The sequence below is a fragment of the Lactuca serriola genome, chromosome 3 (genome assembly GCF_051521515.1).
Source record: "Lactuca serriola cultivar US96UC23 chromosome 3, Lser_US96UC23_V15, whole genome shotgun sequence".
In the NCBI taxonomy this organism is placed as follows: domain Eukaryota; kingdom Viridiplantae; phylum Streptophyta; class Magnoliopsida; order Asterales; family Asteraceae; genus Lactuca; species Lactuca serriola.
In genome coordinates, this window is record NC_136410.1 from 111,438,449 (window position 1) to 111,582,627 (window position 144,179).

Sequence of the window (144,179 nt, forward strand, 5' to 3'; positions counted from 1 at the left end):
TCTTCTTAATAAACTTTGCAAGATCCTCAGCCCTTCGCTTTTTCGACGATAGAGAAACAGGGGCTGGAATTTCCCGGACCACAACACCCTGATGTGTGATTTGAGTTTTCTTAATAATCTGAGATGAAGATTGACGCTTGAATTTGAGTCGGCGAAAAACCCCCGTCTTAGATGGAATAGTCTCTTTCTCCTGAGACGCTTCGAAAGTTGGTGTATCAGCAACAGTCATCGAAATAGGTGAAATAATCTGTTGAGAAACTTCTTCGACTGTAACTGGTTTGACTGTAGGTGATTTCTGTTTCTTCTCATCCTTCACTATTCTTTCCGAAGACCCAACGTCTGTCTTCTTCGTTTTCTTTGATTTCTTCTTCTCTGCTTCGTATAAAATACCACTAACAACATTTGTGTCAATTGATTGAAGATATGACACCAACACGTTATTTGTTGGATTCACCTTTTTGAGCATCACATCCGGAATACGAGCAATAGATGTAAAGATGGCAGAATCATCAACAACCTCCTTCGGACTGCCATACATATGAAAAACGGCTTTTTCTTCATATTCAGGAACTTCAATCCTCTCCTTTGTATAAACATATTGAAGAATAAGACTCCAATATCTGGCACATGAAATCCCCTGCCTGACATTGGTCTTCGAAATGCTTGTCAAGAACTCTGTCTATAGCTGTTCAGAGTAATCAACTTGCAAATCATAATAAAGCCCAGCCACCATTGCGTAGACTTCCATTCTCCCTTTGTCGAGACCCACTGTTCTTCCGGTAAGACAACGAAGAAAAATTCCAAATAAGAAATTCCATACCGTAGGTAAACTGGATTTCTTAAAATCACTAATACGCGTCAATGGAGGTTGGTGACCCATTTCATTGAACATGAACACAACTTGTGGAGAGGTGACTTCCACATACGGACCAGTGTTTGGAATCCCCAAAATCTTGCAGAATAACCTCTTGGACACCCTAATGCGTGTTTCATTCACCATTGTAAATTCCACACTTCCAGTCTCTTTGTTGTACGATGCTGTTGATCCGGCCTTAGACAACCAGGACATCGGAACCGCAAAAGAATCAAACATGGCTTTTGATAGAACAAAATTCTATAGAGCAACCACCAACATCTTGAGTTCATCCGGATACTTGGTTAAATCAGACTCCACTTGATAATTTGAACCCTGTATCTTTAATATTGGAACAAAAATAACTTCTTCAGTTGTTGGTGATGATGTAATTGAATCTTGCACGGAAGTCGCCATAGTTGAGTGTGAAGAAGATGATTTTTGAAGAAGATGAATTTTGAAGAAGATGAATTTCAGAGAGAATTTGTAAGATAATATTTGATCGCATAAAGTGTTATGGACCCCTGAATTCCCTTTTTATATGTAACCCTAGAATTTTGAATTTCAAGCGGGATGCATTAAATGCTTGCTGACATGACACCTTGAAATACGGACCTCACTCATCAAAAAGTAACAATCGTAACTGTCAGCACGCCAAAAACTCGTATCGTATTCCATACGTCACCAAAAGACTAGACTGTTTTGATTTCCCCAAGAAAAGTGTAACCGTCGGAACCCTTAGGAAGGAATAGAGGTAAGGCTCTTTCACTTTTGGGTTAAAAAGCGAAGTCATATGCCAGAGTTTCGAAATCATCAGTCTAAGTTGGTAATACTGAAACCTCAAGGATTTCGTGTGTGTTGTGTTCCAAAAATTTAGATAAGAAACAATTGTAAATTTTTTTTGGAAAATGGTGGTGTGAAAAATTTGATTTGACACAAAAACAGTTAAATCCCGGGCAAAGATTTCTTTGAAAATTATCAAGAAAGATAATCAACAGCTTGCTTGGTTTCCCGTGAATTACAATCGACAACTTGTAGAGAAGTTTCGAAGGGTTTCTTTTATAAGACTAATGGGGGGCTTCGAAAATTTCGTTACATATCAGCCTTAACATAAGGTGATTAATTGTAGCCGAAATTATATGTGTGATCAGTGTAGTCAGTGACAAATTGGTTTAGAATGATATTCAACATAACAAGTATTTTCGAAATATACTCACACGGAAATCATATTCATGAAAAAAAATATTATGCTGGATCTTGTTGGGAACAAACATCGTAGGTTTCGAATGTTTGATCAAGACAACTAAAAAAATGAATACAATTTGGAGTATAAAAGGTACTGAAACAAATGTTTCGTAAGTTCTGGAACAAAGTTCCCCGTCAATTCCTTAAAGTTTATGATGTTTGGGTTTCACTTCCATCACTGACTCATGATGTTAGATCATAAACACAGACTTGTGATTTGTCTAGGTTTTGATTGGTTTGATCAAAGACCTCAAGGACAAATCTCTTCAAAAATTTGGATTGAAAGAATTGTTTGGTATAAAAAGATTGGTTAAGAATCGAAGTGTACCTCTGTTATAATGGACAAAACAGAAAACTCTTAACTCTTATGAGAAGAGTAAGGTAGCTCTGTTGACTAATGCGAATACAAGCCTTGTTGGGAAGAAATTTTCATGAGATAATTTCATCAAGGATTTCCTTTCTCACACATTGAGTCTTGTTGAGGCTTTTGGTCTACATACAGCAGTATGCTTCTAGGGACATCCTAACTAGTTTTTAAAAAGAATTTAATACCTTCCTGTAGAAAAACATAAGCATGACCTCTTCGCATTAAGCCCTGTACTAAAGTCTCAGCACACAAAATTTAATGAACAAAGAAAACAAAAATATTTTTGAGATTTTTGAATTTTTTCAAAATTAAAAACATAACCAAATAAAATCTTTTGGATTTTTAATTTTTCTAAAACAAAAATGAATAAACATAAAATCTTTTTGGATTTTTGATTTTTCAAAAATTACAAACTACAAAATGAATCATAAACCTAACCTTAGTTGAAATGTATGTGAATGCGAAGATTTTGAATGCGAAGTCATGTGAAGATTTGACTTAGAACAATGACCTCTGAATAAGAATATCTTCAAAGAACAAAACAAACGAACACGAAGCATTCGAACAGTAGTCTGAATACAAACGTCATCAAGGAACAAAACATACGAATGTGAACCATTCGAAGCGTTGACCATGAACAATATCCTCTGAATGCTGAACACTTTGTAAGCAAACTGTCCTTCAGTTCACCAAATCATTATGACCCATCACTCTTTGCTTTTGTCATATGAAATTGAATTTCCATCAAGCATTCCCAATCCTTCTAGAATACGAAGAAATGATTTTTCATCCAATGCCTTTGTGAAAATATCTGCCAACTATTTCGTTGTTTTCACAAAATGAACTTCAATATTTCCTTCTTCCACATGATCTTTTATGAAATGATATATGAGATCAATGTGCTTGGTCTTCGAATGCTGCACAGGATTATGACAAATTCTTATTGCACTTTGTGAATCACAATATAAAGGAATCTTTTTCATATTTATAGCATAATCACGTAAATGACTTTGAATCCAAATAATTTGTGATGTACACGCAGCTGCAGCAACATATTCAACCTCAGCTGTAGAAATCGAAACACATGTTTGCTTCTTCGATTGCCATTTGACCAATTTTCCATCTAGTAATTGACACCCACCAATTGTGCTTTTCCGATCAAGACTGCATCCTCCCAGATCCGCATCTGAATAAGCTTGTATAAAGAACCCTGTTTTTGAAGGATACCAAAACCTAACGAAGTGGTGCCTTTCAAATATCGAAAAATATTATTCACTGCTATTAGATGTGGTTCACGTGGATTCGATTGATACCTTGCACAATTACAAACAGAAAACATAATATCAGGTCGACTAGCAGTTAGGTACAATAATGACCCTATCATGCTTCTATACAGAGTGATATCAACAGCAGATTTGTCTAACGAAGGAGTTAACTTTATGCCCATTGTCATTGGTACTCGTAACCTTGTGTTATTCCTCATTCCAAATTTTTCTAGCAGATTCTTCATATATTTCTCCTGATTAATGAAGATGTCTTCTCTGCTTTGACGAATATTCAAACCCAAAAATTATTAATTTTGCCCATCATACTCATTTCGAATTTGCTTTTCATCAAGTCTTCGAATTCTTTAGACAAAACAGGGTCAGTAGAGCCAAAAATTATATCATCAACATAAATTTGAACAAGCATCAGGTGACTCCCAACTTTCTTTCGAAATAAAGTGGGATCAACTGATCCTTGTTTAAATTTAGATTGTTTCAAAAATGATGTTAATGTTGCATACCATGCTCTTGGTGCTTGTTTCAACCCATACACAGCTTTATCTAAAATATAAACATGATCAGGATGTTCGTTATTTATAAAACCTGGTGGTTGTTCAACATAAACTATTTCTTCAAGTTCGCCGTTTAAGAATGCACATTTTACATCCATTTGATAAACGTCGAAATCTTTATGAGTTGCATAAGCCAGACAAATACGAACAGCCTCGAGTCTTGCGACAGGGGCAAATGTTTCTTCATAATCAATTCCTTCTTGTTGAGCATATCCTTTAACAACAAGTCTGGCCTTATTTCGAATAATGTTTCCATCTTTACCGGTTTTGTTTTTAAAAATCCATTGAAGTCCAACAATTGAAACATCAACAGGTTTAGGAATTAATCTCCAAACCTTGTTCTTTCAAATTCAGACAATTCAGCTTGCATAGCAATAACCCAATCAGAGTGTTCCATTGCAACCTTAACAGTCTTTGGTTCGATTTTGGAAATAAAAACATTAAACATGAAGTTGAGCCCTTGTCAATACCCTCGCTTGTGGATCTCCAAGAATTTGTTCTTTTGGATGATTTCTTGTCCATTTATCCAATGGTGGATAATCAGGATCAAAGTCCAAAGGTGCATCTTCAAACATAGCATCGGTTTCTGATCCATTTATTGAACATGCATCCTCAGCATTATCAAAATGCTCCCCTTGTAGTATTGGATCCTTCTCAAGTATTGGCTCCCCCTCGAGTATTTGCTCCTCTTCGTGTATTGGCTCGTCTTCAATTATTGGCTCCCCCTCAACATCAATATTGGTAGACATATTATCTGCTTCGTAAGAATGCTCCCCCTCAACAAAAGTGTTTGAATGCAAGTGCTCCCCCTCCACTGGACCATCAGATATTTCATTTGGGTTTAGATTCGAAAGCGAGATTGATTCATCATGAAGCTTCGAATCTTCTGATTGTTGATTATCTAGTGCATTTCTCTCTGCATCACTTGATTATAGGTCGGCTGCCCTCGCAAGGTATTTATAAGGCTGAACCCTCGCATTACGTTGGGCATAATGCTTAGCTACGCGGGGCGTAGTGCCAAAAAACGTCATCGCTTACATATGCGAGGCACTCGGCTCTGAGGGGTTCATGCACCGGAGTACGCTGGGCGTACTTCGGATAAGATTAATGACTCCTTCGGATATACATCCGAATTAAGGATTAAATATATATTTTAATTATTTAATAAACTTCAAAAATTCATATCTTCCTCATACGAACTTCGTTTTCGATGTTTTTTATATTCACGCGTAGGTGATACTACGCTCTACAACTTTCGTTTAGACTCCGTCGGCTAATTTTGATTTTATTTTTATTATTTATTTTTAGTAGGTCGGGACAGGAAAACTCCGTTATAAATTCATAACTTCTTCATCCGACGTCCGTTTTCGTCTGTCTTTTATCGTTGCACTACTAATGACGAGATCTTCGATTCTCGTTTAGATTATTTCGGCTAAAAATTGCTCGATCACAAATCGAGTATTCGGGCTGCATACCGCTAAGTCGAAACTTAGAAAAATCATAACTTCCTCATACGAAGTCAGATTTGGACGTTCTTTTTATGCACGATCACAGTTTAATGAACTATACGACTTTCATTTAGATCGTTAAGGCTAAATATCGCTCTAACGTAAATTCACTTTTTACGTCATTCAGCGTCGTGTCGGTTCTGTTGTGAAACTTCAACGGGTCATAACTTCTTCGTTATAACTCGGATTTCAGCGTTCTTTATATGTACGGAATCCTTGTAACATATATTACAACTTCGTTAAGATTATTGCATCAAAATAATCTTCCATCAAAAAGTCATTTTTGACGCTTATTGTCCTTAAATTGACTAGCCCTAATCTACGGACGTTACAGATGTACCTGAAACAAATCCACAAATGGTAAGATTGAAAGCTTAGTGAGTTCCCCAGAGCACACCCACACACAAACACATATAGTATATCATACTAGCTAAATAGTTATCCAAAGCACATAAACCATGCATGCCAATCACATAAGGAAGCCCTGGAAACCCTCCAGGGTCTTACTCTGGGTGCCATGGGAACCCCCACATGGTCTTAGCCCAATGCCTTGGGAACCCCACCGAGGTCTTTGACCTAGGATGCCAAGGAAACCCTCCAAGGTCTTACACCTAAGTACCTCGGGAACCCCCCGAGGTTTTACATGCAAACACAACCACATAGCATATCGAATCACAGAATGTCTAACACATGTATCATAATTACATAATGGGCCGGTCTTGGTGCCTTAGACCCATTGGTATGGTGAGGAGACTCACCTCAGTCTGTTGAATACAAATATTCCCCTCCTAACAGTCTGTAATCTCCCAAGCTGAATAATAATATTAGTAATATAATCAATGTTAGGACTTTAAGTTAACCAAGGGAAATCCAACCTCTAACCCCTCCCCATGGTCCAGATACCCTTTCCTTGCTACTGGGCCCCAAAGTCCAAGTCCAATATCCTTAATGGACCTCGTTGCCCAATAAGGCCCAACCATTGCATCCATGGCCCATAACAGATGAAAAAGCCCATAACTCACAGAATACAACCATACCCTATAACCAAATGAGGCCCACAGGCTCAAAGGCCCAAAACAGATTAAGGCCCAATTGTGTTGCGTACGCTCGACGAACCATCCTGGTACGTGCAACGTACTGAGGGTTTGGGGACTACACGTTGCGTACAACGGGCTACGCCCAATGTACGACTAGATTAGGCACTTCCTCCATTAAGTGTTTAATGCTCGATTCCTTCATGTCCAAAAGTCATATCTAGGCTTGTTAAAACGTCCTAAGGCATAAAGTTGCCAGCTTTATGCCCTTGCATGCCTCATAAACATCCAACACCTCCATTAAGACCTTTCGAAGGTCTTTAACCCATGCATGAGACTAATACATCCATCAAGACTCCATTTTTATGCATCTAAATGACCAAGGGACCTCCGATCTGTCATTCCCATCTCATGGAGTTGCTTAACTCACCAAAAGAGGTCCAAAATCAACCAAATAGACAAAACTAGAAAACCCTAGCTAGATCTAAGGATTTAGATGGAAATGTGCAAGCTTTTTACCTCCAGAAGCCTTGCAAGATTACCAAAATGCAAATTATTGAGGCACCAAATTGTCCCAAGCTTGACTAGCAACTTTCCTTCTTGAAAGAACTCCAAAATGGCCACCAAAACCTTCTTCTTAAGCTCAAAATCTCACTCTCACACTAACTCAGCTGAAAGTAGGTGAAATGGGGCTAAAGAGGCTGATAGGGTTTAGTCCAAGAGGTTAAAATGTGTTTAAATAGGGTTCAAGTCTGGATTTAGGGTTTTGGTCTTTAATTGCATACGCTCGGCGTACCCTTACGTACGCCCCGCGTACGCGAGATGCCCCCGCGATCACTTATGCACCTTGCGCTAAGCGTAACCATAAGTACGCCCGACGTACTCCAAGGGACCATTTGTGCCAAAATTGGAAATAAGCGAGGGTTTTCAAGTAATACCTGATTTAGAGCGTTACATGTAAGGTGATGGGATAGGGTTGGATGTGTGTTTATTTATATAAATTAAAAAAAAATCAATGGCAAAATAGTCTTTTTAGGTAAGACAGAGACCGAGCGCATAACAAAAACAAATAGTAGGGGTCTTCTGAGTTAAAAAAAATAAGTTAGGGACTAAACGCACAAATTACCCTAAACCATAGGGACCATTCGTGCAATTTACTCAAATTACTAATGATTTCCGTTGAAAAGACAAGGTATTTTTTTTATTTCTTTTATATTTATTGTTACTAATTCAATTAATAATAGCTATTTAACTTTGAATAAATTTGTATTCTTATTTAATTTTCATAGTTTAACATATTGGATATAAATCAATTTAGACTAAAATAACAAGCTATGTACTTATATGATCCAAACATAAGTGCTTTATTTAAAATTGAAGCGTTAACTATATTACTTATTAATTAATTATAAAGTCCAATAATTATTTTGTTTCTATTATTTTTAACATAAATCATATAATTTTCATATGGAATTTATTAAAATGATAAAACAAATTTATTACATGTAATATATATTGATGCGTTAACTATATTACCTATTAATTAATTATAAAGTCCAATAATTATTTTGTTTCTATTATTTTTAACAAAAATCATATAATTTTCATATGGAATTTATTAAAATGATAAAACAAATTTATTATATGTAATATATATTTCTCTGTTTTCTTTTATATATTATACGTTAAAAGTTATTATCACGAGTTTATCATAACATTCAAGAATTCAATAAATTAAAATATACCAAAATATAAAACATAAATAATTCGATGTGTACACATCGATATGCTTTATCATTATTTTGGCAACAATTTACTTATATGACCTTTTGGTATTTTGATAATTACTAATTTTTCAAAAAATATTTAAAGGTTTTATAATTTGAACATTAGAAGCCAGTTTAAGTGTTTATAAAGTTACATGTTATTATGTTTTTTTACTTTCATTATATCAATCGACCAAGGTACAATCCTTATTTTATAACCATGTAGAGGCGTATCTATGCTTTGTGAAGGTGGGTTCTAGGACCCATCTATTTTTAAAAAAAAAATAGTATAAATTGTACATAAAAAAATGGAGAACTACCTAATAAATTTTCAAGGACATACCTTATAAAATTTGCTAAAAAAAAAAATAGATCAAAGTGTATAAACCCTATATTTTATATTTCAATCCACTTAAAATAGCTCAATGCTTCGATCCACTTACAATGTAATAATTAGACAAAAGTCCAGTCCATTTAAAATTAAACAAAAAAAAAAAGGATAAAATAGCAAAAAAAAAATGCTTGAAATATGAAACGTCGCTTAGGTTGGGGCAATATTGATCAACATCCTTAAAGCATCATACGATGTCGTCCTGATGATTGCTTCCACCCATCTGTCGTTCGCCGTCCGACCATCGCTACCGGCCCAACACCGCCCCTCCTCCAGGCACTAGCCTGGCACTAGTATTATTTACTCTCTTATTTTTTCGGTTTCACTTACATAAGGAACCACGTGGTTTTAGGTTCTAGATTCGCCACTATATAAACCATGTCACTTATTTGATTTTAAATTTATATACAAGTTTTAAATTTATTATTTTTCATAATTGAATATGAAATTGCTCATTAATTTTATTAAATTGATTTAAACCATGGATAACTCCACCCCTTCGTTTGCCGGAAAGCGTGAATGGTACAAGCAGTCAAGCATGTTTGCTTTACACACACCGGTCTATCTCCATCTAGATTCTATTAAAACTATTAGCTTCTTAAAATTAAGAATCGAAATGGTCAATTGCAAATAGTGTTACAATAACAAGACTAGTAGGTTAAAAAATAAAAACTATTAGCTTCTTAAAATCAAGAATCGAAATGGTCAATTGCAAATACTGAATTAATTGTAGAAATCAAGTGGTCAAAATCAAGGGGTAATATTGTTACTTTTTAAGATGTTTCTCCATTATAATAATTTAAGAATATAAAAAAGAATTATAAACAAATAAAAATTATCAAAAAAATAGATTTGGATATATATATATATATATATATATATATATATATATATATATATATATATATATATATATATATATATATATATATATATTAAAATAGTAAGAAAAACAAATATGATATTTCAATGTTTAACGAAATTATGCATTTTAATTTCAACTTAAAAAACAATTTATTTAAATTTTAAAATGGAAAAGCAATGTACTACTAATTATATAGAAAATACAGTAAAAGAAATTTTTTTAACACAAAACAACAATATATTTCTTTTTTTAAATCAAAACAGAAAATTAATTTACTTTTAACTTGAAAAAACAAAAACTTACGTAAATAATAAAAATAGAAATATACATGTATTTTTAAACAAAAACATAAATTTACATTGTTTTTTAATCAAAATAAGCACACAGAAATGAAACTAATCGTCGCCCGAAAATTAATTTTTGGAAGATGCTACTCGTTGTCGTCGTATCGTACGGGTACACCACCAATATATATATATATATATATATATATATATATATATATATATATATATATATATATATATATATATATATATATATATATATATATATATATATATATTCAAGTTTCTAGAATTGATCCATAAGGTATATATCCAAGTGTATTTTGGTTATTTAGGAAAAAAAAAACTTATTATACAAAAGTTAAAGTTAACGCTAGAATTATAGGGACCAACAATTTTCAAAACCATAGGGACCAACTGCATTACCTTTTTTTATAGAAGTCCTTAAAATATAATATTTTACAAACCATATCCACTAGTTATGAAAATTTGTCTTCTATTTATTTAAACATTACAAACTTTTATGAGATTTGTAATCACATGTACGAATTGCAAATTTGTTTTTTTACCCGCTAAAATAAGTTTTGTTCCTTTATATAATTTTCGTTTTTTATGAATTAGATTCTATGTAATAGGATATGAGACTTTTTAGTTTTAATATATAGAGAAAACAACGACTATTTTACTTAGTTGTCTTCATTGTTTGAAACTTCAAATTTGGTACATCACACATATGAATAGAACAATTTTCTAAACATTCTTGAAAGGTAACATAGCAATTACTTTTACTACCACAGTTTTCTACTGTAATCGGTTTTCCAGTAAGACAGCAACAAAACGGCAACCAATCAGCCGACTCGGGGGTGCAGCAATGTGTCGGATCATCTATTATCCCTTCAGTCATACTAATGCTACCTACACACAAAAACGATTATCGTCATTTAATATAATATGTCGTAGCATAAGGATCTAATTGGACCATAAAACAAACATTAATGAGCTATAATGTCATTGGACTTAAAATTAAGGCACATTGATGGTCATGACTAACTTAAAAAGCATAAAAAATAATAAAGTTAAGTATTTTTTTACCGGTAAAACCAAACAAATATTACATTAATCAATTTTTTAGCAGATCAATTCAAAGTTTAAGGACTAAGGTTACTAAAAAAATATATGCATGACAATTTAAAATAAAAGTTGATAGATAGTTGGGCAACGATGACATTAACCTATATTTAAATAAATCCTTAAAAAAATAAATCAGGGTATAATAATGATTAAATCTTTATTTTACGTATGCTATTTTAGAACCAACAAAACATACAACTTCATAAGTTTACATTTAACTGTTATAACGTATTATTTGGATTTTTTATGACAGTTGTGAACAATGGATACAATTACACTGGATGGTTTATATATATATATATATATATATATATATATATATATATATATATATATATATATATATATATATATATATATATATATATATATATATATATATATATATTCTGAAGCGTAAGTTTTAAATTTGAAAGAGTAAAAGAAAATTTACCTATAGCAAGGATGCTAACAAGCATAAAGACAACAAAAATCGAGATGTTCTTCATAATTAGACCGTGAGCTTCTATACGTTTATGTTTTTTACTATGCAAAATTTGAATTTATAGCCATCTAATTAATTTGACATATTTTATAAAAGTCAGAGTATTAATTGTAAATATACTAACTAATTGTTTGGATTAACACTATTACCATATTAATTTTCATTAACTATTACAAAATATATGAAATTGTTTATATCATAATTAGTAGTAAAATAATTATTATTATGTATGTTAAAAATTATAACCGATATGAATATATGATACTCAAATATTTTTATAACTTAAAATGATATTATTGTTAAATTGTTTATATGTATGTAATTAATCTCACATTATATATATATATATATATATATATATATATATATATATATATATATATATATATATATATATATATATATATATATACTAGTTTAGAACCCGTGGGAACCACGGTTATAAAATTAATTAAACTTTAATAATAAAAACTCAAAATTACTAATCAATTATTTGAAATAAATTATTAATTAATAGAATTTTTTAGTTATATAAATTTTAATAATCGATTTAAATAAATATCTGAAATTATATCACTTTATATTTTTTATTAATTTTATTTTAAGTTTTATTCTATTGTTATTAATTTAATGTAATTAGAGTGGGAAATTTATATTTTTAAATTTAAAATGCAGAATCAATAGGTTGACAAGCGGCATGCATTAATTAGAAAACATTATATGGTGACACATGATAAAAAGAGAATAAAATATACATTAATTAGGAGGTCTAAGAGGGTGACACATTAAAAAGGAGAATGAAATTATTCTTTTATTAGAATAGGGATATATATATATATATATATATATATATATATATATATATATATGTGTGTGTGTGTGTGTGTGTGTGTGTTTGTGTGTGTGTGTGTGTATTAGGTGTAAGACTCATGTATTACATGAGTTTATTTAAAAGAAAAATCAAATATGAAATTCTTAACATTTAAAAGATTAAGTTTATAAGAAAATTAGAAAAGTATTGAATTGTTAAAATTAATGTGTTTTTTTTTTGTAAATTTAAACACTTAATTTAGATTAATAAACAAAAGAAACTAATGAGGTTTTAATTTACAAATTTTAAAATTAAACGGAAAGTCAATTAATGAAATTGATATACATTTATTATAATTGTTACAGTTAAATATTATGTGGAATTTGATAAAATGAAAAAAAAAAAAAAAAGAAACCACAAAATATCATGTGGAAAAAATTTAATTGAAAATAACCACAAAATGACATGTGGCCAAATCAATGAGAGTTTGACATGTGCCTTAAATTACTAGGTGTGAGCCCCATGTATTACATGAGTTTAATTAAAAGAAAAAGTACTATGAAATTCTAAATATTTGAGAAGTTAGAATTTATAAGAAAAACAAGAAAAATATTGAATTATTTAAAAATATTTTTGTTCTTTTTTAAATTTAAACAAATAATTTAGATAAACAAAAAAAAAAGGAAACTAATGAGGCTTTAATTTAATAAGTTTGAAATTAAAAGGAAAGTCCATTAATGAAATTGATATGCATTTATTATTAAATTTAAATATCATTTGGAATTTAATAAAATGGAAAAACCATAAAATGACATTTGGAATAAAAATTAATTTAAAATAACCACAAAATGACATGTGACAAAATGATTGAGAATGTGACATGTGGCAAAAACAAATCTCTATTTATTAGAGTATAGTAGGTGTGAGACCCAAGTATTACATGAGTTTTTTAAAATAAAAAATAAATATGAAATTCTAAATATTTGAGAAGTTTGAATTTATAAGAAAAGTAAGAAAAATATTGAATTATTAAAAAAATTAATTTAAACAAATAATTTAGATAAATAGAAAAGGAAACTAATGATGTTTTAATTTAGTAAGTTTGAAATTAGAAGGAAAATACATTAATGAAATTGATATACATTTATTATTATATTTGAATATCATTTGGTAATTTAATAAAATGAAAAAACCATAAAATGACATGTAGAATAAAAATCAATTTAAAATAACCATAAAATGACATGTACCAAAAAGAATGAAAATGTAACATGTGACAAAAACAAATCTTTATTTATTAGAGTACTAGTTGTGAGACCCATGTATTAATGAGTTAATTTAAAAAAAAAGTTAAATATAAAGGTCAAAATATTTAAGAACTTGGAATTTATAAGAAAATAAGAAAAATAATGATTTATTATAAAGAAAATGTTTTTTATCTTTTAAATTTAAACAATTAATTTATATAAAGAAAAGAAACTAATGAGCTTTAATTTTGGAAATTTTGAAATTAGAAGGTAAGTGTATTAATGAAATTAATATTTATTAGGTACTATATTTATTGCAATTATTACATTAAAATATTATGTGGAATTTAATAAAATATAAAAACTCATAAAATGCATGTGAAAAAAAATTAAATAACCACAAAATGACATTTGGCAAACCAAATGAGAATGTGACATGTGGCAAAAAAAACTTTCATTTATTAGAAAGGATATATATATATATATATATATATATATATATATATATATATATATATATATATATATATATATACTAGTTTATAACCCGTGGTCCTACGATTAAAAAAATTAATCAAACTTTTATAGTAAAAACTCAAAATTGTTAATAAGTTATTTTAAATAAATTATTAATTAAGAGATTTTTTTAGTTATATAAATTTTAATCATTAATTTAAATAAATATACGAAATTATATCACTTTATAATTTGTATTAATTTTATTTTTATTTTTATTCTAATGTTATTAATTTAATATAATTAGAGGGAGAAATTTAAAATTTGAAATGGATAATTAATAGGTTGACAAGTGGCATGCATTAATTAATAGAAATAATAGGATGACACATGGCAAAATGAGAATAAAATATTCATTAATTAGGAGGCCTAATAGGATGACACGTGTCAAAAGGAGAATGAAACTATTCTTTTATTAGAATAAGGATATATATATATATATATATATATATATATATATATATATATATATATATATATATATATATATATATATATATATAGGGAAAAGTGAATATGTAGCTGTCATGTATGTAATATTAGGTATAGAACCATCAAAATTAACTTCATTTTAATTAAAAAAACACAATTTTTTTTCATTGTTAGCTTATTCATAATGCTTTTGAGCTTATATTATTTCTGATTTCATAATTTATCCCCAACATCTATATATTTCAAATGTGTTGTTTATATTAGACGTCTAGTACGCTTCATAACTTTCTTTGACACCTACCATATGTATACTTGGATGGTTCTTCTTGATGTGTTATGAGAAGAAGTTTATTGGGTTTTTGATGAACAATTTCACTCTTTCACTATAGTTTTCTATATTAAATTTGAATATGAAGACTTATAGATAGTTGATAATGTATTATTATACATGGTTTGTGGTGCAAAATTAAATATTTAAAACTCCATAAAAATATGTAAAAAGCCTATCATCTACTCTAATAGAAGATAGAAAAAAGATGGTAGAGAGATTTGATTGCATTTTGTTAAAACTATGTAGTTTTTTATGGTTCTATACCTAATATTAGGTACATAACAGCCACATATTCCCTAAGCCCATATAGGATTGATTCTGGACCAATCATTTTAGTTATTTTAAAAAAGTAATTATTGCATATTAAATATTGAAGATTTAATTAATACTTATTATATCTTCAACATGTAATATGCATTAATTACTTTCTTAAAATAACTAAAATGATTGGTCCAGAATCAATCTTACATGCAAACAATAGATAATAAGAACAACCTAACCTCTCTCTCTCTCTCTCTCTCTCTCTCTCTCTTATATATATATATATATATATATATATATATATATATATATATATATATATATATATATATATATATATATAATTTGAATCACAATTATGCCCACCATAGGGGTTAGTGAACTACACAACAAGGTGGGTATATGATTGTAAACGGGAGTTTAACAATTTTTAGAGCACGCATGCAATGATAATCTATCATCTTTTTTCCTCCCAAATTATAGTCTAACTAAAGAACATTATATTTTATTAATAATTTATTCGTTATTATGACTTCTTCGAACTCATAAAAACTTGGATCGCAATTTCGCAAAGACAAGATGAGCTCAACTGGGCCAATCTCGGACTTAACACAAAAGTTATGGGTTTAACATAATCTTTTTCAAGTGGTCAAGTAATTAGAAACCATATTTTATCAATCCTACATTCTTCAATCTTGGGAGCTATTTTCTCTAAAGATTTTAGCACTTACATATTATTTAGCTCTAAAAAACTTGATAAAATTTAAATCAACTCATTACAAGCCCAAACTTGATTAGTTACATGTTTCGACCTTGTTTCTTTGGGATCAAACTCAAATTGCACACTGTAGTATGAACAAGTTTGAACTCGAATATCTGTTAAAGCAATATGAGGACTATGGATATAAACATTTAAATGTGTGAATGTCGTTTTGCCATTTTAAAATATTGGATTTTTACAACATAAAATTGAAGATATTTTTCTCATTGGTTGATTCTAAATATAAATGCAACAACTAACATTTAAAGATGATTTCAAACAATATTTTATAGACATCAATTATGCTAAATATCACCATTTGTGGGCCTTTGTTTTTTTCCCCTAGTTGATTATTTCCACTTAATGTTTTATTGTCTAAATCATTTACTACATAAATATGATATTTTTTTAAGCATTTTAAGAAGAGATTAAAAATCATATAACATTATACATAATACACAATTCTCCATACCTCCAATATTTATAGGATTCTCTTTGCAACTTGCATCATATCTTAAAAAAAGTGGTAAAATAGTGTTGTATAGCTCTCTTTATTTTTTGTAGCATAGATAAGACACATGATTATATCCACCGAATCCAATCTACTAATAAAAAGCATTTTGTACCATATGATCGTGTCCAATCATGCTTTAAAGTTTAAACAATATGGCTTTATTTTGTTTAAATTTAAATTGGTAAAACAAACAAACCACAAACCTCATAATATAAACTCCATAAACACATATAGATTCATATTTATGTTCCATTAAGACATCAAAATCTCTCTTTATAAAAATCAAAAACAAGATGATGACAATAGACAACAAGCATGCTTAAAAAGCAATACCCTCCGGGATTAAAGATCTTTCAACAACCCAACCCCAAAAAATTATTTGTGAAAAAGAAAAAACTTGCATCAAATGAGAAAATTACCATCATACCCCAAACCCTAAGTGAGATATCTAAGAAGAAGCAGTCTTTTGTGCTTTTTGTGGTAGGATATTATCGGGTAAGGTAAGCTCCACGGGTGTTTCACGCACCACACCAATCATGGAATCATATTCTTCATCTTTTCGTGCGAATTTCTTACGAAGTTTTTTCTCCAATTCAATCTCCTCAAATCCCTTTGCATTTTCAGAAGCATGAACCATGGCTAAATTGGTGTAATTTGTTGCGGATTGGGATATGAATGCGATTTCTTCTTCTGTTAGCTTCCTCATGAACTTTGCGGGGTTTCCTCCCCATACCTATTCATTCATTCATTGAAAAAATTTAAAAGGTTAGGGCGGGGTTTGTGGTCGGAATCGGAATCCGTGATTCCATTCCGTTTCTTGTTTGGTGGTTGCCAGAAACGATGGGATTCAATTCCTTCGTATTCCGTTTTGCTATTCTATGCAATTATTCCTAGGGTTGGGTGAAGGGAATTCTATTTCATTCTCCTTTTTTTTCATTAAAAAAAGACCAAAATACCCTCGTTATTTATATTGAAATAAATAAAAATAGAAAATTAATAGTGAGTTCCTGGGGTTGGGTAAAAGGAATTCAATTTTATTCTTCTTTTTTCATTAAAAAGACCAAAATACCCTCACTATGTATATTGGAATAAATTAAAATAGAAAACTATTAGTGAATTCCATTTCATTATTCCTAGTAAAGGAATTCAATTTCATTCTTCTTTTTTCATTAAAAAGACCAAAATACCCTCATTGAATATATTGAAATAAATTAAAATTGAAAACTAATAGTGAATTCCATTTCATTATTCCTAGGGTTGCGTTAGTAAAGGAATTCAATTTCATTCTTCTTTTTTCATAAAAAGACCAAAATACCCTCATTGAATATTTTGAAATAAATAAAAATAGAAAATTATTAGTGAATTCCTAGGGTTGGGTGAAAGGAATTCAATTTCATTCATCTTTTTCATAAAAAGACCAAAATACCCTCATTGAGTATATTGAAAAAAATAAAAATAGAAAATTATTAGTGAATTCCTAGGGTTGGGGAAAAGGAATTCAATTTCATTCTTCTTTTTCATAAAAAGACCAAAATACCCTCATTGAGTATATTGAAAAAAATAAAAATTAGAAAATTATTAGTGAAATCCATTTCATTTCATGCCAACCAAATGTGTGAATGATTCCAATTCCATTCCATATTCTCATTCCTTTCAAAAACATTCTGCAAACCAAACGTCCCCTAATTGTATAAAAAAAACAATCAGTTTATTCAAAATCATAAAAATGAAAAGTTTATATTTTTTTCACACACTTCACCAAATGGAATCCTTAGTGCGTGTTTGGTTTGTTGTTGGAATCAGAATTTGTGATTCCATTCCATTCCTTGTTTGGTTGCCAAAAACAATGGAATTCAATTCCTTCACATTCCCTGTTGCTATTCTATGCAATTATCCTATTTCATCATTCCTAGGGTTCGGTGAAAGGAATTCCAATTTCATTAAAAAAGACCAAAATACCCTCATTATTAGTGAATTCCATTTCATTTCTTGCCAACCAAACGCATGGAAGATTCCAATCCCTTTTATAAAAAAGAATCAATTTATTCAAAATAATAAAAATGAAAACTTTATATTTTTTTTTCACACACCTCGCCAAATGGGATCCTTGTGTTTTGCCTAACTAGAGCTCCAGCTGCAACCATGGCATTTTTTTCAACGTGGGTCCCATCAAGCAAGGTGGCACCCATGCCCACAAAAGCTTCATCTTCAACAGTGCATCCATGTAATACAGCACCATGACCTACAAAATAAAAGGGTAAATTAGTAATTTACAAAAAAGACAAGAAAAGTAGGTTGCTATTATTTGCATACACACCTACAGTTACATTGTTTCCTATTGTTGTTGGGAGAACATTTCCACTAATGTTGGATTTGGCTACATGAACAAGAGCATTATCTTGGATATTTGTTCCAGATCCAATACTGATACTGTTCACATCACCTACAAATAGACGGGTAGATTAGTAATTTTGAAAAAAGATAAATCAAACACCACAAAAAAACCTTAAATTGATACTTCATACATTATGTAAAACAACAGATCACAAGACTTAAGAGCATTGAAACAAGTATGAAATATGAATAACTGAATATGAAGAAATTTGGTCAAAGTTTTGCTTACCTCTAAGAACACATCCATACCAAATAGAGGAACCACGCCCTACTTGAACATCTCCGATTACAGAAGCACCAGGAGCAACAAATGCATCTTTGTCAACCGCAGGGTCTTTATCAAACAGATTCATCAGTGTTCGATGCCTAGACACTAAAGAGAGGTTCAATATAAGTTGTAAACACAATTCGAAGAACAAAAAAGGTCAGAACTTTGTTCGACGTATCAGTCTATTGTTGCGTATGTTAATCATACATCAAATTCATGTAACAAACACTGAAACTTGGAACGAACATGATTCTCAAAGAACGAATCTAAATTTGATGAAAAAAATGCGCATGAGGTTATTTCAATTTCAGCCCTAAATTGTTTGTGTTCTCTTTGGCATTACAACAAACACATGGAAAGCAATATAAAAAGAGCGATGTTAGGGAAAATGGGTTTCGGAATTAGAGTGAAATAAGGATTGGGTTGGGGGAGGTTTACCTTGTTCTTCGAAGAGGTGACTGCCTTGGAGGCTGCAGCCGACACGATCAACTGTTTGGCCAGCTACACGGATCCAGGATCCGACGACGTAGATTGCTCTTCCTAAAGTCCCCATTATTTATCAACGCAAGAACCCTATTTTCTGAGCTGGGTATGCTGATTCTCCGATCGAGAGGCGTTTCTTATGCTATGCGGTCTTGAGGAGAAGGGAGTGTGTTGAGCAACAGATTGGGGAAAAAAAGGGGAAAATGAAATGAGTTTAAGATGAGTTAGCCCGAGTTGAACTGAGTCGGTTCAAGAAAGGGTTACGATTCAGTGCGACCGAGTTTTTTTTTTTTTTTTTTTTTTTTTTTTTTTTTTTTTGTCCACCAGCTATATGTTATTATTTCAAGATTTAATACACCTTTATTTATAGGACCGTATGTAACCAGTTTTCAAAGTTTTTCCTACATATGAATATGAGTTTTGAACAATAAAGATTATTAAAATGGATAATTGTTATTTATTTATTTTTGGAAAAGGAACTTCTCTAACGAGAGTTTCCGGACCAGCTTTCGCGTACCGACTAATCCCCCGCTGCAAACATGAAGCTTTGTCTCATGCCCTGGAGTCACTACAGGCGAACTTCCATGGTCATAAGGGCTGAGTGATGCCAAAATTTGAACATTGGTCAATAGATTATCCATCATATCTTCCACATGTATTACCAAGTCACCACAACACAAGTGGTTTAATTGGTTATTTATTTGTGTTCACCTTCGTAATGTTTTTCTTTCACGCATGAGGGGTACAAATGTGAAGAGAAAATGGAATCACGTCACTAAATTTATGTGCAGGCGTCCATTCTATGTTGAGTTGTGGGGTCTGATTCATTATTTGGCCTTATACAGTTGGGTAGACCAAACGGGGCGTTAGGAGGGAGCCGCCTCTTGCAGGGGCCTTTTTCGATGGTACCAGCTATTTCGAATTCTTTGAATAGACTCAAGAAGTTGACTTAGGAAATGCTCCAAAAATGTATTAAAACTTGAAGATGTAATCGTTTGTGCTCGGGGCTTTTTCACCTCAATAGTTCTAGATAATAACTTTTATTTTTATTGTGTGAATGGTGCCACAAGATAGTCCCAATAAATAGAAAAGAGAGATTTGAACTAATTTTGATAAGCTTTGATCAATGCTCCAAAGTGCATTTATAACAAGATCATTTAACCTGCCTCCAAAGATTTGATTTATTAAATCATTGAAAAACAAGAACTTTCATCTTGATATATTGCTCATTCTACATAGCCTTCATTTTAAATCTGATGTTTTAGCAACCTCTAACTCCAATAATTTTTTTTTTCACATACATTTGTCTTTTTTCACATTTGAAAGTGGTATAGATTCAACTATCATTGCCAACTTATCAATGTTATATTTTTGTTCATTAATATGTTTTTATTCTTTTATATTTTAGGCGGAATGCTTTGAGCTTATCAACGTTTTTAGAAGTTGAAAACATGGAATTGACATCCACCAATACCACATCATGAAGGTTCTCATCTAGTAACCAACTATTATAAAACCTAAGGTTCAAAATTGACATTCAAGCTAAGGAGGATGAGAGGACAGTGATAGGAAAACTTACATGGAAAGCAGCATTTGGGCAATGATTGATGAGACTGATCAAGCTTGCTAAGTTTGGCATATTCGAAGCTCACAAATTTGTAATGGAGAACCCCATATGATATTTAAAGATATTCAATGTGATAATGAATGAGTTAAATGCATCTAAACTAGCCTCGTAAAAAAAAGTTGAATTAAGATAATCACTTTTGAACCTAACTGCATTTAACTCCTTAAGAAATACACAATTACCGTTTCTAGACTTCTCTATGGAATGTAGATCACCCTTTATGGAGCATATACACTTACGATAATGACATCTTCCAAGATCCTATGTACATAACCAAATGAAAGACAAATAATTTTGGTTAGATATCATGTGCTTGAAACTGAATATTAGGAATTCCAAAGCAATATAAGACCTCCCGATCTACCAGTTATGTTTACATAAGAAAGATCCATAAGGGAAAGGTCCAAAATTTTATAAAATTAGTTTTTAATGAGTCATCGAATTGGGTTTGGATAGACATAAACTTCAAATTATGTGAGATTTTTAGTTTTCTCACCCACTCTAATTTGTGGTTTCTACTTAATCCCCTAATATTCAAAGAAAAGAAATTCATCATAAGGTATAATCTTCACCATCACATTCGTTCATCGATCTGATTTGACCATGAAAACCGTTGAACTCAAAACCAAGCTTTTCACCAATGTAAATGGTATCTACAACTTCCAGAGTTTTCTAAGGTTTCCTTCAATCACATGAGTTGAAGTTAACCCACTAGTTATGTTATATATGACCTTGTAAAGGATTTTCATATATGAGGAGTTACCATACTAAAAAGCCTATATATGGTCCTTTATTTTGAGAGAATGAATGAATCGTTTGGGATGGTTTTGGAGATTTTAATTTATTTATTTATTGTTTTGTTTTAGGGACAAAACAAATAAGGGAATACAATAGCTAGAGAGAGAAAGATATATATATATATATATATATATATATATATATATATATATATATATATAAAGAGTTGAGTGTGTCATTTATGTGTGTAAAATTTATCACATGTGTAATAGGTGTCGACACAATGTTATTTAACCTTAAATTGGGTTTAAGAGATGGATATGCAGAAGGCCCAAGGTCATGTGCATCTACATTACTATCTAGATCTAAATATGGATTTGACTCGACCGACTCATGTATATGAGGATTAGCATCATCAGTTATTAAATTTATCGTTGGAATCCTTTTATCCAGGGGAGGGGGATAAAACCTTTGATATGTGACATTTGCGATTACAAAAATACATTAGGACCAGAGACAATTAAATAAAGGAATTCTTGGATCATCGACAACCGGAGACTCTACCGAGGGAGGGTTTACGTAATGGTTACCTTTATCCTCCTTATTTCCAATTTCATTGTCTTCCAGATCAATCTCGCTATCTATAATTCTGATTTCGTTTTAAGCTTCATATCTATCATCCACTTCATGGTCATGCATTTTTAATTATCGTTCCTTTGTAAAAGATAGCCCCTAAAACTAGGGCCCTTCGAACCCAAATGAACAAAACTTGATTTCTCCATGTAGATTGAATTTTCTCCTTAATCCTTTTACCATAGTTAATGTAAGTGTAACATCCCGTTTAAAATATAACGATGAAATAATAAACCCGGAACCCCGGGAAGCAATTTTATCATTATTTTACATTATTATTGTCTAAAATCAGATAACACTTAGTTGGGAGTTGGTTTTGGGAAACCAAATGACAAGAATTAAATCTCCAAGGGTTAAAGTGTAACCTTAAGAGTCAATTTGTAAAGATTTTCATAAGGAAAGGGGTGTTTGGTATTATTTGGATTTAATATTTAATGATTTATGGAAGCATGGACTAAAGAGTAAGTTCTGGACCTAAGCTGAAAAGAAATTGTCATGGAGGGGCCATTTGGTAAAATATTAGGTCAAGGTTGAAAGGATTTTAAGGAGCCATGGTCTAAATGGTAATTGTTGGACTTTATTTGAAGAGATTAGAATGGGAGGGACCAGATCTGTCATTTTTTCTGTATGTTTGCATGGAGCCGGGTATATAACCTCCTTACCCTCTCAAACCCTAACCCTAAAACCGGTTGTGATACAGCCGTCACCCCCGACCTCCCTCCAACCGCCACCCCTAACTTCTAGCCGCCACCACCGTTGCTAGCATCTCTAACCTCCGAACCCAACCATCGTGTCTCATCCTTTTGACCGAGAGATTCATTGGCGGCCAAGTTGGAGCGAGGAACGTCAACCTGAGGCTGTGAAATCTCTTCAGCCGCCGCTGAGCTTCCATTAGCAACCGCCGCTGCCGAATCCTGCCACCTTGTTGTTGGCGTTGTTGTCATTACAGACGAGAGGAGAAGCCGTGAATCAGAGCTAGTTGATAAGAAGGTTATATGGCCTTTATTCCATCGGAGAAGGTGACTCTTCCTCTTCCTTTCACTGTTGTGGTTCTGATGACCTTAACCGTCGCCTTTAGCCACCGTTGTGGCCGCTAGGGATGCCACTATCGTCGTCACGCACTACCAAGTGGTGATTGTGTCCAGATTCCGAGAAATGTCTCATTGGAGGTGTTGCTGCTTTACTGAGAACCCAAAGGAGATCACCGCTACCACCGTGAGGTGGTAGATTTGTTGTCGTCGTCGGGGGGCACCGGGAGGGTGGTTGGGGTACATCTTGCAGATCAGAAGCATGTATGGATGGGTGTTTTTGTTTTCTTTGGTGTGTTTGTGTGTATAGGGTAGATTGGCCGGAAAATTAAGAACCACCACCACCATGGTGAGGTGGTGGTTGCCACCATGAACCACCATCAACCACCATAAGGGTGGTTGTGTGTGTATTATTTTATGAGTGTGTGTGTTATTTAGATATTATTGTAATTGTATTGTAATCCATATCGGAATAATGAAAAATAAAAGTCTAAACCACCACTGGTCGTCGTGTTGGGTGGCGTTGTGCTTGCCTTGTTGTGTTTGACTTGTTTGGGGGATGCTTGGTCAAAGTAGGCCCAATGAAGCCCTAATGGGCCCAAGGAAACCCTAATTCACCTAATAAAACCCTAATGGGCCCAATGAGTCCCAAAGTGACCTAAATGCCCAACCATTTGACTAATGGGCTAGTATTGGGTAGAAAACCCTAATTAGGGGTTGGAAAACCCTAATGGCTTAAAACCCTAATTTTGGGAATTAATCGGGACACGCACAAAATTTGTTAGTAAACTTAAAATATTGATTAATGATCAATTGCAAATTAACCTAAAGCAATATTGGACTTAATAGATTAAATCCTTGGTGGATTAAGTCCTTAGTGGGTTAAGTAGGAATACTTAACCATGATCGTCATTTCATGTGAAAACCCTAATTTCACATGGGCTTTGAGTTGGCCTTCCTATTGGGCTTTAGCGATTGGACTATTGATGGGCTATCCAAGAACAAGTTAATGGACCAAAATAATTAGATGAGCTTTAGGATAAGGCTCATGTGAGGACTGGGGCCTAATTTGGAAAATTGGGCCATAGATAGGCCATAACTGGGCCTTTATAATTATGAGATATTGGGCCATTGGTATACTAATAGTTTGGACTAGAATTAATGGATGGGCCTTAAGGAATGACCATGTAGAGGTTTATGCCCAATTTGGAAAATTGGGCCATATGTTGGGCTTTGGCCCATTACTTGACTATTGGGCTTTTTGAGTGTGAGTTGGACCTTGGGCTTGGAACCCAATTATTAATTGGGTATTTTTTAATGTTGGCAGTTCGGGAATCTGTCAACCAGCAGTTGGAGTTTCATCCACAAGACTTCAATAGTGCCAGGTGAGTTACCTCACTATACTATGGGGTCTAAGGCACCAAGGTCGGCCCATTGGATATCTTATCCTAGCAGTGTTAGTATGTTGAGTATAAAGTTAGTGTTGCATGCTAGTGGTTATGCCAGTTAGGTAGATCTGTAGGACTACCTATATTGTTATATGATTATCTGCATGCTCAGTGGTTATGTTATATGTTGATATGTTATGTGGGATGAGTTTAGGTGATACTGCTCAGTGCGGTAACCAACAAACCCGGGAGCATTCCAGTTACAAGCTAAGGGAGACTCGTACTGTGGGATCGATGGCAATCCATATGTGAGTTGGGGGCCCGGAAGGCAATCCAGACTCACACTGTGGGCCTAAGGGTAATCCAGTCTGTAAAGTTGGGGACCCATTGCATGCTGTTTAGTTTGTTATGTTATGATATTGTTGACATGGTTATGCGGATTGTATGTGTATCAGTATTTTGGGGGAACTTGCTAAGCCTCGGGCTTACTGTTTCAGTTTATTGTTTCAAGTACATCAGATGATTATAGGAAGGCAAAGGCGTGATCGTACAACTCCTCACCTTTTATGACTATATTTCTGGGATACTCTGATATAGAATTGTTTTGAAAACAAATTGGTAATAATTAATGGCTTTTAAATGTTTTAAAAAGTTTTAAATTGGCTCGAATTTTATGGATGTTACAGTAAGAACCTAAAATCTATTTAGTTTTGACTTCTAGTCAAATATTGATCTAAAGTGCAAAATGGTCATTTAGAGAAATTTAGTAAGTTTATGAAGTTTTGACTTCATGAATATTCCAAGATAAGTTTAAGTCACTTAGATGAGATTAGCTAAGTGAATTCAATAGAATAAATACATGAGAAGATGTATTTTTGGCTAAAAGGGTAAAATTAGAAGTTTTATGCTTTTTGGGCCAAGTTTGTGAATTAATAGATTGAGACCCATAATAAGTCAGTTAGAAGTGACTTAATGGAGTTATATAACTCATCGCCACCTTCTTGTGGATATAAGATTTGTGGAAAATGAAGATAAAATGAAGAATATATGCATTGTTGAATATGCATTTGAAAATGGGACAAATTTGGTATTTTAAGATTTTTACATGGATTAATGGCTTAAGTTACATATTAAGCCAAAAGTAATTATATAGAAGTGTAGATATTGTTAATACCTTCACGTTGATATAAAGGTCACTGAAAACGGGTAAGAAACGAAGAAGTTATGCACGTTTGAAGTTGGAAGAAAAATCGTCTGTAACACCGTAAATTTTCAAACAAAATTTTCATTTTCAAAACCACATAATTCTCAATATTTCAATTCAAACCACAATATCAAATTGTCAAAAACACAAATTCATAAATTATTTGATTAAAATCCAGGATCCCCAAAAGATAAACTCCATCTCGTGTGTACAATCAAGCCGGCGCCTTCTCGTGATCTTGAGAAGTACCTGAAACACATATCACATAACACGGTAAGCACAAAGCTTAGTGAGTTCCCCAAAATACTACACACGTCACATTAGCCTCTCATGGCTATATCTCAATGAAGACCCTTCGGTCAATGTGTCTCAGTGGAGACCATCTGGTCCCACAACTCGGGTTGGACCCTCCAGTCCTAACTCAAAAAAGCTCAGCATAATACACAACATAAATCACAAAGACATAATGCAGGATATTACAATACTCAATATAAGCATACAAGACCCTCCGTTCACACAAATTTACCACTCATAGTAAGTATAGTGAGAAGACTCACCTTGTAAGCAAGCAAATAAACCTCGTACCCCTCGAACGGTCTAATCCCCGCCTACATGTCATAATCATCTCTAATTAACACTTATTACCACAACTATAAATAAATTCAGTTAACCTCCCTCTCTAACTCTTGGAATGGGTAAAAGACCATTTTACCCCTCCATGGTCTCCATAATCCATGTCTTGACAAAACCCTAAAAGTCAACAGAACTCAACACCCGAGTCAATAGTCCATGTTGACCCAACTCATCGAGTGCATCTATGCAACTCGTCGAGTTCCTTCGTTTTCCTCAGAATATCGTGAAAGTCCAACTCAACTCGCCGAGTTGACTCATCAACTCGTCAAGTTACAACGTGTCCAAACTCATCAGGGAAAATCCTAACCGACTCGTCGAGTCCCTTCAGTCTATTTTCTCATTCATACATTTTTAGGCAGAAATGATTTCTCATACTCTAGATCTAACCTTCTAAGGCTCATTTATCACGTAAAATTGCAAGCTTTACGATCATGCATGGCATCTAGGGATCAAAATGCCAAAACAAGCTCCATAAAGAGTTTCATGCATGGAGACTTTCCCAAAGCTGGATAAAGCTTGGATCTTTGGGCTTATGGGACCTTAATATGTCCAGATCTGGAGTCTCAACTCCATGACAAGCTCATAACATTCTAGAACTCCTAGAAGGATGGGAAAAAGGCTTTAAATTCTCTAAAAATGAGATCTAACCAAAACAATGAGCAAGATGGTGACTTTTTACCTTGAAACAGAAGCTAGGAATGAATGAACACTAGATCCAAAAGCTCCTTCTCGTCCAAAGTATTTTGCTCTTCAACTTTCCTCCAAGAATTCACTAAAACTCACAATATTAGCTTATCTTTCTCACACACAAGGTTATAGCTCGACTAGGGTTTCACACAGTGTAGTAGGGTGACAAGGGTGGCGGAAATGAGGGCTTAAGGTCCTTTAAATAGAACATAAACCCAAAAACTTAGGGTTTCCTCACTTAGCTCCTACTCGTCAAGTCGGGGTCCTCCGACTCGTCGAGTAGGCTCATAAAATCCCGCGGCCATAATATTCTCTACTCGGCGAGTTGGTGCTTCCAAATAGTCGAGTTACCCTCTCAAAATGAATAAAATAATTTAAATGTCATACCTGGGAGTCAGGATGTTACAATTTATGACAACCCGAAATTTCCATTCTATACAAACTATATCACTTCAATAGAAGTTATAGCAGTCACAGTTAATTTTCAGACTTTTCGCGTAAGTTTGAGTAATTCAGGGTTTACACTTTAGGAAATATCAGGAGAGTGGGTGCACTAGGGTTTTGTGCAACACTGTTCTTCCAACACTCTATTATATTAGAGATCATTACAGGAATAAAAATATTTTCTGCAAAAAATATCTCAGGACTATAAATAGAATTCTGAACCAAATTCATTCATTATTCACATTTCTAACTAGAGAAAAGCCATTTTCTCTCTCACGGATCTTCGGGTTTTTATCCCAAATTGTGAGTACCTCTTTCTAGTAGTGTTAGAAATCTTTATATGTGTTAATAACATGATTTAGAAGGCTAAATCACTAGATTTAGGAGTTTACTCCCCAAGGTGTTCTTGGGCGGTAAACTCCCGAAACCGAGCCTAGATTGTTCCTTGTGTTATGCTACTGCCTTATACTCAATTGTAGGTGTATTAAGGACAAGAAAACAATCAAAGAACACAAACACATGGGAGTTCACGGCCCAAGTGTATCTTAGGCCGTAAACTCCATAGAAATGGACCAAAGGGTGCTTTTAAGACACCTAAAGCCCTAGACCTTTACATGGAATTGTTTCCCACTTAATTTAAGGACAAAACCACATCAAAATCACCTCTTGAAGTGAGTTTACGGACTTGGTAATGCTCCTAGGCCGTAAACACCAAGCAATGGCACCAAATTGTGCCTAGGGTCCTCATTAGCTTTAAACACATGCCTAGAAATTATCCCACTTATGAATGAGGCTTGAAAACAACAAAAACAACACCCCAAGGGAGTTTACAACCGTAAAATCCAAGGGAAATGGCCTTGGGGCCGTAAACTCCTAATTGGAGTGTTTCTAGACCTTAAACCCTTCCAAGAATTTAGCCACCAAGTTGGAATAATTCTAGGAATCATTTGGAACTTCAAAACACACAATACACCCATGATTGGGAGTTTACGGCCATAAACTCAAGAGTTTACAACCGTAAACTCCATGTGTGCTAGTATATGAGGAGTAAACTCATATATGGGGTCCTTTGGAACCCTAAACACAAGTGACTTGTCCCACAATAGCTTAGATGCAATCCGTAGGGCTTAAAACACTTATATAAAGTGTTTATTATGTCTAGGATGTCTTAACATTATCAATTAGTGATTTGAGACTAATTGAGTGCATATATGTGTGATTATATGTTCATTAGGATCGTAGTGTGTGTACAAGTCCTCGCTTGACACCTAGCAATCCTATACCGTTCAGTTCATCCCAATCACCAACTACAAGTGAGTTCATACCCCTAATCAATGTTTTAAATGATTTTAAATGCTTTAATGGGGGGATACAAGTAGAAAACAATATGTTATTAAATCAATCTTATGTATTTTATAACTATGTTTTCACTAAGTAGATTTCACATATTTCAAAAGGTGACACATGAAGTGGTTTTCTATCTTAAAATACCTTGATAACAAAAGTATTAGTTTTGAAATGTTTATTAAAATGACATCAAGTCATTCTTAAGTATTGTTCAAAACTCCTAGATATCTTGCAAAACCATTATTTTACCTTCTTGAATCAAACTATACTTATGCGCATATGTTCATTTATATGTTAGAGATTATAGTTTTCATCCTTCGTTCAGTTTCCCACACCCTGGTGTATCGAGGGTGCATAAATCTACTTGAACAACCACTTACTTTCCAGTTAATTATCATAGGGATAGTTAGAAGAAACAGAGCATTATTCCTATTACAAGGAATCACACAAGAGTCAGTTCATTCATGAGTTTATACAGTACCTTACATGATACATGAGTACACGTACTTAGGAATACATGATACATGAATATGTTTACATATACTTATCTGTTACATGAACACACTTGTAACGACCCAATTTTCATGACCAAAAATTTCGTTTTTTTTTTAAACATTACTTTAGAAAATATTAAAAAAACTAAAAACATTGTCTGATCAAATCATAACACAAGTGAACCATGTCTAAAAGCCAATTCATACATTCAATCAAAATATCAGAGTACAAATCCCAGTGAAGCTCGTCAATGCGGAAACCGGAGAGTGTGTGTGTGACATGCTGCTACCGCGCCGGCTCCTTTCCCCTAGCTGAGGAGGTACCTAAAACCAAAACTGAAGACTGTAAGCACAAAGCTTAGTGAGTTCCCCCGTCGTACCACATACCATACAAACACGTAACATACATACTGCCAGGCTATTCTGGGGTGCCTGACTACCCGGTACGGCCGTTCTGGGGTGCCGTCTTACCCGTGTCAAGCCATTCTGGGGTGCTGACTACCCATTTCAAGCCATTCTGGGGTGCTGACTACCCGTGTCAAGCCATTCTGGGGTGCTGACTACCCGTCGTTCCTAACAACCGACCACAGGGACTGGTCCCCTCATACTACCTCTATCGCATATAACATAACAAGCCAGCATGCAAACATATCATCATATACTGTCAGACGTATCTGGGGTGTCTGACTACCCTTCAGTCCTAACAACCGAACTCGACTACTATCACATACAACGTATCATGCTAGCATATAACATATCAGGTAGTAGTAAACCTAGATGATATCACAAAGACAATCATCTACCATACGTCTCCTACTGGTGGGTCGGTGTTGTGGCCTTAGACCCACCGCTACTGGAAGGTAACTCACCTCGAAGTAGTTGCTGATCTGATCGGGAACTGACTGCCTACTGCTGCTGCTCCGGAAATCCTCTGGCTGCAATTCCCACAATATACCCAATCAAACACTGCGCACTGACCTTTGGGTAAAAAGACCATTTTACCCCTGACCATGCCCTAAGTCAAAGTCAGAGTCAACTTTCAGTTGACCCGACTCGCCGAGTTGGCTTTCCAACTCGCCGAGTCCCTATCCAAACGACTGCCCTGAATCCCGATCCTACCCGTCGAGTTAGGCGACGACTCTACGGGTTTACCTTCTTAACCAATATTCAAGTCCTTCATCCTACTCGCCGAGTTGTATGAACAACTCGTCGAGTTCATCTTCATCCGATGAACACTGATGCTAAGACTCGCCGAGTTGTATGAACAACTCGTCGAGTCCATCTTCATCCGAAGAACACTTATGCTGAGACTCGCCGAGTTGTATGAACAACTCGCCGAGTCTGTTCTTGATCTAAGGAGATTGCCTTGAACTCGCCGAGTCAGGGCATTGACTCGCCGAGTACCTCCATAGATGAGTTAAGCTTCCGACTCACTGAGTCACACCCCGTGACTCACTGCTCACTCGACACTACGAAAAGGGGACAAACTCGGAGACTCACGAACAGACTCGCCGAGTCATATGAACGACTCGCCGAGTCGTTGCCATGCACCTACTGAATACACGGATTTGCTCGATTCCAGTCCATGCCATTCATAGATCTGGACTTCTAGGACACTAATCACACGTAAAGTTTCCAACTTTACGTGTGGATATTCACCAATATGGATTTTAGGGCTCAAAATGTCTCAAAAGGGTAGATCTAGGGCTAACAAGCAACATGGGGCCACAAAGCTAACAGATTTGAGCTCCTGGAGCTCAATCTTGCCTAGATCCAGAGGCCAAACATCTTATTACGACATATAATGCACATACAAGCTTGGGGATTTGACCAAGAAGGACCCAAATGAAGTTTTAAGCATAGAATCATGGGGAAAACGGGTTATACCTCAAAGGAACTGCTGGAAGAACACAAATAATGCCTGGATGGCTTCCCTTCTTCTGGATCTACTTCCTTCCTCCTTCCAAACCTTCAAAAACACACACACTAACCTCAAACTCTCAAAGAATAGCTTAGAACGAGAGATACAGGGCTTTAAGGGTCAATAGGGGATGGCTTGGGGCTGATAAGTCCTTTAAATAGGGTGCAAACCCCTGAAACTTAGGGTTTCATCCAACAGCTATGACTCGCCGAGTCGCCAACTTAAACGTGTCCTGGGTCCCGCATCCACTCGGCGAGTCGGACCTATGACTCGCCGAGTCCAAGGCTAAAAGAAAGGAAATACTCAGATACCATTTACGTACCAGGAACCGGGTGATATAATACTTACATGAATACCATACATGAACACTTCTACTTAGGTGCATTATCCTGTATTTACTTACCTGGATACTTGTACTTAGAACTACAAGGATGATTTATTAGTACTTACTGTGTAAATTATCTTTCCTATTCCGGTTCAATGGGATATTTCGGCGGGACTTACCATTCCGAACCCCACTGATTAGCACCAGTGGTCGATGAACGTCTACGGATGTCTAAGGTTGTTACTTATTTAGTAGTCAGTGACGGGACTAACCATCCCTCTGTCCAACTGTTGCAACAGTGGATGAGATGTGAATCTTCGGAGGATCATTAGGTTAACGATCTGTATTAAGAGATCGATATCGGGACTAACCCTCCCTCCACCTTGTTGCCGCTACAGAGGATGAGGGGACACTCTTCGGATGTCCATAGGGTCTATCTTTCGCTTCGGCGATGTCGTGTAAATCCTGGTCACCCAGGGATAACACTTACATGATTATGCTTTTTCCTGTTTACATTATTTTGTGATATATTCACATAAACGATGAGTTAGACTAAGCACTTTTAGTACTAGTCAATAGAAAGGAAAAACTATCATTTTACTAACAAAACATTCGGGTCTTGGTAGAAGACTACATTGTCATAAACAAAACATTCGGGTCTTGGTAGAAGACTACATAGTCATAACAAAACATTCGGGTCTTGGTAGAAGACTACATAGTCATAACAAAACATTCGGGTCTTGGTAGAAGACTACATAGTCATAACAAAACATTCGGGTCTTGGTAGAAGACTACATTGTCATAAACAAAACATTCGGGTCTTGGTAGAAGACTACATAGTCATAACAAAACATTCGGGTCTTGGTAGAAGACTACATAGTCATAACAAAACATTCGGGTCTGGGTAGAAGACTACATTGTCATAAACAAAACATTCGGGTCTTGGTAGAAGACTACATTGTCATAAACAAAACATTCGGGTCTTGGTAGAAGACTACATAGTCATAACAAAACATTCGGGTCTTGGTAGAAGACTACATTGTCATAAACAAAACATTCGGGTCTTGGTAGAAGACTACATTGTCATAAACAAAACATTCGGGTCTTGGTAGAAGACTACATCTCAAACTGATAGAAAATAAGAGATTTTCTAGGGTTTTCATACATACATCAACATTTTCATTTAAAGGTTTACATGGCCTTCATAACAGATTTTCATAAGCAAGACAATAACACTTAATTACTTATGAATTCACCAGCTTTAAAGCTGATACTCTCTTTCAAAATAACTTGTATTCTCAGGTCAACAGTAGACAGGTACGATGGCCAGGTTTTGAGAAGACGGAGCAGACAAGTCTCGTCTTTTATTTTGATTGTATATTTTTGGCGTCTTATTTCAATGAAAGAACACACATGTATTAAACTTTACTTATAATAGAATGGATGATGTTGTTGCTTGTTTATTATATTACACTGTTGTGATACTGTACATGACGTCCTCCACCCCTGAACGTTTCCGCCGTTCGTGGTTTTGGGGTGTGACACAATTCTCCCCCACTAGAATCAGACTTCGCCCTCGAAGTCATCCTCCGGAAACAACTCGGGGTACTGCTCTCGCATCTCAGACTCTGACTCCCAAGTCCACTCGGATCCCTTCTAATGCTCCTAATGCTCCTGAACTAAGGGCACCTCTTTATTCCTCAGGACCTTCACCTTCTTATCCAAAATCGCTATCGGCCTCTCAATATAGTTCAGGCGATCATCAACCTGAATGTCCTCTAAAAGGACCATTGCTGTCTCATCTGCTACACACTTCCTCAACTGGGACACATGAAAGGTGTTATGAATCTGGCTCAACTCTGCAGGCAGCTCTAACCGATATGCTACCTTCACTGGAGCGGTCACTTTAAAAGGACCGATATATCTAAGACCCAGCTTTCTCCGCTTCCTGAATCGGATCACCTCTTTCCATAGGGATACCTTCAGGAGGACAAAATCTCTGACCTGAAACTCTAGCTTTGAATGGCGCCGGTTGACGTAACTCTTCTTACAACCCTGGGTCGTCAATAACCCCTGTCTGACGTGCTAAATTTGCTTTGTCATCTTGAGCACTATCTCAGTGCTCCCCATCGCTCTCTGCATGATCACACTTCCTACCCGGACTATCTTAAGGCGGTAGGTGAAAATGAGTTACTTGCCATAATCACAGGGACGGAGCTTCAACTATTGATTTGGGGGGGGGGGGGGGGGCGGAAATATAATATGTATAAAAGTCGATGAGCAGGGGGGGCCACAACCAAAATTTTATATTTTGGGCCTAATATATATAAATTTAAAGTAGAGGGGATAATTGTAAAAAAAAATCAGGGGGGGCACAACCCTCCGTGGCCCTCATAAAGATTCGCCTCTGCATAATCAGCTGTTGAACACTTATGTCTAACAAACCAGCCGATACTGACCCATAACCCAAAATGAGTGGAGGGGTCCTCACACCGAAGACCAATTACGGGTACCACTGTCAGAAGTCGTCTAAGAATGAACCTCAATACTCAGCTCTTAGGCACTATAAGAATGACCTGCCGATCCACATGGTACCGATCTCTACACTAGGTCTGACTTCTAATAGGACAGAACCACTATACCACCAACCTAGGTCGATTCAACTCCGGTCCCGAACTGAATGACCGTGCCCGATGGGACTATCCACTGATGTCCGAAACATAAGCTCCAACTATCTCCAATGCATAACACCAATACCGAAGACAAGATCGACTCCCGACTTAGAAATGGAATAGCCACAGGCTACTCTTAGCACCTTCGGCAATACGACTCCACCAACATGTAACACCGTAAATTTTCAAACAAAATTTTCATTTTCAAAACCATATATTCCTCAATATCAAATTTCAAAACCACAATATCAAATGGTCAAAAACACAAATTCATAAATTATTTGATTAAAATCTTGGATCCCCAAAACATAAACTCCATTTTGTGTGTACAATCAAGCCAACGCCTTCCCGTGATTCTGAGAAGTACCTGAAACACATATCACATAACATGGTAAGCACAAAGCTTAGTGAGTTCCTCAAAATACCACACACATCACATTAGCCTCTCATGGCTATATCCCAATGAAGACCCTTCGGTTAATGTGTCTCGGTGGAGACCCTCCGGCCCCACAACTCGGGTTGGACCCTCCGGTCCTAACTCAATAAAGCTCAGCATAATACACAACATAAATCACAAAGACATAATGCATGATATTACAACACTCAATATAAGCATACAAGACCCTCCGATCACAAAAAGTTACCACTCATAGTAAGTATAGTGAGAAGACTCACCTCGTAAGCAAGCAAAGGAACCTCGTACCCCTCGAACGGTCTAATCCCCGCCTACATGTCATAATCATCTCTAATTAACACTTATAACCACAACTCTAAATAAATTCAGTTAACCTCTCTCTCTAACTATTAGAATAGGTAAAAGGCCATTTTAGCCCTCCATGGTCTCCATAATCCATGTCTTGACCAAACCCTAAAAGTCAATAGAAGTCAACACTCGAGTCAATAGTCCATGTTGACCCAACTCGTCGAGTGCATCAATACAAATCGTCGAGTTCCTTCGTTTTCCTCAGAATATCGTGAAATTCCAACTCAACTCGTCGAGTTAACTCATCAACTCACCGGGTTACAACGTGTCCAGACTAATTAGGGAAAAATGCTAACTGACTCGTCGAGTCAGCTCACCGACTCGTCGAGTCCCTTCAGTCCATTTTCTCATTCAGACGATTTTAGGTAGAAATGATGTCTCATACTCTAGATCTAACCTTCTAAGGCTCATTTATCATGTAAAGCTGAAAGCTTTACGTTCATGCATGATATCTAGGGCTCAAAATGCCAAAACAAGCTCCATAAAAGATTTCATGCATGGAGACTTGCCTAAAGCTGGATAAAGCTTGGATCTTTGCACTACAAGAAAAATAGCCTTTAATGACGCGCAAACAATGACACTCGCTGATTCACGTTACGCATTTTTGGGCGTCCTTAAAAATAATGTCAGACTTCCAAAATTTGAAGGATAGTAGACACGCATTTTTGCGTGCCCTTAAATTAGTGTCTCAAGAAAAAAAAACACGGAGGGCGCTTTATTTTAAACGTGCGTCTTCTGTAGGTGTCGCTTTATAATTTTAGTGAAACCCGCCTTGAGAAGATAAAGGGGGAAAACGAAACCCTAAAATTTTGAAAACCCGCCTTTCTTTTCTACCTTCTTTTATTCATCTTCACAATCGACTCTCCCCTCTTGTTTCTCTATTGTGAGAAGTGACGGAAAGAAAGGAGACTAGGATGGATCTGCCGGTGATGATGAATGGAGGTGCTTTCCAGTCAATTTCGGAGATGGCGTTGTCGATTTCGATGGTTGTTTCACTCTTGCCCTAATCACGTCGTCGCCATGAATCACACACCGCTAGGCAGTGGAAGAAGATGATGAAGTTTGTCGTTGTCGTATGCTGCCCTCCCTCGCTGTCTCTAACTATCTCTTCCCTTTCTTTATTCTTCGCTTCTATGATCGTCTCATCTTCCTTCATCTTCTCGGTTTTCCATCAGGTAATTATCAGGTTCGCTCGTGATGCTGAAATTCATAAAAGAGTTCTTCTCCGGTCTTAGCATCTTCCCGGGTAACTGAACTTCTGTCATCGCTCGGGATCGATCTCAGCCTCCTATTCACCCCTCTACAGCCTTACATGTAAGTCCACACCACACTTGTTCTTATGTTGTTCTGGAAAATCAAGAAACATTCGAAAAACCTTAGGGTTTCGCTTCATATCATCGGTAAGGTCGCGTTTCTTCTTATCAGTACTAGGGTCTCGTTTCTTATCATCGGTGAGGCCTCGTTTTTTCTTATCAGTATCGGATTTTTTCTTGGATGAGGGGCCAGATTGACGAGAAATTATTAATGCCCTTAAACTGTTCGACAAATTGCTTATCATTTTGTGTGCGTCTATCTGTCTAAGAAATTAAGCAATACACATACACAATTACACACTATCCTAATTTCATAACTTGACTGATTTCCTATCCTAATCTGATAATCTCTCTCCTTTCTGAAAAACGAAAGACCTCTTTCAGGTCTTGGAACCAAACGAGTCAGCTTAATTTCTGGATTGAAGCTTACAACTGCCTCAACAATAGCAACTGGTATATTCCATTCAAGAAATAACAACCTGAATGCTCAAATTTTGATCTAAGTATTGCTTACAGATTCATACTATACTAAGATGATTATGGTGAGGTATAAAATAGTTTTTTTTGGTCATATTAAGGTCATTAAAGAAGTTAGCACCTGTCTTTCTTTCTAGAGAATTATAGTGTTATCTAGTTCAAAAGTTCACCCTGTTGATGCTCCTCCTGTTACTCAAAGATTTATTTATTTATATATCTTCTTAATTTCATTTTTTCGATTATAGGTGCATTGTTAGGGACATATGAAGATAACAGATTTAAATCTGAGTTAAAGAAACCTTCTCTCAAGTCAATTGGCTTTCTTAACCTTGGAGGTTGACCCGAGTTAGAAAAGAAACTCAAGTACACAGAGCATGTTTGCTCAGGGGTAATTTTGGGAAAAGATCTTGTAAATGCACCTCCTAATGTACTTACCCCTGGTTCGTTATCCTTCTCATTTTCAATTGTTGATAGAGACATAGAGTTAAAGGTGAGTGGTTTGGTTCACTTTATATTTCCTTTATGTTTGAATCGTGTAACAGATTCGAATGTGATTGTTATCTTTAGTTTTTCTGAATGTGAAAATAGAATGTCAACCAACCGAGAATGTTTGATGGACTTAATGTTTTCGCTCTTAGATAATCTAAGTTGGTGTAAATATGTAGAACTTATGAACACATCAGGAGATCTAAGTGAGCTTATGAATAGAACAAAGAAAAATAACTACAACCAATACACAAACTCAGCTGCTTTGTGCTTGAAGATGTTTTCAAACTCCTATTCTTTTCACATAACAGATTTAGTTCATGGGTTGACCTGTTAGCAGCTGAATTTGACTTGCTAATCTAGTACCATTTTATTTCATGTGGCTTAGATCAGTGAAGATACTACCCCTTTTGTAATTCTTATGATTTGGTACTTTCATCTTCGTTTGTATATGACACTCATCATTGTTCAAATCAAGGTTCATCCATTGTCAATGTAGCCTGAGCCTCTAGAGTTTAGGGTAGAGCCAAAGATGACATTTACTAGCAACTTAAAAACTGAATAAATACGTTTTGAACATAAAAACAACTGATGAAAAGGCTTCATTAGATAAGAAAAGGCTTATTTTTCATAGTGTGTAAAGCCCCAAACCAGTAAAATTTGCATTTTTTTCTTGTTTTTTAGCCTACAATGTTGTATGCTATTTTAAGGCATTCATAATGATACTTTAAGTGGATGCTATTAGCTAACAATCTTAGAAATTTTCACAGCACTTGTTTCGTGGCAGTTTGTGACATGTCTCACATTAGAATCGAGGGGCTTCTAGCTTGCAGCTTTCCCTAAGTTAGTTGGAAGTGGGAAACAACATACCTATGTTGAAACAGAGAATGTGCGCTATGTGTATCAGCCAATTGAGAGCTTATATCTGCTACTTGTCACAAACAAACAAAGCAATATTCTTGAGGATCTTGATACACTGAGACTTCTTTCCAAAGTTGTATCCTTTTTCCTACATTAGAAAATCCCATCATGTTTCTTTTTCAGTTCTTGCATTATTCTATTTTTATCATAACAATGCAAATGTGTTTCTCTTTCTATTGATTGCATTGACTTAAAAATGGATAGATCCCTGAGTTTTCAGCCTCTCTAGATGAAGAAGGCATTTGCAAGTATGCTTTTGAGCTGATTTTTGCTTTTGATGAAGTCATTTCCCTTGGCCACAAGGAAAATGTAATCGTTGCCCAAGTGAAACAATACATCGAGATGGAAAGTCATGAAGAAAGACTCCACAAATTGGTATTACAGAGCAAAATCAATGAAACCAAAGATGTAATGAAACATAAAGCCAATGAAATCGACAAAAGCAAGGCAAGTTTCTTAATTTTCAATTTCATTCTTATCCTCCATCACCATACTTTCTAACAAATCTTTTTACAGATTGAAAGGGGCAAAATGGACAAAGGTCATGTGTGGACTTCTGACTATGGTTGTTCAGACAAAGAAGAAGAGTTCCAATGGTTGATCAAGTGAGACTAACATTATCTTATCCTGATTAAATTCTCAATTTTTATTCAAAATATTAATTAGTTATTTACTAATAATAAATTTTTTTAAGAAAAAAAACATTTTCATTAGGTATTCGCCATTGCATAATGTGAAAAGACCATGGGAGCAATCTTCTATAATTCCCGACAATACCCTCCAACTTTATTGTTGACAGCCGATCATGATGACAGAGTTGTGTCGTTGCACACTATGAAATTATTAGTTGTAAGTATTTCATTTGAATTGTGTTTTATTTAATTACAAGAATATTTGTTTATTATATTTGTTTTATGTTAGACGATGCAATATGTGTTGTGCACAAACTTGGAGAATAGCCCACAGACAACTTACAACCAAGTGTTCAGGTTAGTATTTTTTTTCTCCTAAACAATCTTCTTTAAATTCAACTTAGATTTGATGATTGTTATGAATATTTGATGTTGTAGGGCTTTGTAATCTTGAAAAGAAAATGTTGGAACTTCATCAAAAGGAAAGCTGTGCAATCAGCCCGACTTTGCCAGATGAAGAAGAAGACTAGCATCAGGTTTTTTATTCTTTTGTTATATTACTAACAGATTTATTATCTTCTAGGAGTTTTCACCAGATGGGAAGTTCATTGTTACTGCTGACTGTGATTTCAAAATTCATGTAATAATAAACTTCTCACACCCAAATTATAATAATAATAATAATAATTGTTATTATTATTATTATTATTATTATTATTATTATTATTATTATTATTATTATTATTATTAGTATTATTATTATTATTACTATTTTCTTAAGCATGTTCTTATCTTCTTTCTAAATGACAGGTCACCATGCTCCCGAAGAAACCTATAGATGGAGCTCATGAGATTCAAAGTTACTGCCTTGGCCATACAGAGTCACTCACTGGAAATGCCATAGTTGACTGCTCAATAAGTTTGACATGGTTTATAAACTTTGACATGATGTGTCTATTATCGTTAACATTATACTCTTGTCATGCATCTATATTCAATGGCAGATTTGTCTCCTGCCTAGCCTTTGCCAGGTAATTTGTGTTTGGTTATATAATTACAGAAATTACCATTTTACCCCTGCAAGATATGCTTATATTTACTTACTAATTGGATGTAATACTTTGTGTAGGGTTGGAAGGAACTTGAACTGGCCTTGTTGTACATGAGAAAGCTCTTGGAAAGTGAGTTGAATTTGATCTTCATCTTCTCTTTGAACATTCTTTGTTATAAAATTTTGTTTAATAGAATCTTTAATAGGAGTATGTAAATGTTTTCTTAAAATTTTGGTGTCTTGGGACTCCCTGCGGATCATATTCAACATTTCAGCTTGTTACCAGGTAATTAATTAACTGTCTCTATCTACATGCTCTTTCACTTCACCATTGTATCTATTTTTCTTTAATAAAAAAAATATTAGGTAAAATCATGTTGTGTTGTTATGAAACAAACAGGCAGGACAGACATACGGATGAAAGTGGAAATCCCTTAAGATACAGAGCTTGTGGAGCCGCTAGATGAAGCTTGTATATGGCGCCAAGCAAGAGGCACCACCACTGAAACTTTAGGAGCCGAGAACAAAGCTGAATCCACAGAGAAGGTTCAATTACAATTTACAAATCTGCCCTTCTGTTTTCTTAAATTTTATCATATCTGTGAAACTTAATAGCAATTGTTGGTCTTCCTTTTGGTGATCCATCAATGAAGTGGCCAACTTGCATCATGTAATAACATTTTAGGAGAAGATGTAGGTATATGTTTTTTAATGAATAATGTAATCATATGTATGAATATGAAATAAAGTTTGTCATAGATTTGTTTTATCTTTCCATGCAGTAAAGACTTGGAGTTGAATTTGGCTAAGTCATTCTTGAGTGAGATGGGGCAATGTACAACTGCTTATCCATATAATCAGCTACTTGGAGCATTAGTCTTAAAAAATTATGAAAGGCAAGATGCAACTTTACTTAGTTGGAATTTGATGTAAAGAGTAGATTAGATGCAAATTTAGATATTGTAAGAAATAGAATTGTATGACATTAAATTTTATGCAATGGATTGTATTTTTTGTATATGATATTTTATTTCTATTATGAGGCATTAAATGCAAATTTAATTTAAAAATTTAAAAATATATAAATATATTTTTTTAGAACATTTAAAATTATGATACGCAAAATTGTGTGTCATCTTCATTTATGACATGGCCTTTCTTGACAAGGGCTTCCTTGATACGCATTGCGTGTCAAAAACACGCGCGTCGTAAGGTTACGACACGCAAATGCGTGTCGTCTTCCTTTATGACAGGGCCTTCCTTGATACGTATTGCGTGTCATAACCGCGCGTCGTAAAGGCGCGTCGTCTCTCTTTATGACAGGGCCTTTCTTGACGCGCATTTGCGCGTCGTCTGAGCATTTTACGACGCGCAATGAGCGTCGTAAAAGGCTGTGTTTCTAGTAGTGTTGGGCTCATGGGACCTCAATATGTCCAAATCTGGAGTCACAACTCCATGACAAGCTCATAACACTCTAGAACTCCAAGAAGGATGGGAAAAAAGCTCTAAATTCCCTAAAAACGAGATCTAACCAAAACAATGAGCAAGATGGTGACTTTTTACCTTCAAACAGAAGCTAGGAATGAATGAAAACCATATCCAAAAGCTCCTTCTCGTCCAAAGTCTTTTGCTCTTCAACTTTCCTCTAAGAATGCACTAAAACTTACAATATTAGCATCTCTTTCTCACACACAAGGTTATAGCTCGATTAGGATTTCACACAGTGTAGTAGGGTGACAAGGGTGGCAGAAATGAGGGCTTCAGGTCCTTTAAATAGAACACAAACCTGAAAAATTAGGGTTTCCTCACTCAACTCCTACTCGTCGAGTCGGGGTCCTTCGAATCGTCGAGTAGACTCTAAAAATCCTGCGGCCATAATATTCTCTACTCGAAGAGTTGGTGCTTCCAACTCGTCGAGTTACTCTCTCAAAATGAATAAAATAAATTAAATGTCATACCTGAGATTCGGGATGTTGCATCATCATATGTTGGAATGGAATCAACATATAAACATTGCTAATCTGCAGCCACCACAACGTGGTGGAGAGCCACTACGTTGTGGTTATGCATAAAAAAATAGATTATAATATGTTTAAATAGCTTATTTTGACCATTCTTCATAGGGGGTCGATTAGGAGCTGATATGGGGCGATTATGATGCAAAAATGGGGTCAATATGAGCTAGAGATGGCAGATTGATAGGATTATCATCCTCTCCACATTAAGGTAAAGATTTCTCCCTATGTTCAAGCTTTAAGCTTGAATGGTGAGATTTCTATTTTGGTTAGATTGGTTGAATTGATCAACTTATTGCTTGATTATGATTTTAATGATAGTGTTTAGAAGCTTTAGCCAATCCTTGAAAGTGATTTCCATAGTGAAATCTATGTATGTGAAGTCAAGGTTTGAAACCCTAACTAGTGAATTTATGATTGATGCATTAGAGATTAGATTATAATGCATTATGTATTATGGGTGCTTAATTCATTATTTGGATTGGATTTAGAAGTAGAAAATGTGAAGTTGGAATGTTGATCGATTAAGTGGTTGTTTTGACCATAAGAGACATTAAAATCTTAATAGGTTAAGACATGTATTAAGACACTTGTATATGTATATAAGTATGCCTAAGAGCAAAGAAGATGGATTAAGATGCATCAATTGAAGAAAGGAGCCAAAAAGGGTAGTTAGTCCTTACTAACTGAGAAGGTGAGTTATTACTCTCACCATCTCATTAGATTATGTATTATATATATATATATATATATATATATATATATATATATATATATATATATATATATATATGCATGTATGTTGTATCTTGGGACACTAAGTGAATGTCCCCAAGTCATGAGATGAAGATAAATGAAGAATATACGTGTAAGAACATGTAACTGAGCATGTACATATATTAAGGTATGTATGAGGTATGTGTTAGAAGCATGTAGTAGAGCATGCAAATATACCTAGAGTATGTTAAGAAGATGAGAAAGATATTTGTTATTACCCAAGAGATAGCAGAAAGTGACAGAATATGATTATGTGAAACATAATCATAAGAGTAAGTATGTCTAGACATTTATGGTATTGTGTATGATACCTATATGTTACTAGAAATAGGTATAGATTAAGCACTTAATGAGTTGAGTACTAGATATGTATTAGAAGATGTCTTAATGCGATGAAGAGATAGATAGTCAGTGAGACAAGTGTTATGTGATGAGTTACATAACAAAGATAGAGATGTAGAGAAAGATGGTTCCTTCAGGATAAGCGATAGAGGTTCCTTCGGGGATAAGAGTATGGTTACTATGAGGAAAATAGATAGAGGTTCCCTCGGGGAGAAGAGTATAGTTCCTATAGGGATAAGAGATAAAGGTTCCTACGGGGACAAGAGTATGGTTCCTTCAGGAACAAGATATAGATATTCCTTCAGGAATAAGAGTATGGTTCCTATGGGGACAAGAGTATGGATCATAAGAGGACAAGATTATGATTCCTTTAGGAATGAGATCATGCCCTTATGGGGAAAGAGAGGATGATTCCATTTAGGAATGTAGATAGATGGTTCTTGCGGGAATCCATATTAATTATGGTTAGAGAAAATAGAGAAAAGGTTCCTTGAGAGGAACAAGATAAGAGAGTTCTTTGTAAGAACTTAGGGATAATTTGTGAGGGATTAAGAGTAAGGAATCCATGTGGGATTCAAGAAAAGAAGAAGATTAAGGATCCATGATGGATCATAAGAGAGAGGAGTAAGTCTGGATGAGCGTGTCCGATAATGATAATGGGACGTTGTTCCCTTAATGTATGGTATGAGATGGGACCGTTGGGTCTAAATGATAATAAAATGCTGAGGAATCAGAGATGAGAATAGAGAAGAGAAAGAGTAAAGAGGAGATAGAACAGAGAAAATAGTAAGAGATAGATAAGAGACGGAGTTGAGAATAGAAAGAGTATAGAAAAGATAAAATATAGAAGAATTAGAGGTAGAGACAAAGAAGAGTATTTGCGAAGCATGAGATAAGCATGAGAAGAGGATTAAGACAGGGCATGGGATGAAAGAAAAAAGAAAGAGAATAAGAGTAGATGATAAATCAAGAGACATATGAGATGAGGTAGATGAAAGATAAAGAATATCAGTACATGCTATGAAAGAAAGAGTTAGATGATGGAGTATGAGAAAGAGAAGAAAAAAGATAAGAAAAGGTATAATGAATAACTCCATACATAGTGTCTGATGTAGAAGAAATTTATGTTTTGCAGGTTTAGGTAGTAGCAGTTGTGGTACTAAAAGACCAGACAGGAGCACAAGGTCAAGAAGTAGATAGTAGGATGTTATTATTTGTATTTCCTTGTTTTTTATTTTTATATATAGATTTTGTTGTAAACTCGTGTTAAACCTAGGAATTAAATTGCTTTAATTTTAGTAGAATTCTACATTGATAGATAAAACTCTAATAATTCCCTTTGATAATTGTATAGAAAATCCGGGTCGTTATAGTTAACAAGGATTCACATTCTACCTACTTAAAGATCTATATAATTCCAATTTGATTATGATAGATGTAGTTATCTCTAAAATGCTCTTTTTATATGATCAAAAGTTTTGTTTTCCCAAAGGTGAAAGGTAACACCATACACTTTAACCCGCACAATTCTATAGTGACCAGTTGGGGATCCATTCTAAATTGTTAACTTTATGAACCAATTGGACCATGTTGATTTCCCTTCTTTTTGGAAGTTTCTTGCATTGCTCGAGCTTTTGAAATTTAATAGTCTTAAGTCCCCCCTACATAAAATAATGCTACCTCATGTAGCCCATCTGTTGTCAGTCCACTATAGAGGTGTGTTAGGCTTTGTATGTTATGGGCTTCTCTAAGCAAATAACGTTTCCCATATATCTTGAGATAATGTGATTTTGATTGTGGTACAAAAATGTTTTTCATCCAATAAGTAGATTCATCTTGAGTGGATTTTCGATATCCCAACATGAATGAGATCTGGTTGGGCGTGTAACGTTCATCATGGGTCCATGTGTGGATTGTGGTGGCTCATCCCGATGTGTTCATGATGGGTTGGATAATATTCTTTTGTCTTTTTTCGAATTTAGCAACATTTGCGGTGATAGTTTGCTAAGACTATCCTTCAAAAGTTTTACGTCTAGGACTCACTTTCAAGTATCTAACAAAGACAAAATTGTTACCATAAGCATCCTTCTATTTGGCAGTGTAGGCATCTACAATCTTGGTCACAATCTTTGAAACATCTCCATATACTCGAGCTTTTGTAACCATCATGCGACTTGATATGAATAATGTTGTGATCAGTTCAACGATTTGATTGATATGAATAATGTTGTGGTCAATTCAACGATTTGATTGTTTGCTTTTTGCGGGTCATTTCGATTATTAGTTCTTCTGTTTTATCTAACTTCCATTCAACATTTTTCGATGCTATCTTTCTGACAGCCAAAGGATGGTCGTTAGTTTACATCTTCTCTAACTTTTCGTTCCCCTAAATCATATACTATATAACTAACTTAAACAATAATTTTACAAATAAAAAAAACACAACAATGTTTTTGACCAATTTATGTTAAATTGTAACGGAAGTCAAAATATACTATATGTCATATTTCACAAATGATTTTTTATATAATAATATTTTATTATTTAACAATTAAAAAAACAACTTTATTGCATCTAAAAATACATTTAAGGCATAAATTCACATTTAATACCATAAGATTTTTAAATCTATTGTTAGATATCAAATTCGAGCATTGGATTTGGAAATATAACATTATAACCCCCCTTCATCTTCCCAAATATTGATAACCGACTTCCCGTTCCCCCGCCACATTAAATTCAACGGCTACACACCTGCAAATTCAAATCTCAAAAACCATCGCCAAGTGCTACACAAACTCAAACAAACACACACCCAATTCCATTTCCAATTCTTCAAGGTTCCTTGTCATTTAATTTCTCATTGATTGCTTCAACTTCTGTTTCTCTACATTCTGATTCTCTCCTCCATCGCCACTTCAAGTCTCTTCGTTGAGTCGTTGAGTCGTTTCACGAACAAGCCTTCAACAATTCCCAGAAATCAATCTCTGATTTCTGTTAATACTCGCACAAGGTATGTTTACAGTGATTCCATTTGAATTGTATTGTGCGTTTATGATTTTGTCGGGTTAAATGATGAAAAACGAGGGTTTTACAGGTGGGTTTCTCAAATCGACGAAGAAGATGAATGATCTGATGACGAAATCGTTCATAAGTTATGTAGATTTGAAGAAACAAGCCAAGATCGACATCAATTCAGAACAAACGGATCTCGAAAAAGGTACGCAAGAACCCAACATTACTCCCTCCGATGAAGCATACCTTTCTAAATTCTTCCAAGAAGTAGACGCAATCAAATCCAACATGGAAGAAATCACGAATCTTCTCTTCGATCTTCAAACTCTAAACGAAGAGACGAAATCCACTCACAGTCGCAAAGTCCTCCGCGGATTACGAGACAGAATGGAATCCGACATGGTTTCTGTTCTTCGAAAAGCAAATGCTGTCAAAACTCATCTCGAATCTCTCGACAATTCCAACGAACTGAACAGAAAATCTTCATACAAAGAAAACAGCGCTGTGGATCGAACTTGGGTTTCTGTAACAAACGGGTTACGATCAAAACTCAAAGAACTGATGAACGATTTCCAAGCTTTGAGAGACAAGATCGTTTCAGATCATAAAGAGTATCTCAAGAAACGATACTACAATGAAACTGGAGAATACCCAAGTGATGGAATGATGGAAACGATGGTTTCTGGAAATGGGAAAGTGTTTGAAGGAAAGAAGGATTTGGTTATGGAGAATAAAGAGAGACATGAAGCTGTGATGGATATAAAGAGGAGTTTGAATAGACTTCATCAAGTTTTTCTTGATATGGCAATTTTGGTGGATGAACAAGGGGAGAATTTGAATGACATTGAAGGGAATGTAGCAAAAGCTGGAAGCTTTGTTAATGGTGGAACAGATAGCTTGTTTTATGCGAAGCAGATGAAGGATAAACATAACAAGAACTGGGTTTGCTTCATTTGGTTTATGGTGATAATTATATGTTTGGTTTGTGGCATTGCTATGTTATCTTCTTTTTGATAACGTGTTCATGAATCTTTAGGGTTCCTAATGCTATGTTAGGATATGATTTGTTCTTTTGATTTTTTTGAGTTTTCTTAGCTCAAGATTTAGACCTTAGGGTATGAATCTTTGTGATAACGAAAAAAATTTGATTTTAATCGAAGTTCTTGAATGAATGTTTACTTGTTTTTGTTGCTTTATTGTTTGTTTGTTATGTTATGTTTTCCACATATTTATTTGTAACTAAATTGTGTTTTCATAATACAATAATCACAAGTCTCTCTTTAAGAAAATACAAAAAAAAAATTAATTCAAGTCTCTCTTTAAAGATCTCCAATTCAACCAACACTAAGTTGTTGAGTAGCCACCCATGATTTCTCCGGCTCTAAATCAACATTTCCAATCTGAAAATTATTTAAATTTAAATATTAAATAATTACACATTAAAATGAACAAAAAAAATTATATACTTTATATAAAAAGTGTCACATGTTGAATTACCTGAGCATTTTCAACACATACAAAATCTTTGTAGCATGCTTCCATTGTCAAATGTGGATTCCATAGAACCGCATCCGGCCAACTGCATGGAGGGCAAATAAGTAATTTGACAACAAAAGAAACTCAAAAAGATTAACAACTTACTTTGTATTCTTGATTGATATGATGTCACCAAGACCATTATCCAAATATAATTCATTAGAGGCACCAAGATATACGCAATCAACAAATCCAGGGTAAGTCACCACGTCTCTAAAATCATACAAATTACAGTTCAGAACAGAACAAAACAGTACACAGTACAGAACAAATTGTACGGTCTGTATTGGTATTGGACTGGGACTCATGTCAGTGGGATAAAAGTTACATTCTTTGTCCTACCCACAAAAAGGTGGGACTGGGACAAGGACTGGTTGTGGATCTTTCATTTGTGCAAAAGACGAAAATGCCCTTATACAAATACCTTTCCTCTTTACCCTCAATGGGGTTCTTAGGGTCTGGATCTTTGTTGAGTGTCTTACAACCTTTTAGACCTTTAACGGATGCACCCGATACAGAAGCCTTCAAAAAAAAAAAAAAAATTAAATCTTTTATATATTTACACAAAAAATGACATTTATATTATTTATATTATTTAATGATAAGGACACTTACACTGAAGTAAGTATGAAGGGCAGTGGTGAATGAAAATGGTTTTTTGTCAGTGTTTGTGATTTTTAATTCAGTTGAAAGGGTTTTCTTGTCTAGGGTAATCTGCAAATAAAGAACAAAAATGTGATAAATTTTGAAGTAAAATGTTTGTTTGATAAGAAATTAAGAACATGGTTACCTTGTATAAAGCGTGAAAGCTGTAATCCCACATAGATCGACTGTATGAGCTATCTTTAAGCTCTAGAGTGATTACAGGAGTTCCATCGACATTTTCAGAATCAACAATTGACCAATCGGAATTCCTTGCAAATCCATGCTGTTGAAAATTTTATGGAGAAATGTTTCAATTTGTTACAAAAAGTTTAACGATTTATGGATCATGGATGCGATCGTTGTGTATTACATACCTGTTGCATAGGGCCAGGTCCGAATTGTGGGAAACAATGGGGGATTCCTCCACTGTTTTTAAAAGAAATAGCAAAATGGAAGAAAGAATGAGCCACAAAAGTGGAATTTAATTCAAGAAGTAATGGAGTTTTATAAGATTTGGATTTAAGATGAGAAGAAAAGTAACCTTATGGGCTTCTGTCCATTGAAAACAGCATCAGGACGAACAAAAAGGAGATCCCTGCTTCCGACTTTCCAAGATGTAACACATCCTCCATATAAGTAGAGCTCGGCTTCACTGAAAAGTTATTGAGATGAATGTAGAATGACCTAATTTGAGGACCTGATTGTTCAAAATGCAATAATCACTCTGAAATCGGAAATCCAAGTATATTATCGTATATTTGTATCTACATTATCCACATAGTTCTCAATCGTTTCTGATTAAGGAGCAAATCGATCGAAGAATATTCACGGAACATGTTAATGACTAGTATCAATTAATCAATCAAATTGAAGTACCTTCCATGGGAAGAGGTTAACACAACCTTGGGCAATTTCCCCAATCCTTCAGTAACTTTAACTCCCAAAGTCGCAGTATCCTTATTCACAGTCGCAAATGCCATACCTGAATACCTGTCATCAAACACTAGTTAAATCCCTCGAAACTCGGTCAATTTCTCAACATCGAGCTCTTTTTTTTGAAGGAATTGGTCGGAATTTTTCAATCTTCAGTTCATTTTGATTAAGAAAAAGCGATCAATTAGGATCGAATGTTGAACTGAAGATGGAAACTTTGAGAAGAGGAATTGAAGAAGGAAACTCACCGGTTGACCCGGGGTAGCTTAGAAGAAGTTAGGGTAGGAAGAGACCACGTCATTGATATTGCCCCCATTATCGTCTTCTCTGCTGAAAAGAATCAAGTTAATTCGCACACAAACACACAGATTTGTAGTAGCAATCACAAACGATATTTTTTGCACTGAAAAATGTCGTTATTCATCGTTATGCCCACCATAGATATCGCATATTCGAGCCTAGACATAATTACGGAATTGACCTTTGAGTTCGATATATTGCAATACCAAGGTGGTTGGTTTAGCTTTTTTTCACAGTCCAAAAGTCTTTTTTTTTTTAAAAAGAAAAAAAAAAATAAAAAATGTTTGACAAAACTAGCTTTAAAAGTTACTTTTGGAGTTTTTATACAAGGAAAAAGAACTTTTTAAAAAAGTTAGGAAATCCTGACTTTTTGTAACTTTTCCAAAAAAAACTTTTGGACTGTGAAAAGCTAAGCCAAACACCCCTAGGTTTAAACCCATGAAACCATGGTTGAGATAGAAAATAAATTATAACTTAAAATTAGAAAAAAAAAAGATTTGAAAGTATAATGCTAAAATGAGATTTAAAAAAAAACATATTGCTGAAATACATAGAGTTTCAATCTACAATGATGAAAAAAATGCAAATTAAATCATAACAAGTTATTGTTATAATTGGAAACTAAAATAACATTGTATTTATGTTTCTTTGACAATGTTAGCTACCTCATAAACTACAATGCTATAATCTAAGAAAACCTCATATAAATGCTTTAACACAAAGACAACACAACCACACTAACACACACAAATGGTCTCTCTTAGAAAATGCATAAATGATATGTGTTTAAAAAAGTATCGGTCCTTGTTTAACTATATTTATAGAAATTAAGAAAAAATCATAAAGACTATAAAAATCAAGTCGCTTGATGTTTTATCATTACAAGAATTGTCAAAGTCATTAAAAATTGTTGGTGTTGTCTTTAATTTGACAAGACCTTCTAATCTTGTACTTAACCTACGTTTTCATTTTGCTTTTTAGATCTGAATTTTTGTGCATTCGATATAATCTAATATGTTGCTTATTGAGTTTCACTTTTACATTTAGCTCAACATTTAATAGCAATGTACTTTAAAACTACAATGTTATATTTGGATCCAAGTTCTTTCCATAAATCATTATAAAATGTCCAAATAAATAAGATACTAAGTGCTATTTTATGGTTCTTCTCGAATGGCTTTGTACCGGAAGCACACACAGAGTCAATTATACATAAATGGACCCTGTCGAACTAAATTTTTTTTTTCATATTTAGGCATTGTATATTTAAAGTAAAATGCTATAAATGTAAATTTTTGTGTGTTCTTAATAGAGAAATGATGAAAACGTTGTAGGAATCATTCATGTTAAAATATTACAAAAAATAGCCCAAGTATGAGTATATTAAATCCCTGTTAAAAAATATACTGATGTTAGACGTAGATGTTCTCTCCAAAGTAATCAACAAATCAACATTCAATACTAAAACACTTTTAGTTAGACCTGCAAATAGGAATTAAAATTTCCCTATAAAAAGGTGAAAATGTGAAGTCGGATGCAATTTGTTCCTATAGTATTTTCATTATTAATAAGAAAAAGTATATTTTTTCAAAATCATTTATAATCCATAGATAAATAGTAACTAAAATTTTCCTATCAAGATTCAGATACCTTGAGTGAGAAATGGATGAACACGTGTAACATGTTTGCATTGGAATATGCAAAGTTGTGTCAGATAATGTTGACAGTTCTTATGTTGGGATAATTTTTGGTTCCCTTTTTCTCTGTTAACAATTTATAGAGTGAAAGATTTGGTGCCTTCATTTTTATCTTGGTTTGGTCATACTTCCCTTGCTATCTCATATCTTACAATAAAAAAGCCAAATTATAAACATTTTATATAGGTCTATGTTCAAATTATATTTCCTCTCAAATGAAATGAGGAAAAATATCAAAAAGATTTTGGGTGATTTTTAAACCATTCAGCCTACTTATTTTTGAGAGAATTACAGAAAGTAGTAATGTACCATCCTCTCACTATTAATTTGGGGAGCATACTTTGTTTTGTTACATGATAGCATTATACTTACAATTTTAAACGATAATAGCAACATATCACTGAAACTTATAATGTGCTAATCAAGTTTCATTTTATATATTAGTATTATCGGTATAAAAAATAAGTATATTTATATTATAGGTAACTAAATGTACGAACATTTCCATTAGTTGCAAATAGATGTACGTATGTTGTTATTGTAGGTAAATAATGTAAGTATGTAGCACTTGATTCCTGGTGATTTGGGGCTTAAGAGAAGAAGGAGAAGATTGAAGAGTGCAAGAAGGGAAGGAGATCCAGAAGCTACTCTGTGAAAGGCCTCTATTCAGGTAGAAAAGACCCTAACTTGATCTTTAGCTCGTTAGTCCCCTTTTGTCCCTAAGAAAAGAGGTTTTAAGCCCTAAAAACCTAAATCTCTATGTGTTTATGGCTAATGTTTTGCAAGAACTTCGAATGTGGACCTTTTGGACTTCATGGTAGCATAAAGTCTCTGTGGTTGAGGTAGTGGAAGTCCCCAATGAGCATAGGACCTTTTGTATAGCTTGGAAGTGCATGTTTGAGCTCATAGGGCCATGCATGCACGTAAAGTTTACAACTTTACGTGGTAAATGAACCCTAGGACCATGGATCCGTGGTCTGGAAGTGTTGCATGTCCTAGATCTGGCCTACTCAGGAAGTGGGTCGAAGGACTCGGCGAGTCCTAAGGTGGAACTCGGCGAGTTCTATGAAGATGGTCGTCGACTCGGCGAGTTGGATGAACAAACTTGGCGAGTCCTATGAAGATTGCCTGGAACTCGCCGAGTAGTTCTTCAAACTCGGCGAGTAATATGAACATCCACAGAAAACGAGGGGTTTAGGCGTCGAAGGCTCAACCCTTCGTACCTGTGCACGAAATTAACCGTATATCGTAGTCTCGAAACCCCCAAACCCTCGAATGGGGTGTTTTGGTGTGGATTGGAAGCAAGCAGAGCACCTGCTCGAGGAACTCGGCGAGTTGCTCGAGGAACTCGGCGAGTTGGTACTCGAGTCGGCCCCAAAGTCCTGGATAGCGAGTCAGGGGTGACTCAGTGAGTGAAAGGGGGACCTGGTGAGAGGGACCGGATCAGTGAGAGATGGACTCGGCGAGTTGCTCTCTGGACTCGGCGAGTCCAGCCAACTGGAAGTTGACTTTGACCTGGTCTTTGACTTGGTGAGGGGTAAAAGGGTCATTTTACCCTAAGAACATCTAGCGTGTTTGACTGATCGTTTTTGTGGGAATTACAGTCGAGGGACGTTAGCAGCAGCAGCAGCAGTAGACAACCAATTCCCACACAGACCAGCAGCCTATTTCGAGGTGAGTTTCCTTTCCAGTAGGAACGGGTCTAAGGTACCAAGGCCGACCCGTGTAGACAAGATGCTAGTACTAGAGTGTGGGTCGAGCCCGTATCTCTGGGTTTAGTCAAGTATGATATATGTGTTAATATGATAGAGTTGCTTATACTTGTTGTCTGCGTGATACTTGTATGTTATGGGTTAGCGGTTGAGTGTGGGCAGGGCCCGTATCTCTTCGAGGTTGGAGTGTGGGCTAGGCCCGTATCTCCCAGATAGCGAAGTGTGGGCATGGCCCGTATCTTCACAAGTGTGGGCGAGGCCCGTATCTCCCGGCTAGCGAAGTGTGGGCAGGGCCTGTATCTTCCCGAGTGTGGGCAAGGCCCGTAACTCTTAGCTGAACGTTGGTTGTCATATGTTTGCATGGTATGGGGTATTATGGGGGAACTCACTAAGCTTTGTGCTTACAGTTTTTAGTTTTGGTTTCAGGTACCTCTTCGTCGAAGGGGAAGGAGCCGGCGCGGTAGCGGCACATCATGCACACACATGGATTTCCGCACTCACGAGATTCTCTGGGATTTATACTCTGATATTATGATGATTGTATGACTTGATTTTTAGACATGGTTCACTTTATGTTATGATTTGATCAAACAATGTTTTTTTTTAACAATTAATGTTTTCTAAAGTAATGTTTTTAAAACGAAATTTTTGGACGTGAAATTTGGGTCGTTACAAAGTAAGTTGTTATTATGGGTAAATACAATAAAGAACAATGCTATTATGGGTAAAAACAAAGTAAACTATCTATATCAGTAAAAAGAGTAAAGTACATTTCTATATCTTGCAATTTGCCTTTCTTTTTATCTACTTTTTAGCTTTTTTTCCATTTAACCTTTTATCAGTAAATTTTAACTAAAATCAGTCCACATTCGGATAAATACTATATGTCAAACTTCAAATTGTTGTATATACTTTATGAAAATGGTATCACTTACCTAGTTAAATCGTTGCACAATGACCATACTGTTTACTTTTTTGGCCTGATCAACATTGCTACGATGAATCACAATCTCAACATTAGAAATTCAATCAAAATTTTGAAAATTCCAGATGTTGTGTAATACTCGGTTTTTGGATTTGCTTCTTTTCTCGGGGATGCGACCCAATCATCATTTGTCATAAGGCTTAGGGCCTTGGGAAAGGAAGGATTTGGCCCAATTCGGATGTGGGTGTCATAGTATAAGTAATCCAAGTGTTCGATTTTGTCTTCGGAGGCCAAGAGTATAATCGTAACCGGATATCTAGATCTTTTACGAATTTTAGGTTTTGTTAGGGAGATTTTAAGGTTTAGGTGTGTTGTTAGGAGTGTAGGGCTTCTCGTCACCTTTTTGTGGATATAAGGTTCATCGGAAACGGACCTAGGATGAGGGAGTTAGGGTATTTTGAAGATTTTGGCAGAATTGGCCCCTAACGGAAATAGTTGGCAAAGCGGTCCCATGCATGCGAGGGGGCATGCACGTGTTTGGCTGAGTATGCCCAACGTAAGTTGGGGTACGCCCATCGTACATTTGGAAAATGGACGCGAGTGTTTGAGCAGTATGCCCAACGTACAAACACTACGCCCAGCGTAGCGTACAGGATCCCAAAACCCTAAATTTTAGGGTTGAATCACTATTTAAACACCTTAAGTCCCATGTGTGAACCTCTCTTTCATCCTCCATTGTTATAAACCCTAATCTCGAGCTGTAGCCTCATCCTAGAGTGTTGTGAGCCTTTTTATGTGCATCTTTGGTGGGTTTTAGTGTATATTCATAAGTGAAAGCTTTGTGCAAGGTGATGAATCAAGGGTAAGGCTTGTGGATCTCGACTTTTGGTCCATTTTTAGCTCATTAAACTATTGATGGCTCGGGAGTCGTCAAAGCAGCAACTAGGGATTTCTTTCAGTGAGCTTTTACATTTGAGGTGAGTCACCTCACTATTCTATGTGTCGAAGGCACCAATACCGACCCATTTGGTTTATGTATGTTAGGAAGACCCAGGGGTAAACCTCGGTAGTTTGTATGAAAGGCAAGGAGGTGGCTCATGGAAAACTGTATGTAAGACCAGAGTCTGAACTCTGACAGTTAATTAGTTAAGTAATGTAGATTATATGCTAGTTATCTTTGTGATGCTCGCGTGTAATACCCGGAGGTGGCTCCTGGAACTTGTCTGAAAGAGCCAGGGTTTTGGTCCCCGGTCTGGCAAGGAAGACCACGAGGCGGCTCGTGGCATAATGGCAAGACTATGGATGGCACATAACACTTTTATTGATTGTGGTCTATGTGTGATATGTATGGTTCATGATTATGTATGACATGTATGGTTAGTTTGATATGTATGGTATGTGGTAATTGGGGAACTCACTAAGCTTTGTGCTTACAGTTTGTGATTTTGGTTTCAAACACTTCCGGTTCAAAAGCAAGGGGCCCGGTTTGATTGCAGCGCATACACCCGTGTTTTTTTTTTTTTTTTTTTTTTTTTTTTTTTTTTTTTTTTTTGCATTTTGTGATTTTGGGATTTAACTCTGATAATTGTATTACTGAGAAATGCTTTTAGATGTATGGATCAAGTTACATCTATGTTTTGATTATAATAAAAATGAAATTTTTATCCTTGATTTTTGAGATGTTACAGTTGCATTAAGAAAAATGACATAATTAAAACTTTACATGTATATAAATATATAATTGGAGCTTTAAGGGTTATTCTGTTGGGTTTTTTAGCCCATGAGGAAAGCCCACTTCTTTAGCCCGTATATATATATATATATATATATATATATATATATATATATATATATATATATATATATATATCTTACTATATTATTATACAAACCTTACTATTTCTAAAAATAGATTCAAGACGTCCAAATGTTTAAGCTTAAAGTACAAAAAAGACTCAATATAATAATGTTTTAATTTTAATGTTCATATAATAATGCAATATATACAAGTACAAAATACAATATAAGGGATTTTATTTTCATTTCTATCAACATCTTTATCTTTAGGAAAGATAAGATATAAACTCGATTCTAGCCTATCTTCCCTGGTTAACATGCCCTCTAAATAAGGAGGCAATTCAAATTTCAAAATCCTCCGAATTTGAATCTCATTTGAAGACTCTCCCTTTTCCTTTAAACATGCTCTCCCATATCAGATCATTTCACAATTCCCCATTTTCTATCTAAAACCCTAATGAAACACTAGCCCAAAATATATATATATGTTGCCTCCATCGTCTCCTCCACTAGCTCACCATGTACCATTGTCCCCACCAACTCGCCATATACCATCTTCCATCGCACTTACACATCATCATCCTCACAATCTCTTCCATCTACTACCATCACCACTTTCACCCAACTTTATCACCCCAAATGTCTAACGCTACACACACATCACCATCACCACATCTGCTCACTTCACCACCGTTACCGCTGATGCGAAAACCCACGAACCACCGATGCAATCGTCTATGGAAGAATGCCACCGTGCAACCATATATTCGTCGTCGTCGAATAATTCCGACTCATTAAAGACTTCATCTTTGTGATTGATTTCATTCTCTGATCGATTCAAGCATTTACATTCGATTCACCATTCACTAATCTGCCATTATTCCTATACCCCCTCACAACCACGATACACTAAGAGCACCATCATTTCCTCTTCTTTTCTTCTTTCTTGGTCCGATGAAGGTTGTGGTTTTGTATCTCGATGGTGCTCAGGTGTTCGTCAGTTGGAAAATGGAGGTTCACGAAGGTGGTCTCGGTGGTTTAAAGAGGTTGTAATGGGTTGCAATTTTCAGTGGTGGATGATGGTGGTTGGCAGTGATGAAGGCGTGCATCTCCACACCACTTATAGAGCAACCCACCGCCGTTACCACGACCACTAAGCGTGCCGACACCAAATCAACAACACCCACTCTAGCGCCACCCCACCACTCTGCCCAGTAGTGAACCCCGCTCCAACTTCTTCCTCCGCCAACCCTGCCTTTTATCACCAATCGATACTATGGAAGACAACTGATGTGTGGTCTTTTGATTTCATCATGAATGCAAAAAGGTAAATCTGGAATCCCCCCTTCCCCTCAATTTCATCTGGTTTCAATATAAAGGCTTTTTTTATTGAGCATAAATTAGGGATTTTTGTTTGTTACTTGAGATTTATGGAAAATGAGGCGGTATTTGATAAATTCATACTGATTTCTTCTACAAAACACAAATATCTCAAAAGGTAATGTAAAAATTAAGGTAATTGATGCTCTATTGTTTTGGTTTCAGGATTTTTTCTTTTATGTGCTCTATTCCTGTGTGATTCATCTGGTTTATATTTGAAAGTAAGTACATCACATTCTTTTATCTAATTGGTTAATGTTTTTGATTTATGAGTTTCTTAAAAAAACACAAACACCAAAACTTCCCAACTTGAACAATTTATTCACTATAAACCAGTTCGATTATACATCAACTTACACCAGAAACCTTACTACAATAACACTCTCTCAGATGAAAAGAATAAGAACAAGATCAAACTTATTACAGAAGAAATTATGAAACCCTAATCTGAGAAAACCCTAACACAAACGAGAGGAAATGAGAGAAAATATCTTTGATATGATGAAGCTTTTTTCACAAATGACACCAGCTTCAACATTAAATACATCGGATATGGAGCAACCCACGAACCGTAAATGATCCGCGCATAAACCCGAATCAACCTTTCCTGTATAAGAACTTACACAATCTACCCACGAATAATAACAACCACACACAATTTACCCTTTAACAAATTAATGTTAAAGTTTGGTTATAGAGTATATATTTCAACAAAACACAATTAAAGAAATAAACCTTAACTGAATTAATTTCAGTTTGTAAATTACCAAGTGTATTTTCAACATCCCCCCCACAAACTGAACATTAATTCAATTCTTATGATTTATTATTTCTAAAAACATTTATCAAACCAAGTCTGCTAGAAATATATTCATGTTGAGAAGATCCAAGAGCTTTAGTTAAAACATCAACATTTTGATTTAAAGAATCAATCTTATTAAATTTTATAACACCATTTTCAACTTTTTCTCTAATAAAATGAAGATCTACTTCAAAATGTTTAGACCTTTCATAAAAAACTGTATTTAGTACAAGTTTAATTGCTGATTCATTATCACAAAAAATATTAACTGGATTTAAACCAGTTATTCCTAAATCACATAGTAATTTTAAAATCCAAACAATTTCACAAGTTACAAAGCCTAAAGCTCTGTATTCAGATTCAGTGGAAGAACGAGAAACAATACTTTGTTTCTTGCTTTTCCAGGATACAAGAAAACCAACAAACTAAACAAGATAACCTGTAATAGACCTTCTACTAAAAAGACACTTGGCCCAATCAGCATCAACAAATCCAATAAGACTAAGAGAATCATTTTTTGTTATATGAATTCCTTTCCCTAGACAATCTTTCAAGTATCTTAACAATTTGAAGGCAATATTTACATGTGACTTATAAGGCTTGTGCATGTATTGACTCAAAATTTGGACTGCATATGAAATATCAGGGCGTGTCATAGTTAAATAAATCAATTTACCAATTAATTTTTGAAACTCTGTAATATTTACCACATAATATGAGGGATCTAGATCACATTCCCTCTTAATAACAAGATTAGGTTCCAAAGGAGTTTTAACAGGTTCGCAAGCTAGCATGCCAAATTCATGTAACAATTCCAAACAATATTTTCTTTGGTTTAGACAAATACCTTGAGCAGTTTTAATCACTTCAATTCCAAGAAAATATTTCAGTTCTCCTAAATCTTTTATTAAAAACTGAGATTTTAATTTTTTTTTTAACATTTTCCAATTGAACATTGCAATTTCCAGTAATAATAATATCATCCACATAAACCAAAAGAATAACTATAACATGTTTTACTTCTTTAACAAACAAGGAGTAATCATTGATACTTTGCTTAAAACCAAATGAAGAAAGAGAAGAACTCAACTTCTCATTCCATTTCCTAGGTGCTTGCTTAAGTCCATAAAGAGATTTAATCAATCTACAAACTCTATTATCCTTCTTAGAATGATATCCTTCAGGAAGTTGCATGTAAACACTTTCAGACAGATCACCATATAAGAAAGCATTATTTATATCAAGTTGATATAAAGGCCATGCATGATGAATAACTAAAGTTAAACAAACCCTAACAGTAACAATTTTAGCAACAGGAGAGAAGGTTTCCTCATAATCTATACCTTCTCTTTGACTATATCCTTTAGCAACTAACCTAGCTTTATACCTTTCAATTTCTCCATTTGATTTATATTTAATTTTATAAATCCAACGACAACCAATAGCTTTTCTTCCCTTGGGAAGATCTACAATTTCCCAAGTATTATTCCTATATAGAGCTTCCATTCCTCATTCATTGCTTTTATCCATTTAGGATCTAAAGCAGCTTCACTATAGATTTTAGGTTCAATTGTTTTATTAAGACTAGCAACAAAACAAAGATTTTCAGAATTTAAAGCTGAGTAATTAACAGACCTCTCTATACCATATTTATGTTTCCCTTCCACAACATAATCACTAAATCTAGAAGGCATATGAACAGTACGTCCTGACCTTGTGACCCTAGAAGACTGACCATCAGAAGGATTAGTATCAATTGAAACATTTTCCTCAATCAATAAAGAAGAAGTTGGAACCACCTCATCAGATGAAGGCACATATACCTCACCAGACTAGTTGCTGACACTAGAGGGAAAAGTCTCATCCAAGTTCTGGTATGCACTAGCACCATTCAACTGATGGGAACCTCTCAAATCCTCTAAATTAGTATTGTCTAGTAATATACTAGAAGGTATTGACTCATCATAGGAAAAGAGATCATCTAAAAGGACAGTAGATTTATCTATTAAAGATGAATGCTTTAACTTGAAAGGAAAAACAAATTCATAGAATTTTATATCCCTGGAAACAAAAACAAGATTTGAATCAAGACTTAAAACTTTATAACCTTTTTTTATCAAAAGCATAACCAAGAAATATACATTTATCAGCTCTTTCATAAAACTTATCAGAATTGTTCAACTTAGTTGCAAAACATAAACAACCAAAAACTCTAAGTTTATCAAAAACAGGAGTAATTTTATAAACCAACTCATAAGGTGAAGATCCATTTAAAATAGATGTAGGGGTTCTATTAATTAAAAAAATAGAAGTTAAAATTACTTCTCCCCAAAATTTTAAAGGTAACCCATATTGAAACATCAAAGATCTAGCAACATGAAGAATGTGTCTATGTTTTCTTTCAACAACTCCATTTTGTTGTGGAGTGTGAACACACGAAGTTTGATGCAAAATACCTTTTGATTCCATTAATTGTCTCATTTTATAATTCAAAAACTTAGTTCCATTATCTGACCTAACTGTTTTGATTTTAACCCCAAATTGATTAAACAAAATATTAAAGAAAGCAAGAGCATAACCATAAACTTCATCTTTTGATTATAGCAGATAAAACCATGTAGCTCTAGAATAATCATCAACTATGGTAAAAAATACCTAAACCCTTCTGAGGTTGTCACTCTATAGGGCCCCCAAACATCCAAATGAATTAACTCACCAAGTTTAGTAGTAACATGTTGATTAACAAGAAAAGACTCTCTAGTTTGATTAGATTTATGACATACATCACAAGGTGGAAGAACTTCATTACCAAAGTTTAGTTTAGTTTTTAGAGATCTTAAGGCTTGATCAGAAGGATGACCAAGTCTATTATGCCAAGTTAATTTGGACACACAACACATAGAAACAGAATGATTAACACTACATGAATTACCTGAAGGTACATTATTGATGTAATAGAGACCCCCAGACTCTCTACCATTCCCCACCATCTCCTTTGATTGTAAACCCTGAATTTTACAACTATGTTCATTAAAAACAACCTCACAATTACTATCTGTACAAACCTTATGAACAGATAACAAGTTAACATTGAAATCAGGAACAACAAAAACATCAAAAAGAGTAAAAGAATTAGACAAATTCATATTGCCAATTTTTTCAATTTTAGCTGAAGTACCATTAGGATGACTAACAAGAAGAACTAGTTTAGACACATCCACAGTGTCATGAAGAAGAGATTCAGAAGCAATCATATGTTGATTAGCTCCAGAGTCAACAATCCATTTTTGAGAACTAATAGATGAATTAAAAGCTTGAAAAAAACAAGTACCTTCCATATTAGCACTGGCAGATGCTTCCTCATTAAGTTGTCTATCACCAATAAGTTGTAAGAATTTGAAGTATTGCTCCTTAGTGAGCTGATGAAATTCTGATTCCCCACTAGAATCAGAAGCACTATAAGGGATAGTACTTCCTGAGGTAGTAGTAGAGGAATTGGCAGAATTTTTTTTATTGAAACCATTCTGATTATTAGACTCATTCCTTGATTTAAAATCCTTAGGATAGCCAATTAGCTTATAGCATTTGTCAATTGAATGACCCTTAATTCCACAAGTTTTACACTGAACAGATTGAGTTTTATTTTTATTAGAGTTATTGAAACCATATATGTTATTAAACCTGCTATTAAAAGCAGTAGATTGAGACTTAGACAAAGACTGTGAAGACTGAAGAGAAGATAAAGATCCATTTCTTTGAATAGATTCTTCTCTTGAAAGAATAAAAAATGCAGTTTTAACATTAGGTAAAGGTTCCATTAGTAAAATATGACTCTTTACTTGACTATAGGATTCATCAAGTCCAGATAAAAACTGCATAAGTTTCATGAGATTAGAATGATCTTTTAGTTTGATAGAAGCCTCACAAGTGCACTCAGTCAAGCCAGTAAGACCATCAAATTCCTTCCACAAGGAATCAAGTTTATTAAAATAGTCAGACAAAGAAATTCCATTTTGTTTAAAAGTATTAATCTGTTGATGTATATTAAACACAACTGAACCATCTGACTTATTATATGTTTCAAAAAGATTATTCCAAATATCCTCAGCTACCTCAGAGTAAGCTTGACTCTGGTATATAGAGTCAGAAATAGAAGATAAAAGCCAGGAACACACAGCAACATTAGCCCTATCCCACTTGGATTGTTTTGACTCATCAACATTAGTTTTCTTAAGAGAACCATCAATAAATCCAAGTTTAATCCTAGCTTTAAGAGCTGTAGATATAGAACTCTTCCATAACCTAAAATTTTCATTACCAGTTAACTTTGTAGTAACGATAGAAGTAATAGCATTATCAGATGGGTGAATATAGAGAGGATCATCAAAGTTAATTAACTCATCGTTTCCACTTCCACTTGGTGTAGAAGCAGGATCACCAGCCGAAGCAGGATCGCCAACCATTTAGACAACAAGGAAAAGAAAAAAACAAATAACACCACAAACAAAAAACTGACAGCAGTACTGATCTAATGTCCAGATGGTCACCAAGTATGTTAGGGCCCAAGACAACCAGTACAATGTCAAAAAACAATAATAATGCAAGAAACTAACAATTAACTGGTGTACACAAGACAACCAGGATCTCCCAATCAGAACAATATTAACAAGAAAAGAAAAGAAATAGAAGGGAACAAGAAAGTCCTCACAGACAGTTGGAAGGAATTACGAAGAATCGACTCTCTATGTCCGTTCTCTACTAGGGTTCATCGGTGATCAAACCCGACCCCTAGAGAGTTATTTCAGACTAGAGATTGATCGATATGAAAGAAGTTTGAAGACTGATAGAAGCGAAGTCCTAACAGCCCAAGTGTTCGTTTCACCTTCACTTGTTTCCTGCAAGAATCCAAACAATCTCGTAGTACCAGGATCTTAAACAACAAAAAATAGAAAAGGGAATGATACCAAAAAATAGAAAGATACCAAAAACCCTAACGACTCAAGAACAAAACCCTAGATCAAACAACAATAGGAATGATCTACACACGAAAAGGGAATCAAAAAATACCTTTATGAGATTGACGATCTGATGACGGAAACCACATTCGAGCGTCTAAAACAACAAATCGGAGCCTGAGTGCTCTGATACCATCTTAAAAAACACAAACACCAAAACTTCCCAACTTGAACAGTTTATTCACTATAAACCAGTTCGATTATACATCAACTTACACCAGAAGCCTTACTACAATAACACTCTCTCTCATATGAAAAGAATAAGAACACGATCGAACTTATTACAGAAGAAATTATGAAACCCTAATCTGAGAAAACCCTAACAGAAACGAGAGGAAATGAGAGAAAATATATTTGATCTGATGAAGCTTTTTTCACAAATGACACCAGCTTCAACATTAAATACATCATATACGGAGCAACCCACGAACCGTAAATGATCCGTGCATAAACCCGAATCAACTTTTCCTATATAAGAACTTACACAATCTACCCATTAATAATAACAACCACACACAATTTACCCTTTAACAAATTAATGTTAAACTTTGGTTATATAGTATATATTTCAACAAAACACAATTAAAGAAATAAACCTTAACTGAATTAATTTCAGTTTGTAAATTACCAAGTGTATTTTCAACAGGGTTTCATTTATTAATGGTTCAATTAACCTTTTTCCCAATTATTAACTCTGACGAAGAAGCAGATCTAGGTTTTTTTTATAAAGCTTGGATTACCCTGTTTTCCAGAGATGGAAGATAAAGAAAAAGGGTATAGATTGATTTTTTCCCAGTGCTTAATAAATAACTTTGTGCTTTTTTTCCCATTTCTTTCCATTGATTATTTAATAAGGTGTAGCTTACATGGAATTTTCATTTGAAATAACCAAGCAGGAGCTACCTAAACCATGTAATTCTTATTAACATTCATGATATGTTGTGGTGAACACGTGTTTTGGTGTAGGTCGTAATGGCCAAATAGGATAACATGACTGAACTAAGTCCAATGGAATCGGCTATCTGAAATAGGGTAACTAAAATAAAAAATCTTAGTCTAATGGCAGCAGTTGCCCATAAAATGGCTGAATCATTTGTATCTATAATAACCATTCACCACAGCTGATAGAGTAAGTATATTTGTCTTTTTTTTTTGTTTTTTTTTCTTTTAATTATTATATTGAGGGGACAAGTATGGTCTGGTAAATTAAGTGTTGGAGTTGATTTCTCTTATGGTTGTGATTTTTCAATACTAGGTAAGTGTGATCTCACTAAACCATTATTGTTTAACAATTGTTACAATTATAGGTGAATGATTAACGTAAGTTGTTATTTAGTAACTTAACTTTTATTTTTATGTAATTTTTACTAAATAATGATTGATTTAGGCATTAAATTGTTATAATAATGGTTCATTGATGTGTGTTACATTGCACCTTAAAATGAATGAAAGAAAAATGACATTTCATACATTTAACAATATTTAAATGAATGAAAATATGATATTGTTTCTTGTGGTTAGTTTTTTTATATATTTACAAGGTGTGTGCGCGTGACATATTCAAACACTATTTTAACCAGGGCCACTATTAGATAATCGATTTTGGTAAGTGTTAGTTGTTTATTTTGTTATTTATTTATTTATTTTATAAGTACTAAAGGTGGGTTTCTGGTGGTTCGGAAGCATGCCAACGAGCACTTTCCTTTCTTTGGTAATTTGTTGTAATTCTACCCAATTATAACATTGTACCTTTATAGATTTTCTTATTAGTACATTGTGCAAGTAAGTAATAAAGTACAATTATAACATTGTACCTTTATAGATTTTCTTATTAGTACATTGTACAAGTAAGTAAGAAAGTACAATGATGTAATAAATGAAAAAAAAATAACAATGTTCTTTTAATTTTTGTCAAATTAATTTAAACTAGAAATGTATCCCCATGCTATGCATGGGTTGGAGTTTATTTGGATATTGTTAGCGGGGAGCCGATTCGTGTTTTGGAATAGAAATTCATAACTCGTTTGTGATTTAGTCACTTTTAAACATCTACAAAACTATAGCAACACTTTTTAAACAAAAGGGTGAAATGGTCATCTACTTATATTTGTACAATGTATTCATCCGAAAAAAACAACTATACAGTTTTAATTGGTAGCTGTCATACTGTTTTAATGCATAACAATTATTGAACTAACAATCAATTGTTATCCGACATAATTTTTAAAGAAGTGGGTAAGCAGTCGTTTACTCTCATTAAGACAATATATTCAGTAAAAAAACGTACATTGTGCATACAGCAACCGGTGCCACATTATGAGGAGAAAATAGTAAAAATATGGAATGGAAATGACTATCTTTTTTTTTTTTGGTTGAAATGGCTTGATGCTAAAGTCTTTTACCTACACAATGAAGGTCGTTCAATGTTTGAAGCATGAATCTCATTTTCTGTGAATGTAGTCCGACATATGGCACAAAAAGAGGCTAAAAAAAGAAGACAAATGTAATGATAATAGATGACAACATTGTGGATATACCAAAGAATATAAAAAGCTTTTGTATTCGCAATCTGGGGAGTCGGACAGTTTCTTTGAGTCCAGGGGCAATCCAACCTGAAAAATTCAACTACAGAAGTGCATTCAATGTGTCACTAAAAATTATAGGGACAAAACTGTAATTAATACAAAAAAGAGAGGTATCAATCGTGTAATTCATTCATTTTTTAAATTAAAAACTAAAGAGACCAAAAATGTAATTAATTATTGTAAATTAAGAAATATAAGGAAGAAACCTGTAATAACTACATTTCCTAAAAGTTAAAAGGAAGTTATAATGAGTTGTAGAAGTGTCATTTAAAAGAAAGCTATAATGAGCTATAATAATTTCAGAAGTGTCATTTAACAATTTATATATAAAGAGTTCAATCATCATTCTTAGAGAGTAAATGGTATTTACCCACCATAACAAATTTACCTGAAGCAGATATGGGAGAGTAATGTCGATCATATTGTTCAACCAGGCCAACTCAAGAGCAAAATCTGGACGGATGTCATCATAACAAACAATCAGACACGAAGAAAAACATTCCTTTTTTTCCCCTTGTAATGATGCATAACCTCAATTATATTATTATAACACACTGAGTTCACCAATTGGCCCTCACAAATACCATCATATTCAACATAAAACCCACCGCAACTAATAGGTTTGTACCTTATCGATGAAATAAAGGAGCAATTCTTCTGCTAACTGACGGTTACTGGATTGTGAGGCTGTCTCCATGGTATCCTTGTAAAGCTTGTCTTTCTTAGACAATGCAATTGAATGGTTCTATCTACTAGCCTTCTTGTAAATATATGCAGCTACACGCCTCATCTCAGTCTGCAACAATCCATATGCATCAATAAATATCATGATATCACAATTCACTTCATTTAATAATAATAAATACAATAATAGCATAGCAAAGTACTGTGTGTGCAAGGCGAACCTGTAATTTCTTATGTTTAGACCAAGGATAATTGCACAAATTTGTATCATTTATTAAGCTTTAGATAAACTTTCACTGAATTTGCGACATCTTCAAATTGAATAGTATAACCAACTTCCTCTCCAAGTTTGACTCCCATTCTTTCCGGCAATGATTCAAACTTGTCATTAGACGCAGTTTTAGTGCAAATTTAGTGAAAACGAAAGCAAAGTAAATGCATTATATGATAACAGTGAGCATTAACCAAAAATGAAATTGATAATAAGTACCTGCACCGCCAACCGTCTTGATTGAGTGCAAGCAACAATCTGACAACCATCAGCCCATCCTGCTTCCTTAGGGTACTGGAAGATTATATAAAATGCTTCAAACTACATAAATATTCATAACAAATACTGCAAATACAGAAAATTCATTGAAATTGTTGTTTCTAAGGACCGAGAGGAATCCATTATACAACCAATTTTCTTATATTATACATATCCAACAATAGAACCTCTACAACAGTGATCAAATAAAAACCCTATAACGACTTCTACTGCCGTGTTTCAATTCCAAGTTGATTTAAGAATTCAGATTGTTGCGAAAAGGGACGGGGACCGGAAAATCGGAAAATCGCAGCCACAAAATTGAGAAAATAGAGTATAGATAGAAAAGACGTACTGGTGTAGAAGATGGTGGAACAATTCCGTTAGTTCACCGGAGAACAGGATTCAGATTTGCAGAAACCCTATAAATCGATGTATCCCTCTCCAAGGCAATCAGAATACAAATGAAGCCTCCAGAAGTCGTCAAGAGAGGAGAAAACGCACATACGACGCATGGAACTACCCCAAGCGACTTGCTTCGACTTAACAGGGACAGTCTCGAAGAGCGGGTGAAATCAAGATGTCGATAGCAAACGGTGACGACCTCTAATCGCCGTTCATCTTCGTCGATGACCTCATGCTAAAAAAATGAAGATGGAGAATGTTCGGATGAGGCGGTGGATATTGTAATTGGAGGAGACATGCGGTGATTCACAGCAATGACCAAATTGCCAACTTCCAAAAATGATGTGGCTAAATTCTAAAGTGACAAAAACGGAAGAAATAAAAAGTAAACAAAAGACAAAGCTTGTTGTGTGGCAGAATTCGAAAAGCCAAAACTTCACTGTACATAAGCGTCCTCTTGGTTTATTATATATATATAATATAATTAGTTGCCATACACAGACAAACAAATTCACTCGTACACACACAAAGCTACATAGATATGGTTGAGTGGTTTTGGCCTACGTCAATTAAACTTGAAGTTCTAACTAGAAAAGATTATGATAACAAGATAACCTTCAAAATCAATATTTATATGTTTCCTTTACTCTTTATCTTTACCCATTTGTAGTCATTATTGTTAATTTTTTAATGCTTTGTTGGTGTTGGTCTAGGATGTTGATGTGTCTGAACAGTGGAACTTGGATGGTTGTTTCATCATCTGTGTGGATAGTTAAAAACAATCATGGAGCCTTTGGATTTGAAAATTTCAAGAAATTATGTTGGATCATAATGAGGAAAGTGATGAATTTTTTTATTTCATCTTAATTAAGAAGAAAATATTTTTTGTTCGATTGAATAGGATTGATCATTCTTGAAAGAACGTGATTTTGTAGAGTTACGATGTTAATGGTGTGTTTATATTGTGAAAATTGGAATGGAAATAATTTCTAATCCCTTAAGGTTTTAATTCCTTGGATTTGAGGAAGTACTATTGATTGAATTATTTTAAAAAATACTTTCCATACATAATAATCTCACATTCATATCTAACAAGTTTGTAATCGATATGATATAATACAGGATCTCGATATGATATAATACAAGATCTGGTGATAGAAAACAAATATAGAAATGTTTAATTTACTTTTAGAAAACATTTTGTTTTTGGAAATATCATCCAACAAGAAAAACCATATATAGGTTTTTATTTGATAAACTCTCCATATCCCACATCGTTGATATGATTATGCTTCTTTAACCAATAATCAACATTTTTAATTGTAACCATCACACCGCATCTCTGATGTGTTCCTTCGGTCATTAATCAACATATGAATATATCGTCACTAATCAACATTTAAATTAAACAAAAAGCTACAAATCCACCAAACTAAAATAAAAAATAAGTAAAAGAACACTAATCAAATATAAGTTTTTATGATCAATCATGTATTAATATATATTTTATTTTCAAACCTAACTTTTAATGTTTTATTTTTATTGTTTTTGTATTTGTTACCATGACTTGTAAAACTTTTTAATTTAGTACTAAAATTAAAAAAAAGAACTCTAACATTTTAAATTAATTAAATAAGATTTATTTGAAATAAATAACTACATAGGTAAGTAGAACTTGTGCATAGTAAAATTTTATTTTCCTTATGTATTATGGAATTATAACTATTCGTTGCCGCAAAACGACCGATAACAATATGTGTATGTATTGTATTTTTTGAAATATAACATGTTTCCGCATGAAAATAATTGGTATAAAATAATTATTCGTCGCCTCCGTTTTGCACGAGAAAATGAAAAGACAAATAAACCTTAAAACTGGATCATGGTATAATTATGGATGAACATTTGGACATCTAGATAGGACCGAGAACCGGCCTCAACATTGTTAAAAACAACATAATGCTATAATAGTTGTTAAATAAATTATGAATGTAAGTGTATATGTACCTGAGTCGGTGTTATCGCATGGGCAACTTTACATTGCGTTGTCCTCAGAGACATCACGTGGTATCACAGATCTACTATTGAATCCTAAAAACAAGTTCAAAGATGACGAAGTTTATACCTCAAATGTGGTGTATAAAAAAGTGGTGCACGGTTAATATTATAAACTCAACCATTAGTAATTACATGTATGTTGTTTTGAGTTTGTCTTTTTCTTAGTTATTATAATATATGATGATTAAAAATTAATAAATTTGTTATTGAAAATCTTAATAAGTTTTAGGCAAATTACATAATGGTCCATGTTGTTTTTCATATTCTTGGTTTTCATAACTAATCTTTTTCATTACATGTATGGTAAAACCCGAAAAAAATTATTTGCCTCCCGTTGCTTTGCGCGGGTGACGACTATATATATATATATATATATATATATATATATATATATATATATATATATATATATATATATATATATATGTGTGTGTGTGTGTGTGTGTGTGTGTGTTTTCTACCTTAATCTTTATGAACTTATAAAATTCCCAGCCATCAAGAGAGATAGAGAAAGGTAAGAAGCAAAAGTGGGTTTTTTTTCTCAATTCTCGGTTTGGAAGATACACCTGAAGTATTTGATAATTTCCCGGAGATCCAACGGTCCATTTTGTTTGATTTTCGGAAAGCAACTTCCTAACGTCGAGACATTCAGATCCAATGGTTGAATTGTCGAGATCGTCTCCAGAACCTCGGAAATCGCAACATCTGTTAGCTGCTTGACACAGCCAACGTTTTTGGTGATATTCTTCTTTGTCTTTGCTTATTTGATACCATATACTTGATGTGATTTAGTTCCAAGTGTATAATGATTATTGTATGCCTCTAGTACATCTAGAGAAGATTTTGTGTTGCTCTAATATTAGTGATATTGGTGATAGTGGATTTGAAGCAGCTCTAGTAGTCCCATGGTTTTACTCTTATTTCTTAAGAGGTTTCCATATTAAAAATTCATTATGTTCTTGACACCCTTCTCCCGAATTTCTTTCACGTATCACGAAATCATAAATCAACAAAAACAAAATGCAATTTCGGTCTACCAACCCTGTTATACAACTGTTATACAGACTTTATGGACTAATAACAATCCATGAAGATGATTTTATGCTTGTACGAAGAAGGTGAAATGCTCTTGGTTATTTTTAGCCTAACCCTTGTGAAATAATGACGTTAAGGTGTTTGAATTTAAACTTTACATGGACCATATTATAGGTTCATTGGTTAGGGCGACAAAGAAGCGTGTGTACGTTCTGCCAAATCCCAGGGTTATCGAGGTCTTATAAACAAACTTGAAGATGAAAGTCGGAAATTGAAGACGATAATGTTGTGCACATGTAATTGTTTGTATAATGCAATTTAACTTTTGGGAGATCAATGAAATTGATATTTTTGTTGGCTTAATTGATTCATTGACGACCCAATTGTGTTAATTAGAAGCAAAACTTAATTCGAAGTTAAAATGCATTAAACAAACCACTAAAAAAATAAACATCTATCTAACTATTAAACATCGCCGCTAAAAGGTCAAATTGTCGCCGGTAACGGTAATAGTAATAGCAGTGATATGTCGCTGGTAATAAGTCGCCGCTACTGCTTAATCGCTATTGATCAACTTGTCGCCGCTAAAGAGTGTCGTCGCCGCTAATGATGATGTCATCGGTAATGATGATGTCGCCGGTAATATCAATTTTCATTTTTTAATTTTTTTAATCAATGATTTTTGTTGCCGGTAATAATGTTGCCGGTAATTACATAACAACATTCGATTAAATATAAAAAATAACAACATTCGATTAAATATCAAAAGATAATAGTGTCGACGCTAATTACAAAACAAATATCCGGTTAAATATCAAAAGTAATAGTGTCGTCGGTAATTACATGACATCCGATTAAATATAAAAAGTAATAATGTCGCCGGTAACACTGTCGCCCGATAATTACATAACATCTAATTAAATATAAAAAGTAATAATGTCGCCCGTAATTATAGAAAACAACCAAAATTTTTACAATATAACAAGTAGCAAAGCGTGACAACAACTGTAATATGCAAATAATACTCATCCCTACGTACCATCATCTTCGTTCCCATCGTTTCCTCGATTATTTTGGAATTGAAAAAATGAATAAAGTTTATCCCTACATGCCGGGTCGTTGAGCCTTGTATGAAGATTTTCCAACTACATAATTAATAACAAAGTACATTGCTATTTCTTGCACTTGGGACAAAAACCCAATTACCAAAGTTTTTAGCAAATAATCACCACAAACCAAAATTACCAAATCAACATGCATTTTATGATGCTAAAGTATATTGTTATTTTTAAACTAAGACAAAAAACCAAAGTACGTTGTTATTTTTTGCCCTTGGGACAAAAACCTAATTTCTAAAGTTTTTAGCAAATAATCAACACAAAGCCAAAATTACCAAATCAACATGAATTTTATGATGCTAAAGTAGATTGTTATTTTTAAACTAAGACAAAAAACCAAAGTACGTTGTTATTTTTTGCATTCGGGACAAAAACCTAATTACCAAAGTTTTTAGCAAATAATCACCACAAAACCAAAATTACCAAATCAACATGCATTTTATGATACCAAAGTAGACTGCTATTTTTAAACTAAGACAAAAAACCAAAGTACATTGCTATTTCTTGCACTTGGGACAAAAACCCATTTATCAATGCTTTTAGCAAATAATCACCACAAAACCAAAATTACCAAATTAACATGCATTTTATGATGCAAAAGTAGATTGTTATTTTAAACTAAGACAAAAAACCAATGTACATTGCATTTTATGATACCAAAGTATATTGCTATTTTTAAACTAAGACAAAAAACCAACATACAATGCTATTTCTTGCACTTGGGACAAAATCCTAATTACCAAATCACTTTGCAAATAATCACCACAAAAAAACCAGAGTAGATTGTTTTACCTGTGATGGTTGCGATGGCCGTGAAATCGGTGGGAGAGCATGTGACATCCCCAATTTCACGGCCAGAAAAGACCAATTTGTTTATGCTTTGTTTTTTAAAATCAGAGTAATCGTTTAAAGAAAGCAGTTGCAAAATTTGTCCCAAAAACAAAATATGATAACCATTTATCAAAATATTTCTCAAAAAGAAGGTATTTTTATTAAATAATAAAACCTCGGGATGTCATGTTCCGATACAGATCAAAAGCATAAACAATATAAAATAAACCTTACAACAGTCATTTATAACCACTGATCTACAATCCAAAATCTCTTGTCAAGTCCACCAACTTATACTCTTGTGTCATTACCTGTAATGCAAAGAAAACTGAGTGGGTCAGGCTTGGGAGCCTGGTGAGCATATAGGGTTTTCAACCCACAATAATACATTTATTATATTCAATTATCAAAACAATCAACCCAAAATACTCATCCCCATTATCTTCTTTATTTATTAAGGTTTTACTCTAAGAATCGATTATACTTTCTTCATTCATTCCTAAGGGTTTACCTAAGGAACTGGCACACAGTCCATTTGCTACCACGGTTTATACAACAGGCACTACGTCGCATAGTCACCAGGGTTCATACAATTGGCACTACGTCTCATAGTCACCATGGTTTACACAATAGACACTACGTCTCATAGTCACCTGGGTTTACACAAAAGGCACGAAGTCACATCGTCACCAAGGTTTATCAAATAGGCACAAAGTCGCATCGTCACCAAGGCTTACTCAATAGGCATGAAGTCGCATCGTCACTAACTATTCCATCTACCCATGTTCTACCCAACATTTTTGTAGATATAAATACAAACACAATTTAAATCATTTAACACCCGTATAAAAACATCAATTCCAAATCCATCTCAAATAGATAATTAATATATAACACATAGCACGTATTTTATAAAATACTTCATATTTATGTGTAAGATGAAAGTGACTATACACTCACTTGATCAAAAGATGATCGGGCAACACTACGGCTTGCAGAAGTAGTGTTTCTCCATAGATCTGGAAGATCTTCACAAAAACCGGCTCCTCGCGGGCAGTGCTTCGGCTCGGGAATAACGCTCTTCGGGATCCTCGGGGCTTCGGATCTTGCTTCGGGGATCGGAAATATTACCGGGGCTTCGGGGTATAAACGACATGCAAAACAAGGCAAAAACTAGAGAGAAGAAAGAGTTTGAACAAGAGAAAATGGCTGATTTCGAGTTCTATTTATAAGCTGAGGGTCTGGGATTACGTGGGGCGTAATCTCAAATTACGCGGGGCGTACTCAGTACGCGGGGCATACTCGAGTTACGCAGGGCGTACTTTGACGTCATTGCGTGCGTCGACTGGTGGCACTTGAGTATTGGTCAGACAAGTTGCACTCCTTTGAGTACGCTGGGCGTAATTTGACTCGTCGAATTTCTAAATTGCGTAACTTTCTCATACGAGCTCCGTTTTCGACGTTCTTTATATCCACGCGTAGGTGAGACTACGATCTACAACTTTCATTTAGACTCCGTCGGCTAATTTTGACTTTATTTTTATTATATTATTTTTAGTAGGCCGGGACAGGAAAACTTCGTTATAAAATCATAACTTCTTCATCCGACGTCCGTTTTCGTCTGTCTTTTTACTGTTGCACTACTAATGACGAGATCTTCGATTCTCATTTAGATTGTTTCGGCTAAAAACCGCTCGATCTCAAATCGAGTATTCGGGCTGCATACTGCTAAGCTGAAACTTAGAAAAATTATAACTTCCTCATACGAAGTCAGATTTGGACGTTCTTTTTATGCACGCTCATGGTTTAACGAACTCTACAACTTTCGTTTAGATCACTAAGGCTAAATATCGCTCTAACATAAATTCACTTTTTACGTCATTCAGCGTCGTGCCGGTTCTGTCGCGAAACTTCGACAGGTCATAACTTCTTCGTTATAATTCGGATTTCGACGTTCTTTATATGTATGAAATCCTTGTAACATATACTATAACCTAGTTAAGATTATTCATTCTAAATAATCTTCTACCAGAAACTCATTTTTGACGCTTATCGTCTTTAAATTGACTAGCCCTGATCTACGGGCGTTACAATTATCTCCCCCTTAGGATGATTACGTCCCGGAATCATCAACGAAATAGGGCTTGTATAATGATTCCATATGTCATCCTTCCATCCTAAGTAATCACCGTGATGCTCAATCTTGCACCTGCTCTTCGTACTATGTTGGGCTTTCAATCGTAACCTTCGAGTTACAAAATAGGTCCTTATTGAGGACTCCTTCTTCTTCTCAGGATAAATATTTTCCTTTATCTATTGTAATAGACCGATGGGTCGTGCTCTACTGACCTCTCATTGCACGATGCGACGCTTAGACTTGGTTTTTTTAACGTTAAATTCCAGAATGGAATATACCTTCCTTCATATTCTAATGTGATATAATAACATTTTAGCATGTAACATTTCTAGCTACAAACTTTATGAACAACGAGTACGATACCAATGATCGCATTAACTTCAATCTTCTGACTTACGTCCGATGTTACTTCGAACTAGGTTCTCCGAACCACGTAACATACTCACCGTAGTCGGACTCAATTTAATATGACCACTAGGGTTGGAATAACAATCATCCGACTAGCCATTACCGAAACAAGGGTAATGACATACTTGAATAAAAACGAACTCAATTACAAGCTTCTTGGTAACCTTGTGACTTTCCCTGATCCAAGTGCGAGTCCTGTGCTTCCGGTAGTATAGGCCTCTACTACCATTCACACCTACTCATACTCGTCCCAAGTATTGTCTCGCAGTCCCCAAGTCCTAAAATCACAAAACAATTTAACACATACGAATGTGTTCACATAATCATAAACAATCTCCCTAGACTCTACTAGGACTTCTTCATTGCGTATCTTCAATCATCAATCCTAATTCAACTTGGTTGGTGGTGGAAAGTTCATCTGATGGGACAACTTCATGAATAACGCCAATATTCCATCATCCCGCCAATCGAAGGTGTACTTCGGACGTACCGTACTCTTCTAAACGCACTGCTTGACATATACTAACGACAAAACACCACTCTTACAATATCTTCCGACAGGTGTCATTCACTATCATGAGCCTTTTTCATTTCCTCCATTTACTCAATTCTCTATGAGTTTTCACCATGACGTTATTTTCATAGAAGCATGCATTCCTTGCATCAAGACGAAGATATAGCCAGAGAAGATTTAGACGCGTAATCCTCCTTATTACTCCGAAAAGTTATATGCTAGTTCTAATATTGTAATTAAACATTTAGAAACTTGAGCACATAAAATTTCCAGATCCGGTCGGCAACAGACCATAGATCCGAACAAATAATATCACAATTTTAGGCATTTTTCCTAAAATATACTAGTGCTCGTGTCTAAAATATGGTAGACACTCATCTCATGATCATCACTTAGCATTCTAAGTTTAAGTCTAGAAATTTCCTACAAAATTCCTAGTTCGCTTAAATTAATGCTATGATACCAACTGTGACATCCCCAATTTCACGGCCAGAAAAGACCGATTTGTTTACGCTTTGTTTTTTAAAATCAGAGTAATCGTTTAAAGAAAGCAGTTGCGGAATTTGTCCCAAAAACAAAATATGATAACCATTTATCAAAATATTTCTCAAAAAGAAGGTATTTTTATTAAATAATAAAATCTCGGGATGTCATGTTCCGATACAGATCAAAAGCATAAACAATATAAAATAAACCTTACAACAGTCATTTATAACCACTGATCTACAATCCAAAATCTCTTGTCAAGTCCACCAACTTATACTCTTGTGTCATTACCTGTAATGCAAAGAAAACTGAGTGGGTCAGGCTTGGGAGCCTGGTGAGCATATAGGGTTTTCAACCCACAATAATACATTTATTATATTCAATTATCAAAACAATCAACCCAAAATACCCATCCCCAATTATCTTCTTTATTTATTAAGGTTTTACCTTAAGAATCGATTATACTTTCTTCATTCATTCCTAAGGGTTTACCTAAGGAACTGGCACACAGTCCATTTGCTACCACGGTTTATACAACAGGCACTACGTCGCATAGTCACCAGGGTTCATACAATTGGCACTACGTCTCATAGTCACCAGATTTTACACAATAGGCACTACGTCTCATAGTCACCTGGGTTTACACAAAAGGCACGAAGTCACATCGTCACCAAGGTTTATCAAATAGGCACGAAGTCGCATCGTCACCAAGGCTTACTCAATAGGCACGAAGTCGCATCGTCACCAACTATTCCATCTACCCATGTTCTACCCAACATTTTTGTATATATAAATACAAACACAATTTAAATCATTTAACACCCGTATAAAAACATCAATTCCAAATCCATCTCAAATAGATAATTAATATATAACACATAGCACGTATTTTATAAAATACTTCATATTTATGTGTAAGATGAAAGTGACTATACACTCACTTGATCAGAAGATGATCGGGCAGCACTACGGCTTGCATAAGTAGTGTTTCTCCGTAGATCTGGAAGATCTTCACAAAAACCGGCTCCTCGCGGGCAGTGCTTCGGCTCGGGAATAACGCTCTTCGGGATCCTCGGGGCTTCGGATCTTGCTTCGGGGCTCGGAAATATTACCGGGGCTTCGGGGTATAAACGACATGCAAAACGAGGCAAAAACTAGAGAGAAGAAAGAGTTTGAACAAGAGAAAATGGCTGATTTCGAGTTCTATTTATAAGCTGAGGGTCTGGGATTACGTGGGGCGTAATCTCAAATTACGCGGGGCGTACTCGAGTTATGCAGGGCGTACTTTGACGTCATTGCATGTGTCGACTGGTGGCACTCGATTATTGGTCAGACAAGTTGCACCCCTTTGAGTACGCTGGGCGTACTCAAATTACGCTTGGCATAATTTGACTCGTCGAAATTCTAAATTGCGTAACTTTCGCATACGAGCTCCGTTTTCGACGTTCTTTATATCCACGCGTAGGTGAGACTACGATCTACAACTTTCATTTAGACTCCGTCGGCTAAATTTGACTTTATTTTTATTATATTATTTTTAGTAGGTCGGGACAGGAAAACTTCGTTATAAAATCATAATTTCTTCATCCGGCGTCCGTTTTCGTCTGTCTTTTTACCGTTGCACTACTAATGACGAGATCTTCGATTCTCATTTAGATTGTTTCGGCTAAAAACCGCTCGATCTCAAATCGAGTATTCGGGCTGCATACTGCTAAGCTGAAACTTAGAAAAATTATAACTTCCTCATACGAAGTCAGATTTGGACGTTCTTTTTATGCACGCTCATGGTTTAACGAACTCTAAAACTTTCGTTTAGATCACTAAGGCTAAATATCGCTCTAACATAAATTCACTTTTTACGTCATTCAGCGTCGTGCCGGTTCTGTCGCGAAACTTCGACAGGTCATAACTTCTTCGTTATAATTCGGATTTCGACGTTCTTTATATGTACGGAATCCTTGTAACATATACTATAACCTAGTTAAGATTATTCATTCTAAATAATCTTCTATCAGAAAATCATTTTTGACGCTTATCGTCTTTAAATTGACTAGCCCTGATCTACGGGCGTTACAGAGCAGAAGGTTTACGGCTGATGCCTCTGATATGGCCACATCACTCTCCTAATACTTTCTCAAAAGCAGCTCTTTTTGAGCGGGTGTTAACTCACTTTCTCTGTGGGTTTGTTCTAGGAGCTCTTCGACTAACCGATTCTGTAACTCCCAAAAGTGAGTAACAATTAAGTATAAATAAACATTTAATTATTTGATAAATTTATAATAAAATACTTACATATTATTGTTCCGCCTCAGCATTAACAAATACACCATCTCTATCGGTATGAGCTTTGCGAACGTTTCCACTTTCTTAAGGTTCTGATTAACTTTAAAAATTAGATTATATTTTAAATAAATAATTACATGTATCGTACGTTACCTTCTTATAACAAGTACCACCATACGAGCTCGACCCCCCCACGATTCACATTTGTTTGCATTTCACGAACTTTTTTGTTCCTGTCTGAAGCAATTCTATGTTCGTCTGTTTGGAAATACTCAACTGCTTTCTTCCGGTTATCAACTTCCATACCCTCTAGAGGGTTGGCTAATGCTCTCAGGATATCTTCATACCCTCCGACTAACATAAAATATTCTTTTGTGTCAGCTTTACGTTCTCGATAACCTTTTAATAAAGCTACTTGAAAACTCTCTATCAACATATTAGCTTGTACATCCTGGTACATCTTATCCAAATCATACTTTGTCTACTAAAAAAAAGGTTAACCAAATAAAAACCAGTTATAGTTAACCATATAAAATATTTTTAAATAAATAATTACCCCTAAATGTTGTAATACGGTGTCCTTTAGGAAACTTTTTTCCAAGTCCACTTATCAAAAGGGACCATTTGCCACATTGTTTTTCTGACTTCTCATGAAAACATGTCTTTCGGCTCTCCTACAAGATCATATGTTATATCCCTATCATATTCCATACTAATCAGTTTGCCTTGATTCTGTAAGATTGCTCTTTCAAACTTTATATTTTTGTCTTTTCCTCGAACTTTCCTATGTGCACATTGCTAAACTATAAATGTAATTAAAAATTATTAGAAACGGTATTTAATTTATAATAACCGAATAAAAATAGTAAATAAAAATTCATAATAAGACTTACAGTTCTGCTCGTGATGACCAATACCTCTACCACATGGGGGATGTGGGTCCTCTGCTCCATCACCCCTGTGTCCACGACCCATACTTTCTAGTATTCGTATATAAGTTTTTAAACAATTTTATAACATTTTTTTGTGTTTTTTTTTCAAATTATAACAATAATTTATTTTTATTTTTTTCAATTATAGCATCCTACTTATACCAAAACCACATACTTTCGCATAATACATAAGATCATGAAATTCACATACTTTCATATACATATACCACATATACACCAAATACAAATACATTCACATACACACATAATAACATCCTACTTCAACCAAATACACATACTTTCACATATATAGATAATAACATCCTATTTATACCAAATACACAAATTTCACATTCATATACCACATTTACAACAAACATACATACATTCACATACGCACACAATAACATCCTACTTATAACAAACATATATATATATATATATATATATATATATATATATATATATATATATAGATAATAACATCATATATACTTCTACCAAATACTCATATACCACATATACATCAAACACACATACATTGGCATATATAAACACCAAATTCACATAGATTCATACAAATATTAAATATACATACATATGGCAATTTTCACATAATTGATACAATTACACATAGTTTGCAATTAAATTCAAATTTCACAATAAATTGAAATAATAGAACCCGTAGTGGCTTAAATCAACGAATATGTCGCTGGAAAAATTGGTCTTCACCCGAAAATACCCTCTCCCTTAAACCCAATGACAACACTACCAAAAACACTAAAATTGAATAATAATTTGCAATTAATCATCAAATGCAGCTAGAAATCGAAGTTAACATACAAAGACAAAGAGATATAAGAACTTCAACTTACCTTTCTTCCTGAGATGGAGCTAGAAATCGCGACTTAACCCGTTTAATTGAAGCCCTAACTACCCTTGATCCCTAATCTCACAATGTAGGGAGATATCTTGTTGGAATCAAGGAATCGATAGCAAAATGGGGCACCTATTTGAAGAGTAGCAGCGTCAAAGGAAGCAAAACAGATGGAAAACAGGAAGCAAAAAAGCAGAATGCGTCCGTTTTTCTTTTTTATTTGCGATGGCCTTTAGCGGCAATGCTTTAAGCGACAACAATTTATGCTTTACCGGCGACGCGAATCAACAGCGAGGACTATCTGGAGGGAAGGGTACCGCGTCTTTTTTTAGACCACTATTAGTGACGACTTTTTAGACTTTTAGCGGCGACACGAATGTCGCCGATATTAGGTTTGTGCGGATAAAAGGCCCTAACTGTTGGATTAGATGCTCGATCGAACGGCTGAGATCTATTAGAGGGGAAAAAGACGGATTCGGGTGAGAAGCCTTTAGCGGCGACACAATTACCGACGACGGAGGCTTTTAGCAGCGACAAATGGTAGGGTCGTCGGTATTTATGTCGCCGCTAAGGGCATAGATAAGAAAGTTAACCATTGTTTAAAGAACCATTAAACAAACCATCTATGAGATTGTAGTTAACCATTGTTTAAACAACACCGAATGATATTTCTAAGTTAAAAACAATTAAAAAGAACAAAAAAAAACACATGCTGAAAACATTGTCAAACCAAAAACGTTTAACATTCTAGGGATAATATTCCCTTTCTTTTAACTCCCTACAATAACCCCTTTTCCTTTTACCCTTTGACTAACACCTTCATCATTTGATATTCCAGTTTTTTTGCCAATGCCTTGACACTCTATCACATTCCATTGTTGAAAATTCAAAAAATGAAGCAACAATACCATATCTATATACTATATTAACTTCTCCCATTGTTGCATGTATAGGCCAATTCACCATTATTTCATGTATATGCCAATTCACCATTGTTTCATGTATAGGCCAACTCATAATGAAATGCTTCAATATCCTTCATGTGGTAATAATATGACATCAATATTTAAAATACAAAAATATCCCCTCCAAGCTAGGCATGTGGGTGGTATATTGGACAAAATGAACAGAATAGTGACATTAGGACTAGGTGCGTAGATTGGACCGTTTAAAACCATAGGGACCATTCGTGCATGTTAATATTATTTTTATTAAAGTATTTTTAAGTAGGGATGTCAAAAAGTCCTACGGGACCTCGTTCCCGTGGGGGCCAGTCGCGTTTGGGGAAATTAAAAAAAAAATCGGGGGCGGGGGCAAGGTTAACCCCCGTTTTAATTTTGCGGGCGGGGGCGGGGTTAGGCAATTCTGTCTCGAACCCCCATGGGGCTCCCGTTAATAAATTAAACATACATATATTTACATATATTAATTATATAAATATAATAAACAATAACATGATTTTAAGCTTCCAAAATTCATCAAAATACATGTTTTTAAGTTGTTAGTATAATGTTTTGAAGATGTCATAACTTTTTTATTTTTAACATGTAAAATTCTGCTATAAATGATTATTTGTTACCTAAAAAATACTACCTCCGTCCCATATTTATTGTCCACTTTTGACTTTTGAAGTCTTTATTCTTCAATTTTGACCTTAAATATTTTTGTCCTTGATATATAAAACTTAATGCAAAATTTATGAATGTATTGTATTTTAAATGTTTTTTCATTGCTATAAGTTTCAACGAGTAATACATAACACAAATAACAATATTTAAGGTCAAAGTTGATGAATAAAGACTTCAAAAATCAAAAGTGGACAATTATTATGGGACGGAGGGAGTAGCTTCTTTTAGCCTAAATAACAACTTCTTTTAGCAAAAAAAAAAGACAACCCAAAATAATCGGGGTCGGGGAACGGGGACAGGGGCGGTGGCGGGGCGGGGGCAAGGTTAACCCCCATTTTAATTTTGGGGGCGTGGGTGGGGGTAGGAAATCCCGTCCCGAAACCCCCATGGGGACCCCGTTAATAAATTAAACATATATTATTTATATAAATATATTAAACAATAACATGATTTTGAGCTTCCAATATTCATCAAAAAACAGGTTTTTAAGTTGTTAGTATAATCTTTTTACAATACAATATCTTTTTTATTTTTAACATGTAAAATTCTGCTATAAATAATAATTTGTTACCTAAAAAATAATTTCTTTAGCCTAAATAACAACTTCTTTTAGCAAAAAAAAAGACAACCGAAAATCAATCGGGGGCGGGGGAACAGGGACGGGGGCGGGGGCAAGGTTAACCCCCGGTTTAATTTCGGGGGCGGGGGTAGGCAATCCCATCCCGAAACACCCATGGGGACCCCGTTAATAAATTAAACATATATTCACATATACTAGATGTGTACCCGCACAAAGTATCGAAGATAAATAGTTTTTTTGGCGAATAATTTTCTTACGGAAAATAATTATTAGATTTTGTTATTAGTTATTATGTCATAAGAAAAATTACCACTTTTAAGTAAAATATTTATGTTTAGAACTTATATTTATATTGTATGTTTATACATTTTATGTAAATTGATTATTATATGTATGTAGTTTAAGAAATGTAAATTAACTTATATTGATGGATTTAATATTTTAAAATTGTTATTTTGATCCAAATTAATTTTTTTTTAATAACCTTTCTTAATTCAAGTCTTCAAAATTTTGGTAAGTATTAATGGTTTTGTTATGCATAATTGATTTGTACAAAAAGCTTTGTATTTTGTACCTCTTAAAATTCAAGATATGACTAATATGCTTTATATATAGTATAAGATTAATTATATAAATATAATAAACAATAACATGATTTTGAGCATCCAATATTCATAAAAAACATGTTTTTAAGTTGTTAATATAATGTTTTTAAGATGCCATAACTTTTTTATTTTTAACATGTAAAATTATGCTATAAATGATTATTTGTTACCTAAAAAATAGTTTCTTTTAGCCTAAATAACAACTTCGTTTAACAAAAAAAAAGACAGCCCAAAATCAATCGGGGGTGGGGGTAATAAAGGGGATTCTATTAGGGTGCAAAGTCACGCTTGGATGTGAAGTATTAGGCTTACCCTTTTGTATGTGTAAATGAGTTGAGCATTTCCTATAAATAGGAAGTGAGTGACTCACATTATGTAAGGAACTATTTGGAGTGTTAGGCTAGAGAGAGAATTTATAGAAGACCCACTTTGTATGTTCTTTCTAGATCTAATATGAGCTTGCCAAGATTTATTTACTCCTTGTGTTCTTGAGTTAGTATGATGCTTCACTAGATCATTTCTTATTCCGCACATGCCATCATAATCAACACCTCTACAATTGGTATCAGAGCCAGTGGCGAGATTTCGATTCTCTCAGGGAGCAATTTCTGGGGGGGGGGGGGGGGATTGTTGGGGGTTAGAAATGGCATTGACCAAGTCCTCGTACGATTTCCTGGAGTGCCACAATCGAATGTCTGGTCCTGGAGGGCTGAGTGCGCTATATGGGTAAGGTTGTACCCTTTCTAACACCAGTTGGTTTTAGATTAACCGGTAGCGCTGATGCTCAAAAATTGATATCAGATCGGGTATTCTTGATTAGATCAATTATAGTGGTGTTGATTATGATGGCATGTGCGGAATATGAAAGATCTAGTGAATCATCATGTAAAATCAAGAACACAAGGAGTAAATAAATCTTTGTAAGTTCTTATTAGATCTAGAAAGAATATATAAATGGGTTTGTACAAAGTTTCCCTCTCTAGTCTAACACTCCAAATGGATTCACTTACATAATGGGAGTCACTCACTTCCTATTTATAGGAAATATTCATCCCATTTACACATACAAAGGGGAAAGCCTAAAACACTACATCCAAGAGTGACTTTGCACCCTAACATTCTCCCCCTCAAAGTTAGGGTTGGATGTCCGGCTTCAATCTCCAACGAGCTAGCGCGATCAAGACCAAACTCCCCTTCGAAGTAACACCGGTCTTCAAATCTGCAAATGAATATTCGACAAACCCGAGAAGCTTCGAATACCCATCATTCTCCCCCTATTTATAATCAAAAAATGATTATAAAACCCACTAAGGATGAGAAGCGCTCGAGGAATAGTCTTCACGATACTCCCCCTTGATGTGTACCAAAAATGAAACACCAAAAATCTTGCACGGAAAAACAATCACGAAAAGCCACAAAAAAATTTTAATTTTTGAAATTTTTTTTGACTTTTTGGGTGAAAGTTGCAAGATTTTCCGAAATTCGGGTAGAAATTGTCACTTTCTGAAACTTTCAGGGACCCGTTGCGCCAAAAACAGTCAAATATGTGAAACTCTAGCCCATTTGCGAAACCGGGCATAAAGCGTAAATTTGCACAAACTGCAGGGACCAGAACTGAAAATTCTGCAATTTCTCAGCTTTTATTTCCCATTCGCAAATTGGGTATAAACTGTCATTTCGTGAAAAGATTAGGGACTAATTTCGAAACTTGTGTGTTTTCTTCCCCAATCCTTGAATGTTTCACAGTACTTCGCAGGTTCAGTCAAATTCTTTGCACGTGACTGAAACATGGATGCGAACCATGGATGAAAATACTTCGCATCTCTAACCCAATTAACTAAATGCGAACTCATGTTTGAAACCCAGATGCGAACTTGATTTTGATTCACTCATATGCGAATCTTGTTTTACCATTAACCACACAATTGTCGTCATCCGCATCAACACAAACCTTCAATTCCAAACTAATGAATCCAAAACCAAAACCCATTTGTTCGATTTTTCGTCATCTGTTCATCAATTGACTTCAAATAACGATTTCCAGTGAGCCACGAATTAGCTTTTTCATCACAACAACTTGATTCCCAAATCATCGATTTCAACCTGAAACATTCGCATCTTACAATCCCAAGAAACTGTTCGACCATTGAATCCATAACATCAAAAATTGACTGCCTTTAATCCTTGACTTCGCATAATCGATTCCAATATCAATTCTTCGAACATCACTCAACAAATCTTCCCAAAACAAATACACATATTCCATCGAAATCGATCCCCAAAATCGATTTTACTTCTCAATCAACTTCTCAAAACCTTTTTCCAGTCCGTTATCAAAACTATCGATCATATAACTTCGTACATCAATAATTTCTCAGTTCGTTCCAAAACTATCGATTCAAAATCGACAATCAAAACACTCAATTTGAATAGATTTCAACACCATCTTCAAACCCAACGAACGAATATCTGAATTTGTTATTCTCAGTTCATTCCCAACCCATCTCCTTCGATCATCGACTATCAATTCCAAATCCAAAAGCAATCCTCAGTCACAATCGATTCTAACTTTCAGTATCAATTCTATCCAAATCAATTTTGACTCACTGAACAAAAAATCGATTTTGACTTTTCTTAATGTTTGACCGTTCAATTCCAGAAGTGAAATTGATTCAATAATCAAGACAATCGACCACAAATCAAGTTACAAATCTAATCTACATCAACGAACACCTTCTATTCGATTTTTCAGATTAATCGAAAGAAGTTAGCAAATTCTTTCATGTTCTTCATCTACTAAATTTCATGACATCATCAAATCGGTGATAAATTTCTAAAAGAAATATGATTCAAGAACACAGAAGATCAAGAAATCGATTATAATGTTCAATCAATCAACTGATGATTTGGAAAACAATACCGATATAAATCCCAAATAGGAGTTGACATTCACGAATTTTATGGATGAGAGATGAATCAGCTAGTATATCAAGAAATGGGCTCAGAACTTGGATATGAACAGTAAGCTATCGAAATTATGGACTTAATGTATTGAGTAGCCATTATAGATCAATTAAATGACATTTTGGGCTTAATGATTCGCAAAATCTTTTTGTGATCTAGGCTCAAAAAAAAATGTGAACACTAACGAATCATGAGAATTGGACTTGAAAGTTGTATCAATGAACAGTAAACGAATTTTGATTTTATTTTTGGTTGAATTTGATCTTTTAAAAAAAAATTATTGGATCATCAATGGGATTGAAACGGATTTGATCCAACGAGGCAAATCGATCAAAATATGAAAAACATAAAGCACGAATCAAAATCATGGACGTTTTGGAATCCATTTGAGAATTTGAGATACCTTTTTCATGATTTGAGTTTCGTTTTCAACGAACAAATCGAATTTAGAAGATCTTGGTTCTTTTGTTGGAATGAGAAAATATCCAAATTGAACATTGTACCACCCACTATGCGAGATGTACAACTTGTTCTTCGTGTTCTTCATCAAACCAAGAACATCTTCAAAAGAACCACCAACACTTTTGGGTTTTGACATCAAATTCAATGCAACCTTTGGAGATTGTTGCTTTGGAACCCAAATTTGCTTCACGGATTTCGGCTTCACAACATTTGACGATTTTTGTGAGTAAACCCGCTTGTTTTTGCGATTGATCTTCTTCTTCTTTTTCTTTCTCATCTTTTTGCATCTTGAAGACTTGATCTCATGAACAAACCCACTTTCCACAACATCAACTTTGTGAATTTGAATCAAATCTTTTGGAGTTTGATACTTGTGATTTTCTTGGATCACCGGCTTCCGATAAGGAATCATTCCTTCAAACGAATCACAAGAACACAAAATATCATCGGTTTGAACTCCAATCGAGCAAAAAACTTTTTCATCAAGGACATCAACTTGAACTCCTTTTTCTTGAACATCAAGAACATCACATTGAACTCCATTGTCAAGAACTTCAACAAACTTAAGAGCACGAAGATCATTTGGGTTTTCAATTAGAGAAATGTATTTCTTATTGAACAAATCTCTTTCTTCTCCTTCCTTTTGATTTCTACTACGGACTAATATGGACAAGGCAATTTTATTCAACCAAACAATCTTACAAAGTGGTTGAAATATCAATCTTCCATGATCATCCTTCAAATCTTCATAAGAAACCATATTACCCCATGAAATCAATTTGCTTAACACCAACCCATAAAATTGATCTTCATTGACTTTGTATTTCTCATCTTTAACGATCACAATCCAAGAATCATATGGCAAACCCACCATGATCACAAAAACTTGAAGAATTCTAGAGAGAGAAAGTGATTTTGAATGGGTTTTCTAGAGAGAGAAAGTAAAAATCACTTGAATTCTAGTGAAGAAAATCGAATTATGAATAGAATCAAAGATGAATTCGATTTCTAGAATCCAAAAACTCTCTAAACCACCAAGATTATAAAATGAATAACCAAATCAAGAAAGCCATCAAGGATCAATTCTTGATCAAATCAAGAACACCCGCTCTGATACCAATTGTAGTGGTGTTCATTATGATGGCATGTGCGGAATATGAAAGATTTGGTGAATCATCATGTAAAATCAAGAACACAAGGAGTAAATAAATCTTTGTAAGCTCTTATTAGATCTAGAAAGAATATACAAATGGGTTTGTACAAAGTTTCTCTCTCTAGTCTAACACTCCAAATGGAGTCACTTACATAATGGGAGTCACTCACTTCCTATTTATAGGAAAGATTCATCCCATTTACACATACAAAGGGGAAAGCCTAAAACACTACATCCAAGAGTGACTTTGCACCCTAACATCAAGAATTGATCCATGGTGGCATTCTAGATTTGGTGATTCTTCATTTTGAGTTTTAATCTTTGTGTTATAGAGATTTTTTGGATTCTAGAAATCGAATTCATCTTTGGTTCTATTCATAATTCGATTTTCTCCACTAGAAATCAAGTGATTTTTGCTTTCTCTCTCTAGAAAACCCATTCAAAATCACTTTCTCTCTAAAAAATTTCAAGTTCTTGTGATCATGGGGTATTTGGAGTATGATTCTTGGGTTGTGATCGTTAAACATGTGAAATACAAAGTTAACGAATATCAATTTTATGGATTAGTGTTAAGCCGGTTGATTTCATGGGAAACTATGGTTTCTTATGGAGGTTTGAAGGATGATCTTGGAAGATTGATTTTCTAACCACTTTTAAAGATTGATTTCTTGTTTGGATCTTATTGTCTCATGGTAGCTTATAGTGAAAATCGAGAGGAAGGAGAAGAAAGAGATTTGTTTAATAAGAGATATATTTCTCTTGTTGAAAACCCAAGTGATCTTCATGCTCTTAAGTTTGTTGAAGATGTTGTTGATGTTCTTGAAGTACATGATAAGAAGTTGCCATTTGTAAGAATGCCATAACCTCAGAAACAAGAGTTGGAGTTGTTGCCATACGTCACATAGCCAACATTCTGTGAAAGTTTGAGATCTTGCATAAAGTCTTTCTGCCCTGTCATGTGCATGGAGCAAGCACTATCGATATACCATATTATTTCTTGCTTCAAAGCATAGAGTGTCTGTTGAATGATGCTTCTACCAGGTGGATCGTTGGTAGCCATGTAGCAGTAGTTTGGCTCAACATCTTCATCATCTCTCTCCGACCCAGATGACCAGTAGCCTTCATCACATTCTATTTCTTGTCGAGCCATAAGACACATGTTCCTGCCAGTGGTTATGTCATCATCATCTCCAGATGACCAAATACCTTTCTACATCCCTTGATATAGTGGTAATAAAAGCCTTTTCACTTTCTGCCATTTCTTGAGTTCGATGTGCATAGTAAGCAGAGTCCTTGATCTTGGGTTTATATGAGACATCAGCTAAGCAATCTTTGGCAAAGTGGTTTGCATGGCCACATTTGTGACATACAATCTTGGGTTTTTCCGACTTCAGAATTTGTGATGATTCCGAGGTGGGATTTTGTGTGGGAAGGTTAGGCTTGTAGGATGGTGGATTTTCTGAAGGTTTGTTGAAAGGTTGAGGATTGTTTTGGTGAGGTTCCTAGAAACGGTTGTTTTGGTGAGGTTCCTAGAAACGGTTGTTTTGGTGAGAAGCTTGGAAATGATTTTTATATGGCTTGTTGAAAGGACGATTGTATTTCACGGAAAGTGAGCCAAACTCTTGTTGGAAGCGGAGTTCAGAGTCCATTTCTTCAGAGTTAAGTTCACCTATTGGTTGATAGTTGTTAGAGGTGGGAGCAGGTATGGTTGGAGGTGAGGGTTGAACAGGAGGAATATGAGGAACAACAACAATAAGGTCCAAAACAATAAGGTTCAGAGTTTGTGGGACGTAGGAGCTAACTAGAGCTAGAGGGCCTCAAGTAAGTTCACACAGGGTTTGTGCAACATTTGATTCACTACATTAAATCTCATCGAAAAGTTGGTAGAACTTTGGCTTTTTCAGAGATCCATTACTCTGAAGACATGATTTCACATTTCCCCACCCCTTTCTGAGGCTGTTGATGAACTTGAGATTGTACTCAAGTAGGGTTCAGACTATCCCATGAGCTGTCATGTTGTTGAAGACGATTCAGTATCTGTTTGAGGACGAGGCAACAAATTCACTAGGTGTTGTAGTGAAAGTGTCAAACTCATTGACAACCGAGGTTAGACGCTTATCCATCATGTTGGAAGGTTGAGGATTGTTTTGGTGAGGTGCTTAGAAACGATTGTTTTGGTGAGAAGCTTGGAAACGATTTTTATATGGATTGTTGAAAGGACGATTGTATTTCATGGAAAGTAAGCCAAACTCTTGTTGGAAGCAGAGTTCAGAGTCCATTTCTTCAGAGTTAAGTTCACCCATTGGTTGATAGTTGTTAGAGGTGGGAGCAGGTATGGTTGGAGGTGAGGGTTGAACAGGAGGAATATGATGAACAACAACAATAGGGTCCAAAACAATAAGGTTCGGAGTTTGTGGGTCGTAGGAACTAACTAGAGCTAGAGGGCCTCCAGTAAATTCACACATGGTTTGTGCAACATTTGATTCACTACCGTAAAGCTCATTGAAAAGTTGGTAGAAATTTGGCTTTTTCAGAGATCCATTACTCTGAAGACATGATTTCACATTTCCCCACCCCTTTCTGAGGCTGTTGATGAACTTGAGATTGTACTCAAGTGGGGTTCGGACTATCCCATGAGCTGTCATGTTGTTGATGACGATTCAGTATCTGTTTGAGGACGAGGCAACAAATTCACCAGGTGTTGTAGTGAAAGTGTCGAACTCATTGACAACCGAGGTTAGACGCTTATCCTTCATGTTCTCTGATCCTTCGAACAAATCTTGAAGTGTGTCCCAAATCCCTTTTGCGTATTTGCACAGTTTGATGTGCTCAAAGAGAGAAGGTGGAACACCAAACACCATTTCAGAAAAAGCAACTCGATCTGCATGCAGCTTTTGAAGATCATCAGTGGTGAGAGGTGCTTGTCGTTGTTGATCCTGTCCCAAGAGAGTTGCAGCAACATCTCTAACAATGGTTCGAATTGGAACATGCGAACCTTCTTTAATGGATCTCCAGATAGATTCACCTTTTTATTTTCCAAGTAAAAATCTTTCCATTCTGACTTTCCAGTGATCACACTCTTCAAGAACTAGCAATGGGTCACATGTAGGGCAACCCACGCTATTTGCTATTTACATTGAGTACATTTGTTGAGAATTAGAAGCAGCCATTGAAATTACGATATCTTAAGAAAAAGTAGTATATAGAAGAACTTTTATCCTGAACATAGAAATGATTGAAATACCAAGGTAATCTCGAATCAACTTTAATATGTTCTTATGGATTTAAAGGACAACGTACCACTCAAGCTCTGATACTAATTGTAAGAACAAGGATCTGATTGCGCAGGGACAAGACTTGAAATTTCAAACCTTGAGTTAATGCTTAAGATCAATGTCTGCTTTTGATTAATAGTTCTAGTCAAGTCTGGCAAGACCAGTCAAGACTGAATATGAGAATCAACAAAGTACTTCAAGTATTAAATATGAGACTATGAATATGATCAAATTAAAGAGAATAAATGAACACAAGGAATATTTGAAAGAATGATTTGAGTGAAAGGTGCAAGTGAAGTAAATGAAAAAATATATATCTTTGGAGAAAACGATCCGTCATTTAGTTTTGTCATTCGATGCTCCTTAAATAGGAGAACAAGTTACATCGTACTAACCAAACACACACATAGGACCGGATAATAAAGTTACTCTGATTATCTAAGTTGACAAAAGAGACTAAGTCCTATGATACGTTACATTAAACTAAATGACAAAAGTAATTAATATAGACGGATAAATTGACTCGGAAGCATACACCAACTCGGAACATCAACACTTGAACATTTTCTTTATTCCGGACACCAATTTAACTTCGGACCACAGGCTGACTCTGGAACACCATTCACTTCGGAGACTCCAGAACAACCAAAAGATAGAGATTGCTAGAGGTTCACTTTCAGGTTCCAACAATTAGAAGAGTAAAGAATGTATATACATATATCATCTCCCACACTCACCATTCACTGATATTTTCCCACCCATTGCAGTTTCGACACCTTATTTTTTTCAAAACAAAACCCAATGATGAAGTCTTGATGGTGGTGTTACTATGAAGATGAACATGGCAACATCGTTATGACTTTGAAATTTTAATTTTGGCTACAAATTAGAGACCTGTCAAGAAGAGAAAGAGATAAGGGATCATTGTTATTTCCTTCTTTAGTCCAAAAAGCAAATTGTTATTTTTTTTCTTAGACTCAAAAGTAGATTACTATTTCTTTCCTATACTAGAAACAACCAAAACTCTGAACTTGAAGCTTTTTTTTTGTTACACTAAGAATATATGCAAAAGATGAGGCTAAAATGATAACGCGTTCTCTTCTAGGGAAGATTTTTAATTCTAAACCGTAATTTAGCTTCATATGCAAAAGATGAAGCTGAAATGATAGCGCGTTCTCATGGTTGTTATTGTTTCAAAATATTCTTGAATTTACTTACACGAACATCATTTTTTTAATTGTTAAAATGTCAACTTTATTGTAGGGACAAAAATGTCAAAACTGATTTTGGATGGACAAAAATCTTGAAATCTGTCAGGGACAAACATGCTAAAACAAAAGGAAAATTTTCAATCTTTCAACTAAAAGTGATCCATGACAATTAAATGAGATTTACTTACTCCAAACTTAAAAAGATGTTTCTATTTATCAGGGACAAAAATGTCAAAAAAACCAATCCAATCATCTTTCAATTAACAGTGATCCAAAATATTATTTTCCCGGTAAGTTTTGGAAAAAAAAATTATGAGCTGCATAAGAACTGCGCACATTTGATGATCATTTTTTTAGTTTTGGGACAAAAAGAGAAATTTGTCATAACATCTATACAAACATCATGCATAGACTATGAAGATAATTTTTGCCAAATAAACCATAATTATCCTCAATTTAGCATCATATTTTTGCACCACATATACAAAACTTTGCTCAACAAAATGCAGTACAGTTGAGATGTTGTAATAGACATAAACTAATTGCTATTTTTTGATAGAACACGTCATAGAACTAATAATTAATATGCACATATGTGCTTGGCTTATCACAATAGTCAAACTACATGACCAATCGTATTTAATCTATTTTGGATTTGAATAATCAACGGAAAAAAATCCCACATATCAATAGTTGTGACAAGGAATATTAATAATTATACAATCCCCTCACCTCCCCTACCACCTTATCAACAGAGATGTGTTATAAATTTTGAAAAGGGGTTGAATACGCATTTGTTATTTCATGCACATTATAAACACATGTAGCTTCCATAAACTTCCTCAAATATGTTCTTCTGTATCACCTCATTATCTTTCTGACTCGTCAGTTTCCTTTCAATAGGTATTTCTCAATAAATATGATAAATATAATGACCAAGCTTCTTTAAACCCCCATTTGGTTATTGAGAAAATTAACAAAAATATAGAAAAACACCAACAATAAAGAGGCTAGGCAAAGAGTCCCATTCTATGATATATTTCGTCGAATATCTTGGGTGCACTAACCGTAAAAAAAATCATAATCTGTATGAAACCAGACAAAAAAAATCCAGGGTTCTTATACCCATAAAATAACCAAATGCAAAAAAATCCATGAATATACTTGAGAAATACAACGAATCCCAAAATAACCTGATGTTGATAAACTCTGAAATTAACAATCGTGTACCCGAAATCAAACCACCAAAGTCAATAAATTAATAGTATTTAGACTGAAATCAACATCACTAACATGACTTAATGGAGGTTAAGTGGGAGAGACATATCATAATGAAGGAGATGGTAGAGACAATGGCAGACGCGTAATCAATATACATAAACTCATTGAAATTGTTGATTGTTTTGTATAATTAGTCGTGCAAAAAATAAATCCCCATCATAATTAAAACAAAGTAAAAGCAATTGAAATTAATTGAAAAATCAAACAAAGTTACTGCAGACAACATAGAAGTAGGAGTCTTTATTTATCTTCATGACTTTCGATTCGTAGTGCATCCCAAATCCAAATATTAAAATAAATCGATTCCAACTATACAAAATGAAGATACCCAACTGACAACTCACTTGAAAAAAACAACAACGAATTATGGAGAAACAAAAACATGAATTCAATTGATATTTTGAGATTCAAACAAACAAAAAAAAAATTAAACCTTTCAAATAAGAGGAAATCGGGCTTCATTTATGATGATTAGGTAGTGGCAAAGGAATTCCTCCTTAAATGGTTGAAAAATAAGAGGCTAAGATCATGGGTTGGCAATTTTATGTATCCTATATTTGATTTCCGAAATATTAATTAAAAGGGCGAAGGGTATATAAAGGTAAAAAGAGTTTGATGAAAACCAATGTGGAAAGAAACATGGCCTGTTAATAAAATAGATATCGGCAATTGATGTCCAGCTTAGCTGGGTTGATGCATCGGGTTTTATACCTATGTGGGGCGTGAGGTCGGAAGTTCTATTTCCTTAAACTACCTCTTGTGGTGCCACATGTGGGGAATTTTTCCATGGAAATCCCTATGGGGGCTGGGTTTGCCCTGTAAAGGAGCTCGAACCCGGGGTGCTCGTTGAAATATTGCGAGTAGGCTCCACTTAATTCGTTTGCCGTTTCCAAAAAAAAAATAAAAATAAAATAGATATCTTATGAAGGATAACACAAATAACGTCAAAGTTTACATGTGACAATTGACATGTCAACTTAATAAAAAAAAATGAAACAATTGTTTTAAAAATACACACAACAAAGTATGAAACATGATTTTTTTTTTCTTTTTCCAGTTTCATTCCTTGTCAAACTCTCAAACAAACCGCAACCTTTATCAGAATATGTACACTTATTGGTTAGCACGATGGAAGATCCTTTGGTGGAGGACGAACCACTTGATCTTTTTCCGACCCATTTTCCACCACAAACGCCGTTTTTAATCCCCATCCGGTGTGCAACTCCAAATGACAGTGAAAGAACCAAACACCTATACAAGAATTAGTTACATATGGATTTTAACGTTGTGTCTATATGTGTGTGTTTTGTTTGTGGTAAGACGATCGATACCTGGATTATCAGCTCGGAATCGAATGGCAGCCCAACCACCGGTGGGAACACCGACGGTGTTCCTCTCCGGTGGATCAACCAAGTTATACTTGGCCGGATCCCTAGAAGAATCAAAGTTGCCAATGCCAGTTCCAACAACAAAAAAATTGAACCCATGAAGATGAAAAGGATGCGATTCAACGCTTAACAAATTGGTATCCTGTATGACCAATTCAACGGTGGAATTAAATGCGATTTTGCTCAACCGTGTTCCCTTAGAAGTGAAAAGATTAGCAGTAAGCGGAGCACCAGTGTAGTTAAAAGCCTTCGGAGGCTTATCAGGAAAATCAGTTCTAAACACTCCTTTCATGTTAAAATAATGAGCTTGAAGAAGTCCACTTTCCGGCATCACAAACGTTATGTTGTTCAAGGATGCAGAAAGTCGAGTACCATTGAGGCACGTAGCACAATCACTCTTCCCAAGCCCGATAGTGAAAAACAAGTTCCGGTCAACTTTCAACGGCACATTCGCCGGAAATTTAGGGGTGTTTAAGCTCCGGAGCTTTTGGTTATAACTTAAAGCAAAGTTGGTGTCATTAGGTAATGGTAGAACAGGGAGTGTAGGGATGACGGTGGTCGGAATGTTTTTATATTGGAAAATGGCGGTGGCTGTTTTGTTGTCAACCGGAATTGGAACATCCTGGAATGGTCGCACCGCCATGAAGTAGCGGCCGGGAGTCTGGTTGGCGGAGACGATCACATTCGTTGTTTGGCCTGGGGCTATTAGTAAAGCATTTGTGGTGAATGGTTTTGTGTAAACTGCATCGATCTCCACCACCGTCATGTTGTGGCCGGCGATTGCAAAAAATAGTTCGTCGTTGAGTGCAGCGTTGACTATTCTCAAGAGGTATTTCTTTCCTTGCTCAACTTCCATAGCAAACGTATCTAAAATGAAAAAAAAAATCCCAAAATAAATAAAGTTACAAGATGTAAAATGCATTAATGAATAGATTATTGATGAGTATAATTAGCTTATACATACGTTTCTCAGAACATGGAAAAAGTGGGCCCGGTTTTCCATTGATCGTGTGCGCGTCGGACATATTTGGTGGCAAACCTAAAGCGTTCCCTTGCTTCACAACCTGTTCAACATCCGCATGCCACCATTCACCTACGAATAACAAATATTTTGTGTTTTTAATTTATCCGATTTGAGAAACATTTAACGATGAAAGTACGTTCAAAGTACACATATAGTTTACCAAACACGATGACTTGTTCTCCATCGGGTCGTGGGAATGGAAATGGCACTGATTGTTTAGGTAAAATTACAATAGCACCATAAACAGTTGCTCTGAGCCATAGAATATGTGCATGCCACCAAAGGGTCCCTCTTTGGCCGGTAATGTTAAAGTCATAAACGTAGCTATTCCCGGTCTGGATCGGGCATTGTGTGATGTACGCCGGTCCATCAGCCCACCCGTTAGCATACTGTTTCAGACCATGCCTAAAAAAGAGAGCCATAAAACACCAACAAATATGATAGAATAAAATATCGTTTTTACTTCAATAGTATAAACCAATCTTATGAGTCATTGAGTGAGACGTATAAAGGTCACAAAATGGAGAGATATATAACAAGCTTAAAAGAAAAGATATATTTTGTATATATGCGTTTGTTTGTATAATAAATAATTTCTAAACCTCATACCAATGAATGGACATATTGTATTGGGCATGGTTTGAAACGTTGATAAGAACTCTATCGCCTTCTCGAGCGTAAACTGTTGGACCTGGAAACCTCCCATTTACAGTTACAATTGGTTTTGCATGGCACAATCTGCTAACGTTCTTCACTTCGACCTTTTTCAGATATAAGAATATAACACAATCATTTTCTATAATATACGAAACAAACATTGCAACGAAACCAATAAACTATTGTGGCCAAACGGGTTTTAGCAACCATGGTGAATTAAAATTTAAAAACCACAGAAACTAGCTATATATCACGACATTGCAAAACTACAAATTAACTTACATTAAACTGATACTTCTTGGTGGCTGCCTTGGCCTCAAGAGAAAGCAATGAAATGCATATCAAAATGCAAATAATAAAAAGGGATTTTTCGAAAATGAATGTATGATTAGTCGTCATCTTCCCCAGTAGTTGATTCGTGTGTGTTCTTGAGAATGAATTAGTGTTGAGGAAGATGAAGATATAGATATAGATACATGTGTGTGTATATATATACACACATGTATACATGTATTAGGTAGAGTGGAGAAGTGAGGAGGTTGTAGAGGAAAACGTTTAAGTTAAACATGTATATAGTAAGAGACTTCAAAAACCAATTACTCAAACACACAAATAAAAAATACTCTTATTGGTACGTGGCTGTTTTAAAAGTTATTATGGTTTTTATAAGATTTTGCTTTGTATCTGTAATGGCTGTAAAACATTGATTAAATTGATTAGGGTTCATAGATTTTTTTGATTTTATAATAAAAATGTATTTTTAATATTTGATGAGAGATGTATATTGTAAATATATTTTTTTTAATTAGTCTATGTGTTAAACAAAATGTAAAAACAAAGCATTATACAGTTAGTTTCTACTTTTGGAAATAAATTTGATGTATATTTGAAGATCTGGCCATGAGAGGTATACAAGAGCAACTTATGTTAGGTGTGGTCATGAGCTTTACCGTTGAGAGAAAAGGAATACAACCAAAATTAAGATTTTCTTTCTCTTAAACAAATCCACGCACATGAAAAAAGTCAAAAAACTAAAATTGTATTGTTTAACTTTACATTAAATAACACAAATGGTCTATATCATTTGATTAATTATGTTCATCTAATCCTTAACTTTTTTTTTTTTTTTTTTCTAACTCAAACCATCCTCCAAATAAAACCATGCTACATGCCTAGTCCCCTTGTGAGGATGCCGTGCCTTGTATGATGGACGCATTTTTGACTTTTCACTTTAATGCCCATTAAAAACTCTTTGAATGATCATTATGTCCTTGACACCCTTCTCCCTAATTTCTTTCACTAATCACGAAATCATAAATCATCAAAAACAAAATGCAATTTCGGTCTACCAACCGTGTTATACACACTTTATGGACTAATAACAATCCATGAAGATGAGTTTATGCTTGTACGAAGAAGGTGAAATGCTCTAGGTTATTTTTAGCCTAACCCTTGTGAAATAATGATGTTAAGGTCAGTGTAATTTATAAAAATTTTAATATATATATATATATATATATATATATATATATATATATATATATATATATATATATATATATATATATATATATATATATAAACTCAAATTTATTTGGGTGGACCAATGCCCACCCTTGTACTGGTTAAGGTGTTTGAATTTGAACTTTACATAGACCATGTTATAGGTTCATTGGTTAGGGTGACAAGGAAACATGTTTACGTTCTGCCAAATCCCAGGGTTATCGAGGTCTTATAAACAAACTTGAAGATGATAGTCGGAAATTGAAGACGATAATGTTGTGCACATGTAATTGGTTGTATAATGCAATCTAACTTTTGGGAGATCAATGAAATTGATAGTTTTGTTGGCTTAATTGATTCATTGACGACCCAATTGTGTTAATTAGAAGCAAAGCTTAATTCGAAGTTAAACAAACCACTAAAAAAACAAACATATATCTAACTATTAAACATACACTACAAGGAAAAAGATAGCCGCTAAAAGGTCAAATTGTCGCCGGCAGGGCCGGCCCTGATACCTGGGCGAATTGGGCATAGGCCCATGGCAGCAAGAGATGAGGGGCATAAATTTCGTCCATAATGTTAATATTATAGGTATTTGGCCCAAAGGAATTCAGCATCTACGATCAACCATGTCACGCGCTTCGACTATTGGAGTCTGGTTCCCATCTTCCCAGTGGCCGCCTAGAAAGATGAAAGGGCAGGATGTAGAAGACAAGAAGTCGATTGCTTTTCCCAATCGTCGATTGGTTAAGAGACTCTTCTTTGGATACGCAATAGATACGTCTCCCGATTTCTGTGAAGAACCTTAGTTTCTATAAACTCTCTACTCTCTTGCCTCTGGATTTCTGTTGAGAACAAGAAGAAATATTTTTTCGTTTTTTGGATGCCTTTCATCTTTCGATGATCTTGCTCCTTTTCTTACGGAATTACCGGTGCTTAGTCTAATGCTTATCTTTTCTAGATATCATTTTTTTCTGATCTGTGTTTTTCTCTCGATTTTTTCACGGCTGCAAGGTAATCTTTGCCTTGTTTTGGTTGGTTTAGATTTTAAAAGTGTTTCCCCTCTATGGACAATTCTGCCCTTGATGGAGTATGGTTTCAAGGCATATTAAAGGGATAGCTTGGATGGACGATTATGCCCTTGGATTTGATGCCCGTATAAGGCTGATTTCCTTAAGTGGGTACTGCTGCAATTCTTAAAATGTTTGTGTTGCTGACAAAATACTTTGTTCACAGTGGATTTAAAGAGTATTTGTTTCAATTTTGAGATTATATCACAAACGAAGACCTTGACATTTTTTGTTTTAAATTTTCATATGACATTCAAGATATTAACATTTGGAGTAGTGTGTTTGTAACAGTTTAATGTATCTAGTTTTTGTGATCACAATTTACAATTTTGTTTATGTCATGGTTATAATTTTTTTTTTGTAAAAAAATTAAATAAAATGGAGATACACTATACTTGTTAATCATGCTATTGTTAACTATGATGTATTAACTGATTTTTATAATTCATACAAAAGATCGTAGTAATTATATTTTTTAATTCACAAAGCACAAATAAAATGTTTTAGTGATGTTTGCTAGTTTAAGTTTTAATGGATATGAAGTTGTTTGAAAAAAGAAACTAGCTAATTTATGTTGTAGGTAGATTTAATAAAAGTCTTGGGGCATTTTTAAGTTTTTTCGCCCGGGGCATTAAAAAGCTATGGACCGGCCCTGGTCGCCGATAATAGTAATAGCAGTGACATGTCGCCGGTAATAAGTCGTTGTTACTGCTTCGTTGCTATTGATTAACTTGTCGCCGCTAATGAGAATTGTCGCCGCTAATGATGATGTCATCGGTAATAATGATGTCGCTGGTAATAACAATTTTCATTTTTTAATTTTTTTTAATCAACGATTTTTGTTGCTAGTAATAATGTCGCTGGTAATTACATAACAACATTCGATTAAATATCAAAAATAACAACATTCGATTAAATATCAAAAATAATAGTGTCGACGCTAATTACAAAGCAAATATCCGGTTAAATATCAAAAGTGATAGTGTCGTCGGTAATTACATAACATTCGATTAAATATAAAAAGTAATAATGTCTCCGGTAACACTGTCGCATGATAATTACATAACATCTGATTAAATATAAAAAGCAATAATATCGTCGGTAATAGTGTTGCCGGTAATTACAGAAAACAACAAAATTTTTTACAATCTAACAAGTAGCAAAGTGTGACAACAACTGTAATATACAAATAATACTCATCCCTACATACCATCATCTTCGTTCCCATCGTTTACTCGATTATTTTGGGATTGAAAAAACAAATAAAGTTCATCCCTACATGTCGGGTCGTTGAGCCTTGCATGAAGATTTTTCAACTACATAATTAACAACAAAGTACATTGCTATTTCTTGCACCTGGGACAAAAACCCAATTACCAAAGTTTTTAGCAAATAATCACCACAAACCAAACTTACCAAATCAACATGCATTTTATGATGCTAAAGTAGATTGCTATTTTTAAACTAAGACAAAAAAACAAAAGTACGTTGTTATTTTTTGCACTTGGGACAAAAACCTAATTTCAAAAGTTTTTAGCAAATAATCACCACAAAACCAAAATTACCAAATCAACATGAATTCTATGGTGCTAAAGTAGATTGTTATTTTTAAATTAAGACAAAAAACCAAAGTACGTTGTTATTTTTTGCACTCGGGACAAAAACCTAATTACCAAAGTTTTTAGCAAATAATCACCACAAAACCAAAATTACCAAATCAACATGCATTTTATGATACCAAAGTAGACTGCTATTTTTAAACTATGACAAAAAACCAAAGTACATTGCTATTTCTTGCACTTGGGACAAAAACCCATTTATTAATGCTTTTAGCAAATAATCACCACAAAACCAAAATTACCAAATTAACATGCATTTTATGATGCAAAAGTAGATTGCTATTTTTAAACTAAGACAAAAAACCAAAGTACATTGCTATTTCTTCCACTTGGGACAAAATCCTAATTACCAAAGCTTTTTGCAAATAATCACCACAAAAAACCAAAGTAGATTGTTTTACCTGTGATGGTTGTGATGGTTGTGGTGTTGGTTGTGATGGCTGTGAAATCGGTGGGAGAGCAGAAGTTTTACGGTCGATGCCTCTGATATGGCCACATCGCTCTCCTAATACTTTCTTAAAAGAAGCTCTTTCTTGAGCGGGTGTTAACTCACTTTCACCTTGGGTTTGTTCTAAGAGCTCTCCGACTAACCGATTCTGTAACTCCCCAAAGTGAGTAACAATTAAGTATAAATAAACATTTAATTATATGATAAAATTATAATTAAATACTTACATATTATTGTTCCGCCTCAGCATTAGCAAATACACCATCTCTATCGGTATGAGCTTTGCGAAACGTTTCCACTCTCTTAAGGTTCAGATTAACTTTAAAAATTAGATTATATTTTAAATAATTAATTACATGTATCGTACGTTACCTTCTTATAACAAGTACCGCCATACGAGCTCGACCCCCCCCCCCCCGATTCACATTTGTTTGCATTTCACGAACTTTTTTGTTCCTGTCTGAAGCAATTCTATGTTCGTTCGTTTGGAAATACTCAACTGCTTTCTTCCAGTTATCAACTTCCATACCCTCTGGAGGGTTGGCTAATGCTCTCGAGATATCTTGATACCCTCCGACTAACATAAAATATTCTTTTGTGTCAGCAACAATTTATGCTTTACCGGCGACGCGAATCAACAGCGTTGACTATCTGGAGGGAAGGGTATCGCGTCTTTTTTTAGACCACTATTATCGATGACTTTTTTGAATATTAGCGGCGACACGAATGTCGCCGATATTAGGTCTGTGCGGATAAGAGGCCCCAACTGTTGGATTAGATACTCGATCGAATGGATGAGATCTATCAGAGGGGGAAAACACGGATTCGGGTGAGAATCATTTTGCGGCGACACAATTACCGACGACGAAGGCTTTTAGCTGCGACAAATGGTAGGGTCGTCGCTAAAATCCTTCGTCGTCGGTAATTGTGTCGCCGCTAAGGGCATAGTTTTTTGTAGTGATAACAAAGTTAACCATTGTTTAAAGAACCATTAAACAAACCATCTATGAGATTGTAGTTAACCATTGTTTAAACAACACCGAATGATAATTCGAAGTTAAAAACAATTAAAAAGAACAAAAAAATACATGCAGAAAACATTGTTAAACCAAGAAAAGTCAATGTTTAACATTCTAGGGATAATATCCCCTTTCTTTCAACTCCCTACGATAACCCCTTTTCCTTTTACCCTTTGACTAACACCTTCATCATTTGATATTCTAGTTTTTTTTGCCAATGCCTTGACACTCTATCACATTCCATTGTTGAAAATTCAGAAAAATGAAGCAACAATACCATATCTATATACTATATTAATTTCTCCCATTGTTGCATGTATAGGCCAATTCACCATTATTTCATGTATAGGCCAATTCACCATTGTTTTATGTATAGGCCAACTCATAATGAAATGCTTCGGTATCCTTAATGTGGTAGTAATATGACATCAATATTTAAGATACAAAAATATCCCCTGCTAGCTTGGCACATGGGTGTTATATTGGACAAAATGAACAGAACAGTAACACTAGGACTAGGTGCGTAGATTGGACCAAACCATAGGGATCATTCGTGCATGTTAATATTATTTTTATTAAAGTATTTTTAAGTAGGGATGTCAAAAAGTCCTGTGGGACCTTGTTCCTGTGGGGGCCAGTCCCATTTGGAGAAATTAAAAAAAAAAATCGGGGGTGGGGACGGGGGCGGGGGCAAGGTTAACCCCCGTTTTAATTTCTCGGGCAGGGGTGGAGGTAGACAATCCTGTCCCGAACCCCCATGGGGACCTGTTAATAAATTAAACATATATTTAAATATATTAATTATATAAATATAATAACAATAACATGATTTTAAGCTTCCAAAATTCATCAAAATACATGTTTTTAAGTTGTTAGTATAGTGTTTTTAAGATACCATAACTTTTTTATTTTTAACATGTAAAATTCTGCTATAAATGATTATTTGTTACCTAAAAAATAGTTTCTTTTAGCCTAAATAGCAACTTCGTTTAGCAAAAAAAAAAGCCCAAAATCAATCGGGGGCGGGGTAATAAAGGGGATTCTATTAGGGTGCAAAGTTACGCTTGGATGTCGAGTATCTTGTATGTGTAAATGAGTTGAGTCTTTCCTATAAATAAGAAGTGAGTGACTCCCATTATGTAAGAAACTATTTGGAGTGTTAGACTAGAGAGAGAATTTATAGAAGACCCACTTTGTATGTTCTTTCTAGATCTAATATGAGCTTGCCAAGATTTATTTACTCCTTGTGTTCTTTAGTTACTACGATGCTTCACTAGATCTTTTCTTATTCCGCACATGCCATCATAATCAACACCTCTACAATTGGTATCAAAGCCAGTGGCGAGATTTCGATTCTCTCAAGGAGCAATTTCTGAGGGGGGGGGGGGGGATTGTTGGGGGTCAAAAATGGCATTGACCAAGTCCTCGCACGATTGCCTGGAGTGCTACAATCGAATGTCTGGTCCTGGAGGGATGAATGCGCTATATGGGTAAGGTTGCGCCATTTCTAACACCAATTGGTTTTAGATTAACCGGTAGCGTTGATGCTCAACAATTGATATCAGATCGGGTATTCTTGATTAGATCAAGAATTGATCCATGGTGGCATTCTAGATTTGGTGATTCTTCATTTTGAGTTTTGATCTTCGTGTTATAGAGAGTTTTTGGATTCTATAAATCGAATTCATCTTTGGTTCTATTCATAATTCGATTTTCTCCATTAGAATTCAAGTGATTTTTGCTTTCTCTCTCTAGAAAACCCATTCAAAATCACTTTCTCTCTAGAAATTTTCAAGTTCTTGTGATCATGGGGTATTTAGAGTATGATTCTTGGGTTGTGATCGTTAAACATGTGAAATACAAAGTTAACGAATATCAATTTTATGGATTAGTGTTAAGCCGGTTGATTTCATGGGAAACTATGGTTTCTTATGGAGGTTTGAAGGATGATCTTGGAAGATTGATTTTCTAACCACTTTTAAAGATTGATTTCTTGTTTGGATCTTATTGTCTCATGGTAGCTTATAGTGAAAATCGAGAGGAAGGAGAAGAAAGAGATTTGTTTAATAAGAGATATATTTCTCTTGTTGAAAACCCAAGTGATCTTCATGCTCTTAAGTTTGTTGAAGATGTTGTTGATGTTCTTGAAGTACATGATAAGAAGTTGCCATTTGTAAGAATGCCATAACCTCAGAAACAAGAGTTGGAGTTGTTGCCATACGTCACATAGCCAACATTCTGTGAAAGTTTGAGATCTTGCATAGTCTTTCTGCCCTGTCATGTGCATGGAGCAAGCACTATCGATATACCATATTATTTCTTGCTTCAAAGCATAGAGTGTCTGTTGAACGATGCTTCTACCAGGTGGATCGTTGGTAGCCATGTAGCAGTAGTTTGGCTCAACATCTTCATCATCTCTCTCCGACCCAGATGACCAGTAGCCTTCATCACATTCTATTTCTTGTCGAGCCATAAGACACATGTTCCTGCCAGTGGTTATGTCATCATCATCTCCAGATGACCAATACCCCTCTACATCCCTTGATATAGTGGTAATAAAAGCCTTTTCACTTTCTGCAATTTCTTGAGTTCGATGTGCATAGTAAGCAGAGTCCTTGATCTTGGGTTTATATGAGACATCAGCTAAGCAATCTTTGGCAAAGTGGTTTGCATGGCTACATTTGTGACATACAATCTTGGGTTTTTCCGACTTTGGAATTTGTGATGATTCCGAGGTGTGATTTTGTGTGGGAAGGTTAGGCTTGTAGGATGGTGGATTTTCTGAAGGTTTGTTGAAAGGTTGAGGATTGTTTTGGTGAGGTTCCTAGAAACGGTTGTTTTGGTGAAAAGCTTGGAAATGATTTTTATATGGCTTGTTGAAAGGACGATTGTATTTCACGGAAAGTGAGCCAAACTCTAGTTGGAAGCGGAGTTCAGAGTCCATTTCTTTAGAGTTAAGTTCACCCATTAGTGGATCAGGTTTGGTTGGTGGTGAGGGTTGAACAGGAGGAATATGAGGAACAACAACAATAGGGTCCAAAACAATAAGGTTCGAATTTTATGGATCGTAGGAACTAACTAGAGCTAGAGGGCCTCCAGTAATTTCACATAGGGTTTGTGCAACATTTGATTCACTACCTTAAAGCTCATCGAAAATTTACATGTGACAATTGACATGTCAACTTAATAAAAAAAATGAAACAATTGTTTTAAAAATACACACAACAAAGTATGAAACATGATTTTTTTTTCTTTTTCCAGTTTCATTCCTTGTCAAACTCTCAAACAAACCGCAACCTTTATCAGAATATGTACACTTATTGGTTAGCACGATGGAAGATCCTTTGGTGGAGGACGAACCACTTGATCTTTTTCCGACCCATTTTCCACCACAAACGCCGTTTTTAATCCCCATCCGGTGTGCAACTCCAAATGACAGTGAAAGAACCAAACACCTATACAAGAATTAGTTACATATGGATTTTAACGTTGTGTCTATATGTGTGTGTTTTGTTTGTGGTAAGACGATCGATACCTGGATTATCAGCTCGGAATCGAATGGCAGTCCAACCACCGGTGGGAACACCGACGGTGTTCCTCTCCGGTGGATCAACCAAGTTATACTTGGCCGGATCCCTAGAAGAATCAAAGTTGCCAATGCCAGTTCCCACGACAAAAAAATTAAACCCATGAAGATGAAAAGGGTGAGATTCAACGCTTAACAAATTGGTATCTTGTATGACCAATTCAACGGTGGAATTAAACGCGATTTTGCTTAACCGTGTTCCCTTTGAAGTGAAAAGATTAGCTGTAAGGGGAGCACCAGTGTAGTTAAAAGTCGTCGGAGGCTTATCGGGAAAATCAGTTTTAAACACTCCTTTCATGTTAAAATAATGAGCCTGAAGAAGTCCAGTTTCTGGCATGACAAATGTTATGTTGTTCAAGGATGCAGAAAGTCGAGTTCCATTGAGACACGTAGCACAATCACTCTTCCCAAGCCCGATAGTGAAAAACAAGTTCCGGTCAACTTTCAACGGCACATTCGCCGGAAAGTTAGGGGTGTTTAAGCTCCGGAGCTTTTGGTTATAACTTAAAGCAAAGTTGGTGTCATTAGGTAATGGTAGAACAGGGAGTGTAGGGATGACGGTGGTCGGAATGTTTTTATATTGGAAAATGGCGGTGGCTGTTTTGTTGTCAACCGGAATTGGAACATCCTGGAATGGTCGCACCGCCATGAAGTAGCGGCCGGGAGTCTGGTTGGCGGAGACGATCACATTCGTTGTTTGGCCTGGGGCTATTAGTAAAGCATTTGTGGTGAATGGTTTTGTGTAAACTGCATCGATCTCCACCACCGTCATGTTGTGGCCGGCGATTGCAAAAAATAGTTCGTCGTTGAGTGCAGCGTTGACTATTCTCAAGAGGTATTTCTTTCCTTGCTCAACTTCCATAGCAAACGTATCTAAAATGAAAAAAAAAATCCCAAAATAAATAAAGTTACAAGATGTAAAATGCATTAATGAATAGATTATTGATGAGTATAATTAGCTTATACATACGTTTCTCAGAACATGGAAAAAGTGGGCCCGGTTTTCCATTGATCGTGTGCGCGTCGGACATATTTGGTGGCAAACCTAAAGCGTTCCCTTGCTTCACAACCTGTTCAACATCCGCATGCCACCATTCACCTACGAATAACAAATATTTTGTGTTTTTAATTTATCCGATTTGAGAAACATTTAACGATGAAAGTACGTTCAAAGTACACATATAGTTTACCAAACACGATGACTTGTTCTCCATCGGGTCGTGGGAATGGAAATGGCACTGATTGTTTAGGTAAAATTACAATAGCACCATAAACAGTTGCTCTGAGCCATAGAATATGTGCATGCCACCAAAGGGTCCCTCTTTGGCCGGTAATGTTAAAGTCATAAACGTAGCTATTCCCGGTCTGGATCGGGCATTGTGTGATGTACGCCGGTCCATCAGCCCACCCGTTAGCATACTGTTTCAGACCATGCCTAAAAAAGAGAGCCATAAAACACCAACAAATATGATAGAATAAAATATCGTTTTTACTTCAATAGTATAAACCAATCTTATGAGTCATTGAGTGAGACGTATAAAGGTCACAAAATGGAGAGATATATAACAAGCTTAAAAGAAAAGATATATTTTGTATATATGCGTTTGTTTGTATAATAAATAATTTCTAAACCTCATACCAATGAATGGACATATTGTATTGGGCATGGTTTGAAACGTTGATAAGAACTCTATCGCCTTCTCGAGCGTAAACTGTTGGACCTGGAAACCTCCCATTTACAGTTACAATTGGTTTTGCATGGCACAATCTGCTAACGTTCTTCACTTCGACCTTTTTCAGATATAAGAATATAACACAATCATTTTCTATAATATACGAAACAAACATTGCAACGAAACCAATAAACTATTGTGGCCAAACGGGTTTTAGCAACCATGGTGAATTAAAATTTAAAAACCACAGAAACTAGCTATATATCACGACATTGCAAAACTACAAATTAACTTACATTAAACTGATACTTCTTGGTGGCTGCCTTGGCCTCAAGAGAAAGCAATGAAATGCATATCAAAATGCAAATAATAAAAAGGGATTTTTCGAAAATGAATGTATGATTAGTCGTCATCTTCCCCAGTAGTTGATTCGTGTGTGTTCTTGAGAATGAATTAGTGTTGAGGAAGATGAAGATATAGATATAGATACATGTGTGTGTATATATATACACACATGTATACATGTATTAGGTAGAGTGGAGAAGTGAGGAGGTTGTAGAGGAAAACGTTTAAGTTAAACATGTATATAGTAAGAGACTTCAAAAACCAATTACTCAAACACACAAATAAAAAATACTCTTATTGGTACGTGGCTGTTTTAAAAGTTATTATGGTTTTTATAAGATTTTGCTTTGTATCTGTAATGGCTGTAAAACATTGATTAAATTGATTAGGGTTCATAGATTTTTTTGATTTTATAATAAAAATGTATTTTTAATATTTGATGAGAGATGTATATTGTAAATATATTTTTTTTAATTAGTCTATGTGTTAAACAAAATGTAAAAACAAAGCATTATACAGTTAGTTTCTACTTTTGGAAATAAATTTGATGTATATTTGAAGATCTGGCCATGAGAGGTATACAAGAGCAACTTATGTTAGGTGTGGTCATGAGCTTTACCGTTGAGAGAAAAGGAATACAACCAAAATTAAGATTTTCTTTCTCTTAAACAAATCCACGCACATGAAAAAAGTCAAAAAACTAAAATTGTATTGTTTAACTTTACATTAAATAACACAAATGGTCTATATCATTTGATTAATTATGTTCATCTAATCCTTAACTTTTTTTTTTTTTTTTCTAACTCAAACCATCCTCCAAATAAAACCATGCTACATGCCTAGTCCCCTTGTGAGGATGCCGTGCCTTGTATGATGGACGCATTTTTGACTTTTCACTTTAATGCCCATTAAAAACTCTTTGAATGATCATTATGTCCTTGACACCCTTCTCCCTAATTTCTTTCACTAATCACGAAATCATAAATCATCAAAAACAAAATGCAATTTCGGTCTACCAACCGTGTTATACACACTTTATGGACTAATAACAATCCATGAAGATGAGTTTATGCTTGTACGAAGAAGGTGAAATGCTCTAGGTTATTTTTAGCCTAACCCTTGTGAAATAATGATGTTAAGGTCAGTGTAATTTATAAAAATTTTATATATATATATATATATATATATATATATATATATATATATATATATATATATATATATATATATATATATATATATATATATAAACTCAAATTTATTTGGGTGGACCAATGCCCACCCTTGTACTGGTTAAGGTGTTTGAATTTGAACTTTACATAGACCATGTTATAGGTTCATTGGTTAGGGTGACAAGGAAACATGTTTACGTTCTGCCAAATCCCAGGGTTATCGAGGTCTTATAAACAAACTTGAAGATGATAGTCGGAAATTGAAGACGATAATGTTGTGCACATGTAATTGGTTGTATAATGCAATCTAACTTTTGGGAGATCAATGAAATTGATAGTTTTGTTGGCTTAATTGATTCATTGACGACCCAATTGTGTTAATTAGAAGCAAAGCTTAATTCGAAGTTAAACAAACCACTAAAAAAACAAACATATATCTAACTATTAAACATACACTACAAGGAAAAAGATAGCCGCTAAAAGGTCAAATTGTCGCCGGCAGGGCCGGCCCTGATACCTGGGCGAATTGGGCATAGGCCCATGGCAGCAAGAGATGAGGGGCATAAATTTCGTCCATAATGTTAATATTATAGGTATTTGGCCCAAAGGAATTCAGCATCTACGATCAACCATGTCACGCGCTTCGACTATTGGAGTCTGGTTCCCATCTTCCCAGTGGCCGCCTAGAAAGATGAAAGGGCAGGATGTAGAAGACAAGAAGTCGATTGCTTTTCCCAATCGTCGATTGGTTAAGAGACTCTTCTTTGGATACGCAATAGATACGTCTCCCGATTTCTGTGAAGAACCTTAGTTTCTATAAACTCTCTACTCTCTTGCCTCTGGATTTCTGTTGAGAACAAGAAGAAATATTTTTTCGTTTTTTGGATGCCTTTCATCTTTCGATGATCTTGCTCCTTTTCTTACGGAATTACCGGTGCTTAGTCTAATGCTTATCTTTTCTAGATATCATTTTTTTCTGATCTGTGTTTTTCTCTCGATTTTTTCACGGCTGCAAGGTAATCTTTGCCTTGTTTTGGTTGGTTTAGATTTTAAAAGTGTTTCCCCTCTATGGACAATTCTGCCCTTGATGGAGTATGGTTTCAAGGCATATTAAAGGGATAGCTTGGATGGACGATTATGCCCTTGGATTTGATGCCCGTATAAGGCTGATTTCCTTAAGTGGGTACTGCTGCAATTCTTAAAATGTTTGTGTTGCTGACAAAATACTTTGTTCACAGTGGATTTAAAGAGTATTTGTTTCAATTTTGAGATTATATCACAAACGAAGACCTTGACATTTTTTGTTTTAAATTTTCATATGACATTCAAGATATTAACATTTGGAGTAGTGTGTTTGTAACAGTTTAATGTATCTAGTTTTTGTGATCACAATTTACAATTTTGTTTATGTCATGGTTATAATTTTTTTTTTGTAAAAAAATTAAATAAAATGGAGATACACTATACTTGTTAATCATGCTATTGTTAACTATGATGTATTAACTGATTTTTATAATTCATACAAAAGATCGTAGTAATTATATTTTTTAATTCACAAAGCACAAATAAAATGTTTTAGTGATGTTTGCTAGTTTAAGTTTTAATGGATATGAAGTTGTTTGAAAAAAGAAACTAGCTAATTTATGTTGTAGGTAGATTTAATAAAAGTCTTGGGGCATTTTTAAGTTTTTTCGCCCGGGGCATTAAAAAGCTATGGACCGGCCCTGGTCGCCGATAATAGTAATAGCAGTGACATGTCGCCGGTAATAAGTCGTTGTTACTGCTTCGTTGCTATTGATTAACTTGTCGCCGCTAATGAGAATTGTCGCCGCTAATGATGATGTCATCGGTAATAATGATGTCGCTGGTAATAACAATTTTCATTTTTTAATTTTTTTTAATCAACGATTTTTGTTGCTAGTAATAATGTCGCTGGTAATTACATAACAACATTCGATTAAATATCAAAAATAACAACATTCGATTAAATATCAAAAATAATAGTGTCGACGCTAATTACAAAGCAAATATCCGGTTAAATATCAAAAGTGATAGTGTCGTCGGTAATTACATAACATTCGATTAAATATAAAAAGTAATAATGTCTCCGGTAACACTGTCGCATGATAATTACATAACATCTGATTAAATATAAAAAGCAATAATATCGTCGGTAATAGTGTTGCCGGTAATTACAGAAAACAACAAAATTTTTTACAATCTAACAAGTAGCAAAGTGTGACAACAACTGTAATATACAAATAATACTCATCCCTACATACCATCATCTTCGTTCCCATCGTTTACTCGATTATTTTGGGATTGAAAAAACAAATAAAGTTCATCCCTACATGTCGGGTCGTTGAGCCTTGCATGAAGATTTTTCAACTACATAATTAACAACAAAGTACATTGCTATTTCTTGCACCTGGGACAAAAACCCAATTACCAAAGTTTTTAGCAAATAATCACCACAAACCAAACTTACCAAATCAACATGCATTTTATGATGCTAAAGTAGATTGCTATTTTTAAACTAAGACAAAAAAACAAAAGTACGTTGTTATTTTTTGCACTTGGGACAAAAACCTAATTTCAAAAGTTTTTAGCAAATAATCACCACAAAACCAAAATTACCAAATCAACATGAATTCTATGGTGCTAAAGTAGATTGTTATTTTTAAATTAAGACAAAAAACCAAAGTACGTTGTTATTTTTTGCACTCGGGACAAAAACCTAATTACCAAAGTTTTTAGCAAATAATCACCACAAAACCAAAATTACCAAATCAACATGCATTTTATGATACCAAAGTAGACTGCTATTTTTAAACTATGACAAAAAACCAAAGTACATTGCTATTTCTTGCACTTGGGACAAAAACCCATTTATTAATGCTTTTAGCAAATAATCACCACAAAACCAAAATTACCAAATTAACATGCATTTTATGATGCAAAAGTAGATTGCTATTTTTAAACTAAGACAAAAAACCAAAGTACATTGCTATTTCTTCCACTTGGGACAAAATCCTAATTACCAAAGCTTTTTGCAAATAATCACCACAAAAAACCAAAGTAGATTGTTTTACCTGTGATGGTTGTGATGGTTGTGGTGTTGGTTGTGATGGCTGTGAAATCGGTGGGAGAGCAGAAGTTTTACGGTCGATGCCTCTGATATGGCCACATCGCTCTCCTAATACTTTCTTAAAAGAAGCTCTTTCTTGAGCGGGTGTTAACTCACTTTCACCTTGGGTTTGTTCTAAGAGCTCTCCGACTAACCGATTCTGTAACTCCCCAAAGTGAGTAACAATTAAGTATAAATAAACATTTAATTATATGATAAAATTATAATTAAATACTTACATATTATTGTTCCGCCTCAGCATTAGCAAATACACCATCTCTATCGGTATGAGCTTTGCGAAACGTTTCCACTCTCTTAAGGTTCAGATTAACTTTAAAAATTAGATTATATTTTAAATAATTAATTACATGTATCGTACGTTACCTTCTTATAACAAGTACCGCCATACGAGCTCGACCCCCCCCCCCCCCCCCGATTCACATTTGTTTGCATTTCACGAACTTTTTTGTTCCTGTCTGAAGCAATTCTATGTTCGTTCGTTTGGAAATACTCAACTGCTTTCTTCCAGTTATCAACTTCCATACCCTCTGGAGGGTTGGCTAATGCTCTCGAGATATCTTGATACCCTCCGACTAACATAAAATATTCTTTTGTGTCAGCAACAATTTATGCTTTACCGGCGACGCGAATCAACAGCGTTGACTATCTGGAGGGAAGGGTATCGCGTCTTTTTTTAGACCACTATTATCGATGACTTTTTTGAATATTAGCGGCGACACGAATGTCGCCGATATTAGGTCTGTGCGGATAAGAGGCCCCAACTGTTGGATTAGATACTCGATCGAATGGATGAGATCTATCAGAGGGGGAAAACACGGATTCGGGTGAGAATCATTTTGCGGCGACACAATTACCGACGACGAAGGCTTTTAGCTGCGACAAATGGTAGGGTCGTCGCTAAAATCCTTCGTCGTCGGTAATTGTGTCGCCGCTAAGGGCATAGTTTTTTGTAGTGATAACAAAGTTAACCATTGTTTAAAGAACCATTAAACAAACCATCTATGAGATTGTAGTTAACCATTGTTTAAACAACACCGAATGATAATTCGAAGTTAAAAACAATTAAAAAGAACAAAAAAATACATGCAGAAAACATTGTTAAACCAAGAAAAGTCAATGTTTAACATTCTAGGGATAATATCCCCTTTCTTTCAACTCCCTACGATAACCCCTTTTCCTTTTACCCTTTGACTAACACCTTCATCATTTGATATTCCAGTTTTTTTTGCCAATGCCTTGACACTCTATCACATTCCATTGTTGAAAATTCAGAAAAATGAAGCAACAATACCATATCTATATACTATATTAATTTCTCCCATTGTTGCATGTATAGGCCAATTCACCATTATTTCATGTATAGGCCAATTCACCATTGTTTTATGTATAGGCCAACTCATAATGAAATGCTTCGGTATCCTTAATGTGGTAGTAATATGACATCAATATTTAAGATACAAAAATATCCCCTGCTAGCTTGGCACATGGGTGTTATATTGGACAAAATGAACAGAACAGTAACACTAGGACTAGGTGCGTAGATTGGACCAAACCATAGGGATCATTCGTGCATGTTAATATTATTTTTATTAAAGTATTTTTAAGTAGGGATGTCAAAAAGTCCTGTGGGACCTTGTTCCTGTGGGGGCCAGTCCCATTTGGAGAAATTAAAAAAAAAAATCGGGGGTGGGGACGGGGGCGGGGGCAAGGTTAACCCCCGTTTTAATTTCTCGGGCAGGGGTGGAGGTAGACAATCCTGTCCCGAACCCCCATGGGGACCTGTTAATAAATTAAACATATATTTAAATATATTAATTATATAAATATAATAACAATAACATGATTTTAAGCTTCCAAAATTCATCAAAATACATGTTTTTAAGTTGTTAGTATAGTGTTTTTAAGATACCATAACTTTTTTATTTTTAACATGTAAAATTCTGCTATAAATGATTATTTGTTACCTAAAAAATAGTTTCTTTTAGCCTAAATAGCAACTTCGTTTAGCAAAAAAAAAAGCCCAAAATCAATCGGGGGCGGGGTAATAAAGGGGATTCTATTAGGGTGCAAAGTTACGCTTGGATGTCGAGTATCTTGTATGTGTAAATGAGTTGAGTCTTTCCTATAAATAAGAAGTGAGTGACTCCCATTATGTAAGAAACTATTTGGAGTGTTAGACTAGAGAGAGAATTTATAGAAGACCCACTTTGTATGTTCTTTCTAGATCTAATATGAGCTTGCCAAGATTTATTTACTCCTTGTGTTCTTTAGTTACTACGATGCTTCACTAGATCTTTTCTTATTCCGCACATGCCATCATAATCAACACCTCTACAATTGGTATCAAAGCCAGTGGCGAGATTTCGATTCTCTCAAGGAGCAATTTCTGAGGGGGGGGGGGATTGTTGGGGGTCAAAAATGGCATTGACCAAGTCCTCGCACGATTGCCTGGAGTGCTACAATCGAATGTCTGGTCCTGGAGGGATGAATGCGCTATATGGGTAAGGTTGCGCCATTTCTAACACCAATTGGTTTTAGATTAACCGGTAGCGTTGATGCTCAACAATTGATATCAGATCGGGTATTCTTGATTAGATCAAGAATTGATCCATGGTGGCATTCTAGATTTGGTGATTCTTCATTTTGAGTTTTGATCTTCGTGTTATAGAGAGTTTTTGGATTCTATAAATCGAATTCATCTTTGGTTCTATTCATAATTCGATTTTCTCCATTAGAATTCAAGTGATTTTTGCTTTCTCTCTCTAGAAAACCCATTCAAAATCACTTTCTCTCTAGAAATTTTCAAGTTCTTGTGATCATGGGGTATTTAGAGTATGATTCTTGGGTTGTGATCGTTAAACATGTGAAATACAAAGTTAACGAATATCAATTTTATGGATTAGTGTTAAGCCGGTTGATTTCATGGGAAACTATGGTTTCTTATGGAGGTTTGAAGGATGATCTTGGAAGATTGATTTTCTAACCACTTTTAAAGATTGATTTCTTGTTTGGATCTTATTGTCTCATGGTAGCTTATAGTGAAAATCGAGAGGAAGGAGAAGAAAGAGATTTGTTTAATAAGAGATATATTTCTCTTGTTGAAAACCCAAGTGATCTTCATGCTCTTAAGTTTGTTGAAGATGTTGTTGATGTTCTTGAAGTACATGATAAGAAGTTGCCATTTGTAAGAATGCCATAACCTCAGAAACAAGAGTTGGAGTTGTTGCCATACGTCACATAGCCAACATTCTGTGAAAGTTTGAGATCTTGCATAGTCTTTCTGCCCTGTCATGTGCATGGAGCAAGCACTATCGATATACCATATTATTTCTTGCTTCAAAGCATAGAGTGTCTGTTGAACGATGCTTCTACCAGGTGGATCGTTGGTAGCCATGTAGCAGTAGTTTGGCTCAACATCTTCATCATCTCTCTCCGACCCAGATGACCAGTAGCCTTCATCACATTCTATTTCTTGTCGAGCCATAAGACACATGTTCCTGCCAGTGGTTATGTCATCATCATCTCCAGATGACCAATACCCCTCTACATCCCTTGATATAGTGGTAATAAAAGCCTTTTCACTTTCTGCCATTTCTTGAGTTCGATGTGCATAGTAAGCAGAGTCCTTGATCTTGGGTTTATATGAGACATCAGCTAAGCAATCTTTGGCAAAGTGGTTTGCATGGCTACATTTGTGACATACAATCTTGGGTTTTTCCGACTTCGGAATTTGTGATGATTCCGAGGTGTGATTTTGTGTGGGAAGGTTAGGCTTGTAGGATGGTGGATTTTCTGAAGGTTTGTTGAAAGGTTGAGGATTGTTTTGGTGAGGTTCCTAGAAACGGTTGTTTTGGTGAAAAGCTTGGAAATGATTTTTATATGGCTTGTTGAAAGGACGATTGTATTTCACGGAAAGTGAGCCAAACTCTAGTTGGAAGCGGAGTTCAGAGTCCATTTCTTTAGAGTTAAGTTCACCCATTAGTGGATCAGGTTTGGTTGGTGGTGAGGGTTGAACAGGAGGAATATGAGGAACAACAACAATAGGGTCCAAAACAATAAGGTTCGAATTTTATGGATCGTAGGAACTAACTAGAGCTAGAGGGCCTCCAGTAATTTCACATAGGGTTTGTGCAACATTTGATTCACTACCTTAAAGCTCATCGAAAATTTACATGTGACAATTGACATGTCAACTTAATAAAAAAAATGAAACAATTGTTTTAAAAATACACACAACAAAGTATGAAACATGATTTTTTTTTCTTTTTCCAGTTTCATTCCTTGTCAAACTCTCAAACAAACCGCAACCTTTATCAGAATATGTACACTTATTGGTTAGCACGATGGAAGATCCTTTGGTGGAGGACGAACCACTTGATCTTTTTCCGACCCATTTTCCACCACAAACGCCGTTTTTAATCCCCATCCGGTGTGCAACTCCAAATGACAGTGAAAGAACCAAACACCTATACAAGAATTAGTTACATATGGATTTTAACGTTGTGTCTATATGTGTGTGTTTTGTTTGTGGTAAGACGATCGATACCTGGATTATCAGCTCGGAATCGAATGGCAGTCCAACCACCGGTGGGAACACCGACGGTGTTCCTCTCCGGTGGATCAACCAAGTTATACTTGGCCGGATCCCTAGAAGAATCAAAGTTGCCAATGCCAGTTCCCACGACAAAAAAATTAAACCCATGAAGATGAAAAGGGTGAGATTCAACGCTTAACAAATTGGTATCTTGTATGACCAATTCAACGGTGGAATTAAACGCGATTTTGCTTAACCGTGTTCCCTTTGAAGTGAAAAGATTAGCTGTAAGGGGAGCACCAGTGTAGTTAAAAGTCGTCGGAGGCTTATCGGGAAAATCAGTTTTAAACACTCCTTTCATGTTAAAATAATGAGCCTGAAGAAGTCCAGTTTCTGGCATGACAAATGTTATGTTGTTCAAGGATGCAGAAAGTCGAGTTCCATTGAGACACGTAGCACAATCACTCTTCCCAAGCCCGATAGTGAAAAACAAGTTCCGGTCAACTTTCAACGGCACATTCGCCGGAAAGTTAGGGGTGTTTAAGCTCCGGAGCTTTTGGTTATAACTTAAAGCAAAGTTGGTGTCATTAGGTAATGGTAGAACAGGGAGTGTAGGGATGACGGTGGTCGGAATGTTTTTATATTGGAAAATGGCGGTGGCTGTTTTGTTGTCAACCGGAATTGGAACATCCTGGAATGGTCGCACCGCCATGAAGTAGCGGCCGGGAGTCTGGTTGGCGGAGACGATCACATTCGTTGTTTGGCCTGGGGCTATTAGTAAAGCATTTGTGGTGAATGGTTTTGTGTAAACTGCATCGATCTCCACCACCGTCATGTTGTGGCCGGCGATTGCAAAAAATAGTTCGTCGTTGAGTGCAGCGTTGACTATTCTCAAGAGGTATTTCTTTCCTTGCTCAACTTCCATAGCAAACGTATCTAAAATGAAAAAAAAAATCCCAAAATAAATAAAGTTACAAGATGTAAAATGCATTAATGAATAGATTATTGATGAGTATAATTAGCTTATACATACGTTTCTCAGAACATGGAAAAAGTGGGCCCGGTTTTCCATTGATCGTGTGCGCGTCGGACATATTTGGTGGCAAACCTAAAGCGTTCCCTTGCTTCACAACCTGTTCAACATCCGCATGCCACCATTCACCTACGAATAACAAATATTTTGTGTTTTTAATTTATCCGATTTGAGAAACATTTAACGATGAAAGTACGTTCAAAGTACACATATAGTTTACCAAACACGATGACTTGTTCTCCATCGGGTCGTGGGAATGGAAATGGCACTGATTGTTTAGGTAAAATTACAATAGCACCATAAACAGTTGCTCTGAGCCATAGAATATGTGCATGCCACCAAAGGGTCCCTCTTTGGCCGGTAATGTTAAAGTCATAAACGTAGCTATTCCCGGTCTGGATCGGGCATTGTGTGATGTACGCCGGTCCATCAGCCCACCCGTTAGCATACTGTTTCAGACCATGCCTAAAAAAGAGAGCCATAAAACACCAACAAATATGATAGAATAAAATATCGTTTTTACTTCAATAGTATAAACCAATCTTATGAGTCATTGAGTGAGACGTATAAAGGTCACAAAATGGAGAGATATATAACAAGCTTAAAAGAAAAGATATATTTTGTATATATGCGTTTGTTTGTATAATAAATAATTTCTAAACCTCATACCAATGAATGGACATATTGTATTGGGCATGGTTTGAAACGTTGATAAGAACTCTATCGCCTTCTCGAGCGTAAACTGTTGGACCTGGAAACCTCCCATTTACAGTTACAATTGGTTTTGCATGGCACAATCTGCTAACGTTCTTCACTTCGACCTTTTTCAGATATAAGAATATAACACAATCATTTTCTATAATATACGAAACAAACATTGCAACGAAACCAATAAACTATTGTGGCCAAACGGGTTTTAGCAACCATGGTGAATTAAAATTTAAAAACCACAGAAACTAGCTATATATCACGACATTGCAAAACTACAAATTAACTTACATTAAACTGATACTTCTTGGTGGCTGCCTTGGCCTCAAGAGAAAGCAATGAAATGCATATCAAAATGCAAATAATAAAAAGGGATTTTTCGAAAATGAATGTATGATTAGTCGTCATCTTCCCCAGTAGTTGATTCGTGTGTGTTCTTGAGAATGAATTAGTGTTGAGGAAGATGAAGATATAGATATAGATACATGTGTGTGTATATATATACACACATGTATACATGTATTAGGTAGAGTGGAGAAGTGAGGAGGTTGTAGAGGAAAACGTTTAAGTTAAACATGTATATAGTAAGAGACTTCAAAAACCAATTACTCAAACACACAAATAAAAAATACTCTTATTGGTACGTGGCTGTTTTAAAAGTTATTATGGTTTTTATAAGATTTTGCTTTGTATCTGTAATGGCTGTAAAACATTGATTAAATTGATTAGGGTTCATAGATTTTTTTGATTTTATAATAAAAATGTATTTTTAATATTTGATGAGAGATGTATATTGTAAATATATTTTTTTTAATTAGTCTATGTGTTAAACAAAATGTAAAAACAAAGCATTATACAGTTAGTTTCTACTTTTGGAAATAAATTTGATGTATATTTGAAGATCTGGCCATGAGAGGTATACAAGAGCAACTTATGTTAGGTGTGGTCATGAGCTTTACCGTTGAGAGAAAAGGAATACAACCAAAATTAAGATTTTCTTTCTCTTAAACAAATCCACGCACATGAAAAAAGTCAAAAAACTAAAATTGTATTGTTTAACTTTACATTAAATAACACAAATGGTCTATATCATTTGATTAATTATGTTCATCTAATCCTTAACTTTTTTTTTTTTTTTTCTAACTCAAACCATCCTCCAAATAAAACCATGCTACATGCCTAGTCCCCTTGTGAGGATGCCGTGCCTTGTATGATGGACGCATTTTTGACTTTTCACTTTAATGCCCATTAAAAACTCTTTGAATGATCATTATGTCCTTGACACCCTTCTCCCTAATTTCTTTCACTAATCACGAAATCATAAATCATCAAAAACAAAATGCAATTTCGGTCTACCAACCGTGTTATACACACTTTATGGACTAATAACAATCCATGAAGATGAGTTTATGCTTGTACGAAGAAGGTGAAATGCTCTAGGTTATTTTTAGCCTAACCCTTGTGAAATAATGATGTTAAGGTCAGTGTAATTTATAAAAATTTTAATATATATATATATATATATATATATATATATATATATATATATATATATATATATATATATATATATATATATATATATAAACTCAAATTTATTTGGGTGGACCAATGCCCACCCTTGTACTGGTTAAGGTGTTTGAATTTGAACTTTACATAGACCATGTTATAGGTTCATTGGTTAGGGTGACAAGGAAACATGTTTACGTTCTGCCAAATCCCAGGGTTATCGAGGTCTTATAAACAAACTTGAAGATGATAGTCGGAAATTGAAGACGATAATGTTGTGCACATGTAATTGGTTGTATAATGCAATCTAACTTTTGGGAGATCAATGAAATTGATAGTTTTGTTGGCTTAATTGATTCATTGACGACCCAATTGTGTTAATTAGAAGCAAAGCTTAATTCGAAGTTAAACAAACCACTAAAAAAACAAACATATATCTAACTATTAAACATACACTACAAGGAAAAAGATAGCCGCTAAAAGGTCAAATTGTCGCCGGCAGGGCCGGCCCTGATACCTGGGCGAATTGGGCATAGGCCCATGGCAGCAAGAGATGAGGGGCATAAATTTCGTCCATAATGTTAATATTATAGGTATTTGGCCCAAAGGAATTCAGCATCTACGATCAACCATGTCACGCGCTTCGACTATTGGAGTCTGGTTCCCATCTTCCCAGTGGCCGCCTAGAAAGATGAAAGGGCAGGATGTAGAAGACAAGAAGTCGATTGCTTTTCCCAATCGTCGATTGGTTAAGAGACTCTTCTTTGGATACGCAATAGATACGTCTCCCGATTTCTGTGAAGAACCTTAGTTTCTATAAACTCTCTACTCTCTTGCCTCTGGATTTCTGTTGAGAACAAGAAGAAATATTTTTTCGTTTTTTGGATGCCTTTCATCTTTCGATGATCTTGCTCCTTTTCTTACGGAATTACCGGTGCTTAGTCTAATGCTTATCTTTTCTAGATATCATTTTTTTCTGATCTGTGTTTTTCTCTCGATTTTTTCACGGCTGCAAGGTAATCTTTGCCTTGTTTTGGTTGGTTTAGATTTTAAAAGTGTTTCCCCTCTATGGACAATTCTGCCCTTGATGGAGTATGGTTTCAAGGCATATTAAAGGGATAGCTTGGATGGACGATTATGCCCTTGGATTTGATGCCCGTATAAGGCTGATTTCCTTAAGTGGGTACTGCTGCAATTCTTAAAATGTTTGTGTTGCTGACAAAATACTTTGTTCACAGTGGATTTAAAGAGTATTTGTTTCAATTTTGAGATTATATCACAAACGAAGACCTTGACATTTTTTGTTTTAAATTTTCATATGACATTCAAGATATTAACATTTGGAGTAGTGTGTTTGTAACAGTTTAATGTATCTAGTTTTTGTGATCACAATTTACAATTTTGTTTATGTCATGGTTATAATTTTTTTTTTGTAAAAAAATTAAATAAAATGGAGATACACTATACTTGTTAATCATGCTATTGTTAACTATGATGTATTAACTGATTTTTATAATTCATACAAAAGATCGTAGTAATTATATTTTTTAATTCACAAAGCACAAATAAAATGTTTTAGTGATGTTTGCTAGTTTAAGTTTTAATGGATATGAAGTTGTTTGAAAAAAGAAACTAGCTAATTTATGTTGTAGGTAGATTTAATAAAAGTCTTGGGGCATTTTTAAGTTTTTTCGCCCGGGGCATTAAAAAGCTATGGACCGGCCCTGGTCGCCGATAATAGTAATAGCAGTGACATGTCGCCGGTAATAAGTCGTTGTTACTGCTTCGTTGCTATTGATTAACTTGTCGCCGCTAATGAGAATTGTCGCCGCTAATGATGATGTCATCGGTAATAATGATGTCGCTGGTAATAACAATTTTCATTTTTTAATTTTTTTTAATCAACGATTTTTGTTGCTAGTAATAATGTCGCTGGTAATTACATAACAACATTCGATTAAATATCAAAAATAACAACATTCGATTAAATATCAAAAATAATAGTGTCGACGCTAATTACAAAGCAAATATCCGGTTAAATATCAAAAGTGATAGTGTCGTCGGTAATTACATAACATTCGATTAAATATAAAAAGTAATAATGTCTCCGGTAACACTGTCGCATGATAATTACATAACATCTGATTAAATATAAAAAGCAATAATATCGTCGGTAATAGTGTTGCCGGTAATTACAGAAAACAACAAAATTTTTTACAATCTAACAAGTAGCAAAGTGTGACAACAACTGTAATATACAAATAATACTCATCCCTACATACCATCATCTTCGTTCCCATCGTTTACTCGATTATTTTGGGATTGAAAAAACAAATAAAGTTCATCCCTACATGTCGGGTCGTTGAGCCTTGCATGAAGATTTTTCAACTACATAATTAACAACAAAGTACATTGCTATTTCTTGCACCTGGGACAAAAACCCAATTACCAAAGTTTTTAGCAAATAATCACCACAAACCAAACTTACCAAATCAACATGCATTTTATGATGCTAAAGTAGATTGCTATTTTTAAACTAAGACAAAAAAACAAAAGTACGTTGTTATTTTTTGCACTTGGGACAAAAACCTAATTTCAAAAGTTTTTAGCAAATAATCACCACAAAACCAAAATTACCAAATCAACATGAATTCTATGGTGCTAAAGTAGATTGTTATTTTTAAATTAAGACAAAAAACCAAAGTACGTTGTTATTTTTTGCACTCGGGACAAAAACCTAATTACCAAAGTTTTTAGCAAATAATCACCACAAAACCAAAATTACCAAATCAACATGCATTTTATGATACCAAAGTAGACTGCTATTTTTAAACTATGACAAAAAACCAAAGTACATTGCTATTTCTTGCACTTGGGACAAAAACCCATTTATTAATGCTTTTAGCAAATAATCACCACAAAACCAAAATTACCAAATTAACATGCATTTTATGATGCAAAAGTAGATTGCTATTTTTAAACTAAGACAAAAAACCAAAGTACATTGCTATTTCTTCCACTTGGGACAAAATCCTAATTACCAAAGCTTTTTGCAAATAATCACCACAAAAAACCAAAGTAGATTGTTTTACCTGTGATGGTTGTGATGGTTGTGGTGTTGGTTGTGATGGCTGTGAAATCGGTGGGAGAGCAGAAGTTTTACGGTCGATGCCTCTGATATGGCCACATCGCTCTCCTAATACTTTCTTAAAAGAAGCTCTTTCTTGAGCGGGTGTTAACTCACTTTCACCTTGGGTTTGTTCTAAGAGCTCTCCGACTAACCGATTCTGTAACTCCCCAAAGTGAGTAACAATTAAGTATAAATAAACATTTAATTATATGATAAAATTATAATTAAATACTTACATATTATTGTTCCGCCTCAGCATTAGCAAATACACCATCTCTATCGGTATGAGCTTTGCGAAACGTTTCCACTCTCTTAAGGTTCAGATTAACTTTAAAAATTAGATTATATTTTAAATAATTAATTACATGTATCGTACGTTACCTTCTTATAACAAGTACCGCCATACGAGCTCGACCCCCCCCCCCCCCCCCGATTCACATTTGTTTGCATTTCACGAACTTTTTTGTTCCTGTCTGAAGCAATTCTATGTTCGTTCGTTTGGAAATACTCAACTGCTTTCTTCCAGTTATCAACTTCCATACCCTCTGGAGGGTTGGCTAATGCTCTCGAGATATCTTGATACCCTCCGACTAACATAAAATATTCTTTTGTGTCAGCAACAATTTATGCTTTACCGGCGACGCGAATCAACAGCGTTGACTATCTGGAGGGAAGGGTATCGCGTCTTTTTTTAGACCACTATTATCGATGACTTTTTTGAATATTAGCGGCGACACGAATGTCGCCGATATTAGGTCTGTGCGGATAAGAGGCCCCAACTGTTGGATTAGATACTCGATCGAATGGATGAGATCTATCAGAGGGGGAAAACACGGATTCGGGTGAGAATCATTTTGCGGCGACACAATTACCGACGACGAAGGCTTTTAGCTGCGACAAATGGTAGGGTCGTCGCTAAAATCCTTCGTCGTCGGTAATTGTGTCGCCGCTAAGGGCATAGTTTTTTGTAGTGATAACAAAGTTAACCATTGTTTAAAGAACCATTAAACAAACCATCTATGAGATTGTAGTTAACCATTGTTTAAACAACACCGAATGATAATTCGAAGTTAAAAACAATTAAAAAGAACAAAAAAATACATGCAGAAAACATTGTTAAACCAAGAAAAGTCAATGTTTAACATTCTAGGGATAATATCCCCTTTCTTTCAACTCCCTACGATAACCCCTTTTCCTTTTACCCTTTGACTAACACCTTCATCATTTGATATTCCAGTTTTTTTTGCCAATGCCTTGACACTCTATCACATTCCATTGTTGAAAATTCAGAAAAATGAAGCAACAATACCATATCTATATACTATATTAATTTCTCCCATTGTTGCATGTATAGGCCAATTCACCATTATTTCATGTATAGGCCAATTCACCATTGTTTTATGTATAGGCCAACTCATAATGAAATGCTTCGGTATCCTTAATGTGGTAGTAATATGACATCAATATTTAAGATACAAAAATATCCCCTGCTAGCTTGGCACATGGGTGTTATATTGGACAAAATGAACAGAACAGTAACACTAGGACTAGGTGCGTAGATTGGACCAAACCATAGGGATCATTCGTGCATGTTAATATTATTTTTATTAAAGTATTTTTAAGTAGGGATGTCAAAAAGTCCTGTGGGACCTTGTTCCTGTGGGGGCCAGTCCCATTTGGAGAAATTAAAAAAAAAAATCGGGGGTGGGGACGGGGGCGGGGGCAAGGTTAACCCCCGTTTTAATTTCTCGGGCAGGGGTGGAGGTAGACAATCCTGTCCCGAACCCCCATGGGGACCTGTTAATAAATTAAACATATATTTAAATATATTAATTATATAAATATAATAACAATAACATGATTTTAAGCTTCCAAAATTCATCAAAATACATGTTTTTAAGTTGTTAGTATAGTGTTTTTAAGATACCATAACTTTTTTATTTTTAACATGTAAAATTCTGCTATAAATGATTATTTGTTACCTAAAAAATAGTTTCTTTTAGCCTAAATAGCAACTTCGTTTAGCAAAAAAAAAAGCCCAAAATCAATCGGGGGCGGGGTAATAAAGGGGATTCTATTAGGGTGCAAAGTTACGCTTGGATGTCGAGTATCTTGTATGTGTAAATGAGTTGAGTCTTTCCTATAAATAAGAAGTGAGTGACTCCCATTATGTAAGAAACTATTTGGAGTGTTAGACTAGAGAGAGAATTTATAGAAGACCCACTTTGTATGTTCTTTCTAGATCTAATATGAGCTTGCCAAGATTTATTTACTCCTTGTGTTCTTTAGTTACTACGATGCTTCACTAGATCTTTTCTTATTCCGCACATGCCATCATAATCAACACCTCTACAATTGGTATCAAAGCCAGTGGCGAGATTTCGATTCTCTCAAGGAGCAATTTCTGAGGGGGGGGGGGATTGTTGGGGGTCAAAAATGGCATTGACCAAGTCCTCGCACGATTGCCTGGAGTGCTACAATCGAATGTCTGGTCCTGGAGGGATGAATGCGCTATATGGGTAAGGTTGCGCCATTTCTAACACCAATTGGTTTTAGATTAACCGGTAGCGTTGATGCTCAACAATTGATATCAGATCGGGTATTCTTGATTAGATCAAGAATTGATCCATGGTGGCATTCTAGATTTGGTGATTCTTCATTTTGAGTTTTGATCTTCGTGTTATAGAGAGTTTTTGGATTCTATAAATCGAATTCATCTTTGGTTCTATTCATAATTCGATTTTCTCCATTAGAATTCAAGTGATTTTTGCTTTCTCTCTCTAGAAAACCCATTCAAAATCACTTTCTCTCTAGAAATTTTCAAGTTCTTGTGATCATGGGGTATTTAGAGTATGATTCTTGGGTTGTGATCGTTAAACATGTGAAATACAAAGTTAACGAATATCAATTTTATGGATTAGTGTTAAGCCGGTTGATTTCATGGGAAACTATGGTTTCTTATGGAGGTTTGAAGGATGATCTTGGAAGATTGATTTTCTAACCACTTTTAAAGATTGATTTCTTGTTTGGATCTTATTGTCTCATGGTAGCTTATAGTGAAAATCGAGAGGAAGGAGAAGAAAGAGATTTGTTTAATAAGAGATATATTTCTCTTGTTGAAAACCCAAGTGATCTTCATGCTCTTAAGTTTGTTGAAGATGTTGTTGATGTTCTTGAAGTACATGATAAGAAGTTGCCATTTGTAAGAATGCCATAACCTCAGAAACAAGAGTTGGAGTTGTTGCCATACGTCACATAGCCAACATTCTGTGAAAGTTTGAGATCTTGCATAGTCTTTCTGCCCTGTCATGTGCATGGAGCAAGCACTATCGATATACCATATTATTTCTTGCTTCAAAGCATAGAGTGTCTGTTGAACGATGCTTCTACCAGGTGGATCGTTGGTAGCCATGTAGCAGTAGTTTGGCTCAACATCTTCATCATCTCTCTCCGACCCAGATGACCAGTAGCCTTCATCACATTCTATTTCTTGTCGAGCCATAAGACACATGTTCCTGCCAGTGGTTATGTCATCATCATCTCCAGATGACCAATACCCCTCTACATCCCTTGATATAGTGGTAATAAAAGCCTTTTCACTTTCTGCCATTTCTTGAGTTCGATGTGCATAGTAAGCAGAGTCCTTGATCTTGGGTTTATATGAGACATCAGCTAAGCAATCTTTGGCAAAGTGGTTTGCATGGCTACATTTGTGACATACAATCTTGGGTTTTTCCGACTTCGGAATTTGTGATGATTCCGAGGTGTGATTTTGTGTGGGAAGGTTAGGCTTGTAGGATGGTGGATTTTCTGAAGGTTTGTTGAAAGGTTGAGGATTGTTTTGGTGAGGTTCCTAGAAACGGTTGTTTTGGTGAAAAGCTTGGAAATGATTTTTATATGGCTTGTTGAAAGGACGATTGTATTTCACGGAAAGTGAGCCAAACTCTAGTTGGAAGCGGAGTTCAGAGTCCATTTCTTTAGAGTTAAGTTCACCCATTAGTGGATCAGGTTTGGTTGGTGGTGAGGGTTGAACAGGAGGAATATGAGGAACAACAACAATAGGGTCCAAAACAATAAGGTTCGAATTTTATGGATCGTAGGAACTAACTAGAGCTAGAGGGCCTCCAGTAATTTCACATAGGGTTTGTGCAACATTTGATTCACTACCTTAAAGCTCATCGAAAATTTACATGTGACAATTGACATGTCAACTTAATAAAAAAAATGAAACAATTGTTTTAAAAATACACACAACAAAGTATGAAACATGATTTTTTTTTCTTTTTCCAGTTTCATTCCTTGTCAAACTCTCAAACAAACCGCAACCTTTATCAGAATATGTACACTTATTGGTTAGCACGATGGAAGATCCTTTGGTGGAGGACGAACCACTTGATCTTTTTCCGACCCATTTTCCACCACAAACGCCGTTTTTAATCCCCATCCGGTGTGCAACTCCAAATGACAGTGAAAGAACCAAACACCTATACAAGAATTAGTTACATATGGATTTTAACGTTGTGTCTATATGTGTGTGTTTTGTTTGTGGTAAGACGATCGATACCTGGATTATCAGCTCGGAATCGAATGGCAGTCCAACCACCGGTGGGAACACCGACGGTGTTCCTCTCCGGTGGATCAACCAAGTTATACTTGGCCGGATCCCTAGAAGAATCAAAGTTGCCAATGCCAGTTCCCACGACAAAAAAATTAAACCCATGAAGATGAAAAGGGTGAGATTCAACGCTTAACAAATTGGTATCTTGTATGACCAATTCAACGGTGGAATTAAACGCGATTTTGCTTAACCGTGTTCCCTTTGAAGTGAAAAGATTAGCTGTAAGGGGAGCACCAGTGTAGTTAAAAGTCGTCGGAGGCTTATCGGGAAAATCAGTTTTAAACACTCCTTTCATGTTAAAATAATGAGCCTGAAGAAGTCCAGTTTCTGGCATGACAAATGTTATGTTGTTCAAGGATGCAGAAAGTCGAGTTCCATTGAGACACGTAGCACAATCACTCTTCCCAAGCCCGATAGTGAAAAACAAGTTCCGGTCAACTTTCAACGGCACATTCGCCGGAAAGTTAGGGGTGTTTAAGCTCCGGAGCTTTTGGTTATAACTTAAAGCAAAGTTGGTGTCATTAGGTAATGGTAGAACAGGGAGTGTAGGGATGACGGTGGTCGGAATGTTTTTATATTGGAAAATGGCGGTGGCTGTTTTGTTGTCAACCGGAATTGGAACATCCTGGAATGGTCGCACCGCCATGAAGTAGCGGCCGGGAGTCTGGTTGGCGGAGACGATCACATTCGTTGTTTGGCCTGGGGCTATTAGTAAAGCATTTGTGGTGAATGGTTTTGTGTAAACTGCATCGATCTCCACCACCGTCATGTTGTGGCCGGCGATTGCAAAAAATAGTTCGTCGTTGAGTGCAGCGTTGACTATTCTCAAGAGGTATTTCTTTCCTTGCTCAACTTCCATAGCAAACGTATCTAAAATGAAAAAAAAAATCCCAAAATAAATAAAGTTACAAGATGTAAAATGCATTAATGAATAGATTATTGATGAGTATAATTAGCTTATACATACGTTTCTCAGAACATGGAAAAAGTGGGCCCGGTTTTCCATTGATCGTGTGCGCGTCGGACATATTTGGTGGCAAACCTAAAGCGTTCCCTTGCTTCACAACCTGTTCAACATCCGCATGCCACCATTCACCTACGAATAACAAATATTTTGTGTTTTTAATTTATCCGATTTGAAAAACATTTAACGATGAAAGTACGTTCAAAGTACACATATTGTTTACCAAACACGATGACTTGTTCTCCATCGGGGCGTGGGAATGGAAATGGCACTGATTGTTTAGGTAAAATTACAATAGCACCATAAACAGTTGCTCTGAGCCATAGAATATGTGCATGCCACCAAAGTGTCCCTCTTTGGCCTGTAATGTTAAAGTCATAAACGTAGCTATTCCCGGTCTGGATCGGGCATTGTGTGATGTATGCCGGTCCATCGGCCCACCCGTTAGCATATTGTTTCAGACCATGCCTAAAAAAGAGAGCCAAGAAACCATAATTAACCATATAAGACTCCAACGAATATGATAGAATAGAATATCGTTTTTCCTTCAATAGTGTAAAAGAATACTATGAGTCATTGAGTGAGACGTATAAAGGTCACAAAATGGAGCGACATATAACAAGCTTAAAATAAAAGATATATTGTGTATGCGTTTGTTTGTGTAATAAATAATTTTTAAACCTCATACCAATGAATGGACATATTGTATTGGGCATGGTTTGAGACGTTGATGAGAACTCTATCGCCTTCTCGAGCGTAAACTGTTGGACCTGGAAACCTCCCATTTACAGTTACAATTGGTTTTGCATGGCACAATCTGCTAACGTTCTTCACTTCGACCTTTTTTAAATACAAGAATATAATACAATCATTTTGTATAATATACGAAACAAACATTGCAACGAAACCAATAAACTAATGTGGTGAAATGGGTTTTACCAACATGGTAATTAAAAGCCATAGAAACTACGAACTTACATTAAACTGATACTTCTTGGTGGCTGCCTTGACCTCAAGAGAAAGCAATGAAACACACATGAAAATGCAAATAATAAAAAAGGATTTTCCAAAAAAGAACGTATGATTAGTCGTCATCTTCCCCAATCGTTAGTTTCTAGGCTTTCTTAACAATGAATTAGTTGAGGAAGATGAAGAAATATATATATAGATACATGTGTGTATATATATAAATACATATATACATGTATTAGGTAGAATGGAGAAGTGAGGAGGGTGTAGAGCAAAACGTTTAAGTTAAACATGTGGATAGTACGAGACTTCAAAAAACAATTACTCAAACACACGAATAAAAAAAATCTTACAGATGGTTGTTTTAGAAAAGTATTAGTGGGTTTTATAAGATTTTGCTTTATATATGTAATGGCTATAAAACATTGATTAAATTGATTACGGTCCACTAGTTTTTTGATTTTATAATAAATATGTATTTATAATATTTGATGAGAGATGTATGTAATTATTTTTATTAGTTTATTTGTTAAATCAAATGTATAAACAAAGCATTATATCGTAAGTTTCTACTTTTAGAAATAAATTTGATGTATATTTGAAGATCTGGTCATGAGAGGTACACAAGAGCAACTTAGGTTTGGTGGGATCGTGAGCTTTACCGTGGGGGAAAAGGAATACAGCGAAATCAGTTTTTCTTTCTGTGAATCAAAATCCACGCACTGTAAAGAACTAAGAAAGTAGAATTCAGTTTTAAGTAAATTACACAAATGGTCCATGTTGTTTTATCTATTATGCACTGTTTTATCTATTATACACCCATAATTTATTTTTCTAAATTGAACCATCCTCTAGATATAACTATATAACTATGCTCCACGCCTAGTCCCTCTCTGTGGATGCCGTCTGTTTTGTACGTTAGAACATTCCATGTGGGAGTATTTTTGTCTTTTCATTTTAAGGGCGGACGGTATGGTAAGCGGGGAAGACCGCGGGAAACGTTCCGCGTGGAGAAACACCGCACCCGTGGTGCGGGAAAGGAAACGCGGGAAAGAGATGGGGGGGAGGGAGTCCCGCACTCTCTCTCTTCATTTGATTGGGTGTTTAATTTTTTTTTTTTCTGTTTTTTTTCTTTTTTTATTCCAAACGGCTACATAGCCGTTATATACATTTTTTTTTCTTTCCCTTTTCTTAAACTATAAATACCACAATATCCAATCATTTTTTTAACTCATATCTTATACTTCTCTCCAAAAAATATTATTCAAAATGTTATCATCTTTATCATTCGATTCGACGGCCGTAGAGGATAATAAGTTTATTGGTTCCGTCATGGCGAAAACGGTTGCATACTATCACAACCGACTAGGCGAAACATCACGTGCACGATCTAAGCTAAGAAAGTCGTGGTTGCGTAGAAATCACGAAGCCGGACACAATCGCCTTATAGAAGATTATTTTGCAGATGACGCCATATACACTGTAAATTTTCGACGTCGGTTCCGGATGAGAAAAGAACTATTCTTACGTATTGTTGACGATTTGGAAGGCCGCTTTCCATATTTTCAATGGAAAATGGATGCAAGGCGGGTAAAAAGTTTCTCTCTCGTTCAAAAATGTACGACTGCAATTCGTCAGCTAGCATATGACATGGGCGCAGATAAATGGGACGAGTATTTTAGGATGTCAGAGTATACCGTACGGGAGTGTGTGTACAAGTTCTGCAAAGTGATCTGTTTGGTTTATGGGCAACGATATTTGCACAAACCAACTATCAACGATATCCACCAATTGTACACGGTGCATGAAGGCAAGCATGGATTCCCTGGAATGCTAGGTAGTATCGATTGCATGCATTGGAGTTGGTCATTATGCCCCAACGCATGGCGTGGTCAGTACATGAGAGGCGACCACAAAGAGCCGACGATCATTCTAGAGGCTATCGCATCACATGATCTTTGGATATAACATGCATTCTTTGGTCCAGCTGGTGCAAACAATGACATCAATGTGCTAGACTAGTGTCGGTATTCAACGATATCTACCTTGGAAAGCCGCACGATGTACCTTTTCAAGCAAATGGGGTAGCATATAAGCATGGATACTACCTTACTAACGGTATATATCCTCCCTTGTTTGTTTTTGTGAAATCGTTTACATGTCCTAACGACCAGAAAAGGAAAAAGTTTAAATAGGCGCAAGAATCAGCTAGGAAAGATGTGGAGCGAACATTTGGTGTACTTAAGAGACGTTGGCAAGTACTAACTGTCGGGGCAAGGTCATATGAGGTGAAAAGGTTACAACACGTAATGTATGCATGTATCATATTGCATAATATGATTCTTGAAGATGAGGGAAGAGCGATATGCCAGTACAACGAAAATGAAGTTTTGCCAAATGTCGAAGGAGTGGCCGTTGGTACACAAGAGTATAGGGTGAATATAAGAGATGTACACAATCGCGACATTCACATCACGCCCTTCATGCTGATTTGGTGGAACACATTTATAGGGCTCATATTCAACCCCTGTTAGAGTTTCCTCACGATTATTTGTTTGACGAATCAGACAAGGATTCTGATATGTTCGTCGAGAGTGAAGATTCTGACGACGAGATCGAAGCTGGGGAGAATGATGAAGACGATCAAGGCGATGACGAGGACGATGAGGGCGATGACGAACACGGTGATTCTGAGTGACATATTTTAGTTTATATAAAATTAGGATATTAATTATTTTTCTACTTATTTAAATATTAGGTTTAATGTAATTTTTATTTTAATTAATGAAATGCTTTTTATTTTTAATTAAATTTTATGTTTAGTATTAATTTAACAATTATAAATCATAAAAAAATTAATTTTATTTAATAAAAAAAAGTGAGGGAAGGGCTTCCCACCCATTCCTTGGGTTTTTGGTGATGGAAAGAATAGTGAGGGAAAGGAGGATATGGTCCACAAAAAGTGAGGGAAGCTTCCCTCCCATACCCTTCGGTCTAATAGCCCATTAAAAACCCTTTGAACTATCATTATGCCGTTGACACCCTTCTCCCTCTCGTTCTCCTCGTTTGTACTGCTATCATTTCTCCTTAATTTCTTTCACATATCATGGAAATTTGAAATCGTCAAAGACAAATTGCAATTTTGGTCTACCAACTATTATCCAAACTTCGAGGAGTAATAACTATTGGATTAGTGTCTAAGTCCATAACTATTTTGGTATGTACTTGACCCGATGGTGCATGGTCCTTTTGGGTTGCCTTCACCAAAGCAACTTGATAGGATGAATTATGGAGAGAAAGGATTAAATATGATTTATTAATATATTATGAGAATTATATATTAAAGGAGAAATCATGTTGTTTAATTAATGTTAGTCAATAATTAATTGGTAATTAGTTTTGTGACTAAAAGAGATTAATTAAACTTAAGGGACTGGAATTGTAATTATAAGATAATTGCAATTTGGGCCATGGATTGCCTTATATTAAGGAGTGGACGAATTCTATGGGAAAGCCCATGAGGAAATCGTCCAAGGCCTTAAGGAAAGGAATCTATGGGTTGCTTAGGGCTTAAGCATCCAAATTTAGGGTTTCCTTGTTAGATAACCCTAATAGCCTCCTATATATATAGATCCCTTATGACCTAAGAAGGTGGCTAAGCATCCTTCTAGGGTTTCACACGTTTTAGGGTACCCTCCTTCCTCTCTCATCTTCATCTTCTTGCTCTTGGTGTTTGTGAACCATTAGAGGAGTGACATTTGTGACTCTAAGCTTTCTAAAGTCAATACAAGGAGGAATTGGGATTGTTATTGCTACATAACAATCAAGGTAATATCTTAAACCCATTCTTATGTTAATATGATTACTTGTATGCTAGAATTAGGGTTTATAGTCTTGGATAACTTGCATGTACAATAGAGAAACCTAGATCCAAGCATTAGGGTTTGTATGAGCACATAGGATGTTCTTATGACCAAAAACCATCAATAACAACTATGCAGATGATTTTATGCTTGTATGAAGAAGGTAAAATTCTCTTTACTATTTTTAGCATAACCCTTGTACGAGAATTATCTTCAGATGTTCAAATTTAAACTTTACATAATTGACCATATTATAGGTTCATTGGTTAGGTTGATATTAACGTATCCCATTAGGAATACGCCAAATATAACGGAACCATTAAAGACGACCTGGTTAATGGCCATCACCTATTTAACACCGAGGTGAGGCCCTCGCCCTTGCGGCCCCAGACTCATCCTTTGGTCCCCAAGCAACAAAGTCAGCTCCTGGACAAAACAGTACCAACCGATTCCTAGAGTGACGGGTGTAATGATCAGGTAATGGTCCTTTTGGGACTTTGCACCAATAGAAGATAAGCACTAGAGGAGAACAACCCGCTAGTAGGATGCCCCCGCGTCATGTCGACTTTGAAGAGACAAAAATGTATTGTCGGGGATCTGCCCCCCCCCCCCCCCCGACAGTAGGTATAAGTAGAACCCTTCTCCTCCAAGAGAAGGGACCGCCTTCCTCTCTACTTTTTCCAATAGAACTCAGATTCTCTCATCCGGTTAATGACTAGACCGTCGGAGCTTCGTTTCGGGATTCTTCCCCAGACGACGTCTAACTGTCTTTCTTTCTGTGTTGTGATTCTCAAGCTTAGCCCTATCAAGACACCTAGAGACGGAGTTAAGTTCGGACGACATATCACAACATCTGGCGCAATCCGGGCGTGTACTCAGAGTTACGCAACCAATAAAAACGACACTAGACATCATCAATGGCAGATAAAGGTGTCACGCTATCAAAACGTTGGTGAACCTAGTGTGAACAAATTGAAGCCACCACTTGACGACACGAAGTACACCTACGCTAAAAGTGCAACCTTATCTCCGCACACGAGCGATGCTGGCTCATAGTCTAGCAGTGGGTCGTACAACCTACTCGTGACGTAACACCTTAAATTTTAACCCAAAAATTTCATTTTTAAATCATCAAAATATTGTTCATAAAATAATTCATCAAAATCATAAGTGTCAAATGCAAATCATCATCATAAAATATCAGAGTATCACAGAATGCCCCAGTAACAAAATCTCCTAACGAGTGTGTAAAATCAGACGTCTGCCTTCTCGCGGTCCTCAGAAGTACCTGAAACACATATATCAACAACTGTAAGCACAAATCTTAGTGAGTTCCCCAACATACCACTTACAACACAACAAAAATAAACAACTATGGGTTATCAGCAACCCTGAAGACTATCAACATTCCAAGTGGGAAATAGCACGCCCTATTAGTTGTAAGCAACCCTGGAGACTATCCGGAGTCTCAGTCACACACAAACAACATAATAAAAAATAACAGTAGATCCATCTGGTCAACACAAATACAACTATTCTACCACACATGTAAGAATATGTGAGGAAACTCACCTGATACTGATGACAGATAAATCTCACACTCGAACTGCCGGAACTAGACTCCACCTAATAAAAAAATAATTAACCCAAATTAATAATTAAGGTCCATAACTGAACTCACAAGTCGAAAACCCATAACTAAGCCCCTTAATGGTAATAAGACCATTTTGCCCCTCCCATGGTCCAAAACCCTAAATCTTAACCAAAGGTCAAAAGTCAGCAAAATTCAATTGCCCAGCGTGTACGCTTCGCTGGGTGTACTCTCTCTTATGTGGGGCGTATAACTCAATCAACGACCAATCGGGGATGGGACTGGCTACACGAGGGCTTAGCCAGGAGTACGCCCGGCGTACTTTGCCTGTTCCAACTCAATCAAGTTTTATGACTTAATCCATTAAGGCACCTACCCCAACTTCAGATTTGACCATCATAGGTTGTCTTAACCTATAAAGTCATCGAATTTAAGCCTTTGCATGGCTAGACAGGACCCGATGCAACAAACCCTTACTTCCATCACACTCTAAGTCACTTTACTCATGCATGGGCCTAGGGAAATGATCAAGCAACCATTTTTATGAATCTACAAGACCTAAAATGCATGAAAGGACAACTAGTATTCTTTAGAGTGCCCCATAAAACTCATCTATGGAGATCTAAATGAAAACTCATCAAGGTATAAACTTTATACTTGAAAAAGATTCACAACGAGGTGTAGTTTCTGGATCTACAAGCTTGCATGCAACACCTTCTTCTTCATAAGCATTCTTCTTCCACAAATAAGCACCAAAATCACTATTAAGCTCCAAACTCTCACAAAAAACGTTTAGACTCGAGATCAGGGTTTTTGAGAAAAGGGTGGCTGATAAGGAATGTCCACGGGAGGCATAGGGTGAAAAACCTTAAAATTTAGGTTTATAGGCTGGGCTAGTACGCTCGACGCACCACACGTACACGCAACGTACTAGCATGGCTTCCACGATCCAACTCCTCACATATACGATGCACGTACCTCCATGTACGCCCAGCGTACCGACTAAAAAGAGAAACGTAAACCACAAGGGATCAAATATGCAACTTTGATTAAGTTAAGGGCTTAAATGATAATACCTGATAATCGGATGTTACACTTCCCCCTAGAATCAGACTTTGCCCTCGAAGTCATCCTTGGGAAATAGCTTAGGATAGTGCTCGCGCATCTCAGACTCGGGCTCCCACATCCATTCTGAACCCGTGAGGTGCTGCCACTGAACCTTCACCAACTCAACAAACTTGTTCCTCAAGGTCTTCACTTTCCGATCAAGAATTGCCACAGGCTTCGCAATGTAATTCAGACGATCATCGACCTGAATATCCTCTAAAGGAACTATAGCTGTCTTGTCAGCTATACACTTCCTCAACTGGGAAACATGGAAGGTATCATGAATCTGTCTCAACTCCTCCGATGGATCCAACCAATAAGCCACCTTGCCTACCCGTGCCAACTGTCTGAATGGTCTCCTAAACATGGGGCCCAACTTTCCCCACTTCTTGAAGCGGATAACACCCTTCTAGGGTCATACCTTCAACAACACTAAATCCCCACTTGGAACTTTAACTCAGAGCGACGTCGATCCGCATAACTCTTCTGGAGACTCTAGGCCATCAACAATATTTGTCTAACCTACTAGATAAGTATGGTCGTCTTGAGCACTACCTCCATGCTCCCCATCACTCTCTATCCAACCTCGCCCCAACAAATAGGAGTCCGACATCTCCTCCCATATAGAAGCTCGAATGAGGCATGCCGATACTAGCATGATGGCTATTGTTATAAGAAAATTCATCCAACGGGAGATAGGAGTCCCAACTCCCACCAAAGTCAATGATACAGACACGTAACATATCCTCAAGCGTCTGAGGAGTCCGCTCACTCTGCCCGTCCGTCTACAAATGATATACACTACTGAAATGTAACTGGGTACCCAACTCCTCGTGAAACCTCTTCCAAAACCTAGAAGTGAAACGAACATCCCAGTATGACAAAATCAAATTTGGAACCCCATGTCATGCCACCACCTCTCGGACATAAATCTTAGCCAGTTTCTCTGCAGAAGATCTCTCGCTAATGGCTAGAAAGTGAGCACTCTTTGTCAAATGCTCCACTATTGTAACATCCCAAATTTTATGACCAAAAATTTCATTTTTAAATTAAATAATTGTAAAACCATTTGTTTGAAAACATCCATAATATCAACTCATATCAAAGCCCATGTATCAATAGTCAAAACATGTCATGATAAAAACAACATTAGAGTCTAAATCCCAAAGATCTCTTGTGCGGAAAATGTAGTGTGATGCGCTACAATCATTCCGACTCTTTTCACTTCGAAGGGGAAGTACCTGAAACCAAAACTGAAAACCGTAAGCACAATTCTTAGTGATTTCCCACATCATACCACATAATCACATACTGTCAAGCATATCTAGGTACCCGACCTACTCTGTCAGACATATATGGGTGCCCGACCTACCGTGTCAAGCATATATGGGTGGTCGACCTAACCTGTCAAGCATATCTGGGTGCTCGACCTACCCGGTCAAGCATATCTGGGTGCTCGACCTACCCTTCGGTTAATCTCAACCGGTTACGGGGACTATTTCACCACTACCACTACCACTACCACTACCACATAATACAAATCATAAACATAAATTCAGATACTGCCTAGCATATATGGGTGCTGGCCTACCCCTTCGGTCCTTACGACCGGTAATGGGGTCTATCCTAACCCTCCTACCACTATCACATAATATCATAGCATACTAGCACATAAAGGCACATAAAGCATAACAGATAGTGGGATACCAGAACAATTATTACAAAGACAATCATCTCAACTATAATCAACTACTAGTGGGCCGACATTGGTGCCTTCGAACCACTTCTACTGGAAGGTAACCCACCTCGTAAGGCTGAATGTAGAATCTCACAGAAGAAATATCTAACGGATGCTCCAACGACTCCCCGACTATCATTATCACAATAACACGTTGTCAAAATCCAATAACCCTTCTTAGGATAAAAATAACCATTTTACCCCCTGGTCTAATTTAGACCATATCCTAGGCCAAATTACATCAAATCTTTCCAAGCCCACTAATGGCCCAATAAAGGCCCATTAATGGCCCAATTTTCGACAAAGTATAATGCTTCTAAAGTTGTGCTACCAAGAGTCTTTAATCCCGACTGTATGACTATTTTCAAACCTCTGGTTATTGTTACAAGGATCACACCTTGTAGTAGTTTTCGCACGCTTCATCGACGTCGGAACGTAGTAAATTAGGCAAGTTCGTCGCCCGCCAAATGTTGGTTGTAGCCAGCAACCACGGGTGGCGTTGTCAACCCGTATATTATTCATATATGACTTCCTCGCTCACACGGGATTAGCAGTTACAGGTCAGAGGATTTCCCCTAAGATTTCCAATCCTAGTTGATGAATAAGGTAGCTCATGTATATTTATCGAGTTTCGTTTGTTCTAATAGTGAAACCATATTCGTTTCTAAAACCCTAAATTATTAGACTATGCTTTAAGAATTATTCCTGATATTTATAATACTTAGGTAGTAAAAAAGCTATGACTTGAGGTAAAACCAGGTTTTATCTTGACATAAAACCAACAATAACAACATACTTATTAATTGGTATATAGAACTTCCGAGTATAACTCTGGAACTATATCGCACGTAACATATATATATATATATATATATATATATATATATATATATATATATATATATATATATATATATATATAATTCCCAAGTATAACTAAACATCTACATTTGTATACTTCTATAACAATAGCATGCAACATGTTTACGGTAGTTGTATATTTTCATATACAAGATAACTATATCCCGGTTAACGAACATACTATCATATAAACATAGTATTAACTTGTATTCAATATTTAGCATGCGTTTCCCACGAAAAAATTAAAAAGTGGGGCCGTGAAACTCGCCCTAGTAGCATCATTTTATGTAATCTAACTAGAAATGGTCAGTGGTTTGTGATCGCCGGGCTCGGGATGTGAAACGGCTTCAACAAACGAGAGAGGGAGAGAGAGAGAGAGAGAGAGAGAGAGAAGAGATTTATGTGTAAGGAAGATTAGAGTCGAACTTTCTATTTATAGGCTATCCAAGTCAAGTCCACATCGTGGGTTTAATGTCTACGTCATGGAATTAGAGTTGCATCACTTCATGGACTTACCATTTGGGTTCTAGCTTCGGAAGGTGTCCGAACGACTTTTCCATGTCGTGGATTTGATGTCCACATCGTTCCATGTCATGGAATTCTTGTCCACGTAGTGGAATTGAGGCTGATTAGGGTTTCTGCCACGTGTCATGCCCTTAGACTGCTACATCTTCGGAAGGTCATAACTTTTGCAAACGAACTCTATTTTTGACGTTCTTTATATCCACGTGTAGGTATTTCCAGGTACTATGACTTTCTTTTAGACTTCAATAGCTAATTCTAAGTCTATTTTAAAATCCTCTTGTTATAAGGATTTATAGCGTTAGAATTTATCATAACTTCTTCACGCGAAGTCAGATTTAGACGTTCTCTATATTTTTAGAATTGTATGGACGTATACTTTGATTTGTATCATAAAGTATATATGAAAGCTCATACTTGTATTAGAATTTATCATGAATTACATAGTAAGTTTACCACATTACTAGTTTAACAAAATCACATTACTTGATTGACATAATCACATGTGATTGTTATTGACCTATTTTGACTAGTGTTACAAACTTCAAAATGGTGATTTAAATAACCACAAGGCAACATTCAAGCTTTATACCAAAAAAATGTTGCGGATGAGATAAGGATTCTGGATCTACAAGCTCTTTCTTGTTTCCTCAAGCTTTTCCTTCTTCCAATGGCTTCAAGTACACACTAAAAACGCTTAGACTGGCTCACAATCACTCACAATAGCTTTAGGGTTTCGAGATTTTGGGTTAGGGACTTGGAGGCTGGAAATGAGGCCAACACCTTGGGGTTAAGGTGTTTAAATAAGGTGCAAACCGTAGAAATTAGGGTTTCATATATGCCAGCCTACTCGTCGAGTTGAGTCCTCCTAACTTGTCGAGTAGGTCACTTAAAATACGTGGCCCTTATAATCTCTACTCGACGAGTTTGGGGCTCCCAACTCGTCGAGTTGCTCTATAAAATAGAATAAATTATAAGTTAAATACATACCAGGAACCAGACGTTACATGAATAACCAGCTTTATGATATGTTTCACTTAATTCAGACCAAATATGAGAAGCAATTTCATTACAAGCATGATTGGCATACAAAGACTCAGAAATAGAACCAAGAATCCAAGAACAAAACACAACATTACCACGATCCCATTTTCTAATTTTAGTTTCATCTTGAGATGGTTTAGGAAATCTTTTATCAACAAACCCTAACTTATTTCTTCCTCTTAAGGCCCTAGTCATTGAACTTTGCCAAATTCTAAAATTTTCAGGATCAGTCAATTAAAAACTAATAATAGACACTACACAATTATCAGACAGATGTACAAACAAGGGATCATCAAAATCATAATGATGTGGACTCTTGGAACCAGAAGTACAAGATGGAGTTTCTCCAACCTTGATTGATACACCTTATATAACAATTAAATTGTGTTCTCTTGGCAAACCCAATGATTGTACTAAACTAGATTAAACCACCTTTCTTGTGGAGGATAAGTTAGTACAACGACAAGACCACAGTCCTCAGTTATCAACAAGTTATAAGTGTCACAAACAAATATGTAAAACTAAAACAAAAAAAATATACACTCAAGCAACATAGAAGCACCCAAGATTAAAAAAAAAAAAAAAAAAAAAAAAAAAAAAAAAAAAAAACAAAAACAAGAAGGCGTGCAAAAACCTTACAGTAATCTATTGTTATAATGCTCAACAAGCAGCAAATCAGTTTACAATTAGATCTGTACGTAACAGAATCTAACACTAAAGCAGACATGCATTCAAATGCCAGAAACCACCAAACCACTCAGATTCCACTGTTTGCAACCTTGACGTTGACCGTCGTTTAACGCTTGGCGTTAGAAGAAGAAGACGTTTAGATCTAACGTCAATAGTCAAACGAACATTTACTCTCAAGATTAACAATGTCTGAGATAGTTTACCCACAGAGATCAAATGAAGATCTGAACAAAAAACAACGATCAAACAGATCGATAAATGATCGGAACAAGTAGAACCGATCAAACACAAAAGACAACAAAAAACCCTGAATCGAGAAGACAAAAAATAAATAAAACCGAAGCAAGAACAAACCCGCTCTGATACCATATTAAAATTGTAAAGAACAACTCAAAATGACAACATCAACAGATCTTTTATTATGAAAATAAAATCCAGTTGGTTTCCGGATACTTACAACTGAAACCTCACCTACAAGAATCACTCTCACTCAAACAAGAATGGAAAATAAAGAATAAGTACAAACTATGAACAAGATTTTTAGTAAACAAAACAGAGAAAAACTCTAATATGAAGAGAAACCCTAAAGACGAAGAAGATAAGAGAACAATAGATGCTTGAGAGAAAAAACGAGTGTTACAATTATTAATACCTTCAAGATTAAATCACTCAATATATACACCAGGTCAACTAACATGGATCAAGTCGGACTTTACTGAACCAAACCCATCCAGATAGATCTGCATGTTTTCAACATTTCAAAAAAAAAAAAAAAAAGAGCCCCGATCCCTGCAAAATAACAATAATGCAAAACATGCCCAAACTAACAAAAAAATCACACTTCATTCAGAACTCACCTTTGTTCATATTTACAGATTATACCCAAATTCCAGTCTTAATCTCAATATTAATCTTGAAATCTTAATTATACTTTTAACACATTCACCTTAATAGTAAAAACGTTTTGTTACATTATGTATAAGGTGACAGAATAACTAGTAATATAAGCTTGAACCATGAGTTCCATATATTGTAGTTATATTTTATAATGATACAAAAATAACATAAAAAATGTACATGTGTCATGTCAACTTAAAAAAATCAAACAATTTTTGGTTTGCTAATTGAAAATAAACACAACAGAGTATGAAATGAAATCCTCTTATTTTTTTTTTCAGTTTCATTCCTTGTCAACTCTCAAAAGAACTGCAGCCTCCTCCAATTTTGACGGAGATATAATCAGACTTGAACAAATATACACACTTCTTTGGAAAATATACACTTATTGGTTAGCATGATGGAAGATCCTTTGGTGGAGGACGAACCACTTGATCTTTTCCTGGCCCCTCTTCCACCACAAACGCCGTCTTCAATCCCCATCCGGTGTGCAACTCCAAATGACAGTGAAAGAACCAAACACCTACGTACACAAGAATTAGTTCCATATGGTTTTTAACGTTGTGTGTGTGTTTTTTTCTTTGTATGGTAAAGATGATCGATACCTGGATTATCAGCTCGGAATCGAATGGCAGCCCAACCACCGGTGGGAACACCGACGGTGTTTCTCTCCGGTGGATCAACCAAGTTATACTTGGCTGGATCCTTGGAAGAGTCAAAGTTCCCAATGCCAGTTGACAAAGAAATTGAATCCATGAAGATGAAAAGGGTGGGATTCAACGCTTAACAAATTGGTATCTTGTATGACCAATTCAACGGTAGAATTAAACACGATTTTGCTCAGTCGTGTTCCCTTAGAAGTGAAAAGATTTGCAGTAAGTGGAGCACCGGTGTAATTAAAAGCCTTCGGAGGCTTATCAGGAAAATCAGTTCTAAACACTCCTTTCATGTTAAAGTAATGAGCCTGGAGAAGTCCAGTTTCCGGCATCACAAACGTTATGTTGTTCAAGGATGCAGAAAGTCGAGTTCCATTGAGGCACGTAGCACAATCACTCTTCCCAAGCCCGATGGTGAAAAACAAGTTCCGGTCAACTTTCAACGGCACATTCGCCGGAAAGTTAGGGGTGTTTAAGCTCCGGAGCTTTTGGTTATAACTTAAAGCAAAGTTGGTGTCGTTAGGTAATGGTAGGATAGGGAGTGTAGGAATGACGGTGGTGGGAATGTTTTTATATTGGAAAATTGCGGTGGCGGTTTTGTTGTCAACCGGAATTGGAACATCCTGGAATGGTCGCACCGCCATGAAGTAGCGGCCGGGAGTCTGGTTGGCGGAGACGATCACATTCGTTGTTTGGCCTGGGGCTATTAGTAAAGCATTTGTGGTGAATGGTTTTGTGTAAACTGCATCGATCTCCACCACCGTCATGTTGTGGCCGGCGATTGCAAAAAATAGTTCGTCGTTGAGTGCAGCGTTGACTATTCTCAAGAGGTATTTCTTTCCTTGCTCAACTTCCATAGCAAATGTATCTTAAATGAAGAAAAACAAAAAAGAAAGTTACACGATCTAAAATGCATCAATGATATTACTCAATCAATAAACAAGTTATGACATACGTTTCTCGGAACAAGGAAAAAGTGGGCCTGGTTTTCCGTTGATCGTGTGCGCATCAGACATATTTGGTGGCAATCCTAAAGCATTGCCTTGCTTCACAACCGCTTCGACATCTGCATGCCACCATTCACCTACAAATAAGAGATTTTTTTCGTTTCTAATTAGATACTCATGAAAATATATAAAAATGTGAGAAACATTAAACGATGAAAATGCTTTCAAATAATCCATATAGTTTACCAAACACGATGACTTGTTCTCCATCGGGTCGTGGGAATGGAAATGGCACTGATTGTTTAGGTAAAATTACAATAGCACCATAAACAGTTGCTCTGAGCCATAGAATATGTGCATGCCACCAAAGTGTCCCTCTTTGGCCTGTAATGTTAAAGTCATAAACGTAGCTATTCCCGGTCTGGATCGGGCATTGTGTGATGTATGCCGGTCCATCGGCCCACCCGTTAGCATATTGTTTTAAGCCATGCCTAATAAAACATGATAAATAAAACATTACTGTGTAGGGAACTGGTGGATTCGATAGAAAACAAAATCTATTTTACTTCAATGGTATAACAGAATCATACGAGTCATTGAGTGACACATATAAAGGATCACAAAAATGGTCATAGTTTTAGC

The 144,179-nt window shown here is 35.3% G+C and overlaps 8 protein-coding genes, 2 long non-coding RNA genes and 1 pseudogene across 12 annotated transcripts in view; 3 read left to right on the plus strand and 8 right to left on the minus strand.

Annotated features, from left to right (window-relative positions):
• Nucleotides 1-16,852: 16,852 nt before the first annotated feature.
• On the minus strand, nt 16,853-19,975 carry LOC145093042 (gamma carbonic anhydrase 2, mitochondrial-like). The gene is made up of 5 exons (XM_079031079.1): nt 19,741-19,975; nt 19,264-19,407; nt 18,958-19,083; nt 18,731-18,882; nt 16,853-17,373 (listed from the first exon to the last, which is right to left on the minus strand). Exons 1-5 carry the CDS (start codon nt 19,853-19,855, stop codon nt 17,089-17,091), a joined length of 822 nt encoding a protein of 273 aa, XP_078887205.1. The 5' UTR covers nt 19,856-19,975; the 3' UTR covers nt 16,853-17,088.
• Nucleotides 19,976-38,841: 18,866 nt separating this feature from the next.
• LOC145094628 (uncharacterized) lies at nt 38,842-39,429 on the plus strand. The gene is made up of 3 exons (XR_013703445.1): nt 38,842-38,962; nt 39,091-39,333; nt 39,403-39,429. It is a non-coding gene; the product is annotated as an uncharacterized LOC145094628 (long non-coding RNA).
• A 7,153-nt stretch (nt 39,430-46,582) lies between these two features.
• SYP112 (syntaxin of plants 112) lies at nt 46,583-47,839 on the plus strand. Its single transcript, XM_079031081.1, has 2 exons — nt 46,583-46,716; nt 46,801-47,839. Exon 2 carries the CDS (start codon nt 46,827-46,829, stop codon nt 47,730-47,732), a length of 906 nt encoding a protein of 301 aa, XP_078887207.1. The 5' UTR covers nt 46,583-46,716; nt 46,801-46,826; the 3' UTR covers nt 47,733-47,839.
• A 107-nt stretch (nt 47,840-47,946) lies between these two features.
• Nucleotides 47,947-50,244, minus strand: LOC145093043 (Galactose mutarotase-like superfamily protein). The gene is made up of 10 exons (XM_079031080.1): nt 50,081-50,244; nt 49,776-49,889; nt 49,441-49,551; nt 49,274-49,325; nt 49,045-49,182; nt 48,870-48,968; nt 48,679-48,776; nt 48,360-48,467; nt 48,216-48,297; nt 47,947-48,118 (listed from the first exon to the last, which is right to left on the minus strand). The coding sequence occupies exons 1-10, from the start codon at nt 50,146-50,148 to the stop codon at nt 48,053-48,055; spliced, it is 936 nt and encodes a 311-aa protein (XP_078887206.1). The 5' UTR covers nt 50,149-50,244; the 3' UTR covers nt 47,947-48,052.
• Nucleotides 50,245-65,871: 15,627 nt separating this feature from the next.
• Nucleotides 65,872-67,985, minus strand: LOC145094629 (uncharacterized). Of its 2 annotated transcripts, none has more exons than XR_013703447.1 (6): nt 67,614-67,985; nt 67,220-67,294; nt 66,951-67,090; nt 66,674-66,841; nt 66,434-66,498; nt 65,872-66,085 (listed from the first exon to the last, which is right to left on the minus strand). It is a non-coding gene; the product is annotated as an uncharacterized LOC145094629 (long non-coding RNA). The 2 variants fall into 2 exon arrangements; XR_013703446.1 differs by having other exon boundaries at nt 66,951-67,110.
• A 26,446-nt stretch (nt 67,986-94,431) lies between these two features.
• LOC145093045 (laccase-11-like) lies at nt 94,432-97,015 on the minus strand. The gene is made up of 6 exons (XM_079031082.1): nt 96,853-97,015; nt 96,523-96,674; nt 96,074-96,318; nt 95,854-95,982; nt 94,833-95,756; nt 94,432-94,752 (listed from the first exon to the last, which is right to left on the minus strand). Exons 1-6 carry the CDS (start codon nt 96,967-96,969, stop codon nt 94,622-94,624), a joined length of 1,698 nt encoding a protein of 565 aa, XP_078887208.1. The 5' UTR covers nt 96,970-97,015; the 3' UTR covers nt 94,432-94,621.
• An 8,319-nt stretch (nt 97,016-105,334) lies between these two features.
• LOC145093047 (laccase-11-like) lies at nt 105,335-107,950 on the minus strand. Its single transcript, XM_079031083.1, has 6 exons — nt 107,788-107,950; nt 107,458-107,609; nt 107,009-107,253; nt 106,789-106,917; nt 105,768-106,691; nt 105,335-105,687 (listed from the first exon to the last, which is right to left on the minus strand). Exons 1-6 carry the CDS (start codon nt 107,902-107,904, stop codon nt 105,557-105,559), a joined length of 1,698 nt encoding a protein of 565 aa, XP_078887209.1. The 5' UTR covers nt 107,905-107,950; the 3' UTR covers nt 105,335-105,556.
• Nucleotides 107,951-116,269: 8,319 nt separating this feature from the next.
• On the minus strand, nt 116,270-118,885 carry LOC145093048 (laccase-11-like). Its single transcript, XM_079031084.1, has 6 exons — nt 118,723-118,885; nt 118,393-118,544; nt 117,944-118,188; nt 117,724-117,852; nt 116,703-117,626; nt 116,270-116,622 (listed from the first exon to the last, which is right to left on the minus strand). The coding sequence occupies exons 1-6, from the start codon at nt 118,837-118,839 to the stop codon at nt 116,492-116,494; spliced, it is 1,698 nt and encodes a 565-aa protein (XP_078887210.1). The 5' UTR covers nt 118,840-118,885; the 3' UTR covers nt 116,270-116,491.
• Nucleotides 118,886-127,201: 8,316 nt separating this feature from the next.
• LOC145093049 (laccase-11-like) lies at nt 127,202-129,785 on the minus strand. The gene is made up of 6 exons (XM_079031085.1): nt 129,631-129,785; nt 129,341-129,492; nt 128,876-129,120; nt 128,656-128,784; nt 127,635-128,558; nt 127,202-127,554 (listed from the first exon to the last, which is right to left on the minus strand). Exons 1-6 carry the CDS (start codon nt 129,745-129,747, stop codon nt 127,424-127,426), a joined length of 1,698 nt encoding a protein of 565 aa, XP_078887211.1. The 5' UTR covers nt 129,748-129,785; the 3' UTR covers nt 127,202-127,423.
• Nucleotides 129,786-130,953: 1,168 nt separating this feature from the next.
• Nucleotides 130,954-131,589, plus strand: LOC145095626 (uncharacterized). Its single transcript, XM_079033472.1, has one exon. The coding sequence runs from the start codon at nt 130,954-130,956 to the stop codon at nt 131,587-131,589; it is 636 nt and encodes a 211-aa protein (XP_078889598.1).
• A 10,476-nt stretch (nt 131,590-142,065) lies between these two features.
• Nucleotides 142,066-144,179, minus strand: part of LOC145093050 (laccase-11-like) — a 2,663-nt pseudogene continuing 549 nt past the window's right edge. Inside the window, exons 3-6 of the transcript XR_013702732.1 lie at nt 143,784-144,028; nt 143,546-143,674; nt 142,540-143,458; nt 142,066-142,457 (exon numbers count right to left, since the gene is read on the minus strand). The product of XR_013702732.1 is annotated as a laccase-11-like (transcript). The remainder of the gene's footprint in view (nt 142,458-142,539; nt 143,459-143,545; nt 143,675-143,783; nt 144,029-144,179) is intronic.

What these genes read in the sequence shown, in the direction of transcription:
- LOC145093042 (XM_079031079.1), bottom strand. Translation starts at nt 19,855, where the DNA reads ATGGGGACTTTAGGAAGAGCAATCTACGTCGTCGGATCCTGGATCCGT. An exon ending in TCACCTCTTCGAAGAACAAG is followed by an intron (nt 19,408 to 19,740) that starts GTAAACCTCCCC and finishes ACCTCTCTTTAG; the next exon opens with TGTCTAGGCATCGAACACTG. An exon ending in GTATGGATGTGTTCTTAGAG is followed by an intron (nt 19,084 to 19,263) that starts GTAAGCAAAACT and finishes GTCTATTTGTAG; the next exon opens with GTGATGTGAACAGTATCAGT.
- SYP112 (XM_079031081.1), top strand. Translation starts at nt 46,827, where the DNA reads ATGAATGATCTGATGACGAAATCGTTCATAAGTTATGTAGATTTGAAG.
- LOC145093043 (XM_079031080.1), bottom strand. Translation starts at nt 50,148, where the DNA reads ATGGGGGCAATATCAATGACGTGGTCTCTTCCTACCCTAACTTCTTCT. An exon ending in TTAACCTCTTCCCATGGAAG is followed by an intron (nt 49,552 to 49,775) that starts GTACTTCAATTT and finishes ATAACTTTTCAG; the next exon opens with TGAAGCCGAGCTCTACTTAT. An exon ending in GCTTTCACGCTTTATACAAG is followed by an intron (nt 48,969 to 49,044) that starts GTAACCATGTTC and finishes CTTTATTTGCAG; the next exon opens with ATTACCCTAGACAAGAAAAC.
- LOC145093045 (XM_079031082.1), bottom strand. Translation starts at nt 96,969, where the DNA reads ATGACGACTAATCATACATTCATTTTCGAAAAATCCCTTTTTATTATT. An exon ending in AGAACAAGTCATCGTGTTTG is followed by an intron (nt 95,983 to 96,073) that starts GTAAACTATATG and finishes TGTTATTCGTAG; the next exon opens with GTGAATGGTGGCATGCGGAT. An exon ending in TTTTCCATGTTCTGAGAAAC is followed by an intron (nt 95,757 to 95,853) that starts GTATGTATAAGC and finishes TTTTCATTTTAG; the next exon opens with ATACGTTTGCTATGGAAGTT.
- LOC145093047 (XM_079031083.1), bottom strand. Translation starts at nt 107,904, where the DNA reads ATGACGACTAATCATACATTCATTTTCGAAAAATCCCTTTTTATTATT. An exon ending in TACAATATGTCCATTCATTG is followed by an intron (nt 107,254 to 107,457) that starts GTATGAGGTTTA and finishes TCTCTTTTTTAG; the next exon opens with GCATGGTCTGAAACAGTATG. An exon ending in ATTCCGAGCTGATAATCCAG is followed by an intron (nt 105,688 to 105,767) that starts GTATCGATCGTC and finishes ATTCTTGTATAG; the next exon opens with GTGTTTGGTTCTTTCACTGT.
- LOC145093048 (XM_079031084.1), bottom strand. Translation starts at nt 118,839, where the DNA reads ATGACGACTAATCATACATTCATTTTCGAAAAATCCCTTTTTATTATT. An exon ending in TACAATATGTCCATTCATTG is followed by an intron (nt 118,189 to 118,392) that starts GTATGAGGTTTA and finishes TCTCTTTTTTAG; the next exon opens with GCATGGTCTGAAACAGTATG. An exon ending in ATTCCGAGCTGATAATCCAG is followed by an intron (nt 116,623 to 116,702) that starts GTATCGATCGTC and finishes ATTCTTGTATAG; the next exon opens with GTGTTTGGTTCTTTCACTGT.
- LOC145093049 (XM_079031085.1), bottom strand. Translation starts at nt 129,747, where the DNA reads ATGACGACTAATCATACGTTCTTTTTTGGAAAATCCTTTTTTATTATT. An exon ending in CCAAGAAGTATCAGTTTAAT is followed by an intron (nt 129,493 to 129,630) that starts GTAAGTTCGTAG and finishes TATTTAAAAAAG; the next exon opens with GTCGAAGTGAAGAACGTTAG. An exon ending in ATTCCGAGCTGATAATCCAG is followed by an intron (nt 127,555 to 127,634) that starts GTATCGATCGTC and finishes ATTCTTGTATAG; the next exon opens with GTGTTTGGTTCTTTCACTGT.
- LOC145095626 (XM_079033472.1), top strand. Translation starts at nt 130,954, where the DNA reads ATGGCGAAAACGGTTGCATACTATCACAACCGACTAGGCGAAACATCA.